We start from the raw sequence: 144179 nt of genomic DNA, 5'->3' as shown, positions 1-144179 counted from the left end.
CATCGATAAGTTTAGTAATTGTATCCAACCCCCCTTAAACTAATACTTTACTGGGCAACAGATAATGCAAATCAAACCCAATTCTCCTCCTCAACAGTTTTTTATAAAATATTTCATGTGGTATTATGGTAATAAAATGTTTAAATTTAATAGGAAAACCGAGCTCTCATTCAACTCACATATATCACAGATTATTAAGTGGTATGGTGGTAATATAATGCCCCAAATTAATTTTGAGATCCAAACTAATTCTCTCTATAGTAAATAAAACAAAATGTCTCACTAATTAAGTTAAATAAAATGTCTCACTAATTTAAAATTTAAGTTGACTTATTTTATACACACATATATATATTTATATATAATAGTCAATTAGCCCGCTAAATTTTGGAATCATAAAAAAATGTAATATCTAAATGTTAAATAAACATAAAAGTTAAATGAGTTAGGATGGTGGGGAGAATTGTACTACTTGAGTTGATTGAAATGTGTTTTTAAATTTTTATAACTTTTTGTTATAAAATCATTTTAATAATTATTTTCGTCAAAACTTCACCTATAATTATTTTCTAACTCATAAATATTTTTAGGCATAGTTATCATTGAGCTAAATACCTATTCAATTTTAATAGGGATGACAAATTAATCCGATTCGACGGATATCCGATCCGAAACCCGAAGTTTTGGATATATCGAACCTGAAGTTTTGGATTTGGATTTGGATTTCAACTATACTGAACCGATACCCCATCCGAAATCCAAAATCCAATCCAAACCCAATTTAAACCCGAAACCCCATTAAAACCCGACATATTTATTATAGATTACATGTAATTTTTAGATGTAATACATATAATTTATATATTTTTCTTGTATTATTTGAGTAATAGTAGATTATTATTAAGAATGTCAACACTTATTTAGTGAATTATAACTTTTTATTTCAAAATCAACTTTTATTATGTAAGATGTACTTTGTTTATATTTATAAAAAAAATAATTTGTGATGAAATACTAAATATTATGTTATCAACATATCTTAGATATTACTCACCATGTCAAACCGTGTAATATAATGTGTTTAACTATTTATTAGTTAATGTATTTTATTTTTAGATATCATATAAATGTGATTAATATTGTTTGTATGTATAAATAATATTAAATTTGACTACATTATTTATAAATTTGGATACCCGAAAAATACCCGATCCGAAACCCGACGGATTTGGATTTAGATAACCCGAAAATATTTGGATTTGGATTTTACAAAACCCGATCCGAACCCGACCCCTTGTCATCCTTAAATTTTAATGACCTTTTATACCAAAATAATTGTTATTTTCAACTCTTGAATTCTATTTCTAAATTATACACATGCTAGTGACAGATTCACGTACGAACATATAGGGGTTGAAAAAAGTTTTTTGAAACTAAATCAACATATACAAGCAAAACAACAAATAACAATATGTTAGAATAATGTAATATTTATAAGATCAGCAGCTTCTCTAAAAAGTTCGAGCTCAGCTTCGTTTGTTAAGAACTCTAATAAAAAATGTTAAGTATGGGCAATTTTTCTTAAGCAAAAACTAAATGGGTCAATTTTATTTTTGCAAATCTAAGCAGGGATATTTTTAATGTTTATAATATATATATATATATATATATATATATAGATAGATAGATAGATACACACACATAACTAAATTAAAAATTTAAGGGGGTCTCTTGCCCCTTGAAGGATCGGCCTCTGCTTATGCCCTTCGACAGTTTAATAAATATTCAAACTTAAATTTTAGTGGTAAAAAAAGTATTTTATTTTAATTATGTGTGTAAAAAGTTTAAGTTTTCATTGGTGTAATTCCTATTAAATTTTATAGTTATAAATTTAAAATATAACAAAGAGCCTTCTCGACCCCGTCTTCGACGGCGCTCTTGCTTCTTAAATAATATTTAAAAAGTTGAATATCGTTAACTTACTCATTTTTAAAAATATTCATAAAAATCTATTACTCGTTAGTTTATATTTTCAGTGGTAAAAAATATTTATTTTAATTCTTTGAGTAAAAGTTTAAGTAGTCGTTACTGTAAATTTTTTGAACTTTTACAGTTATAAATTTAAAATGTAGCAAAGAGTGTCATCGGACCCGTCTTCGATGGCGCCGTGATTCTTATATAATGTTTAAAAAGTTGAATATAGTAACTTGTTTTAAAAAAATCAAAAAAAAAGTTACTCGTGAGTTTAGACCTTTACTAGTAAAAAACTTTATTTATTTTAATTTTTTGAGTAAAAATTTTAAGTTGTCGCTGGTGAAAATTTTATGAACTTTATAGTCTAAAATTTAAAATATAACAAATAGGCTACTCGGCCCATATTCGACGGTGCATCAATTCTTATATAGTAATTAAAAAACTGAATATAGTAAACTTGTTTTACAAAAATATTAAAACAAATAATTATCTATTCATATAATTTTTTATTCACAAATATTTTACCCCACAACGCTTGGACTTTACATTTTATGACATCATAATTATTATTTTGTCTTTTAATTATTAGTTTGAGCTTGGAGTTTTTAAATGTCATAATAGAAAATTTTCTAATTATTCATTTTAAGAAATTTGTCAAAAAAATGGAGAAATTAAGGACAATATTTCATATGTATTTGCATAATAAGTCAAAAGGAGTTACATATCACTTGCGAAGTTGCTCCATAATCTTTGCAAAAAATCATCATAACGATTAATAGAGGAGAATTGAAACCCAGGTGGGAAGAAACATCCATCTTACGCTGCTGATCATCTCTATCTTTGAGATGAAAAGGAAACCTGATTTTAGTTATTCCGCAAATTATAACATTACAATTATCATTTATCATTTTGTACAGCTGCACCCCACATGACCATACTGCTACAAACATTATGTACAGTGATAATACAACATCACCCATCTTTGCAAACATAATAGATTGATTAGTTTTCTTCACAGTACAATTCTTTATTTTACTTTTTTTATTTGCCTAAAAATCTCTGTATGAAACTTTCCTCTAGCAGTCCATGCAACTTCTTTTCAAAGCCACGGGTAACTAACCAACAGTCTTCCAAAATCTTTGTCTTATAGAACCCACAAATCTTATGGCATCCTGAAAATTTTTGTGCATGATATATGGTTTTAACAAATCTACCTAAATCATTACCAAAATCCTTTAATAAGATATCGTCTTTAAGATATGGGTGTTATATCTTACATTCAGAATAGATGACCTACATTATTTTATTACTGAAATGCACGATTATCAAGGGTTCCCGATTCTACAAAATAAGAATATTAATCCTGTCACTATCCTTATAGGCTACATTTTGGTCCGCAAAATTCAATCAGGAGGCCTGATTTTTATTTTACCATCAATCATGTTCTCATGCTCCTACATTCGTCAAATCAAATATACTACATACCATGTATCATAAAGGACATGTATTAGATTACCAAAAAAATGATTTTAAGAATGCTAAAATGAAACACCAATTTTGAAAATAGAGTGCAAATCAAATTTTCTAGAATAAGTTTACTCAAACAGTGACTTAAGCAACTAAGATTAAGTCAAAGGATACAGATGGGATCTTTCACCTTGAATCTTTATCTGTTGGGTGTAACCATACTCCATAGACGATGACAAGTCAAAGGCTATGGTGTCAATCTATGGCTTTATAACGTTAATGGTCATGTCTCGATCCTGTTCGTCGAATGTTTCGAGGAATAACCCTTTCCTCTAATTGCGACCACAGAATTACATTCTCTTAGCTGGGCATCTCCAGAGATGTACTACTATCATCTCGTCAAATGACTTGACCCCATTCAGAGTTTAAATAACTCTTGCTAGACTTGCAGCAACAGTACCTTTTAGGTTTACAAGGAATAGAATCAAATACATAAGTATCTTACTTTAGAGTAAGGTACAACCGATTCACCCTCACAACTTGTTATTACCACATTGAATACACTTTCAAGGGATCTCCTCTCAGGTGTATTAGGTTCCCACTGTTGATGAATCATGATGGGCCATTCCCAACCTAAACTTAATGACAACAACATGCTCAAGTCCCTTAGTCAAAGGATCATCTATATTATCTCGAGTTCCTATGAACTCTATAGCAATAATCCTATCAGACACAAGACCCCTTATAGACTTAAGTCTAACTTGGATGTGTCTCTTTGCCTTAGCATTATACTTCACACTTCTGATCTTATCAATAGTTGTACGACTATTACAATGAACAAAAATGGCAGGAAGTGGCTTGCTTACTACAGGTAACATTGACATGAGTCCATGTAACCATTCAGCCTCCGACCCTGTGGCATCAAGTGAACACAACTCAGCCTCAAAAGTATTGTTGTGCATATGTTGTGTACTTGATGATTACATAAACAAAACATCTAAGTAGATTTTACTTAGTGAAATTATGTAGCACTCGACGGATAAGAATTCAGTCCCGACGGATAACTCATTATAGTCCCGACGGATGATTAACTTATTATCCATCGAGTGAGTAGCTTATGTAATAATAAGTCTGTAGCACAGTTATGTATGCACCTTTGTATAGAATCTGTAGTAGCATATAAGTCATGTTGACTTTAACTAGATATGCAGAATAGGTTGATTAATTGTACATAAATGATGTCTTGTAATTCTGCATAAGTGAAATAGAGTCAAGTGCCAAAATAGCTACCGACGGATGATTAACAAAGCCATCGACGGATGATCAAATGACTATCAACGGATGTTTAATATAGCAGTCAACGGATGATCAATTAAACCATCAACGGATGTTCTGAAAGTCGACGGATGATCATATGAAGAATTCAAACAGCAGTTGAACAGTGAAAGCTGACACACAACCGTCGAAATGTGTACAAACACACTGTGGAAGCCCATTAACTGGGTAATAGAGGACGAAAAGCAGCAAAGCTTAAGACTGATAGTTTTTATATTTGTTCAGTCTTTTTGACTTTGTAATCTTGGTGTTATATAAACCAAGAGTGTAGCAAATAGAAAAATAACTGAGATAGCTGAGAAACATAAAAACAGAGAAATCTTTGTAAGCAGAATTATTAGCATTTTCTGTATTCTCAGCAGTTCTATTTGTAAGCAGCTGTGAGCATTCCTGCATACAGAGTCCTCTCGATATATTATATATATCTCTGGTGGAATTGTTTAAATCCACCAGAAAGTTTTTAAAGACTCTTGTTTTTAATTACTTATGTTTTGATTCAATTAAGTTTCTATTCCGCATTGTGCTAATCAAAACATTATATCTATATTCGAGTTGAACATTTTTATTTCGAGAAAAAGGTTCAAGAATTCCATTCAACCCCCCGTCTGTAATTCTTGCTATATTGTTAAGGGACTAACAATTGGTATCAGAGCAAGCCCTTAATCTACAAAGAGTTTAAAGATCAAAACAATTCAGCAAGATGAACAAGAAAGATGTTGGAGTCAAGATTCTTTTTCTTGATAAAGATAATTACCATCATTGGAAGATAAAGATGCATCTTCATATGCTTTCTCAAGATGAGGCCTATGTGGACTGCATAGAAAGAGGCCCTCATGTTCCAATGAGAGCTGCAACAGGAAACGAGCCATCTATTCCAAAGCCAAGGCATGAATGGACTGATCCTGACATTGAACAAGTCCGGAAAGATAAAAAGGCCATGAACATTCTGTTCAATGGAGTTGATGTAGACATGTTTGATAACATTATCAACTGTAAAACTGCCAAGGAAGTTTGGGATACAATACAAATAATGTGTGATGGCACTGAGCAAGTTAGAGAAATTAAAATGCAGCTCCTGATTCAGCAATATGAGCATTTTCATAATGAAGAAAGTGAGTCACTCACTGTCATTTTTAATAGATTCCAAAAACTACTAAATGCTCTTAAGTTGCATGGAAGAGTCTATCAGACTAAAGACTCCAATCTGGAATTTCTCAGATCTCTTCCAAAGGAATGGAAACCAATGACAGTCTCATTGAGAAACTCACAAGATTATAAGGAGTTTACTTTGGAGAGACTGTATGGCATTCGGAAGACCTATGAGCTTGAGATAGAGCAGGATGAAAGAATGGAGAGAGGAAAGAAGAAAGGAGGATCCATTGCACTAGTTGCTGATCTGGAAAAGGAGAAGGAAGTGAAGATTGAAGCTGTAGAATCAACTTCAAAGGTCTATGAGAATAAGGGTAAGGGGCTAGCTGCAGAAAGTGAAGAATCATTGAGCCAAGATGACATGGAGGACATTGATGAGCACCTAGCATCTCTTTCAAGGAGATTTTCCAAGCTCAAGTTCAAGAAGAACTTTGGAGCAGCCAAGCCAAATAGAAACATGGTGGATAAGTCAAAATTCAAATGTTTTAAATGTGGCTTGGCAGGGCATTTTGCAAATGAGTGTAGAAAGTCAGATTCCAGTAAGAAAATGTTTGAGTCTGTGGATTATAAGCAAAAATACTTTGATCTACTCAAACAAAAGAAAAGGGCTTTTATTACACAAGAGAATGACTGGGCAGTAGATGGTTTGGATGAAGATGAAGATGTCAGCTATGTCAATCTAGCCCTAATGGCCAAGCCTGATGAAACAGAGACAAGTTCCTCAAGCAATCAGGTAATCACTACAAACCTTGCACATTTATCTTAAGCTGAGTGTAATGATGCCATAAATGACATGTCTACAGAATTGTATCATTTGCGTGTTACACTTAAGTCTCTCACTAAAGAAAATGCTAAAATAAAAAAAACAACTTGTTTTTAAGTGAGAGGAATAATGTGCTTGAGTCTCAGTTTGTTGAGTTTGAAAAATTAAAAATTGAGTGTAAGATTGCCAAGGAGGAATTAATTGAGTCCTTGAAAAAGGAAGAAATTTTGAAGAAGCAGCTCGAGCGTGAACAAGAGGTGATTAAAGCATGGAAAACATCCAGGGATGTTCATGCTCAAATCACCAAAGTTCAAAGAATTGAGTCTTTTTGCGATGAAGCCTGGAAAAAGAATAAAGAGAAACTAGAACCTATTTTGGTAGATGGGTTGTTGACAGATGTAGACTCAACGGATGATGAGGACTATCCGTCAGATAACAAAAAGTGTTATCCGTCGAATGATGAAAATCCTCATCCATCGGCTGTGAGCAAACCCATTAGCAAAACCAAATTAATCAAGCTAAATGAGAAGTATGGGTCTGTTTCCAAGTATTTTGTTTCAGGAGAGTCAAGTCAAGCTAAGAAAGGGAAAAAGGCTAATGTTGGTCACATGACTGTCAAACAGTTAAGTGACAGACTTGAGAAAATTGAGGTAAAAATAGAGACTAAAAAGAAAAACAATAGGAATGGTAAAGTAGGGATTAACAAACACAATAACTACACACCTGATAAATATGCTCCTAGAAAAATCTGTGTCAAGTGTGGTAGTGTCAATCATTTGTCTGTTAATTGCAAATCTGCCATGCCTACTCCCATGTCTGTTCAATCTCAATTTCCAAACATAAATGCCATGCCTCCCATGCCTGTTAATGCTATGCCTACACAGAATATGAATGCACAGTTTGCTAATATGCTATTTGCACCTAATCCATATTATGATGCATACAATATGCCTCAAATGCCATTCAACATGCCTTACTGGAATAACATGTTTGCACCAAACATGTCATTTCCCGTTAGCCATAATATGCATGATAATTCTGTTGCATTAAATGGTTTCAAAGGCCCAACCCAACTAAGGAAGAATCTGAAATTCCTAAGTCAAATGAGTTAAGACCTAAGAAACAGAAGAAGAAAGCTAACAAGGCAGGACCCAAGGAAACTTGGGTACCAAAATCAACTTGATTTGATTTTGATGTGTGCAGGGAAACAGAAAGAATCTTTGGTACTTGGATAGTGGCTGTTCAAGACACATGACTGGTGATTCTACCCTGCTCACAGAGTTAAAGGAGAGAGCTGGCCCAAGTATTACTTTTGGAGATGACAACAAAGGTTATACTGTGGGATATGGCTTGATTTCAAAGGACAATGTCATCATTGAAGAAGTTGCCTTAGTGGATGGTCTCAAACACAATCTGTTGAGTATCAGCCAGCTTTGTAACAAAGGCAACTCAGTAACCTTCAACAAAGAAGCCTGTGTTGTGACTAATAATCAAAGCAACAAAGTGGTTCTCACTGGTGTGAGAAGAGGAAATGTGTACCTAGCTGACTTCAACTCAACTAAAGCAGAATCTGTAACTTGTCTTCTCAGTAAAGCAAGTCAAGATGAAAGTTGGCTATGGCACAAGAAGCTATCCCATTTAAACTTCAAAACCATGAATGAGCTGGTAAAGAAAGAACTAGTAAGAGGCATTCCTCTAGTGGAGTTTACAAAGGATGGACTGTGTGATACCTGCCAAAAAGGGAAGCAGATCAAAGCATCATTCAGGAAGAAACTTGATTCAGTAATTGAAGAGCCTCTGTAATTGCTTCACATGGATCTGTTTGGACCAGTCAATGTATTGTCAATTTCAAAGAAAAGATTTTGCCTAGTAATTGTAGATGATTTTTCAAAGTTCTCTTGGACATATTTCCTAAAGTCTAAAGATGAGGCTAGTGAAATCATCATCAATCACATAAGGTAAGTTAATAATCATCCTGATTTCAAAGTTAGAAGAATCAGGAGTGACAATGGAACTGAGTTCAAGAACTATGTCATGAGAGCATTTTGTGAGGAAAATGGAATCTTACATGAGTTCTCAGCAGCAAGGACTCCACAACAGAATGAAGTAGTGGAAAGAAAGAACAGATCACTTATTAAAGCTGCAAGGACAATGCTTGAAGAATCAAAATTACCAATATATTTCTGGGCTGAAGCTGTAAACACTGCATGCTACACTCAGAACATCTCTCTGATTAATCAAGCAAGATGCATGACTCCTTATCAATTGTTCAAGAACAAGAAGCCAACTCTAAACTTTCTTCATGTCTTTGACTGTAAATGCTATATTCTGAGAAATCAAACTGATCAAAATGGGAAGTTTGATGCTAAAGCAGATGAAGGAATTTTTGTTGGATATGCTGTTGGTAAAGTATATAGAGTCTACAATTTAAGAACCAACAATGTTGTGGAATCTATACATGTTGTGTTTGATGATAAAAAGATTGAAGGACTGAAAGATGGAGATTACCATGAGAGCCTCAAATTCGACAATGTTGAGATGGTCAGTGATGATGAGAGTGATAAAGAAGCAGTTTCTAAGGATAATGTAGATAAATCTACCACCAATGAAGCACAAAACTCAACATTCATCGAGTTGCATAATGCTTCATCCATCGGAAGGCAATCTGTATTATCCGTCGGAAGACAACCTACCTCATCCGTCGATACTCAAAATTCACCATCCGTCGGGTTATCAAAATGAGCAGGAAGTCAAGGTAGATCTCCCATAGAAAGTACCCCTTTCTCAAATCAAAGATCCACAAACTCAGGGGGAGTTTCTAGCAATCAAAACTCAATCACACATCAAGACAACATTGAGGTCTCTTCATCTAGAGCTAACTACCTCAACCAAGGAAATGGACAAAAGATCACCCCTTTGAACTGATTATTGGTGATGTTTCTTCTAGAGTTCAAACAAGGAGAGCAACTCAGGAAGAATGTCTATACATCAGCTTTCTGTCAAAGGAAGAACCAAAGAAGGTAGAAGAAGCCTTGTTAGATCCTGATTGGATTTTAGCTATGCAGGAGGAGCTAAACTAATTTGAAAGGAATAAAGTATGGAAGCTGGTACCCAAGCCTAAAGGAAAGAATCCAATAGACACCAAATGGGTATTCAGAAAAAAGATGGATGAAAATGGTATAGTAGTAAGGAACAAAGCCAGATTGGTTGCTAAAGGCTATTGCCAGCAAGAAGGAATAGATTTTGATGAAACATTTGCTCCTGTTGCAAGACTTGAAGCCATCATAATCTTCTTAGCCTATGCAGCCCATGCCAATTTCAAGGTCTATCAAATGGATGTCAAAAGTGCCTTTCTGAATGGAGATTTGGAGGAAGAAGTGTATGTTAGTCAACCTCCTAGCTTTGAAGATCCAAATTTTCCAGAGTATGTCTATTATCTACTAAAAGCACTTTATGGACTGAAGCAAGCACCTAGAGCCTGGTATGACACTTTATCAAAGTTCCTTTTGGAAAATCACTTCACAAGAGGTACTGTAGATAAAACTTTATTTTTCAGAAATGTTAATGGCTCTAGCATATGTCCAAATTTATGTAGATGATATTATTTTTGGCTCTACAGATGAGAAACTTTGTAAAAAGTTTGCCAAACTGATACAAAGTAAATATGAAATGAGTATGATGGGAGAACTAACTTACTTTCTTGGTTTACAAGTTAAACAAGTTAGTGATGGAATATTCATTAGTCAAACTAAATATATTTTTGATCTTTTAAAGAAGTTTGATCTAATGGATTGCACATCTGCAAAAACTCCCATGACCACTGCAACTAAGCTTGAATTAAACACTACTGAAAATTCTGTGAATATTTCAAGCTATAGAGGCATGGTTGGCTCACTTCTGTACTTAACAGCTAGTAGGCCAGGTATAATATTTGCTACATGTTTATGTGCTAGATTTCAGGCTGATCCTAGAGAATCTCACTTGATAGCTATTAAGAGAATTTTCAGATATCTCAAGGGGACACCAAAACTTGGCATTTGGTATCCTAGAGATTCTGGTTTTGATCTAACTGGTTATTCAGATGCAGATTATGCAGGTTGCAGAATTGACAGAAAGAGCACAACATGAACTTGTCAATTTCTAGGAAACAAGCTTGTGTCCTGGTTCAGTAAAAAACAAAATTCAGTTTCTACTTCTACAGCTGAAGCTGAATATATTGCTGCTGGCAGTTGCTGTGCATATATTTTATGGATAAAAAATCAATTGCTAGACTATGGTTTGCAAATTGAGAGGATTCCTATTTTCTGTGATAACACAAGTGCAATTGCCATCACTGAAAATCCAGTGCAACATTCAAGGACAAAGCACATAGACATCAAGTACCATTTCATAAGGGAACATGTAATGAATGGTACTGTAGAGTTACATTTTGTTCCAAGTAAAAAGCAACTTGTAGATATCTTTACCAAGCCACTGGATGAATCCACCTTTTCAAGGTTGGTAAGTGAGTTAGGTATGCATAATTACTCTTGAATTTATCTGAGTTATTTTGCAAGTTGAAATGTAGCCAGAAATTTAGCTGATTTTTAGTCATGGATGAAATTTTGGCTAAGTCAAAATTTGCATCTCGACGGATGACCATTATCCATCGAGTTGAGTCATCCGTCGATATACTATCTGCAAATAAAAATCAATTACTTTTCTGGAATCTTTTAAAACTCGATGGATAACAGCTTATCCTCATCCGTCGAATTGTCTAAATCTTAACCGTTAATTCCCTGAACATTATCCATCGAGTATACTTACAGTTTGTAAGCATTACACGACGGATAATGGGTGGAATTTTTACAGTTGATTTTTAAACGGCTATTTTAGGCAATTTCTATTGGGTAATTTACTTTTCTTTATTATTTTCATCCGTTGTTTTTGAGATAGTATAAAAGCTTATTTCATTCCAATTATTTTCTTTTATCATTCTCAAATTCAACTGCTTTTATTTCATTCTCTCTCAAGCAAATATCCTCCTTCTCTTCAAGCTTTCATTTTCTAACAATGACACCTGTAGTAAAGATTATGTCTCAAACTGGGTTCATTTATGAGAAGAACAACTTCACTGCTTTGGTCAATAAGGGTATTCAGCAATCAGAAGACTATCACAAGATGATGGACTTTGTGAAGAACTGCAAGTTAAGTTATGCCATGCTTGAATCACCCACAATTTTCTGTGAAGTTGTTGAAGAGATGTGGACCACTGCAATTTACAACTCTACTGACAAAACCATCACTCTAACTATCAAAGGTAATGAGTTATGTATCAATAGTGATGTGATAAAAGCATGTTTCAAAATTCCTGATGATAATGTAACTTCACCACACAATGACACTGATATTATCAATTTGCTTAATTCCATGCATTATGCACTTCCTACTACTAAGCTAAGTGATATTAGAAGATTAGGTCTTAGGAAGGAATGGAGTTTCATGTGTGATGTTGTGACTAAAGTTTTCTCTGGAAAAATCAGTAATTTTGATTCTGTGAATATTTCCATGCTTAACATGCTATACATGCTAGTTACGGATAAATTTTACAGTTTTAGTGACCTTGTCTTGTATGAGTTAGGTTTTAAACTAGGTGAGTTAGCCAAAAGGGGAAAGAATATATATCATGCTAGATTTTTCATGCTATCGGCTAACCATCTTTGTCAAGAGATTGTACTTGAGAACCCAAATAATAAATTGGCTTGTTGGGTTCAAGAGAGAAGAATTATTGCAGATTTGAACAGAGCCAACCATCATAGGGATGTGCCAATGTTCTACTTCCCTGTAATGCAGACACCTCAGGTAAGTGAGGTAAGTTCATCCATACCCTCAACTATTCCAATCTCCTCAATTTCTTTGAGTTCAGGAGTAGCTATGACAACTGTGACAATGACCAAAAAGTTGCCTACCAAAGCTGCCAAAACAACTGTAATTTCTAAATCCAAGTCAAAAAAAACCCCCTCTGGTATCTCTCAAAAGGTACCAGTTGAAAAATTCACCAAAGCCAAAGAGGGGAGTGTGAAGGAGGGTCAGTTAGGTGAGGGAAGGGGTGAACATCAAAGAAACCCCAAGGATAAGATTGGAGAGTTGAGTGAATCCCAGCCTAACCACACTACAGTTTCCCAAAAAACTGCAGTGCTTAAAAAGGACAAAAGCTCACTTCTAGCTACATCCTCCCAAAAGGATGTGGCTATTGAACAAAGCTCTCAGCCAAGAGCACAGGCCAAAAGGGTTAGGGACACAAGCTCAACCCAAACTTACACAAGAAAGAAGAAATCCAAAACCACTGGGGATGCATAGGGCACACTAAAGACACAGTCCCTGCACTTTCTCAAATTCAGTTTGATGTGGCTCCAATAAATGTGGAGTCACAGCCAAAATCTCTTATAATAGAAGCCTCTGAAACACCATACTCACCAACAAACTCTCTGGAAGTGGATATGATAAACACTTCAATTCCTGATTCCCCTTCTTTAACTCTGTTGGGGAAGCCAAAATCTAGTGCAAGTGAGCATCATCTTTTAGATGATTTGTTGGCTCACTTGCCAATTCTTTAAGATACTATTATGACATCTGTGCCTCAAATAACTTCAATCAACACAGAGTCAACAATAGTTTCTCTTCCCACCTCATTCATTCCTACTCTCTCGATGGATATTGCTTATCCGTCGAGTAGTGATTGTATCCCGACGGATAAGCTTAACAACAATTATCCGTCGAATACCACTCACCCGATGGATATCACTTATCCGTCGAGTGTCTCTGCACAACTTCAAACATCAATTATTTCTAGTGCGGAAGATTTAGTGGTAATACAGTCACTCTTAAGACTGAGAGAGGAGAGTGCATTGAGTGAGAGGCTGGGTTGCTCCCAGGAAAAAGGAGAGGAAAAGAGTGAATCTCAGCAATCCATTTATTCAGGATTGGCAAAAGTGAGTGAGAGGAGTCCCACCTTAGTAGGTGAAGGTGAGGGTGTGAGGGTGGGGAGCTAGGGTGAGACCCTGATGCAACAAAAGAGAGATTATGAGAGAAAGGCAGGTACAGGAGAAATAAGGATGGATCCAGCCATTGCTAGTGAGTCAATGATTGTGGGTGATGCTGAAAAGGAAAGATAATTTCAGCAACATTACAAAGCTGAAATTGATAACATTTCCTTGGATGCTGACACTTTTACTCATCATGTGTCAGCCTATCAATTGTTGGCTGCTCAGGGCAATGTGGAGGCAGAACAGACTTTGAATTTAGTACACACCTCAAAATCTCTTCAAAGAGATAAAGCTGTTGTCAATAGGATGCCTTCTCAAGCTGGTGAGCCATCTGAAAAATTTGGAGTAAATTCTAATGATGATGACTCTGTTTCTTTGGATGGAAGCATGAACTTAGGGGGAGATGAAGGCCCAAGTTATGTTTCAAATTTACCTGGATGGGCATGGACAAAGGAATCTACACCAGGACAATTTGGTGTATCTTTGGTCAAGCAAGTGATGGATATTCAAAAGGCCCTTCAGGAAATTTCAGATGCTGGTACCAAGGCTATTCTTCAAGCTCACCTAGACTCTCTACATCTCATGAAGATCCAACAATTAAGACAGAATCTGAGTGTGGATGAACTAAAAAGAGATATAGCTGACTTGAAGACCTACAATTCTGAGAAGCTGGATTCAGTAATGCCGTATGGTACCGTGCAAGATCTATTACTAAGATTGAGGATAAAATCAGATTCTGAAAAGAAGCTGGCCAAGCTTGAAGACAGAGTTCAAGTTATTGAGAATTCAGTGACTATCCTTTTTCAAAATCAACAGACTCAGACAAATCTTCTCATGCAACTGGCTAAAGCATAATGCCTAACTCCTCAACTTGATGATAACAAAAAGGGGGAGAGAGAATCAAGTAAGGGGGAGAAAGGACCAACTGAGGGGGAGAAACTTCAAGTACAAATCAGCAAAGTAATTGTACCTTCAATTACTGTCTCCAAGCCAATAGTTGCAGATGGTATAGATCTAATTAAAGCAGCAACAACAGAGTTGAAAGTTGCGGAAAAAGGAAAGTTGAGTTTGATCAACTGGGATAAGATTGATGAGGAGATACAGAAAAAGTTTGAACTAGTCAAGGAGCCAGTTAAGTCAGCCATCCATCACTCTCATGTCAAGCCAATCAGTGTGAATGAGATGAACATGAACTATCTGGAAAAAGGATAATCTTCCAGCATCAAGTCTCCAAAGGCTGAAACAATTCTTAAACCAAGGGAAAATTATCCAAAATCATCTTGGAAGAACCCTATGGACACTGTGTATGAGACACCCAAGCCTGATGAAAAGAAGCTTCTGTCAAGATCTATTGTCTTCTATAAAGATCCAGCTGATTCAGCTTCAAAAAAGAGAATTGTTAAGATATTCAGAAATGGAAAGGAAATTTGTGTGGTAGCTGGACATCCACAATTTGCTCAAGCAAAGAAAGAAGAAAAAGCCAAATTAAAGCAGGAAAAGAGGCAAGCTGCTCTAGATGCAAAGAAGTCTAAACAAAAGAAAGAACAGATTGCTATCTTGGCCAAGCTACAAGCTGTAAACTCTTCTCAACAAATTTTCTCTCAACCATCTGAAGCTGCTGAATCAAAGAAGAAAATTGAAGAACAGAAGAAATCCCCAAGGAAGAAAGAATTGGCTAGAAGAACAAAAAGGAAACTGGATGTTGTTGACAAGTAATTGGAAGATCAATTTCCTAAGGAATCCACACCAGCTACAACTCAAGCATCAAAGCCCTCTGTGGTATTTGAAGACATAAGGGTGGTGGATCCCTACAGGAACATACATGGTGAACCTATTGTGCCAAAGGATGAGCCAATAGAGTGGGATAACATACCAATTCCTGACTTCAGCTTACCAATCCTTAGCAAGCCAAAAAGGACAAAGTCAAGGGCAGTCAAGAAAGTGAAGCTGTCACCTCTCAAATCCAAGTCAATGTTTAAAGCTCAACCCAAGGTCAACAGGGGAGACTACTTGTACTTGAGTGACATCAAAGAATTTTCAGATCTAAATCTTTATCTGGATGAACTGGATGAAGTAAGGGCAATTGATGCATACAGAAACCTACCTGAAAGGTTGGTGTTCAAGTACAAAGGAGGAAGGGAGATTCAGTGGCCACTTCACAGGATTCTTCAAGAGAGCCAAGCTGTGCTGATAAAAGTTTATTCATCCTTCAAGAAAAACTTTGGATTCAATGTAACTGCAAGAAGACTAGTATTGAAGAAGATTGAAGAACTAAGGAGTGTTAGAGCTAAAGATGCACTCCCAAAGGCTCTAATCATCCCATACACAGGGAGAAGAGTGCATCTAAGGCCCTGCTGGCTGATGGAATTCATGGATGACAAGGGTGTGAGAAGATTCTTCAGATTAGAAGACCAACTGAGTATCTCTAGCAATGAGACTCTCTTGGAAATGCAAGAAAAGCTAGATCTCTCAGAATCTGATGAACTGAAATTCCACAGGCAGCTCCAGAATCAAATTGAGGAAAATAACAGAAAGCTTGGAAGAAGATCCAGACCTTCAAGGAACTAGAAAAATCTGCTCAGACTAGAGGAGCATCTTGAATTGACTGTGAGCCAAACCTTGTACATTTTGTTTAATTGAAGCACTTTCAGTTTATCTACTTATCTTTAAAGATGTATGTTCAGGATGTTTTATTATCATCAAGTATCTCTTAATTTATGGCTACAATTCAAGTAGACATAAATTAGGGGAGATTATTGTGCATATGTTGTGTACTTGATGATTACATAAACAAAACATCTAAGTAGATTTTACTTAGTGAAATTATGTAGCACTCGACGGATAAGAATTCAGTCCCGACGGATAACTCATTATAGTCCCGACGGATGATTAACTTATTATCCATCGAGTGAGTAGCTTATGTAATAATAAGTGTGTAGCACAGTTATGTATGCACCTTTGTATAGAATCTGTAGTAGCATATAAGTCATGTTGACTTTAACTAGATATGCAGAATAGGTTGATTAATTATACATAAATGATGTCTTGTAATTCTGCATAAGTGAAATAGAGTCAAGTGCCAAAATAGCTACCGACGGATGATTAACAAAGCCATCGACGGATGATCAAATGACTATCAACGGATGTTTAATATAGCAGTCGACGGATGATCAATTAAACCATCAACGGATGCTCTGAAAGTCGACGGATGATCATATGAAGAATTCAAACAGCAGTTGAACAGTGAAAGCTGACACACAGCCGTCGAAATGTATACAAACACACTGTGGAAGCCCATTAACTGGGTAATAGAGGACGAAAAGCAGCAAAGCTTAAGACTGATAGTTTTTATATTTTTTCAGTCTTTTTGACTTTGTAATCTTGGTGTTATATAAACCAAGAGTGTAGCAAATAGAAAAATAACTGAGATAGCTGAGAAACACAAAAACAGAGAAATCTTTGTAAGCAGAATTATTAGCATTTCATGTATTCTGAGCAGTTCTATTTGTAAGAAGCTGTGAGCATTCCTTCACACAAAGTCCTCTCGATATATAATATATATCTCTGGTGGAATTGTTTAAATCCACCAGAAAGTTTTTAAAGACTCTTGTTTTTAATTACTTATGTTTTGATTCAATTAAGTTTCTATTCCGCATTGTGCTAATCAAAACATTATATCTATATTCGAGTTGAACATTTTTATTTCGAGAAAAAGGTTCAAAAATTTCATTCAACCCCCTTCTGTAATTCTTGTTATATTGTTAAGGGACTAACAAGTATACCGAGTAATCAAAGTATTTCTAGAAGACGTCCAGGACACTGCTCCACCCACAAGGGTAAACACATATCCAGTCACTCCATTGGAACCAGATTTTTTAGCTATCCAACTTGTATCACTGTACCCCTCGAGTACCCCCAGAAATCTCCGGTAATGCAAGCCAAGGGAAATAATTCCCTTGAAGTATCTAAGAACTCTATCCAGTGCCTCCTAATGAGTCTTGTTTGGACAGCTTGTATATGCTAACTTAGACACAGAATAAGAAATATATGGTCTAGTCATATTAGCAAGATATTGTAAACTCCCAATAAACTGAGAATACCTTAACTGAGACATAGGAACTCCTGAACTATTCTTGCCTATGGAAACTTTTGAATCATACGATGTACTAGCATTCTAAAATTTAAATAACCGTACTTTTCAAGTATAGATTTCTCCATATAATGATAATGTGACAATGTTATTACATCAGTTGACTGAGTCAACTTGATCCCAAGAATCACACTAGGCTCACCCATATTCTTCATTTCAAAGTGCCTCTGCAAAAAACTCTTTATCTCGTTAATAATCTCAATATTGGTTCCAAATAACAGAATATCATCTACATACAAGCACACAAGCACACAATCATTACCTTTAACCTTATAGTAGACACACTTGTCACTTTCATTAATTAAAAACTCAAAGTCTAAAATAGTTTCATCAAACTTTTTATGCCAGTCTATAAGTGCTTGTTTAAGGCCATATATGGACTTGACTAGTCTACATACTTTCCTTTAATTACCAGAAGCAACAAATCCCTCAGTCTGGTCCATATTAATCTCTTCTTCAAGGTCACCATGAAGAAAAGCTGTCTTTACATCCCTTTGATGGATGATAAGACCATGTACGGAAGCCAATGCAATAAGCATTCTGATTGTTGTCATTCGGACAACAGGAGAGTATGTATCAAAATATTCAATGCCTTCCCTTTTCCAAAAGCCCTTAGCAAATAGCCTAGCCTTGTACTTATCTATTGAGCCATCAGGGTTTAGCTTCCTCTTGAAGATCCATTTACATCCAATAGTAGAACACCCGGGAGGGAGATCAAATAACTCCCATGTTCCGTCAAAAACAAGTGAGTCAATTTCACTCTTTACGATACCTTTCCAATGCCTTGACTCCGAAAAATCCATGGCCTAACGGAAAGTTTAAGGCTCATCCTCGACATTGTAAGTGATAAAATCACTTCCAAATTCCCTGACTATCTTTGCACGCTTACTTCTTCTAGGTTCCTCTACTTCATTAGGAGTAGAGCTACTACCTGGATCCGCCCCATATTTGTCATCTTATCCACATGATTAGGAATAGAACTTGATGTGTGAGTGGGATCATCCTCAGAATTACCCAAAGGTATACCAGTCTTCATATGGAATACTTCCTCAAAGAAAGTTGCATCACGAAACTTAACTATCGTATTCACCACAATACCATCTATGTCAGATTTTAATACTAAAAATCTCATAGCAGTAGTGGTTTTAAGATAGCCCGGAAAGATAAAATCAACAGTTCTCGAACCTAGTTTCTTTTTCTTGTGTTCAGGGACATGCATCTTAGCAAGGTACCCCCACACATGAAGATAACTCAAACTTATCTTACGCTTTCTCCATAATTCATAAGGTATCTTGTCCATATGTTTTAGAGGGACTCTATTCAGAATATGTAATTCTGTATTCAGAGTCTCTCCCCACATGTACTTAGGCAACCCAGAATTAATCAGCATACCTTTAATCATGTCTTTAAAAGTTCCGTTCTTTCGCTCTGCCACCTGAGTCTAAAACAAGGTACTCGTATACTCACCCCCTCTATCAGACCTCAAACGTTTAAGTACTTTGCCAGTATGTGTTTCAGCATCATTTTTATACATAATGATATTTTTAGTGCTTCATCCTTATGTTTAAACAAATAAATATAACAATATATACTACGATCATCTATAAAAGTAATGAAATATCTACAGTGATCCTTAAGAAACACACCACCAAATTGACATATGTCCGAGTGAACTAAATCTAACAAGTCTGAATCCCTAAAAAAATTATGAAAAGGTTTCCTTGTTTGTTCAGCAGTTACACACACTTGACACTTAGATTTCTTATCAATGGCATAATTTAAAATTAACTCTAAATTTATCATATCCTTTAAAGCACCAAAATTTAAATGACCAAGTTGTAAGTGCCTCAAATCAGATGATTCAACACAATTAACAGAAGGTTCAACACTATCATTAATAAAATTACCAAAACGGGTTCAACATTTATTAAAAATAAAACATCAGACAGTAACCCTTGCCAAAAAATGTACCAGTATTAGTAATAACTACTTTACTACACTTCAAAGAAAGTTCAAAGCTGTTTTTAAATAAACAACTTCCACTTATTATATTTATACGAATGGAAGGAACATGATGCACTCTAGTGAGAGATAGAATCCACCCAAAAGCAAACTTCAGGTCCACGTTTCCTTTTCCAAGCACTTGTGCAGCACTAGCATTCCCCATTGTCACTGTCACTCCATGAATCTGTTGATAAGATACAAACAAACTAATATCAGCACAAAGGTGCACATTAGCTCCAGTATCAATCAACCACATATGTGACATATAAGTGAAAAGTAGTACAGGGTTGTAAGTAACATACCCGTCATCGGTTCTAGAGGCAACAACCTCACCAACGACCATGTTAGCTACAGGCCCACTCGTGGTTCCAAGTCCAAGCACAGTATTTTCTTAAGCTACCACTCCAGCTTTCTTAGCTTTCTTACTAGGACAGTCCTTGCTCCAATGACCAACCGGTCCACAAGACCAAAATGGTTTGTTTGCCTTTCGATTCTTAGCCTTTTTCTTGTCAGGTTTTATCCCACAGTCACTACATTCACCTTCGAGCTCCCATGTCCAGCAGGCATCACATGTCCTTGTTTGGACTTGTGTTGCTCCTGGACAGAGATGTCGAACATCAAGTTAGTCCAAATGATCTCTCCTTTCTGTCTTTTCAGGAAGAGAGCAAACACTTCCCAAGACTTAGGGAGCTTTTCAATTACAGACATGACTCAAAACTTCTCAGGAAAGACCATACTAGAATCACCCAGAGCATGTACCAACATCTCAAACTCATGAACCTGTTCAGTCATGGATTTTCCATCGACCATCTTGAAATCAAGAAATCTAGCCACGGAATACTTCGCAAGTCCTTGAGAATCAGTATTATGGGTTTGGTCCAACTATTCCCATAAGACCTTAGCAGTATAGGCATCTGATTAATAAACATCGAACAAGGTATTCACCAAGGCTGCCAAAATGGCTGCCCTAGCCACCCCATCCTTCTCAGCCCATAAAGCATAAGCCTTAACAGATTCAACCTTCTCTTGATCCAACACATGATGATCATACTGTACCACTGACCATAGATCCTTAACCGTTAACCAGAGCTTCATTCATTTCTGCCAACGAGAAAAAGAAGCTCCACCACTGAATTTATCAGGCATACCCGATAAATCAATTGGCTGGGAAAAATGATATGTGGTCCAATCAATGGATGCGTACCACCAGAACCAGAACCAGTCTCAACAGTTTTAGGAACATCACCAGTTTCGTTAACCATCCTGCTAATTAACTATATACAACTATAATCTCTTCAAGATTGTTGGGTAAAATTCTAACTACACAGCAACAATAGGCAGTTATATATATATATATATGTATGTATATATATATATATAATAATAAGAACAAGGCAAATAACTAAATGAAGAAACAAAACATGAAGGCTAACAAACTATAATCAGAGATTGTAATTGACAAAGAAAATAAAGAAAACTTATCTTTTCTCGCTTTCCAAATTCTGATAAGAAGAAGAACACAACAACTGAGTTGCCAAACCCTTCAAGAGGACTTGACTGTTCTTGAAGAGATTATTTCCCCCCACTTACTCTGTTATGGGATACAGAAATATCGCTTCCAGGATAAAACATCAACAGATCAATCTGGCGACATAACCAGCAGCGATCAACGGCGACTCGCACCTCAGTTTGCCCATAAAAAATCTATACAACTCATATATATTTGCGAGGTAGGCACTGAGACTTTTTTATCTCAAGTATACCTCTCAATATATAGGCATCTCAAGTTGCTCTTCTTCTATTTTACTCGATGTGGTATCTCAAGTAACAAAACAGAAAAAGGTAAACAAAATGGGTTTTCTTTATTATTTGTATTATATTCTGATTAATTAATATTAATATTACAAAATATATTCAGAGTATGATTAAAATAATCCTTACTCATTATATTTAATATTAATAAATAAATAATCAATATAAATAATTAAACTTGTAATAGAAAAGAAAAATATAAGAGTTCCCACTAGCATTAGGCCACAAAAGCATTTCACTTATGCTAGTAGTTGTAAATAACACTAACACAAGATGCTATATAAACTCAATATCTTTCTTTTAAAATATCAAACCCATTTCAAACAAGCAACTTTGTCTCAATATATTCATGAATTCCACTAAGAAAATATCTTAGATCCAAACATGAAAGTTTAAGTCCCCATGCCAAGGAACAACCTCCAAGTGTTAGCTTCCGGAAATTATATCAAGAACATATATAAAATATGCCTCAAGCTTTCCATTTTCTAACATGATCAACTGCGTAATAAGAACATAGATCTTTGATAATGCAAATGGATTTGAATGAATTATTTCAATGATGTGCATCATGCGTCCTTTATCAAAATTTTACATATCAATTAGCACAAACTAAATTTATTGGAAAATTTATGGTAAATGATAGATATGAACCTATACATGAAAAAATAAAGGAAGCTAAATAGAGTACCCGACACTGATGTATAAACAACTGATACATGAAACTGCATAAGACATTATATAGAACTCGTTGTTAACTTATAAATTTACAATTCAACAAGGCTTCATAAGAAATATTCATATACAACTACCAGGCTTGAGAATGTGTACCTTCAAGTATAGAGAACTTCCTCCCAAAACTAAAAGTACTCTTGTTCATAGGGAACTACTATATCATATTATCGACAACACGAATAGTTAGAATGCAGAGCTATAGCTCTAGCAATCGAAAATTGTATTTGATCTTTAGTCAAATAGTTAGAGTGCAGAAATTTGAAATACTAAATTATATAAAATATCAAAGAAGAACTTACACATTCTACTAAGTAGATTTACCAATGAAGAACAAATCACCGAAATAAAAATACCCATTTTTTATCTACCTGGAACACCTAAAATAAATAGATCGATCAAATGAATATTGATACAAATTAGAAAGAACATACTAATTAACTACAAAGATCTATCTAACAAAAAACACATGATATCCATACAATCATTCATTATAAAATTTAAAAATCTTTGATAATTAAATGCAGACATAATGAGATGAAGAGTAAAATGCAATGAACTGAGAGAAAGAGAGATCAGTATTTTAAAGCTCACATTCAAATTTTATAATATTTCTTTGAAAAGGTATGAGTTGAGGAAGGCTAAGATGGAGTTATACAACAGCACAACAATAGTACAATATTCACGTGAACATCATACAACCGATTTCAAAATTCAAATCTATGCGACGTGTGTTTGAAATTTGAATAATGCCAGTATCTTTTTCTCAATTGAAAGTGACATAAAGGAAACATGAGTGCATATGGGTTCTGTTTTTTTGAAAAGTTAGCAGAAGTATTGTTGTTAACTTTTTTCGATGGCATTATATGTAATTAAGTATGAAGTCTTAGGGTATGAGGTGTAAAAAGCCAACAATTTTTTGGATTCAGTATTTATTATATATAGATAAAAAACAGATAGATAGATAAATAGATAGATAGATGTCATAAAAAAACATCCTGTGGAATTCATGACATATTTAATTATAGTTTATTTAAGAATTCTTAAATTTTAAAAAAAAATACAAAATAGAAAGATCCCTAAGTCGAAATAACATATAAACCTTTACCCTAATTTTTAGACATGAAGATATTCGTTTGGTTCGTAGGGTTGAGGTATGATTCTTGATATTATATGTTTGATTGAAGTGTTGAAATGTCTATGATTAATTTAAATATATTTAAATCATTAATTCAAATAATTAAATATTAATATAATTAAATATGTTGTGGATATGTTGTGAACTTGTTGATTTCATTAACAAAACACCTTAGTAGATTTTACTTAGTGAAAAATGTAGCACTCGACGGATAAGGAATATAGTCCCGGCGGATGACTCAATATAGTCCCGACGGATGATGATTTATTATCCATCGAGTGAGTAGCTTGTGTAATAATGAGTCTGTAGCATATTTCTGGATACACCTTGTTTAGATTCTGTAGTAGCACTCAAGTCATGTTGACTTTAATTAGATATGCAGATGAGGTTGATTAACTGTACATAGATGATGTCTTGTAATTCTGCATAAATGAAATAAAGTCAAGTGCCAGATAGCTACCCGACGGATAAACAACAATGCCACTCGACAGATGATCATGTACCCGACGGATAATCAATTCAAACATCTGTTCACAGTGACAGCACAGTCACATGCGTCGAGTGTATGCAAAAGGAATGTGGAAGCCTATTCAACTGGGTTTTAGAGAACAAAGAAGTATTCCCATTTCCATGCTATTATGAAGATATTCAAAGATGCTGGAATAGAGTAATGAAGCAGCATAGTATTAGACTTGATAGGTTTTGTTTTATTATCTTGTCTTATTACTTTATAATCTTGGTGATATATAAACCAAGAAGTAGAAAATAGAACAACAAGAACCAGACTAAGAACATTATCTCAGAGAAACAATCGTAAGCTGCATCCTTAGCATTTCTTTGTAAACTTAGTTGTTCATATTTGTAAGCAGCTGTGAGCTAATCTTGCTACACAGAGTTCTCTTGATATAATATATATCTCTGGTGGATACATTTAAATCCACCGGATAGTTTTTAAAGACTTGTATTTTTAATTACTTGTATTTTGATTTTACTAACTTCTTATTCTGCACTTTGCGAATCAAACACTTATATATTATTAAGATAGAACATTTTATATTTTTTTTTGAAAAAGGTTCAAGAATTCCATTCAACCCCCCTTCTGTAATTCTTGTTGCATTGTTAGGGACTAACAATTGGTATCAGAGCAAGCTCTTGAAGAACAAAGAGTTTAAAGATGACAACAAATAGCAAGATGAACAAGAAGGATGTAGGAGTCAAGATTCCTTTTCTGGACAAAGATAATTACCATCACTGGAAGGTAAAAATGCATCTTCACTTACTTTCTCAAGATGAGTCTTATGTAGATTGCATAGAGAGAGACCCTCATGTACCAATGAGAGCTGCAACTGGAAATGAGCCATCAGTTCCCAAGCCAAGGCATGAATGGTCAGATCCTGATATTGAACAAGTCAGGAAGGATAAGAAAGGCCATGAATATTCTGTTCAATGGAGTTGATGGTGACATGTTTGACAACATTATCAATTGCAAAATTGCCAAGGAAGTTTGGGATACAATACAGATTATCTGTGATGGCACTGAACAAGTTAGGGAAAATAAGATGCAACTGCTAATTCAGTAATATGAGCACTTTCATAGTGAAGATAGTGAGTCTCTCACTGACATTTTTAGTAGATTTCAAAAACTACTAAATGCTCTGAAGTTGCATGGAAGGGTCTATCAGACAAAAGACTCCAATCTTAAGTTCCTTAGATCTCTTCCAAAGGAATGAAAACCTATGAAAGTCTCATTGAGAAACTCTCAAGATTATAAGGAGTTTACTTTGGAGAGACTGTATGGCATCCTGAAAACTTATGAGCTTGAAATAGAACAAGATGAGAGGATGGAGAGAGGAAAGAAGAAAGGAGGATCCATTGCACTAGTTGCTGAGTTAGAGAAAGAGAAGGAGATGAATATGGAAGCTGTTGAATCAACTTCAAAGGTCTGTGAAAACAAGGGCAAGGGGCTGGTAGCAGAAAATGAAGATTCTTTGAGCCAAGATAATATGGAGGATATTGATGAACATCTTGCATTTTTTTCCAGAAGATTTTCCAAGCTCAAGTTCAAGAAGAACTTTGGAGCAGCTAAGCCAAATAGAAACATGGTGGATAAATCAAAATTTAAATGTTTCAAATATGGCTTAGCAGGGCACTTTGCCAGTGAGTGTAGAAAGTCAGATTCCAGCAAAAAGAAGTTTGAGCCTGTGGATTATAAACAGAAATACTTTGAGTTGCTCAAACAAAAGGAAAGGGCTTTCATTATACAAGAAAATGACGGGGCATCAGATGGTCTGGATGAGGATGAGGATATCAGCTATGTCAATCTAGCCCTAATGGCCAAGTCTGATGAAACAGAGACAAGTTCTTCAAGTAATCAGGTAATCACCACTAACCTTGCATATTTATCTAAAGCTGAGTGTAATGATGCAATAAATGATATGTCTACATAATTATATCATTTGCGTGTTACACTTAAGTCTCTTACTAAAGAAAATGCTAAAATCAAAGAAAATAATTTGTTTTTAAGTGAGAGGAATAATGTGCTAGAGTCTCAGTTCATTGAATTTGAAAATTTGAGAATTAAGTGTAAAATTTCTAGGGATGAATTAACTGAGTCCTTGAAGAAAGAAGAGATCTTGAAGAAGCAGCTTGAACGAGAACAGGAGGTGATTAAGGCATGGAAAACATCTAGAGATGTTCATGCTCAAATCACCAAAGTTCAAGGTATTGAGGGGTCGTTTGGTTCGGCTAATTCTGGTATCAGGTATGGGTTTCGTTCATTCCAAACCTATACCTGGTGTTTGGTTGACTGTTTTTAAAATCTCATACCCATTCCTGATACCCATCTGGAATCAAATTTGATACCCTAGAGGGGAGGTGGGTTTGAGAGAGGGGTATGAGATATCAAAATAAATTTCACTATTTCATTACTTATAAAGTTAAATACAATCTTAAAAAGATATATCTTAATTATCATGTTTAATTTTAGGTAAGTTGTGCTTATTTTTAATTAATACAAAATAGTAATATTTTATTTTATTTATTTTTAAAAATTATAAATTTACATTAATATTAAAAATTTTAAATTTTTAATCACTTATATTTAGTTTTTTGTTTTTAAGTTGTATAACAACTTAAATTTGACATATATAATATATAAAAGTTTGATTCAATCAATGAATCAAAAGTACTTAAATTAAACAAATTTCATTCCAGCACTGAACCAAATACATTATATCAGGAATGATTCCTCAACCCCAAACCAGCCTAAACCGATTCCTTATTCCAAACTCATACCGTCTTCTGAACCAAACCCCTGAGTCCTTTTGTGATGCAGCCTGGAAGAATAATAAGGTGAAGCTGGAATCCAATTTGGTTGAAGGATTGCTAACAGATGTAGACTTGACGGATGATGAGGGTCATCCGTCGGATAACAAAAAGGGTTATCCGTCGAGTGATATAAATCCTTATCCGTCGATTGTGAGCAAACCTATGAGTAAATCCAAACTTGCCAAGTTAAATGAGAAATATGGATCAGTTTCCAAGAATTTTATTCCAGGAGAATCCAGTCAAGTGAAGAAGGAGAAAAAGGCTAATGTTGGTCATATGACTGTCAAGCAATTAAGTGATAGACTGGAAAAGATTGAGGTTAAAAAGAAAAATAATAGATATGGTAAAGTAGGAATTAACAAGCATAACAACTACACACCTGATAAATATGCTCCTACAAAAATCTGTGTCAAGTGTGGTAGTGTAAATCATTTGTCTGTTAATTGCAAAACTGCCATGCCTACTTCCATATCTGTGCCATCTCATTTTACCAACATAAATGCCATGCCTTCTATGCCTATGAATGCTATGTCTGCACAGAATATGAATGCACAGTTTGCTAATATGCTATTTGCACCTAATCCTTATTATGCTGCATTTAGTATGCCACAAATGTCATTTAGCATGCCTTACTGGAATAACATGTTTACTAGTAGCATGCCATTTCCTGTTAATCAAAATATGCATGATAATTCTGCTGCAATGAATGGTTTCAAAGGTCCAACTCAAATGACTAAGGATGAATTTGATATCCCCAAGTCAAATGAGATCAAACCTAAGAAACAAAAAAAGAAAGCTAACAAGGCAGGACCCAAGGAAACTTGGGTACCAAAATCAACTTGATTTGATTTTGATGTGTGCAGGGATACAGAAAGAATCTATGGTACTTGGATAGTGGCTGTTCAAGACACATGACTGGTGATTCTACCCTGCTCACAGAGTTCAAGGAAAGAGCTGTCCCAAGTATTACTTTTTGAGATGATAGAAAGGGTTATACTGTGGGATATGGCTTGATTTCAAAAGACAATATCATCATTGAGGAGGTTGCCTTAGTGGATGGTCTCAAGCACAATTTGTTGATTATCAGCCATCTATGTGATAAAGGCAATTTAGTAACTTCAACTCTGAAGCCTGTGCTGTGACAAACAAAAGGAGCAATAAAGTGGTTCTCACTAGAGTGAGAAAAGGAAATGTGTACCCTAGCTGACTCAAACTCATCAAATGCAGAATCTGTTACTTGTCTTCTCAGCAAAGCAAGTCAGGATGAAAGTTGGTTATGGTACAAGAAGCTATCCCATTTAAACTTCAAGACCATGAATGAACTTGTAAAGAAAGAACTGGTTAGAGGTATTCCTCAAGTGGAGTTTTCAAAGGATGGATTGTATGATGCCTGCCAAAAAGGAAAGCTGATCAAATCATCATTCAGAAAGAAGCTTGATTCCACAATTGAAGAACCTTTGCAACTGCTACACATGGATTTGTTTGGACCAGTCAATGTGTTGTCCATCTCAAGGAAATGATTTTGCCTAATAATTGTAGATGATTTCTCAAAGTTCTCTTGAACATATTTCCTAAAGTCTAAAGATGAGGCTAATGAAATCATCATCAATCACATAAGGCAAGTCAATAATCATCCTGATTTCAAAGTTAGAAGAATCAGGAGTGACAATGGAACTGAGTTCAAGAATTCTGTCATGAGAGTATTTTGTGAAGAAAATGGGATTTTGCATGAGTTTTCAACAACAAGAACTCCACAACAAAATGGAGTAGTAGAAAGGAAGAACAGATCACTTATTGAAGCTGTAAGGACAATGCTTGAAGAGCATGCTACACTCAGAATATTTCTCTGGTTAATCAAGCAAAATGCATGACTCCCTATCAATTGTTCAAGAACAAGAAGCCAACTCTAAATTTTCTTCATGTCTTTGGCTGCAAATGTTATATTTTTGAGAAATCAAACTGATAAGAATGGGAAGTTTGATGCTAAAGCAGATGGAGGAATTTTTGTTGGATATGCTGTTGGTAAAGCATATAGAGTCTAAAATCTAAGAACCAACATTGTTGTGGAATCAATACATGTTGTGTTTGATGATAAAAAGATTAAAGGACTGCAATATGGAGATTACCATGAGAGCCTCAAATTTGACAATGTGGAGATGGTTAGTGATGACAGTGACGATGAAAGTGATCAAGAAACACTATCAAAGGATAATGCAGAAAAATCCACTACCAATGAAGCACAAAATTCAACATCTGTCGAGTTACATAATGCTTCATCCGTCGGGAGACAATCGGATTTATCCGTCGGGAGATAACCAGCTTCATCCGTCGGTACTCAAAATTCACCATCCGTCGGGTCATCAAAAGAAGCTGGAGGTCAGAATAGATCACTTACAGAAAGTTCCCCTTTCTCAAATCAAAGATCCATTAACTCAAGGGGAGTTTCTAATAATCTAAACTCAATCACACATCAAGACAACTATGAGGCCTCTTCATCTAGAGCTAATCTACCTCAACAAAGGAAATGGACAAAGGATCATGCCTTTGAGCTCATCATTGGTGATGTATCTTCTAGAGTTCAAACAAGGAGAGCAACTCAAGTAGAATGTCTATACAACAGCTTTCTTTCTAAGGAAGAACCAAAGAAGGTAGAAGAAGCTTTATTGAATCCTGATTGGATTTTAGCTATGCAGGAGGAGCTAAACCAATTTGAGAGGAATAGGGTATGGAAGCTGGTGCCCAAGCCTAAAGGAAAGAATCCAATAGACACCAAATGGGTATTCAGAAATAAGATGGATGAAAATGGCATAGTAGTCAGGAATAAAGCTAGATTGGTTGCTAAGGGCTATTGTCAACAAGAAGGAATAGATTTTGATAAAATATTTGCTCTTGTTGCAAGACTTGAAGCCATCATAATCTTCTTAGCCTATGCAGCCCATGCCAATTTCAAAGTCTATCAAATGGATGTCAAAAGTGCCTTTCTGAATGGAGATTTGGAGGAGGAAGTCTATGTCAGTCAACCTCCTGGTTTTGAAGATCCAAACTTTCCAGAATATGTTTACTATCTTTTGAAAGCACTTTATGGATTGAAGCAAGCACCTAGAGCCTGGTATGACACTTTATCAAAGTTTCTTTTAGAGAATCACTTCACTAGAGGTACTGTAGACAAAACTCTTTTCTTTAGAAATGTTAATGGCTCTAGTATACTTGTTCAAATTTATGTAGATCACATTATTTTTGGCTCTACAGATGAAAAACTTTGCAAAAAGTTTGCCAAATTGATGCAAAGTAAGTATGAAATGAGTATGATGGGAGAACTAACTTACTTTCTTGGTTTGCAAGTTAAGTAAGTTAGTGATGGAATATTCATTAGTCAAACTAAATACATTTATGATCTTTTAAAGAAGTTTCATCTAATGGATTGCACATCTGCAAAAACTCCCATGGCCACTGCAACTAAGCTTGAATTAAACAATACTGAAAAGTCTATGGATATTTCAAGTTATAGGGGCATGGTTGGCTCGCTTCCGTACTTAACAGCTAGTAGGCCAAATATAATATTTACTACATGTTTGTGTGCTAGATTTCAGGATGATCCTAGAGAATCTCACTTAGTTGCTAATAAGAGAATTTTCAGATATATCAAGGGAACACCAAAACTTGACATTTGGTACCCTAGAGATTCTGGTTTTGATCTAACTGGTTATTCAGATGTAGATTATGCAGGTTGTAGAATTGATAGAAAAAGTACAACAGGAACTGTCAATTTCTAGGAAACAAGCTTGTGTCCTGGTTCAGTAAAAAGCAAAATTCAGTTTCTACTTTTACAGCTGAAGCTGAATATATTGCTGCTGGCAGTTGCTGTGCACAGATTTTGTGGATGAAAAACCAATTGCTAGACTATGGTTTGCAAGTTGAAAGGATTCCCATTTTCTATGATAACACAAGTGCAATTGCCATCACTGAAAATCCAGTACAACATTCAAGGATAAAGCACATAGACATCAAGTACCACTTCATAAGGGAACATTTAATGAATGGTACTGTGGAACTACATTTTGTTCCAAGTGAAAAGCAGCTTGCAGATATATTTGCCAAGCCACTGGATGAATCCACCTTTTCAAGGTTTGTAAGTGAGTTAGGTATGCTAAATTACTCTTGAATCTTTATAGATTGTTTGCAAGTTGTAATGCAGCCAAAAATTTAATTGATTTTTCAGTCATGGATGAAATTTTGGCTAAGTCAAAATTTACATCTTGACGGATGATCACTATCCATCGAGTTTGATCTTCCGTCGGTATACTATTTGTTAATAAAATCAATTACTTTTCTGGAATATTTTATGACTCGACGGATAACTGATTTATCCTCATCCGTCAAATTGTCTTATTCTTAGCCGTTGATTCTCTGAACATTATCCATCGAGTATACTTACAGTTTGTAAGCATAACACGATAAATAATTGATGGAATTTTTACAGTCTTTTTTAAACGGCTACTTTGGGCAATTCTTATTGGTTACTTTATTTTACTTTATTATTTTTGATAGTTATTTTTGAGATAGTATAAAAGCTTAATTCATTTTCATTACTTTTCTTTTATCATTCTCAAATCATCTACTCTAATTTCTTTCTTTCTCAAAAGCACTTACTCTCTCTCCCTGCAAGTTTTTACTCTCTAACAATGGCACCTGTCGTCAAGATAATGTCTCAAACTAGATTTATTTATGAGAATAACAACTTCACTGCTCTTGTGAACAAGGGGATTCAACAGTCTGATGACTACCACAAGATGATGGATTTTGTGAAGAACTGCAAACTTAACTATGCCATGCTGGAATCACCCACCATCTACTTTGAGGTTGTTGAAGAGATGTGGACAACTGCTACATACAACTCAGCTGATAAGACTATCACTTTCACTATTAAAGGTAAGGAATTCTGTGTTAATAGTGACATTGTTAAAGCATGTTTCAAGATTCCTGATAATACTGTAACTTCACCACACATAGACACTGACATTATTAACATGCTTAACTCCATGAACTATGCACTATCTACTTCTAAATTAAGTGAAATTAGGAGGTTGGGTCTTAGAAAGGAATGGAGTTATCCGTGTGATGTAGTTACCAAGGTCTTTTCTGGTAAAATCGGTAATTTTGATTCTGTCAATATCTCTATACTTAACATGCTTTACATGCTTGTTACTGATAATTTTTTCAACTTTAGTGATCTTATCATAATTGAGTTGGGGTTTAAGTTAGAGGAGTTAAATAAGAGGGGTAAAAATGTTTATTATGTTAGATTTTTAATGATGATTGCTAACCACCTCTCTGAGGATATTGTGCTTGAGAACCCAACCAACAAATTAGATTGTTGGGTTCAAGAGAGAAGGATTATTACAGATTTGAACAGGGCAAACCATCACAAACAGATGCCACTCTTCTATGTTCCTGTTATGGAGGCATCTCAAGTAAGTGAGGTAAGTTCAGTTGTCCCTATTCTTCCAGCCTCACAAATTTCTTTGCCATATAGTGCAGCTCTGGCAACTGTGTCAATGACCCAACAGTTGCCTACCCAAGCTACCAAACCATCAAAAATTTCTAATCCAAGTCAAAGAAAGCCCCCTCTAGCATCTCTCAAAAGATGCCAGTTGCAAAATCCACCAAACCAAAAGAGGGGAGTGTGAAAGTGGGTAAGAAAGGTGAGGGACAGGGTGAACATCAAAGAAATCCTAAGGATAAGGTTGGAGAGGTGAGTATTTCCCAGCCTAGCCACACTGCAGTTTCCCAACAAACTGTAGTGCTTAATAAGGACATAAGCTCATTGCTAGTTGCATCCTCCCAAAAGGATGTGACTATTGAACAAAGCTCTCAGCCAAGAGCACATGCCAAAAGAGTAAGGGACACAAGCTCACCCCAAACCTATACTAGAAAGAAGAAACCAAAAACCCTTGGGGATGCACAGGGTTCACACGCTGTGCAAACTGGTGCTGAAGACACAGTCACTGCACCTTTTCAAAGTCAGTTTGATGTGGCTCCAATAAATGTGGAGTCACAATTAAAATCTTTAGTTATAGAAGCACCTCAAACACCAAATTCTCCCACAAACTCTCTAGATGTGGATATGATCAACACATTAATTCCTGATTCCCCTTCTTTAACATTGTTGGGGAAGCCAAAATCTAGTGCAAGTGAGCATCATTTTTTGGATGATTTGCTGGCTCACTTGCCAATTCTTTCAGGAACTGTTGAGACATTTGTGCCAAAATTCCCATCAATCTGTACAGAGTCCACAATAATTTCTGCTCCAAACACATTCATTTCTACTCACTCGATGGATACTGCTCATCCGTCGAGTTGTGATTGTATCCCGATGGATAAGCTTAATAGCAGTTATCCATCGGATAGTCAAACTGCTAACCCGATGAATATCCCTTATCTGTCAGGTATCTCTGCATAGCTTCAAATTTCATCAATTATCTTAAGTGCAGAAGACTTAGTGGTAGTACAATCACTCCTAGGATTGAGGGAAGGGAGTGAACTGAGTGAGAGTCTGGGTTGCTCCCAGGAAAAAGGAGAGGAAAAGAGTGAAAATATGCAATCCAGTTCTTCAGGATTGGCAAAAGGGAGTGTGAGGAGTCTCACCTTAGATGGTGAAGGTGAGGGTGTGAGGGTGGTGAGCCAAGGTGAGACCTTGATGCAAGAAAAGAGAGAAAATGAGAGAAAAGCAGGTACTGAAGATATAAGGGTGGATGTTATTGTAAGTGAGTTAATGAATGTCCAGGATGCAGACATGGAGGGACTATCTCAGCAAACTCAAGCTGTTATAGATTCCACCTCCTTAGATGCGGAGACATTTACTCACCCTGTTCCAGCCTACCAACTTCTAGTTGGACAGGGCAATGACAATGCAGAAAGGATGCTAAACTTGGTGCACACCACACAGTCCATGCAAAGAGCTAAGGATGCCATCACAGCTTTGCCTTCTACAACTGGTGATGTTGATTATGAGACTGGTGGTTCAGAAGAATTCTTTGGAGGTGAAGGTGGAGATAGTGAAGAAGAGCCATTGGACATATGGGGAGAAGTAGGCTCTAGTTCAAGATCAGGCATGCCATCTTGGGCATTTTCAATGCAATGTGATGAACACTACTTCAAGAAAACCTTGATTCAACTCATAAATCAGACAAATTCAGCTCTTCAAACCACCATAAATGCCATCACCAAAAAGCTCCTTCAAGCACATCTTGCTCCTCTGCAACTACAACAAATCCAAGGTTTTCAACATGCTCAAGATGTCAACACTATCAAAGGTGATATTGATGAGATAAAAAAGGCCATTTCTGACAAGATGGACTCTAAACTTCCAGAAGTTACAATGCTTGACATTAAGAGACAACTCAGGAAAGATTCTGATCTTGCCACAAAGATAGATGCCTTGCATACAAGAATGACAGCAATGGAAGCATCTCTTACAGAAATTCATCTACACCAAGCTCAACAAACAGACTTGCTTCAGAAACTGGTGGCTGCATAAACCACCTCCTCTACTCAGCTTGATGATAACAAAAAGGGGAAGAAAGAGAGTTCTAGGAGTGAGGGGGAGCGAAAAGTGCTTAACATTCAAGTTAGCAAATTAATTGTGCCTATAATTACTATCTCAAAGCCACCAGCTAAGGACAGTATTGATCTGATAAAGGAAGCAGCAGCTACTATGAAAGCAGCTGAAAAGGAGCAGTTGAATTCAATCAACTGGGAGAAAATTGATGAGGATATTCAAAAGAAGTTTGGGCTAGCAAAGAATCCATAAAAGTCAGTCATTCATCACTCTCAAGTCAGGAAAATATCTGTGAATGAAATGAGCATGAACTATCTGGAAAGAGGACAACCATCCTGCATCAAATCTCCAAAGGCTGAAGTACTTTTGAAGCCAAGGGTGAACTATCCAAAATCATCACTAAAGAACCCTTTGGATACAGTGTATGAGACACCAAATCCTGATAAGAAGAAACTGTTGTCAAGATCCATTGCCTTCTACAAGGATCCAGCTGATTCAGCTTTGAAAAGGAGAATTGCTAAAGTTTTTAGGAATGGTAAAGAAATTTGTATAGTGGCTGGACATCCTCAATTTGCTGAAGCAAAGAGAGAAGAAAAGGCAAGATTAAAGCAAGAAAAGAAGCAAGCTGCTCTAGATGCTAAAAAGGTTAAACAAAAGAAGAGTAAGCTGCTATCTTGGCCAAGCTACAAGCTGTGAAACCAACACAACAAATTCCTGCTCAGCCATCTGAAATTACTGAATCTCAAGATCCAAAGAAGCAAGTTGAACCACAACAGAAGAAATCTCACAGATACAAGGAATTGGCCAAAAGAACCAAAAGGAAATTGAACTTTGTTGGTAAGGAATTGGAGGATCAGTTTCCCAGGGAATCCATTCCAACTACAACTCAAGCATCAAAACTCTCAGTGGTATTGAAGACATTAAGGTGGTGGATCCTTATAGGAACATTCATGGTGAACCTATTGTGCCTAAGGATGAACCAATAGACTGGGAAAGTCTACCAATTCCTAATTTCAATTTGCCAATCCTTAACAAGCCAAAGAGAACAAAGTCAAGAGTAGTCAAGAAAGTGAAGTTGTCACCTCTCAAATCCAAATCTCTAACAAAATCTCAATCCAAAGTCAACAAGGGAGATTACATGTACTTATGTGACATCAAGGAATTCTATGATCTAAACCTCTATCTAGATGAACTGGAAGAAGTTAGAGGGATTGATGCCTACAGGAATCTACCTGAAAGGTTAGTTTTCAATTACAAGGGAGGAAAGAAGATTCAATGGCCACTTCACAGGATCCTTCAAGAAAGCCAATCTGTGCTAATAAAGGTTTATTCATCATTCAAGAAGAACTTTGGATTCAATATAACTACAAAAAGACTTGTTCTAAAGAAGATTGAAGAACTGAGGAGTATTGGAGCTAAATATGCACTCCCAAATACTCTAACTATTCCTTACACAGGGAGTAGAGTGCATCTAAGGCCTTACTGGCTGATGGAGTTCATGGATGACAAAGGAGTTAAAAGATTTTTCAGATTAGAAGACCAATAGAGCATCTCTAGCAATGAGACTCCTTTGGAAATGCAAGAAAAGCTGAATCTCTCAGAATCTGATGAACTGGAATTCCACAGACAGCTCCAAAATCAGATAGAAGAAAACAACAGAAAGCTTGGAAAGAGATCCAGATCTTCAAGGAATTAGATTAATCTGCTCAGGCTAGAGAAGCACCTTGAAATTGACTGTGAGCTGATCTTTGTGCATTTTGTTATTTGAAGCACTTTACAGTTTTATTTACTTACTTTTAAAGTTGTATTTTTAGGGTGTTTTGTTATCATCAAGGTTCTCTTAATTTATGGCTACAATTCCAGTAGACATAAATTGGGGGAGATTGTTATGGATATGTTATGAACTTGATGATTTCATTAACAAAATACCTTAGTAGATTTTACTTACTGAAAAATGTAGCACTCGACGGATAAGGAATATAGTCCCGACGGATGACTCAATATAGTCCCGACGGATGATGATTTATTATCCATCGAGTGAGTAGCTTGTGTAATAATGAGTCTGTAGCACATTTCTGCATACACCTTGTTTAGATTCTGTAGTAGCACTCAAGTCATGTTGAATTTATTAGATATGCAGAATAGGTTGATTAATTGTACATAGATGATGTCTTGTAATTCTGCATAAAGGAAATGAAGTCAAGTGCCAGATAGCTACCCGACGGATAAACAACAATGCCACTCGATGGATGATCAACAAGGCAACCCAACAGATGATCATGTACCTGACGGATAATCAATTCAAACATCTGTTGAAAGTGACAACACAATCACATGCGTCGAGTGTATGCAAAAGGAATGTGGAAACCTATTCAACTGGGTTTTAGAGAATAAAGAAGCATTGCCATTTCTATGCTATTATGAAGATATTCAAAGATGTTGGAATAGAGTAATGAAGCAGCGTAGTATTAGACTTGATAGGTTTTGTTTTATTATCTTGTCTTATTACTTTGTAATCTTGGTGATATATAAACCAAGAAGTGGCAAATAGAACAACAAGAACTAGACTAAGAACATTATCTCAGAGAAACAATTGTAAGCTGCATCCTTCGCATTTCTCTGTAAACTTAGTTGTTCATATTTGTAAGCAGCTGTGAGCTAATCTTGCTACACAGAGTTCTCTTGATATAATATATATCTCTGGTGGATACATTCAAATCCACCAGAAAGTTTTTAAAGACTTGTGTTTTTAATTACTTGTGTTTTAATTTTACTAACTTCTTATTCCGCACTTTGCGAATCAAACACTTATATATTATTAAGATAGAACATTTTATATTTTTTTTTGAAAAAGGTTCAAAAATTCCATTCAACCCCCCTTCTATAATTCTTGTTGCATTGTTAGGGACTAACAAAATATTTTCTATTTTTTTGAGTTATTAATTTAATTTTCATTAAACATTTTTATGAAATTGCATAAAAAATAAAAAATTTATTTGATTCCTCGTACTTATGTTTCATATCAACTTCTATCCTTGGTGGGCTGTAAATGAGCCGAACTCTTAAGTGTTCGTGTTTCAGCTCATAGAAAAATTTATCGCCCGAACTCGAGCTCGAACTCGAACTTTTATTGAGTCAAAATTTTTGTTCGTGTATCGACTCATTAATATAAAAGTTATTCACGACCTAGTTCACAAACATCTCATTAACTAACTTAATATACAACTTATAAATATTGTTCACGAAATTTTGATAAAAAAGCAACTCAGGTTTCGAACTCGTTCTCACAGTTCTCGAATTTTTGTATTAGTTTCACTGATTTCATTTTTTTTAAAAAAATATTAAATAAAAAATTAAAACTTTACAAACCAAACAAATAAATTTGAGTATTTAGCATACTTATTTTAATTAAATCACAATATTTTTATAAAAAATAGTGATATATATACTAATTGAATACATGAACAATGGTTAAATAAAATAGTTATATATTTACCATGTAGCATGTAATATAATTTAAATCTTATAAACATAAAAATTATTAATTTAATAAAAAATATTAATTAAATTAAAAAAATTGATAAATTTATTTTTAAATAAACATATACACAATTATTCAGCAAATATTGTGGTATAAAAATATGTGTCATACCTATTTACGAGCATATATAAATAAATAATTCATATATTAAATTAATCTAGCATATATATTGTAATTATATTTGTTCATGTATTCATATATACCCCACATAAATATATGAACAAATATTAAATTAATCAAGCATATATATTGTAATTAAAATCCTATAATTATAAAAAAATATATTTTTTATAAAAAAATAAATTAATTAGGAGCACATATAATTGGTATTTTAATTGAGAAATATATTTGCCATCTGACATATTTTTTTAGATAAATATTTACACAATAATTCACTAAATTAGGTGTTATAAGCGTGTGTTTATAACATGTTTACGAGCATATATAACTACTTGATATACTTAATCACAAGCTATATTACGGGGAACATACATTACTCACGAACCAGTTCACGAACTATATTAACAAACTTGTTCGTGAACTTTCGAGCCGAGCTATATCGTGGTCGTCAAGTTCAACTTATTTACAAACTAAACCTTAAAATATGTTCATGTTCGACTCGTTTATAAATTGAAAAAATGGACTCGAGCAGAAATTTTTACGAACCCAACATAGAACTATTCGTGAGCGTTTTGACGTATTTACAACCCTAGTCTTTGGCTATTAGAAACCCATATATGGGAATGAAAATTTTCAACCAAACATAATATATGAGTTTGAAATGGAAAAAACTCAAATTTGATGTCTGAACCAAACGACCTCTTGAAGAGATGTCTCTACTTTTGTAATATTAACTTATCTTATGATTCAAGATTCTAACAAATTATATGCTATATATAGATTCTTTGTTCGAAACAACAAAAATTGTAATAATTCAATATATTAGTATATTATTTCAAATAGACACAAATCATTATGAAATGCGAACATGTCGACACAAAGCATTAGTTTCTCAAATTATTTTTTAATAATTTTTTTAAAAAGTTATATTTTAAGTTAATTAAGATTTTAACGTCAGAGTGAAGATTACAATATAACCAGTTGTTATTAAAATTTCTCATTCCTTTATTTAACCCCCCCCCCCCGAGTGTAGTTGATAATGAATTAACTCATTAATTAAAATCCATAAGACACGTACATTAATAATCAAAATTTGAACATATATGTATCAAGATAAATTAAATAAAAGTCTTTTTGTCAAAACTATGATCGTTGATAAGATCTTTTACTATGGTACATCCATCACCCGCATCGCTGAAATATACAACCTTTTTAGAGATATTATCTACCAATATGCTGTATCTGTGAGAAATTGAAAATCTGCTTGTCAAAATACATTCGAACAACTGATGATAACTATGGACCAATATGAACCATATCAATGAACCATTATACTCAAATGAAGAAACTATAAAAAAGTAAATAAAAACTATAAAAAAATGAAATGGGGCTTTTATTATTAACCAAATGGCTGATGATAATATTGAAATAAAAAAATAAGGGTTAGGATTTTCAGAGAGAGGAATGAAGAGCACCTCTAGAGTCTAGAACAAGATATATTGTAGTTTTTCTGACTCAAAAAGTTAAGTGTGAGAACAACTAGACTTCCAATTTGAAGCGGATAAGAAAAGTATCTGCTAATTTAAAGTAGACAAGAAAAATATATATTTGATTAAAATTTTGGATTCCAATACATATATGTCTTAGTTGAATTATTTAACAAAATTTATAATTGATGTTCTATATCGTTGTTAAATTTTATGATGTGATTAAGATATTCATGCAGTAAAGTTTGAGATGGGTACCATTACATACTTAGATTATCTTAACAGTGTAAAGTAAATATATTTCTGGGTCCGATAGAGTTTATTATCTTAACAGTTATATATATAAGTAAAGTTCTTTGGAGTTCATCTTTTTATTGGAGTCCTCAAAGTCCATTTATGTTTTGTAAATAAAATATCTTAAAAAATATTTTATCTTGCAAAACATGTTTCACAAAAATCATTACTTCAATAAAATCATGCAAATCTCATACATTTACAAGTACAATATATATGTTCTGCAACTAAACATGTATGTTTTGCAACATGAATATTTATGTTCTGTAAACTAAACATGTTTTGTAGAATAATATATTTTACAATGTTCTACTTGTAAAATATATGCAATCTGTAAGATTTTTAATAAAATAGTGATGTTTGTAGAATATCATTCAAAAAAAATATTTTTTGCAATATTTTATGCTATATTTTACTTGCAGAACATATTTGGACTCCAAGAACTCCAGTAAAATAGTGGACTCCATAGAACTTATATATATATATATATATATATATATATATATAGAGAGAGAGAGAGAGAGAGAGAGAGAATATTATATGAGATTAGCCTTATTTGTTATATGAGGTTAAACGATAACCCGCCCCACATTTCATTCAATATATACCTCATCTATAAACCTAAAAATCTATGATATTTAAAAAATGGGTCATGGTATATAACTATATACTTTAAAAACACACATATATCTTCTTATCGCTCGTCTTCATCTCATGTATATGTTATCTCGTGTATCCTCACAAAGTTATGTACATCAATAAATTCAAGAAAGTTTGGTGAGCAACCTGATTTATTTTTGAATTTTTATTTAAAATAAATTATTTTACGATTGATTGTTCATAGGTTAGTTGATCTTTGAATAAATGATATGATGTTACGGGGAAATGGATTAATTATACTTACTTTTGTTTCCTCTTTAACACAGATTGTTAATGAATGGCCCGTATATGTTTAATATAATGTTTTTTATAACCAATTTATCTATTATAAGTGGCGACCTTAAATTATTAAAATATGTATTCTTGAAGGTGAAGCATTTTAACTTGCATTTGTATTAAACTTGTTAACACATATTAGCTTGGTATATAAATTTTAACCAACACTGCAACACCTTTATTTTGTAATATATACATTTCCACAAGATCACAATACCATACTATAATTAAGACTTGCAGTCCTTTACAGGTTCAGACTTGATAGTAAATAACTATTATTTTGTTACAATTGCATATGATTATCTTAAACATTGTAAAATTAAATGGTAATTCAAGGGTCATTCGTGGGTAGGAAAATGACATATATTTTGTTATGTCTAAGTACTTGGGGGGAAAGCAGCAAGTGGTACTTAGAAAATAATAATTTTGTGTCTATCGGTATTCTATTTTTATTTTCATTTTTAAGTTATCAAGTTATCATGTTATTTCTAACTATCCTAATAATTCTTCACACACGCGCTGTACAAAATAGACATTGAAGACAAAAGCCCTAGATCCTGAGAGAAGGTCATGACGGAATGCAAACTCCCTGCAAACTAGTTTGTAGGAATATATTTTGTATAAAAATTGTAGATTAGCGCCTTGGAGGTGTAGCTTATACAACAAGAGCAATTTAGTTATATTATTGAGAAGGACAATGAAAGCTTGGGGTGTCAGAAACGAGCTCGTGTGTAGTCTCACAAACTAGTTTTTTAGTTATTTGTATGGTTTGAAGATATTTGTATTATGTAAAGTTTTATTTTGTGATTTTATAGAATCAATGATACAATATTATTTAAATCCTCCAACTTGCTCTTTATTTACAAATTAATTGTTTAAATCCTCCGGCTTGCTCTTTATTTACAATAGAATCAATTTACAATGAATTAGTTTAAAATTGGTCAATGTGGCCTAGAATTAAATTTATTAGAGTGAATAAATGTAGAGCTCCCACTAAAAGAATTAAGACTATTCAATAACATCTTTAACAAATACTGAAAAATAGCTTTCTATGTACAACATAACTAAGAAAAACATGGAAATATATTAACAGAAGAACATCATTCCAAGGACACAAGATCATTATTCGGTTGAATAATCAATACTAGCATTTGTTTATAGAATTACTGAGTATTACTTTTACACGTACTTTCATAGTGCCCTTTTTTACCGCACAAACTGCATGTTCTTTGTTTTTCATCTTGAGCTTGCGCTAGTCCAGTTGAAATTCGTGACGCATTACGTGGCCTGACTTTAGTCTTGCATTTTGTGGAATCACGAACAGTAAAATTTAACATATGTGCTTGAGAGCTCTCACCGGCCATATTTGTTTCACTGAACTAGAAAACATTTTTAGGAAAAAATGATGGCGATGTTGCATTTTCATTTTTATCTATTCGTTTCCACCATTTCTTTATTTCATTCCCAGTAGCTTCATAAAAGTCTCTCTGACTAATTACTTTTTCATAAAGCCTGTTAAGATCGCCTCTCAGTATTCAAGCTTCAAGCGGTGTTACATCTTCATTGCAAGCTTCATTTGATCTATCCACAATATCTTTATCACTGAAAACACTAGAAGTAGTTGTATACCTTACTGTTAATGTCCATCTTTTTAATACATATTCATCAGGTATTGTTTTCAACTTCAACTCCTGCTTCATGATATACAATACATGCTTGCAAAGACTACCCCACGTCTCAAATTTGGCACACGAACACTTAAAGAAATTTGTGGAACTATTCACCTTAACCATATGAGATTTACCCTGCTCCTTGAAATCCTCTGCATATGTTGCTTCCTCGCTGATAAGTGAATTTTATATCCACTTGAAACGCTTCATTACAAGCTTAAATTGGTATTTTGGACTCAAGTTATTGGTATTTTGATGTATTTTTTATTATTGCATTTCAGATATCAGTTAAATGAAGAAAGGAGTTTTAAAGGAAATATGATAAAAAGTGATCAGAATTGGAAGCCTAGGCTATTGTCAAGTTGTATAAAATCTCGTTAGCTTTACGTGGACAGTTGAATCTTCTAATTCTGATGAGTAGAACTCAAGTTATGGGCAAAATAAGATTCATCAGAATTTTTCCAGAAAGGCTGCAGGCGCCCGCTTGCTGATGCGCGGCTGATTTCGCTAATTTCGCTGAAAAAGCCTTTTTTGAGTGGAATTTGACGATTTTAAGGGTCCGGATCCAATATGGGCTTATATATACTTAAAAAAAGGGTTTTCATCATCTGGGAAGATTAGGATACCAAGAAGAAGACCTAGAAGCACAAAACAACTCTGAAAAAGAAGATATTGTTTTCAACTTGTGATTCTTTGAATTAGTTGTAACTTTGGATGCTCGTTTTCGTTCTCGTTGAACCTAGATCTCATTTATTCATACTTTAATTATTATTCAGTTATTAAGACCTTGTTTTATACCATGCTTTCATTGGAATCCATGGTGACGATGAGTTCGATTATGAACTAATCGTTGTTATGGGATTCTAGCGGATTTACTTATAGATTTCAATAGTTAATTGTTTTGATATCTTGGTGTGTGATGATTGTATGATATCCTAGTATTGGTTGTGCTTATTCGTCTTATGTGCATAGCTAACATATAAGATAGCGTGTTAATCTCTATTGAAGCGATAGTGAATATAGAGGTTTAGAACTTGTCATGCTAGCATAGGTTCATGTATTTGTTATGCATGATTCGTAGGTAATTTTAACCATCTTACTTGCCCTATGTAATCAATATAGATAACTTGTGCTTAAACCGTTATGTTATCAAATTCTATAGACATATAGGGTCTCAATATAATTGGTGCCTATTCAGCTTCTATCTCTTTTGTGGATGTCTGGTAGAATGGTACTCGTGCAACGAAAGTTGGCGTTTACTAGTTTCGTGTTATTTGATTAGTGTCATCACCATTACATGCTAAGGTTAAGAATAATAAGGCTATTGAATGAAGTATTTAATGAAGTTAAAATTCCATGTTTGTCATATATAGTAATTCAACATCAATTCTCTTAGTTAATGTTATATAGTATAATCTCTTAGTTTAATAAAAACCCAATTTGTTATTTGTCTTAGCATTGAGCGATAACCATACATTGTTGCATAGGTGCATAAATTAAACTTAACCTAAACCAGTCTCTATGGGAACGAATCTGATTTATATCTTATACTACTTGCGAACGCGTATACTTGCGTGAATATTAGCGCGTGTTTTCGCCCTAACAAGTTTTTGGCGTCACTGCCGGGGACTCGATGTTAATTTTTAGTTTATGTGCTTGTCATCAGTGGTCATTAAAGTTCACTGACTCGGACTCTTTTACTCTAACGGTTTATTTGTTTGTGTTTCAGGTACTCATTAAAATGGGAGATCCAGCAACACGAACGAAAGCCTTGATGGATTTTTCTCAACCCAAGATCAATGACATTCATTCTAGCATTGTCAGGCCAGCTATCACAGCTAATACCTTTGCGATCAAGCTTGGCATAATTCAATGGGTGCAGAATTCAATCCAGTTTGGGGGTTCTTTAACGGAAGATCCCAATATGCACATTAGGGATTTCATTGAGATCCGCGGCACCTTCAAGTTCAACGGTGTTTCTGAAGATGCTGTGAAGCTGATACTATTTCCATTCTCTCTGAGGGACAAGGCTAAGAGCTGGTTACACTCTCGACCAGCTGGTTCAATTACTACTTGGGAGGATCTTGCTCATAAATTTCTTACTAAATTCTTTCCTATGGCAAAGACAACTGCAATGAGGAATGCTCTTACTCAATTTGCGCAGCAAACGGGAGAATCTTTGTGTGAAGCTTGGGAGCGCTACAAGGAGATGCTTAGGAAGTGTCCTTATCATGGAATGCCTGATTGAATGATCATCGATTGCTTCTATAACGGTTTGGGAGCACAGACCAGACCCATGCTCAATGCAACATCAGGAGGAGCATTATGGGCAAAGAGCTATGAGGAAGCTTATGATCTAATTGAATTGATGGCTGCTAATGGATATCAGTATCCAGCCCAGATATTGCCACATAGCAAGGTAGCAAGAGTTCCTGAGGTGGATACAGCTATTGCTATCACTGCTCAACTAAAGGAGTTGTCTATGAAGATCGATTCTCTGGCTAACTTGGGTGTTAATCAGATAACCAGTGTTTGTGAGCTATGTGCAGGTTCACATGCGACGGAGCAATGCGCTATATCTAGTGAATCAGCTCAGTTTGTGAGCAACTTTCAGAGATCGCAGCAACCAGTTCCAGACACTTATCATCCTGACAACTGGAATCATCCTAACTTCAGCTGGAGCAACAATCAAAATGTGATACAACAGCCGTTCCAGCAGTTTGGAAATAAGCTATTCAACCCTCCTGGTTTTCAGCAACAAATTACACCAAAACAACGAACTCTTGATGCATGTCTATCTTTGAATGAAAAATCTAAATTGGAGGAGTTGCGGCTTATGTGCAAAAACTAGGCTCTTATATGCCAAAGCCAGGCTGTTTCCATCCAGAATCTGGAGAACCAAATAGGGCAAATTGCTAACGCCTTATTGAATCGACCACCAGGAACGCTTCCTAGTTCTACAGAAGCCAATCCAGGAAAGAGGGAAGTTGAAGAACAGGTGAACGCCATCACCTTGAGGTTTGGAAAGGGCGCAAGCCCCCAAATTCAGCAAGACGAAGAGCCTGAAAAATCTCAAGTTTTGGAAAATGCAGTTGTGGCTGAAGAAGAAGTGCAGAAGGAAGCAGAGGTGGAACCAAGGAAGACTACTGTGGAACACACTCCTCTTGAGGGTAATACAGGGGACAAACAGATCTATCCTCCACCTCATTTTCCTAAGAGGCTGAAGAAGAAAAAGTTGGATAAGCAGTTTGAGAAGTTTTTGGAGGGGTTCAAGAAACTTCATATCAACATACCTTTCGCTGAAGCTCTTGAACAGATGCCTAGCTATGCGAGGTTTGTGAAAGGTATTCTTTCTCGGAAAGTGAAGCTCGATGACTTAGAGACCATTGCTCTAACGGAGGAATGCAGTGCTGTGCTGCAACAAAAGTTGTCTCCGAAGCTTAAAGATCCTGGAAGCTTCACTATTCCTTGCACCATCGGAAATTTGTCATTCGACAAATGTTTATGTGATTTAGGAGCTAACATCAATCTGATGCCCTTATCTATCTTCAAGAAGCTTGGTCTGCCTGATCCGAAACTAACATATATGGCATTGTAACTAGCTGACCGTTCCATCGCTTATCCATGAGGTATAGTGGAGGATGTCTTGGTCAAGGTGGATAAACTCTTCTTCCATGCTGACTTTGTAATTCTTGATTTTGAGGAAGATAAGAAGATTCCTATCATCTTGGGGAGACCATTCTTGGCTACTAGACGAACTATGATCAATGTGCAAAGAGGAGAGCTTTTGATGAAGGTTCACGATCAAAAGGTCACTTTTAATGTGTTCAAGGAAATAAAGTTACCCAAAGCTAAAGAGGAGTGCTTTAAAGTAGAGCAATTACAGGTTTTGAATGCACCTCCGTGGATGAGGAAGTTGGATTTTCCATTCGATTCTCTTGGGTTAGCAGAGCTGAAAATTTCTCAGGAGCGTTTTGAACCATTTATTCAAAAAGCTCCCATTCTTGAGCTCAACCGAATACCAAATCACTTGAATTATTCATTCTTAGGTGCACCCCATGATAAGGGGTTTGGATATATTTTTGATGATGAAGAGAGTGGTTGGACGGATATTCCCGTGCCTATATAGGGTTCTGCTCATGTGCAACAGGTAGTTGATAGGACTGGTGTTGGTGATGCCCAATATAGAAGATTGACTAGGCGTATGGAGGCCATGCATGTCATCCACCAATATTTTGCTGAAGATTTGACACACGCTTTCGGTACTGTTGTTCGAGACACTAGTGTTATGGATTAAAACTACTATATATAATTGCTGTATTTAATACTAAGGAACGTGAGCTTCGAGGCTCGGTTTGACTGCTCTTGTGTTTCGTGACTCAATCTGCCTTAACAAGATGCCTACGTACCTTGCTGATTACCAAGGATCAAGTCAAAAAACGTAGTTCTGATTGGTGGGGGTGAGACCCCTTATATAGATGTGGGAGTCCTTGAATTGGACTTGGTATAGGAGGCTTGGTGGATAAGCCTCTGAATTAGGATAGATTTAGGAGTCCTAGGAAGTAGGAAGCTGATTCCTTATCCTTTCAGGTCCCCTTGAGGCTAATCTCTAAGGATTTATATCCTTATCGGGACTCTTTTCAACATCTGATTTCTCCCTTATTAATTAATTACGAAATTAATTAATGATCAGGGCTTTTTGGGCCTTTTTTATTCCACCAGGCCTAATCTGGTCCGTCAGACTTAACCTTTCTGGTCTGAATATTATACATCTTATTATTATTGGGCCTAGCAGCCCATTAATTATAAAATCAGGACTTATTTATCCCTATCATTTGCCCCCCAACTTTTGGGAAACATTGATTAGGTTTCGCAGAAGTTAAATCTATTCGTTCCCTTACAGGGTTTCGTTTTTGCGTAAAGTGTGGAGCGACCTACACATTTACAACGAATCTTCCTTTTATTCAGAAATTATCTTAATTTCCAGGAATTTTTCCCTAATTTTCTGGAATTTTCCCTAATTTTCTGGGATTTTTCCTAATTTTTCTGGATTTTTCCCTTAATTTCTGGGATTTATCCTAATTTTCTGGATTTATTCCTTATTTCTGAAAATATTAATATTTTTCAGAAATTATTTAAGGAATTTCCTTATTTTTTCTGGATTTTCCCTTAATTTCTGGGATTTATCCTAATTTTCTGGATTTATTCCTTATTTCTGAAAATATTAATATTTTTCAGAAATTATTTAAGGAATTTTTCCCTATTTTTTCTGGATTTTCCCTTAATTTCTGGGATTTATCCTAATTTTCTGGATTTATTCCTTATTTCTGAAAATATTAATATTTTTCAGAAATTATTTAAGGAATTTTTCTTATTTTTTCTGGATTTTCCCTTAATTTCTGGGATTTATCCTAATTTTTCTGGATTTATTCCTTATTTCTGAAAATATTAATATTTTTCAGAAATTATTTAAGGAATTTTTCTTATTTTTTCTGGATTTTCCCTTAATTTCTGGGATTTATCCTAATTTTTCTGGATTTATTCCTTATTTCTGAAAATATTAATATTTTTCAGAAATTATTTAAGGAATTTTCCTTATTATATTTTTTTTTTTTTTTAATATAGTTTTCGACCAGGAATCCATTCGACCAGGATCCTGGTCGAATTAACCCCCATATTGCCCTGGTCGACAGCTTTTCGGGCAGGATGCTTTCGATCAGGAATCCTGGTCGAATTTCGGCCAGGATTTTTCTCTTAACCTTTTTTTTTTTTTTTTTTTTTTTTAAATTTTCGACCAGAAAATTTTCGACCAGAAATTTTGTTCCTTTCGGTCAGGAGTCCTGTTTTTTGACCGAATTAACCTTCATTTGTTGCCCAGGTCGATGCAAATTCGGGCAGGGCTCATTCGATCAGGAATCCTGGTCGAATTTCGGCCAGGATTTTCACCCCTTCCTCTTTTTTTTTTTTTTTTTTTTTTTTTTTTTTTTTTTACAATTTTCGACCAGAAAATTTTCGACCAGAAATTTTTCGACCAGAAATTTTGTTCCTTTGGTTTCTAGTCGACAAGGTTTCAGGCATGGCTTTCTCGATCAGAATCCTGACCCTTTCGGTCAGGAAATAATATTTTGACCGAATTAATCTTTCTCTCAGCCCTGGTCGATGCCCTTTCGACCATAACTCATTCAAGGAAAAATACAGTTTGTGCCTTGATCGAATTGGGTCAAGAACATGTTAATGTATATATTTTCTTAGGGTCATACGTCTGGGCTGGACTCTATTGGGCCCTTGATTTGGGCCTGGATTTTATGGGGCTATCCTTTGGGCCCATTGTTTTTTAACAGGGCTTTTAGCTCACGGGCTTATTTCTTAAATCTGGGCCTTATTTGTCAACTAATCGGGCCCTCTTTCTGGGCTTTCTTGGACTGGGCCTCTATCATGCTTTAATTCCAAAGCCCGTTCAAACTTGGGTTGGGCTTGAACTCTTAAGCCTGTCTTCCAGAATATTCTGGAATCTTCCATATTATTCCAGATTTTTCCATACTTTTCTAAGACTTTCTAAAATATTCTGGAACATTCCAGATCCTTCCATTTTTGGGCCCATATGGGCTTTTTTGAGGCCCAAATCCCCTTCTTCTTGGCTATAAAGAGGTGGGATGAGAGTGTGATTCCTCACACCTCTCATTTCATTTCTTCAATCTTCCAACAAATTTCTTCTCATCCTTCCTCCAACTTTCTAGCCTTTCCTCTCTCAAATCCCTCCTTTAGTTTTCCAACCTCTCCTTCAGGCTTTTTCTAGCTTTCTAATGGCTGACAAGAATTCCGAGAGGGCGGCAAAGATAGCCTCGGCTTCAAAACGAGGTAAGGATATCGATATTCGTTCTTCGTATATGTCTTTGATCGATATGATTAACACTAGGGGGGATGAATATCCTTCCACTGCACACCTCGACTCCTTTAATCACTGTAATACTTGGCATAACATAGATTTCAATAAACTAAATGCTCGTTATAACGTCCCTCCTCCCTTTAGACTAGTTCCAGTCTCTGGTGGTGACCGTACTTGCCACTGGAGGCCTGATACTCTCTTCATCTACACCGACGCCCTTAATGCTGGGCTTAGGTTCCCTTTCCATCCTTTTATCCCTCATCTTTTGGCTGACTTACAAATTAACCCGTGTCAGCTTCCTCCAAACGCCTGGAGGAATATTCTATGTTTTATGGTTTGTTGTCTTAGGGAGGGCTTTCCTCTTTCTGTAGCCGTTTTTAGGAAAGTCTTTCAATGTTACAATAGTTCTTCCAATATTTGTGGCTGGGTTTATGTCAAACAAAGGCCCAAAAGCAAACATATCTTTAACAGCGCCTCTATTCCGGATAATAATCCAAATTGGAGGAATAGTTTCGTCGGGTTACGTTGGGAGAATGGCGATTGGGGCACGCTCTTTCGATCTTCCTTCGGGAAGGTCAGTGATGGTAGCCTCAAATCCATTCACTTAACTCCTGAAGAAACTATCATTTATAATGGGCTCACTCAGGATGATGGCACCACCACCAGCTGGACTCTTTTAGAAGAGTTTTCCCTGATTCATGTGGGACTATCCTCTGTTTCTCAACAGGGTATTTCTCTTCCCTTCTCAATTTTTCTTTCTTTCACGCATTATTAACATCACTTATTTTGTCTTTTGCTTTGTTTCAGCTGCTAAGGAGATTAACGAGGACAATGTCCCCTTGGTCGAGGAAACAGCTAGGATGAAGAAAGCTCGGTTAGCAGGCCTAGACACCCGAGGAAAGGCGACAGAGCCTATCTTCTTGAGAAAGCACAAGGAGCCTATGGGGGAGGCCTCAACTGAAGGAGCCGAGGGCCATAATGCTCCTATCACTGCTGCTGCCCCTGCTGCTGCTGCTACAGGCGCCTTTCAGCCTCTCTGGGGATTCCGCCGAGGGGATACCGTGGTTGGTTCCACGAAGCATGCTTGGGATTGGTCCTACCATAGCGTGACTCCAAAGGACTTTACTGATGTAGTGGCCACTCCTGACCTTGAGAGGATTAAGCTCATGGGAGCCCAATCTCTGGCTTCGGTATGCCTTCTCTTTTTTTAAACTTATTTCTCGTTCTTGTAGCACTTTCTTGCCTTACACTTAGTTAATTGTTTTGTTTCAGTCTAACGCCTACTTTCAAGGCGCTGTGAGGCAAGCCGAATCATGGAAGCGGGCTTCTGATAAGGCCGATAACGCCCTCAGGAGGCAGCAGAAGAAGTATGCTACCCTGGAGAAGAAGCTCAAGCGCAAGGAGGAAGAACTCGGAGAGTCTAACGCCGAGCTGGTGGTACTTCGGGCGGAGAAGGATAAAGCTATAGACAATTATCTGGACTCGGAGGAGTTTGCCCAATCCATGAGGATTAGGGATGATTCAGTCTTTCCCGAGTTTTTTAGGACTGGTTGGGACACGGCCCTTGGGACCGTGAACGAGGCTTGTCCTGATATTAACCCGGCGGACTACATCTGTCCTGACGATGAGGCTTTGCTACAGAGGTTTCGTACCCGAGTAGTCGTCTCGGATCATGTTCCTCAGGATCCACTTCTTCCTCCTCCCGAGTCCTCTTCCAGACCCGCTGAGGATGACAGCTCTTCCTCCTCCGAAACGACGGAGACATCTAGCGAGAGCGGAGAAGACGATGATATGGACGCCGAGGGCACCTCAGCTCCTTAGAGCTTTTTCAGCCCTGCGTGGCTTTTTTTATTTTCGAGACTTTATTTATCAAACTTTTGTAACATCTATCAGATCTATCTCATTTATCACCTTTTATGCTTTGCATCCATGCATTTGATTTTTATTTGTTAGGCCACAAACATACTTTGAAGAACTTATGAATTTCATAAAATTGTCTGGGATTCGTCCCTTACACAAGTCTTAATAAATTTCGTAATAAAACTAAAACATATAAATCCTAAGCAAGCAAAGCTTCAAGGTGCTTTTTAACCTACTCGCCATCCTGACGAGTGAGAATCGTGCTTCGACCATCTTACACGTAGTAAACCTTCAGGTTTTGTGCGTGCCAGGTTCTCGGGACTTCAAAACCATCCATAGTCTCCAGCTTGTAGGTTCCTCTACCCTGAACGCTCTTGACTCTATACGGCCCTTCCCAGTTTGGGGCAAGCTTTCCTTTCTGTCCGACACCAGAAGCCTCTATTTTTCTCAAGACTAGGTCACCTTGTTTGAAAAACCTCTCTTTAACCCTTAGGTTGTAGTAGAACGAAGCCTTTTTCTGATATTCTACTATCTTTGCGTGTGCTTTATCTCGTACTTCATCGATTAAATCCAGGGCTAACTTCTGCCCTTCCTCATTTTCTTTTTCATCAAAAGCCTGAATCCTTGGAGAAGAATGTGATATCTCCACGGGAACTACTGCTTCCGCCCCATATGCCAACATGAAAGGAGTTGCATCTGTCGTGACTCTACAGGTAGTCCTATAAGCCCATAATATGGGAAGTATCTCATCTACCCAATTATTTCTCGACTTTTCGATCCTCTTCTTTAGTCCATCCAGGATTATCCGATTTGCTACTTCTGCTTGCCCATTGGCTTGCGGGTGAGCCACAGAGGTGAATCGTAACTCAATTTCATTTTCTTCACAATACTTCTTGAATTCCTCATTGTTGAATTGCGTTCCATTGTCAGTGACGAGGATACGGGGAATTCCATATCGGCACATAATGTTTTCCCACAGGAATTGTGCAACCTGCTTAGTTGTGATTTTGGCCAAAGGTTTGGCTTCGATCCACTTGGTGAAATAATCAATGGCTACAATCAGAAACTTCCTTTGTGCTGTGGCCATAGGAAAAGGCCCTAGAATATCCATCCCCCACATAGCAAAGGGAATAGGTGAGTTGATGGAGGTCAGCATCTCGGGGGGTTGTCTGGCGACTGGTGCATGCTTCTGACAACGATCACACTTCTTTACATATTCTTTGGCATCAGCCATCATTTCTGGCCAATAGAAGCCTAAACGAGTTATCTTATGAGCCAAGGCCCTGCCCCCCAAGTGTTGACCACAAATGCCTTCATGCACTTCCTCAAGAGCCAAGCGTGCCTCATCGGGCCTGAGACACCTCAAGTAAGGAACCACGAAAGATCTTTTATATAGAATCCCATCTATCAAAGAGTACCTTAGTGCTCGAACAGTTAACTTCCGTGCCTCAATTGTATCGCTTGGCAACCAACCGGTCTGAATGTGAGCCTTGATGGGATCAATCCATGACGTCCCCAAGCCTACGGGAGCCACAAGCTTAACATCTATGCTTCGTGTCTTCAAAACACGGAAGTACACACTTCCTGAACTTTCTTCAATCTCAGATGAAGCAAACTTTGATAGCGCATCTGCTTTAGCATTTTCTTCCCTTGGAATGTGTTCAACATGGCATTCATTAAATTGGGTCATCACAGCCCTTACTAGGCGAACATACTTTGCCATCGTATCATCCCTTGCTTCAAATTCTCCCTTTACCTGGGATATGATCAACTTCGAGTCTCCACGGACCTTTAAGTTTTTGACTCTAAGTGTCCCAGCTAGACCAAGGCCAGCAATCAGGGCTTCATACTCTGCCTCATTGTTTGTGGTTGGGAAGTCTAGCTTCATGGCATACTCAATTAAGAATCCATCAGGGCTTTGCAAAACCAACCCTGCTCCACTGGAATTTGTTTTTGATGCTCCATCAAAATAGAGAACCCAATATTCTTTCTCCTTGTCCCCATTGTCGACTCCCTTGTCTTGAGGTGTGGTATCTTCCTGCCCCCCGACTTCTTGGTTGGGTATGGTACATTCCACCACGAAGTCAGCTAGTGCCTGGGCTTTTATGGCCATACGTGGCTTATACTTGAGATCGAACTCTCCCAACTCTATTGCCCACTTAATTAGTCTCCCACTTGTCTTGGGACTGTGAATGATATTTCTCAGTGGCTGATTTGTTAGCACTTCAATTTGGTGAGCTTGAAAATAAGGACGTAGCTTTCTTGAAGCCATCACTAAGGCTAAAGCGAATTTCTCAATGGCTGAATAATTCAACTCAGCACCATGCAAAATTTTGCTGACATAGTATACGGGTTTCTGGACTTTCAGTTCCTCCTTAACCAACACCGCGCTCAAGGCGCTTTCTGAAACAGCCAAGTACAAGAATAAAACTTCACCCAGAACTGGCTTGGCCAACAACGGGGCCTGGCCCATATACTTCTTTAACTCTTCAAATGCCTTCTGATTTTCCTCACTCCATACAAAGTCTTTAATGTTCTTTAATGACTTGAAGAATGACAAGCACTTGTCTCCTGACTTGGAGATGAATCGTCCTAGCGCAGCAACCCTTCCTGTGAGTTTCTGAACATCCTTGACAGTTTTTGGGGGTTCCATGTCCAGGATTGCCTTTATTTTATCGAGGTTAGCCTCAATTCCCCTCTTTGAGACCATCAACCCCAAGAATTTTCCAGATCCTACTCCGAAAGCACACTTCGTGGGATTCAACATCATCTTGTGGTACCTCAGGACCTCAAAAGCTTCCCTCAAATGGGTTATATGATCAGTCTTTACTAGACTCTTGACTAGCATGTCATCAACATAGACTTCCATAGTCTTCCCAATAAGATCCTTAAAGATTTTATTCACCAACCTTTGATAGGTGGCTCCTGCATTCTTGAGACCAAACGCCATAACAAGATAATAATAAACACCAAAGTCAGTGATAAATGATACCTTTGGAATGTCATCCTTATGCATTTTGATCTGGTTGTATCCGCTAAACCCATCCATGAAACTCAGCATCTCATGTCCAGCGGTGGCATCAATCAAAGTATCAATTCTAGGCAGCGGAAAACAGTCTTTGGGGCATGCATCATTCAGATCGGTGAAGTCTATACACATCCTCCACTTTCCATTAGCCTTCTTCACCATTACAGGGTTTGCTAACCACTCCGGAAATTGAATTTCCTCAACGAAACCAGCCTCTAAGAGCTTTTCCACTTCCTGCTTTATAGCCTCTTGTCTTTCCGGGGCAAAATTTCTTTTCTTTTGTTTCACTGTCTTCCGGCTTGGATCCACGTTTAACTTGTGGGTAATTAACCCCGGGTCTATGCCTGGCATATCAGCTGCTGACCATGCAAACACATCACTATTTTCTTGCAAAAATTTCACTAACTTCCCTCTAAGGGGCTCCTCTAATGTAGCTCCAATGAAAGTCATCCTCTCAGGATTCTTGGGATCTAAAGGAACCGAAACCAATTCTTCTGCTGGCCTTCCTCTATTTTCATCATTTTCTCGAACATCCATATCTTCAATAGGAAGAACCTGCCCCCCGACTCCATCTGCCCTCAAAGAGGCCACATAACAGCTTCTAGCCATCTTTTGATCTCCCCTCTCTTCTCCAATCCCGTTTCGGGTGGGGAACTTCATGACTGAATGGTAGGAGGAGGGGACTGCCTTGAAGGCATGTATCCCTGTTCTCCCCATGATAGCATTATAAGTTGAACTAGCCTTTACCACCACAAAATCCAGCATCTGCGTTGCTTGCCTAGGCTCCGTACCTATGGTGGTTGGTAATTTAATTATCCCTTCCACAGGACATTCTACTCCAGCAAATCCGTATATCGGCATGTCGGTTGGTGTCAACTGGGAGTCGTTATACCCCATCCTTAGAAAGGTGTCGTGGAGCAAGATATCCACAGAAGCACCATTATCCACAAGGACCCTCTTAACCGGGCTATTTCCTATTATCGGCGTTATGACCAGCGGGTCGTCATGGGGAAACTTCACACCCTCTAGGTCGGAATCATCAAAAGCCAATGTTACTTCTGTCCTGGCCCTCTTCGGGGCTTCTCCAACAATATGCATAACCTCTCTAGTATATGCCTTTCTGGAATTTTTGGACAATCCAGCAGCAGTTGGACCTCCAAAGATCGTGTTTATCACAGGCCCTCGAGGTCTCGGCCCTCCATAAATGGTGTTTATAACTGGTCCTCTAGGTTGGGGATTCCGCCCCTGATCATCTTGGTCCCTCCTACGATCTTCAAAGTTCTTCCTTCCATTATTGTTTCTGTCTCCTCCATCTCCAGTATACTTGTTCAGCCTTCCTTTTCGAATCAAAAACTCAATTTCATCTTTCAACTGCCTACACTCATCGGTGTCATGGCCAACATCTTTGTGAAACCTGCAATACTTGCCCTTATCTAGCTTGGCGGGATCAGCCTTCAAGGGCTTAGGCCAGCGAATATCTCTGTCTTTCTCAATCTCCATCAAAATCTGACTTCTGGGGGCATTCAGCTTAGCGTATTCAGTGAACTTTTGCCCAGGTCCTCCCTTCTTGGGGGTTGAATCAGGGTTTTGTTCAGTTCTAGGATACTTATCCTTAGCGATATACTCCAAATCAGTTTTTCGTTTCTTGCCTCCAGTGGGCTCATTACTTACTACGGTCTTCCTCATACTCTCTTCAACCTTGATATACTTCCCTGCCCTCTCTTGGAGCTGCAACATGCTCTCAGGGGGTCGTTTGGCCAAAGACATCTTGAAAAACTCATCCCTAGTTCCTTGTTGCAGTGCTATCATGGCTACCTTATCATCAAGGTCTGGGACTTTTAAAGCCTCCTTTGTAAAACGATTTAGGTAATCTCTTAAGGATTCTTTAGCTCCCTGCACAAGACTCATAAGAGATGCTGAACTTTTCTCATGGACTCTTCCACTGATGAATTGCTTAATAAAAGCCTGACTTAATTCTCTGAATGATCCAATAGAATTTGGGGGTAGGCGACTGTACCATCTTTGAGCCATACCCGACAGGGTTTGAGGGAAGGCCCGACATTTTATAGCATCATTCACGGGTTACAGCAGCAGTGCATTAGAGAATGTCCTAACATGATTAGCGGGGTCTCCCGTGCCATCATAGGCTTTGATAGTGGGCATCTTAAATTTTCTTGAGATATGGGCATTCATTATCTCTTCTGTGAAGGGTGGAGTTGGATCATCAGGATCTCCAAGGGGAAGGAGATTGCTTGGATCAGTTCTTGGGACAGCAGCCCTTCTTCTTACCGGACCATCCAGGTCTATGATAGGAGGAGGATTTCTCCCCCTAGGAGGTATGTGGGGTCTGGTGGCTTGGTGAGCCTCCAAATCACGCCTCAGCCTTTGGATTTCAGCCTCATGAGCCCTGATCTTTTCCTGCACTTCTTGGGGATTCGCCCCTGGGGTGCTTTGGGGGCGTTGCCTTCCATCGGCCATTGGCTCTTTCCCAGGACGCCTCCTTCTCGGGGCCACTTCATCATCCGAAGATTCGGAGTCTCTCTCAGTGTATGGACCAGAAAATTCCCGATCCTCAGGGATAGGATCCAAACCTCGTATATAGGGGGGCGACCGCCCTCGTGCTTCGCTTCGCCCAGCATATCCACTTCCTCCAACCTCAGGGTGAAGGGGCATCCCATAAGGGGGGTTAGTAGTAACAATAGTTGAGTATTCATACCCGACGGGTCGAGAATTCACAGGTATATGTATTTGTTGAACTTGAGGATTCGTACCTTGAACAGTCGGGGGAGTTGTCCCTTGTGGCTGAGGATGAGTTGCCCCTGTCTGGGCTTCCCCCTGAGTAGATGCATAAGTTGAATGGGGAGGAACCTCCACGGTTGATGAAATCGCCTGGTTTGTCCCTGATGGTGTTCCCTCCTCCAGAGTGCTGGTTGTTCTCCGTGTTCTCGCCATGGTTGTTGTTGCGTAGTTCCCACAGACGGCGCCAAATGTTATGGATTAAAACTACTATATATAATTGCTGTATTTAATACTAAGGAACGTGAGCTTCGAGGCTCGGTTTGACTGCTCTTGTGTTTCGTGACTCAATCTGCCTTAACAAGATGCCTACGTACCTTGCTGATTACCAAGGATCAAGTCAAAAAACGTAGTTCTGATTGGTGGGGGTGAGACCCCTTATATAGATGTGGGAGTCCTTGAATTGGACTTGGTATAGGAGGCTTGGTGGATAAACCTCTGAATTAGGATAGATTTAGGAGTCCTAGGAAGTAGGAAGCTGATTCCTTATCCTTTCAGGTCCCCTTGAGGCTAATCTCTAAGGATTTATATCCTTATCGGGACTCTTTTCAACATCTGATTTCTCCCTTATTAATTAATTACGAAATTAATTAATGATCAGGGCTTTTTGGGCCTTTTTTATTCCACCAGGCCTAATCTGGTCCGTCAGACTTAACCTTTCTGGTCTGAATATTATACATCTTATTATTATTGGGCCTAGCAGCCCATTAATTATAAAATCAGGACTTATTTATCCCTATCAACTAGTGGCGAGGTTGATTGGCCACCTGATCCTCCACCCGATGAGGGTGACTCTCCCGCTATTTAGGTATGCCTGAAATCCTTATTATTACCTTCAATGAGGACATTGAAAATTTTAAGTTTGGGGGTGATGATGTAAGGATTAGTAGTGTGTGTGTCCATATATATTCATATAAATTCATATTACATGTTTAGTTGTAGTTCATTCATATTTTTGCATGATTGTTCATTTAGGACATATTTGTTTGTTTTTATGTGATTTCATATAGTTGTATTTGCATGCATATTTAGCATTATCCCTTAAGATGAACTATGATATTTGATAAGTTGATGTTGATTTGAGTGTGGTGATGACGAATAGAGGGATGTTTAAGTCCTAATGAATTGATTTGCATGCCAGAAACAAATATTTTCACAAAGTCTTATAGGGTTGCTTTTGATCTAGATCATGATCATACTTGTTTGTTGTTGAGATTTAATCACTTGGTTATATTTAGAATTTATGATATTCTCGTAATGACGTAAAAATACTGATTTTTTTTATTTGGAGAAAAACTTGGATTTCATTGCTAGTTTTTGTAAGGGTAGGCGTCAAATGTCTAGTAGCCGGCTCATATTTTTATGAATAATCTAGGGTTGAATGAGATGGGGCGAAACACACTCATTTAGAAATTAAAGAAAAAAAAGAAAAAAAGAAAAAAAAAGGAAAAAAAGTATGTGTTTATGCATAATTGATCAAGAGTGAGCTCTTTAATATTCGAGTTATTAAGTTCTAGGGGACTTTGTGCCTAGTAACCTAAGGCTTTTATAGTCTGGGATCCGCTAACCTAACGCTCGCTACATGGGTATTATTGTATAAGTCTTTTGGGACCTCATTCATTGCACGGTCAAATAAGCATCTTTGTTATGTGTTCAATAATAGCATGAATCCTTGTATAACTTTAGTAGGAAGGAGGTGTTATGAGTCATTATGTGTTTAACGTCTATTTTTTTTATAAACTTGTGATTGTTTTCATGATAGATAAGTTATGATTATTGATCTAGTATCGAGAGATATCTGTTAAGCATTCCACACATGCACGTTTCTGGTTTGTGAGTTGGTTTGTGGGATTTATTCAAACTCTGTTTTAAGTCATTGCATTCTTAGAGGCATTGGCTTATTCATTTGGTTATGGTTATTCTGAGGGGATCAATTACATTATCATTTAGTTGCATTCACGTAGTTGCATTCATGCATTAGGTTTGTTTTGTAGTTTTGAGTCTATTTATACTTGAGGACAAGCATCGATTCAAGTTTTGGGGTGTGATAAGTGAATTTTATATCCACTTGGAACGCTTCATTACAAGCTTAAATGTAATAACCCCAATTTTTGGGAAATTTTGAAACCCTTATGAATAGTGTTTTTGCTGAATGAGAAAACTTTTCATGCCACACTAGGTAGGGGTTCTGATATGGATATTCTGAGATTTTATTAGTACTTTATATGGGATATAAGTGTATGTAAAGATCGTCAGAATCCAAATCCGAACACCTTGATTTTTTTCCGGAAATCCAATAGATACGGAAAGGATTGAGTATAAGGTAACAGGATAAAAGGATTTAAATTAAAGGATTATAATAGAGGATCATAAAAAAGAATATAATGTATTGAGAAAGGTTAAGGGAACCTAAGTAATAAGATCCCGGGTATGATCCCTCAAACGATAAACGAAAACGAAAGTTAAGCGAACCGTATAACAGATCAGCGGTCATTAGGCAAACAATTAGGAAGTTAATCAAAGGGATTAGAGAGGATGATGTCACCCAACCAATGAGAAGAGGACAAGGAGGGGAGGATGACATCATGAGGATGACACAAGCATGACATGGGAAGGAAGGAGATGTGGTGACTTTTTAACCACACAAAATCAAGGGCAACTAGGTAATTTACTAAAACAAACAACAAAAATCAACCCACCAAAATCAAAACAAGGAAAAACACAAAAATCTCTCTTCTTCTTCTTCATGCTCTCGGCTTCTTTTCTTAGAAATTGAAGATCCAAGCTCCACCACTTACTATTTAGCAAGGTAATTATCTAAGCTTCCCCATGGATAGTTACATACTTCCTATAAGTTTAAGCTTCTAATTCCAAGCCAATATTTTTCTATAAATCATGGAAGAAGATGGTGAATAGTGTTTTTCAAGAAATAAAATTTGTGTTCTTGAAGTTTTGTTTAGATTAAGCTTGGATAAGGACTTTAAGGGTGATTCCAAGCCATTCTCTTGATTCTCCACTCTTCAAGGAAGGTATATCATCTCCAAACCCTAGATTCCTATGTATTATAAGATGATTTTGATTAGTAGGGTGATATTGTAGCTTGATGTTTGTGAGTTAGAGTATGGGATTGAAATGGTATTGAATCGGATTGGTAAATCTTGTTATTTTGGTTAAAAGAATGTAGTATAGTTAAATTCAAGCTTAGGCATAAGTGTGAATGTTAAAATTGAATTGGTTGGGGTTGTTATGATGTGATAAGGATGGATGTTGGTTGTATGTTGGATTTGAGGTTGAATTGGGTTGGTTTTGAATGGTTTAAAATTGGGAAATCGCGTAAACATAGCCGTCGTAATGTCCGATTTTCTTTATACTGTTTTTGTGCATAACATTAGGACCCGAGAACCCCCTGCTAGATTATGACCATTGCCATGTTTAGATAGCTCATGTTACGAGCTTCATTTTGATATGTAGTTCGTTCGATTCCGATGCACGGTTTAGGAGAAACGACCGTTTCAAGTAACGGCATTTCGCGAACGAAACTTTTCCCCTCGCCTTAATTTGAAACCTTGGTTAAGGACCTTAAATGACTAATTGGGGTAAGAAACATTTATGGTAAGTGTGTTAGGCAGTTGGTAAGACACTCGCGAAGGAATCGCCTTAAAACTCGTAATGGTTAATTTATTAAAAATGGTGGAGCTGAGGGTACTCGAGTGACTTAAGAAAATCAGTAAGCGCAAAACAAGCGTTAGAGACTAAGTTAGTTAAAGTATAGATTTACAAGTGACTTTGGTTTAATTCCAACTTACTTGTTGTTTATAGGTTACCAGACTCGTCCCGAGCCATTCGTAACCCCCAGTCGCTCAGGCAAGTTTTCTACCAGTTATAACTGTTGTTGTGATGTATATATGTATTTACATTATCTTGCGATAGATGCATGTTGGTTAATTAGCAAATGTTGCAATATATTGAAGCATGCTGCTATGGTATATATATATGCATGCCTATTTCGTATTCTTTCCATATATATCTATTGATTCAGTTGATAATACCTATGCTAGAGAATAGCGGTAATTTGCGTATACCCTTAGTATAGGGGATAAAAGGTGAATATATTTCTAAACCGGGAGTCGATGTTCCCGAGTATATTATATATATATATATTTATATATATATATGGATATAGTTTTAAAACTATTGATCGAATAAGGTTTATTCGATACCTTTATTTTACTTAATTGAATATTTATTCGAATATTCATTCGAGGGCTTATGACTTCTTTATTTTATTAAATGAATATTATTATGAATATTCATTCGAGGGCTTATGACTTCTTTATTTTATTTATTGAATATTATTTGAATATTCATTCGAGGGCTTATGACTCTTTATATTATTATTGAATATTATTTCGAATATTATTCGAGGGCTTATGACTCAGTTCATATTATTATTGAATATTACTTGGATATTCATTTGAGGATGTATGACTCCTTTATTTTATGAATATTATTTATAGTATTCATTCGAGGTATTATGACTCTGCTTATTACTTAATAATATTCTTTATTGTAATAAAGAATAAGGTGTCGATAATCAAACTTATTTTTTATTATTCAAATAAAGATATTACTTTCGTATAAGTATATCTTTGATTATTTGCTATTCATTCGAGTATAAGTTTTCCAACTTCTACCTCAATTATTCTTAATGTGAATATTATTTAAATAATAATATTCAGATATTTCTTTCATATTGGGACTGATTTATTTTATAAATCAGCATTACTCCAAACATTCTTAAAAATGTTTTCGAGTCTTCAAAATGATTTTTAAAAGTTAGAGCGGATCCCAAAACTCATTTTTTTATATTTAAGATCTTCCTTTTTAAGGGGATTTAAATACTCGCTCAAAACCTGAGGGATCCGGCTCTGTGGTGTATTTTATATTTGCAACAAGGTTGCAGTTTTGGTAAATGAATTGATTACTTACCCAACGTTCGGGAAGTAAGTCCATCTATTGAGTCGGCATAAGCAACATGGGCTCAGTGGGCGTCCATGATAGTGTAAGTGGCTCAGTGGGAGTCCATCAAATGCATAAGTGGCTGAGTGGCAGTCCAGCATAAGGTCCTATTACGACCAGGGTGATGACCAGTGGGGAATTCGTCCATCTACTAGTAAAAAGGTTACTTATGGGTATCTTTGCCTGATCAGCAAGATATCTGGTTTATGCCAAAATTCTTTTCCTTTCCCAAAATTTATTGGATGTTTCAAACTTTGTTCATACTTTACATGACAGAGGTTTTCAGGAAATGTATAAAGGAAGATGTATATGTGGATATATATATATATATATCAGAACTTAATGAAGTATGTCATAACTTCATTTCCTTTAATAATATTTTAAAGGTTGAATCTATTCAAATCTTGTCTTATAGTCTCATCTATGTGATGAACTTTTGAAACTGATTATAACTTGAACGGTGGTAGTTCAAGTAGTATTTGGGAATGATATAAGTGTAGTGAAGTATTTGGTAACTTCATCTTTTAAACTTATATCTAATTAATAATTGTCTTATGAATGACAAAGATTTTCAGAAAAACGTTGAGACAAGGTTAGATATATGAGATCACCTTGCAACGATATTTTTTTATACAGTTATACACTGGGACTTTGTGTATATTATGCATGGAAGAGGACTTCCAATATTTTGAAAAGTATATATGTATATATACTGAATATTTTGCGACTTCATCGCATTAAGATATCAAACTTGATTCATTTCTTTTGACCAAGACTTTCATGAGTATTATGAGTAGGCTCATATATTGTTAATCATTATACATATTATTTTGGTGGGCTTGCTGCTCACCCTTGCTTTCTTCTTTCATCACACAACATCAGATAGATAAGATGAACAGGACCAAGCTCCCAATTCGCAAGCGGATAGGAAACGTTCCGCAGCTTTCTGGAAGCGTTGAGGCCGCTGTAGCTGAGGTAGAAATTACCAATAGGCTAAGTTTTCAACTAATAATATACCAGACTTATGTATATTATGAATTGTAATAATGGCAAAGAAATGTAAATTATCCAGAAAACCTTTTAAGGTGTATTGACATATAATTGTGGAATAAAATGACTTGTGATTATTTTTGGATGTTCATCTCTGAGACTATAACGTGTGGTGTGTGTGTTTATTGTGGGGTCACAGTACAGAGTAGTTGATTAATTATTAAGGTTGGGTGTTACTAAGGGAAATGGAACTCGTGACAACCCGGATCCCCGACCCCGGATTTGGGGGTGTTACAGAAATGGTATAAGAGCTAAGCGTTATAAACCTCAGAGATGAAGTGACGTTAAGATAATAAGTTCACTAAGATAAATAAGAACTCTTGCCAAGTTCATAGTCGGACTACCTAATGTAGTACTGACAGTTAAAACCCTTATGGGAACCCTTATAAATGTAGCGATAGAAGCGTAGTTCGTTATCGTATACAGTAGCGGGACTCCGAACCCTGAGGTTGAGGAGCAACAACACGATGATGTTTTATTACTCATTGGAGATCAGATTATGGATCCGATAGAGCGTCCTAACGCAGGAGCGGATGATGTTGATATTGAGGATGTAGCGGTTGAGGAGGTTGTCCTAGAAGGGATAGTTGTTGAGGAGGATCCCAAGGAAGATCCTGACAAGAATGAATAAAGGACCACTCAGGAATTGATGACCATGGTTAGGGAAACTACCAGAGGTAGGATTCGTTGGTCACTACCGGAGGTTCGTTCAAGTTTGTAAAGATAGTAGCCCCCTTTAACACGGCTTACTCGTAAGACTGAGAAGTTCGAATGGACAGAGAAATGCGAGAACAACTTTTAAGAACCGAAGCAAAGGTTGGTGACGTTCCCTATGTTGGCGTTGCCGGATGGAAAATGAGATTTTGTGAAATGTAGTGACGCTTCGCATAAGGAATTAGGTTGCTTCATATACAGCACAGCAAGGTAATCGCGTACGCGTCAAGACAATTAAGGGAATATAAAATTCGATGTCCCAATCCATGAGCTTAGGCTCGTGGCAATAGTTTTGCCCTAAAGATTGGAGGCACTATGTAATAACCCCAATTTTTGGGAAATTTTTGAAACCCTTATGAATAGTGTTTTTGCTGAATGAGAAAACTTTTCATGCCACACTATGTAGGGGTTCTGATATGGATATTCTGAGATTTTATTAGTACTTTATATGGGATATAAGTGTATGTAAAGATCGTCAGAATCCAAATCCGAACACTTTGATTTTTCCCGGAAATACACTAGATACGGAAAGATTTGAGAAAAAGGTAACAGGATAAAAAGGATTTAAATTAAAGGATTATAGGAGAGGATCATAAAAGGAATATAATATATTGAGAAAGGTTAAGGGAACCTAAGTAATAAGATCCCGGGTATGATCCCTCAAACGATAAACGAAAACGAAAGTTAAGCGAACCGTATAACAGATCAGCGGTCATTAGGCAAACGATTAGGAAGTTAATCAAGGGGATTAGTGGGGATGATGTCATCCAACCAATAGAAAGAGGACAAGGAGGGGAGGATGACATCATGAGGATGACACAAGCATGACATGGGAAGGAAGGAGATGTGGTGGCTTTTTAACCACACAAAATCAAGGGCAACTAGGTAATTTACTAAAACAAACATAAAAATCAAACCAACCAAGCCAAGCAAATCATTTTTCATCAAAATCAAAAAGAAACCAAGGCATTGTTCTTCATGCTCTCGGCCAAAACAGAACCAGAACACTAAAACTGTTGTATCTCCTTCATTTCTCACTCAAATATTGTGTTCTATAGCTCATTGGAAAGGTATTGAGATGGCCTACAACTCTTGTTCACAAGTCTCGTCCAAATAATCATGGTAAGACCCTCATTTTTACAGTTCTTTAAATCGGACTTTTAGAAACTTCAAAGCCTAACTTTGTGTTCTTGATTTCTTTGGAAAGATCAAGCTTGTAGGAGGCTCCCTAAGGCTTCCTAGCAACTTAACACCTCCCAAGGAAGGTATAAACTTCAAACCCTAGCCTTTACTTTATTTGTTAGTAAGTTTAATGGTTGGTGTTGTGAAATGAGAAGCATGGATTGTGATTATTAGTAGTTTGGTTTGATTTGGAAGTGTTTTTGGTAATTGAAGCTTGATTATAGTTCATAGGTCTTGATTGTGGTTGTTTGAGTTGAAAACCTTGGAGATTATGGACTGATGTGGTATGATTTAGGTGAATTTTTGTTGTATTGATGGTTATGAGTTGGTTGGTGGTTAATTGGAGTAGTTTAAACATTGGTAATCGCGTAAACATAGCCGTCGTAACGTCCGATTTTCTTTGGACTGTTTTTGTGCATAACATTAGGACCCGAGAACCCCCTGCTAGATTATGACCACTGCCATGTTTAGATAGCTCATGTTACGAGCTTCGTTTTGATATGTAGTTCGTTCGATTCCGATGCACGGTTTAGGAGAAACGACCGTTTCAAGTAACGGCGTTTCGCGAACAAAACTTTTCCCCTCGCCTTACTTTGAAACATAGGTTAAAGACCAAAAAGGGTTAATTAATGCATGAAACATTTATGGTAAGTGTGTTAGGCAGTTGGTAAGACACTCGCGAAGGAATCGCCTTAAAACTCGTAAAGGTTAAATTATTAAAAATGGTGGAGCCGAGGGTACCCGAGTGACTTAAGCGAATCAGTGAGCGCAAAACGAGCGTCAGAGTCTGAGTTGGTTAGGGTATAGATTTACAAGTGACTTTGGTTTAATTCCAACTTACTTGTTGCTTATAGGTTACCAGACTCGTCCCGAGCCATTCGTAACCCCCAGTCGCTCAGGCAAGTTTTCTACCCGTTATACTGTTGCTGTGATGTAAATATATGTATATGCATTATCTTGTGATATTGCATGATTGTTATTAGCAAATTTTGCGATATATTGGAGCATGCTAATATGGTATATATGCATGTCTGTTTCGTAATCTGGTTATCTATCTGTTGATTTCAATGCTTATAGTTGCATAATACCTATGCTAGAAATAAGCAAGTAGTTGCGTATACCCTTAGTATAGGGGATAAAAGGTGAACATATTTCTAAACCGGGAGTCGATGTTCCCGAGTATAATATATATATTTTTATATATATATGGTTATAGTTTTCAAAACTATTAATCGAATAAGGTTTATTCGATAACTTTAACTTTATTTTATAATTGAATATTATTTCGAATATTCATCTGAGGACTTATGACTCCTTTATTTTATTATTGAATATTATTTCGAATATTCATTCGAGGACTTATGACTCCTTTTATTTTATTATTTGAATAATATTTGAATATTCATTCGAGGGCTTATGACTCGGTTTATATTATTTAATGAATATTTTTGAATATTCATTTGAGGATCTATGACTCCGATTATTTGCTGAGATTTGTTCTTTATTTTATTAAAGAATAAGGTGTAAATAATCAAACTTATTTTCGATTATTCAAATAAAGATAGTACTTTCATATAAGTATATCTTTGGTTATTTAATACTCGTTTCAAGTATAAGTTTTAATACTTCTACTTCAATTATTTTTATAAAGATTATTCTTTATGGGAATATTATTTAAATAATAATATTCAGATATTTTCTAATATATGGGGACTGATTTACTTCATTAAATCAGCTTTACTCCAAACACTCTTTAAAGTGTTTTCGAGTCTTCAAAATGATTTTTAAAAGTTAGAGCGGATCCCAAAACTCATTTTTATATTTAAGATCTTCCTTTTTAAGGGGATTTAAATACTCGCTCAAAACCTGGGGAATCCGGCTCTGTGATGTGTTTTATATTCGCAACGAGGTTGCAGTTTTGGTAAATGAATTGATTACTTGCCCAATGTTCGGGAAGTAAGCCCATCTAATTGAGTCGGCATAAGCGACAGGCCGGGGTACGGTCTATGAAAGTGTAAGTGGCTGGGTGGCAGTCCATCAACGCGTGAGGGGCCGGGTAACGGTCTAGCGCGAGGTCCTAATGCGGCCAGGGTGATGACCGGTGAGGAATTCATCCATCTACAGTAGAAAAGGTTACTTATTGGTATCTTTGCCTGATCAGCAAGATATCTGGTTTATGCCAAAATTCTTTTCCTTTCCAAAATTCATTGGATGTTTCAAACTCTGTTCATACTTTACATAACAGAGGTTCCAGGAAATGTTTAAGAGATATATATATATGTGGATATATATATCGGGACTAAATAAAGTATCTCGTAACTTTATTTCATTCAATAATATTTCAAAGATTGAATCTATTCAAATCTTGTCTTGTAGTCTCATCTATGTGATGAACTTTTGAAACTGATTGTAACTTGAACGGTGGTAGTTCAAGTGGTATTGGGAAAGATATAAGTATATTGGGGTATTTGGTAACCTCATCTTTTAAACTTATATCTAATTAATAATTGTCTTATGAATGACAAAGATTTTCAGAAAAACGTTGAGACAAGGTTAGATATATGAGATCACCTTGCAACGATATTTTTTTATACAGTTATACACTGGGACTTTGTGTATATTATGCATGGAAGAGGACTTCTAATATTTTGAAAAGTATATATATATATATATACTGAATATTTTGCGACTTCATCGCATTAAGATATCAAACTTGGTTCATTTCTTTTGACCAAGACTTTCATGAGTACTATGAGAAGGCTCATATACTATTAATCATTATACATATTATTTTGGTGGGCTTGCTGCTCACCCTTGCTTTCTTCTTTCATCACACAACAACAGATAGAAAAGATGAACAGAACCAAGCTCCCGATTCGCAAGCGATTAGGAGACATTCCGCAGTTTTCTAGAAGCATTGATGCCGCCGTAGCTGAGGTAGGAACTACCAATAGGCTAGGCTTTCAACTTTTGATGTACCAGATTTATTTATATTTATGAATTGTAATAATGGCAAAGAAATGTAAATTTATTCAGAAAACCTTTTAAGGTGTATTGGCAGATAATTGTGGAATAAAATGACTTGTGGTTATTTTTGGATGTTCATCTCTGAGACTATAACGTGTGGTGTGTGTGTTTATTGTGGGGTCACAGTACAGAGTAGTTGAGTAATTATTAAGATTGGGTATTATTAAGGGAAATGGAACTCGTAACGACCCGGATCCCCGACCCCGGATCTGGGGGTGTTACAGAAATGGTATCAGAGCTAAGCGTTATAAACCTCAGAGATGATGGGACGTTAAGATAATAAGTTCACTAAGATAATAAGAACTCTTGCCAAGTTCATAGTCGGGCTACCTAACGTAGTACTGACAGTTAAAACCCTTATGGGAACCCTTATAAATATCGTGATAGGAGCGTAGTTCGTTATCGTATATGGTAGCGGGACTTCAAACCCTGAGGTTGAGGAGCAACATCGCGATGATATTTTATTACTAATTGGAGATCGGATTGTGGATCTGATAGAGTGTCCTAATGCAGGACCGGATGATGTTGATATTGAGGATTTAGCGGTTGAGGATGTTGTCCTAGAAGGGATAGTTGTTGAGGAGGATCCCATGCAGGATCCTGACAGGATTGGATAAAGGACCACTGATGAATTGATGACCATGGTTTGGTCGACTACCAGAGGTAGGATTGGCCGGTCACTACCGGAGGTTCGTTCAAGCTGTAAAGATAGTAGCCCCTTTAACGTGGCTTACTCGTAAGACTGAGAAGTTCGAATGGACAGAGAAATGCGAGAACAGCTTTCAAAAACTGAAGCAGAGGTTGGTGATGGCCCTTATGCTGGCGTTGCCGGATGGAAAAAGAGATTTTGTGAAGTATAGTGACGCTTCGCACAAGGGCTTAGGGTGCGTGCTTATGCAGCACGGTAAGGTAATCGCGTACATGTCAAGACAATTAAGGTAATATGAAATTCGATATCCCCGCTCATGAGCTTAGGCTCGTGGCAATAGTTTTACCCTAAGGATTGGAGGCACTACTTGTATGGGGAGAAGTGCAAGAATTACCTAAGCCATAAGTGCTCTAGTACATTTTCACGTAGAAAGAGCTCAACATATGCCAGAGGAGGCAGTTAGAGCTAATCAAGAATAATGATTGGGAGATTCTTTATCATTCGGGGAAAGCCAATATGGTGGCTGATGCCCTTAGTAAAAAGGAGAGACTCAAGATGATAATGTCTTTTGGAGAGTTTATAAGAGATTTTGAGAAAATGGAAATAGAAGTGAAGGTAACCGGAGCCGGTACCGAAAAGCTGTTTGAGATTGCAATACAGCCCGAATTATTGGAAAAGATCATATTGTGCCAGAAAAAGTTATGAATAAAGGCAGGGAGCCAACAATTAGATAAAAGATTAATATCGAGAAAGATGATAAGGGAATAATGAGGTATTCCTATAGAATTTGGGTTCCAAAAGTTCAAGAGCGTAAGGATGAGAACTTAGATGAGAGCCATAGTTTGAGGAATAAGATTTAGAGCAAACCCTGAACGGGATAGTCAGGGAGGTCGCCATCAAGATAGAAGGAACCCATGACATAATGGAGTGGAAAATGAGGATTTTAAATTAAAAGATGACCCCAATTATGGGGAGTAGGATGAAACATTTCATACTAAGGAAACAGAAAGTCGAGTAAGGAAAGGAGACCCGAGACGGTACTCCTATACGGTAATTCATGGACCTGTCTAAAAAGAACTTAGACTATTATCCCCAACCACCACCCTGAGGAGACAGTGCGGTAAGAAATTCTTTCAGGACCTTTAAATCGCTAAGCTCTCAGAGTTCCAAGGAACAAGCTGACCCGGTCGAGGCAAGAGCCTGGCTAAAGGAAATATAGGAATCATTTGAGATTCTAAATGATTGACGAATCACAAAAGACTGTTTTTATCACTTACCCTCCTAAGAGAGAGACCACCCGCCGGTAAAAGGCCAAGGAAGGCACGGAGCAAGAGATTATAATAAACTGATTTAAGTTCAGTCAATTGTTTTCGGGAAAGTAATTCCCAAAGATAAGGAGATAGTGTAAAAGCTTTAGAGCCAGAACAAAGGCAGACGAGTATGATAAATTATGAATCTAAGTTGTAAAAGTTATCAAGATTCGTTCTGAGGACACGAATCCAGAATGACGGGATGTTTGAAATCAATGCTTATGTTGTGTTGGTTCATGAAATAATGATAAGAGAAAGGAAAATAAAAAGAAATTGAAGTGGAAAGGAATATAACGGCAATAGAGTTTGAGGTATGATAAGGGAGTTGGGTATGAGGAAACCCTAACGACTCGTAGCAATAGAAATAGAAAAGTATGCATTCGTCAGGATGAGGGTGATTCACCATAAGTTAAAATTGATGGTTGAGGGTATAAGAGATACATATATTTTATCCCCTGTAAGTTGGGAAGATTCGAGGAAACCTTGAGATAATTCGAAGGATAAATAATGAGACGCGGATAGACTGAGGAGACAAGAAAGTAAGAAATTAAGAAAATTGGGTGAAGGAAGTGACCTTCAAGAAGGTAAAGTGTAAGACCGGTGGCATGATACCCAGAAAGGGAGACGCCAGATATGAAAGATATCCCAACATTGAGATGACTGTTGAGATAAACAACAAAAGTAAATAAGGAATTATTAAGAAGAAGTTCACGTTGAACATGACCAATATCTTCCAGAACATCCATGTTATCATTACCAAATCAAGAAAGAAAAGTGGATGACCATTGTTATCTTTTGGAGGCCATATGGATTGACCTCAATTTGAATAAGGATGCTATTATGAAGTTAGGTATAGACTATCGAGGTGGGAATGATGAATATGATAATCTATCAAGGAAGTATGACTTGATTTATTCGTGGAAGGATGCAGGTACCTTTTAAAGGTGGAATTAAGGATAGAACATTGGTAACTTAAAATGAATCCTAGGGGACTGCATAAAGGTTGGCATGTCACCCTTAATAGGGACAGTATGAGTTTTGACAGTATGATTGGGAAAGGGTTAAGGTAACAACAACCTTTAAGAATCAGTGGAGAAATTTTGCAGAAGTATATAGACAATGGTTCTACTATTAGTAAATGGTATTGTGATATGCCCTGTATCTAGGGAATACAGGAGGAACGATTGAAGGATAACCTTAGAGGTTTTATAAGGAAAAAGGTAATATTCAAAATTCTCAAGAATAGAAATGTGGATAAAGGAAATATGACGTAATTATAATGATGCCAAGTGGGGCACGTGTTAAACCACGAGAAAGTATGGATCGAACCAGTAATGGTCGAAATTGTTCAGGGCAATTAGGACTTAAGATAAAAAAAATGTTCTAAGTATGATTGAGAGTCAGTCTTGATAGTGATTAGCCTCTAAAGACTGAGGCAATAACTTATGGAAAAATGGTGATATTTTTTTTTTCTTTTTCCCATCTAATTTTAAGGAAAACATCTTCACTCAAGCAGTGATCGAAAATAAGGTAGAAAATTTATTTGGAGGTGGTTAAAATGACATTGACTGTAAGGAAATTTTACTATCAGGAAAGGCCAAAGAGGTGGCCGACACTTTAAAGGTAAGAGGATAATTATAGGCGCGTGTGCCAAAAGAATACAGTGATGATGATTAAAAATGTGAAGGTTGAATTATGGTTTGGAAGATTGACATTCCTTCTGATGACTGTGCAATACCCAACCGTAATAGTAGTTGGTAAAGGTTTAATTCGTGTAATCGCCATGAACGGGCTATCTATCTTAGAAGGTCCTATCTTGAGATAAGCCAGGACCATGTTTCAAAAAGGACTAGACGAACCTTTGAGTTAAGTCTTCTATTTAAGGCATATGATTAAGAATGGTATTAACCTGCTATCGTTGCTTTGATTGAAACTCTTCTGCACTTTTATCTGCTTCATGTCATGTATGTATGTCAGGATCAGGAGTGTTCTTCATGAATCAGAAATGGTGATTATGTTACCTCCTTAGAAGGATTTGATACGACATGTATGGACTCCATATGGTTAGCTATTAAGATTTCATGGAAAGTGAATGATGACAGTGGGTCAGTGGTGGACCATAGTAAGGCAGCAATGATTCTGCGAGTAGTGAGCTGATTACAACCGTGAGAGTTGTATTGGAATGGGTGTTGAGATTGAGTACCACTAATCGGGTCGTGGTAGTGGATAAGTTATCATTGATAGACTAATTAAGTAGAGTATCTACCTGGTGAATAATTATTCTTTCTTATCAATAGAGAGTCGTATTACTATACGAGGAAGGTTGCAGTGCAAGCATTGAATCCGAGTAACGGTGATATATAGAAGGAGGTCCCAGATTCGATTTTCGATGTCGAAGGAGTTTCAAAGGTGATTATGTATAAGCTCGAGGAAGAGCATGGGTCCATAGAATGATGGACGAAATGGCGAAAATATTTAGGCATGGGAAATACGATGCTATAATACTTGATGCTGATATAAATACGTTTATGTTTTGTTCTCCTATGACAAACCTCTATAGTTCAGAGGTAAGTTCCAAGCCAGATATTTTATGGCAGTATATATATTTTTTTTATATATACAATTCTCTTCAGTTCGTTCTTTTCTCTTCTTTTCATTTCATGTAATCTGAGAAGAACAACCCTTCCAGAAGGGGAGGTATTGCCGAATGACTATCTATCTGTGTGATAGAAGCCTAGTAGGATACCATCTATTGTTTAATTGCTTGTCAAGTACTAAAGGCTGGCCACCTTCTGTACTAACTATGCAATATAACAAGTGTTCATGATCATAGTGATCTCTCAACAAATTCCTTTACTTCTATATGATTGATCAAGCTTCCAAAGATAGAAGCAGCTGAAAAAGGAGTAATAAAGTGGTGGTAGTATGCGGAATGGGAACACATTCGTGATACTAAGGTTGACGTGATTATTAAAAGGTTATAGAACGCTAACGAGCAAAAGTATAACTAGTATAATATTAGGAACGGAAGGTTGTAGCGATTACGAACTAGAAAAGAATGGGTATTGAGAAGTAAAAGCTCTAATGCTAAACGCTATAATGAGAGTCTGTGCAATAGACTTGAAAGAATTTGGAATGATCACTTAACGCGGATTTAGTTATATCACGACAATAGATCATATGTCATTATCGAGGTGTCACCTTATGAGATCCTTGAGGGAAGATAATGTCGATCTCCCTTATGTTAGGATGAAGTTGTAGAGCGCAAGATGCTCGGACCCGCAGTAGTCCAAAGGACCAGGGATATAATAGATCTAATCAGAGGACGGCTGGTAGTAACCCAAGATGGACATAAGAGGTATGCTGATTTGACTCAAAAAAGGACAAAGAGTATGAAATAGGGGGCCTAGTAATGTTATAGGTATCCCCTTGGAAACCCTTGAAAAGGATTGATGAGGTTCGGAAAGAAAGGAAAGCTAAGTCTACAATTTGTTGGACCCTTGGATATATTAAGACGTTTGGGAAGTTAGCATATGAGCTAGCCCTACCCCCGAACCTGTAGCAAGTTCATAACGTGTTCCACGTATCAATGTTAAGGAAGTGTAATTCGGATGCCAGACAAATAGGGGCATATGAGCGCATAGACATGCAACCAGACGTAACCTATATGGAGCAACCAGGAAGGGTATAGAGTAAAAAGGAACGAGTGCTTAGGAGAAGGGTTATCAAACTAGTAAGAGTTTGATGGTAGAACCACAATATGGGAAAATTTACTCGGGAGTTAGAAAGTGCAATGCTAAGAGAGTATCCCTATTCACTTTCTATCTGATTCCGGGACGGAATCCTTTTAAGGAGGGGAGACTGTAATAACCCCAATTTTTGGGAAATTTTTGGGAACCCTTATGAATAGTGTTTTTGCTGAATGAGAAAACTTTTCATGCCACACTATGTAGGGGTTCTGATATGGATATTCTGAGATTTTATTAGTACTTTATATGGGATATAAGTGTATGTAAAGATCGTCAGAATCCAAATCCGAACACTTTGATTTTTCCCGGAAATACACTAGATACGGAAAGATTTGAGAAAAAGGTAACAGGATAAAAAGGATTTAAATTAAAGGATTATAGGAGAGGATCATAAAAGGAATATAATATATTGAGAAAGGTTAAGGGAACCTAAGTAATAAGATCCCGGGTATGATCCCTCAAACGATAAACGAAAACGAAAGTTAAGCGAACCGTATAACAGATCAGCGGTCATTAGGCAAACGATTAGGAAGTTAATCAAGGGGATTAGTGGGGATGATGTCATCCAACCAATAGAAAGAGGACAAGGAGGGGAGGATGACATCATGAGGATGACACAAGCATGACATGGGAAGGAAGGAGATGTGGTGGCTTTTTAACCACACAAAATCAAGGGCAACTAGGTAATTTACTAAAACAAACATAAAAATCAAACCAACCAAGCCAAGCAAATCATTTTTCATCAAAATCAAAAAGAAACCAAGGCATTGTTCTTCATGCTCTCGGCCAAAACAGAACCAGAACACTAAAACTGCTGTATCTCCTTCATTTCTCACTCAAATATTGTGTTCTATAGCTCATTGGAAAGGTATTGAGATGGCCTACAACTCTTGTTCACAAGTCTCGTCCAAATAATCATGGTAAGACCCTCATTTTTACAGTTCTTTAAATCGGACTTTTAGAAACTTCAAAGCCTAACTTTGTGTTCTTGATTTCTTTGGAAAGATCAAGCTTGTAGGAGGCTCCCTAAGGCTTCCTAGCAACTTAACACCTCCCAAGGAAGGTATAAACTTCAAACCCTAGCCTTTACTTTATTTGTTAGTAAGTTTAATGGTTGGTGTTGTGAAATGAGAAGCATGGATTGTGATTATTAGTAGTTTGGTTTGATTTGGAAGTGTTTTTGGTAATTGAAGCTTGATTATAGTTCATAGGTCTTGATTGTGGTTGTTTGAGTTGAAAACCTTGGAGATTATGGACTGATGTGGTATGATTTAGGTGAAGTTTTGTTGTATTGATGGTTATGAGTTGGTTGGTGGTTAATTGGAGTAGTTTAAACATTGGTAATCGCGTAAACATAGCCGTCGTAACGTCCGATTTTCTTTGGACTGTTTTTGTGCATAACATTAGGACCCGAGAACCCCCTGCTAGATTATGACCACTGCCGTGGTTAGATAGCTCATGTTACGAGCTTCGTTTTGATATGTAGTTCGTTCGATTCCGATGCACGGTTTAGGAGAAACGACCGTTTCAAGTAACGGCGTTTCGCGAACGAAACTTTTCCCCTCGCCTTACTTTGAAACATAGGTTAAAGACCAAAAAGGGTTAATTAATGCATGAAACATTTATGGTAAGTGTGTTAGGCAGTTGGTAAGACACTCGCGAAGGAATCGCCTTAAAACTCGTAAAGGTTAAATTATTAAAAATGGTGGAGCCGAGGGTACCCGAGTGACTTAAGCGAATCAGTGAGCGCAAAACGAGCGTCAGAGTCTGAGTTGGTTAGGGTATAGATTTACAAGTGACTTTGGTTTAATTCCAACTTACTTGTTGCTTATAGGTTACCAGACTCGTCCCGAGCCATTCGTAACCCCCAGTCGCTCAGGCAAGTTTTCTACCCGTTATACTGTTGCTGTGATGTAAATATATGTATATGCATTATCTTGTGATATTGCATGATTGTTATTAGCAAATTTTGCGATATATTGGAGCATGCTAATATGGTATATATGCATGTCTGTTTCGTAATCTGGTTATCTATCTGTTGATTTCAATGCTTATAGTTGCATAATACCTATGCTAGAAATAAGCAAGTAGTTGCGTATACCCTTAGTATAGGGGATAAAAGGTGAACATATTTCTAAACCGGGAGTCGATGTTCCCGAGTATAATATATATATTTTTATATATATATGGTTATAGTTTTCAAAACTATTAATCGAATAAGGTTTATTCGATAACTTTAACTTTATTTTATAATTGAATATTATTTCGAATATTCATCTGAGGACTTATGACTCCTTTATTTTATTATTGAATATTATTTCGAATATTCATTCGAGGACTTATGACTCCTTTTATTTTATTATTTGAATAATATTTGAATATTCATTCGAGGGCTTATGACTCGGTTTATATTATTTAATGAATATTTTTGAATATTCATTTGAGGATCTATGACTCCGATTATTTGCTGAGATTTGTTCTTTATTTTATTAAAGAATAAGGTGTAAATAATCAAACTTATTTTCGATTATTCAAATAAAGATAGTACTTTCATATAAGTATATCTTTGGTTATTTAATACTCGTTTCAAGTATAAGTTTTAATACTTCTACTTCAATTATTTTTATAAAGATTATTCTTTATGGGAATATTATTTAAGTAATAATATTCAGATATTTTCTAATATATGGGGACTGATTTACTTCATTAAATCAGCTTTACTCCAAACACTCTTTAAAGTGTTTTCGAGTCTTCAAAATGATTTTTAAAAGTTAGAGCGGATCCCAAAACTCATTTTTATATTTAAGATCTTCCTTTTTAAGGGGATTTAAATACTCGCTCAAAACCTGGGGAATCCGGCTCTGTGATGTGTTTTATATTCGCAACGAGGTTGCAGTTTTGGTAAATGAATTGATTACTTGCCCAATGTTCGGGAAGTAAGCCCATCTAATTGAGTCGGCATAAGCGACAGGCCGGGGTACGGTCTATGAAAGTGTAAGTGGCTGGGTGGCAGTCCATCAACGCGTGATGGGCCGGGTAACGGTCTAGCGCGAGGTCCTAATGCGGCCAGGGTGATGACTGGTGAGGAATTCATCCATCTACAGTAGAAAAGGTTACTTATTGGTATCTTTGCCTGATCAGCAAGATATCTGGTTTATGCCAAAATTCTTTTCCTTTCCAAAATTCATTGGATGTTTCAAACTCTGTTCATACTTTACATAACAGAGGTTCCAGCAAATGTTTAAGAGATATATATATGTGGATATATATATATCGGGACTAAATAAAGTATCTCGTAACTTTATTTCATTCAATAATATTTCAAAGATTGAATCTATTCAAATCTTGTCTTGTAGTCTCATCTATGTGATGAACTTTTGAAACTGATTGTAACTTGAACGGTGGTAGTTCAAGTGGTATTGGGAAAGATATAAGTATATTGGGGTATTTGGTAACCTCATCTTTTAAACTTATATCTAATTAATAATTGTCTTATGAATGACAAAGATTTTCAGAAAAACGTTGAGACAAGGTTAGATATATGAGATCACCTTGCAACGATATTTTTTTATACAGTTATACACTGGGACTTTGTGTATATTATGCATGGAAGAGGACTTCTAATATTTTGAAAAGTATATATATATATATACTGAATATTTTGCGACTTCATCGCATTAAGATATCAAACTTGGTTCATTTCTTTTGACCAAGACTTTCATGAGTACTATGAGAAGGCTCATATACTATTAATCATTATACATATTATTTTGGTGGGCTTGCTGCTCACCCTTGCTTTCTTCTTTCATCACACAACAACAGATGGAAAAGATGAACAGAACCAAGCTCCCGATTCGCAAGCGATTAGGAGACATTCCGCAGTTTTCTAGAAGCATTGATGCCGCCGTAGCTGATGTAGGAACTACCAATAGGCTAGGCTTTCAACTTTTGATGTACCAGATTTATTTATATTTATGAATTGTAATAATGGCAAAGAAATGTAAATTTATTCAGAAAACCTTTTAAGGTGTATTGGCAGATAATTGTGGAATAAAATGACTTGTGGTTATTTTTGGATGTTCATCTCTGAGACTATAACGTGTGGTGTGTGTGTTTATTGTGGGGTCACAGTACAGAGTAGTTGAGTAATTATTAAGATTGGGTATTATTAAGGGAAATGGAACTCGTAACGACCCGGATCCCCGACCCCGGATCTGGGGGTGTTACACACTACTTGTATTGAGAGAAGTGCGAGATTTACACAAGCCATAAGTGCTCTAGTGCATTTTAGCGTAGAAAGAGCTCAACATACGCCAGAGGAGGCGGTTAGAGCTAATCAAGAATTATGATTGGGAGATTCTTTATCATTTGGGGAAAGCCAATATGGTGGCTGATGCCCTTAGTAAAAAGGAGATACTCAAGATGATAATGTCTTTTGGAGAGTTTATAAGAGATTTTGAGAAAATGGAAATAGTAGTGAAGGTAACCGGAGCCGGTACCGAAAAGCTGTTTGAGATTGCAATACAGACCGAATTATCGGAAAAGAACATATTGTGCCAGAAAAAGTGATGAATGAAGGCAGAGCCAACAAATAGATATGAGATTAATACCGAGAAAGATGATAAGGGAATAATGAGGTATTCCTACAGAATTTGGGTTCCAAATGTTTAAGAGCTTAAAGATGAGATCTTAGATGAAAGCTAGTTTGAGGAATAAGAGTTAGAGCAAACCCTGAACGTGATAGTCAGGGAGGTCGCCATCAAGATAGAAGGAACCCATAAAATGATGAAGTGAAAATGAGGATTTAAATTATGTAAGATGACCCCAATTATGGGGAGTAGGAAGAAATATTTAGACTAAGAAAACAAAAGTCGAGCGAGATAAGGAGACCCGAAACGGTACTCTTATACGGAAATTCATGGACCTGTTTAAAAAAAAAAAAAAAAAACTTAGACTATTATCCCCAACCACCAACTTGAGGAAACAATGCGGTAGGAAATTCTTTCATGACCTTTAGGTCGCTAAGCTCTCAGAGTTCCAAGGAACAGGTTGACCCAGTCGAGGCAAGAGCCTGGCTAAAGGAAATATATGAATCATTGGAGATTCTAAATGATTGACGAATCACCAAAGACTGTTTTTGTCACTTACCCTCCTAAGAGAGAGACCACTCGCTGGTGAAGACCAAGAAAGGCACGGAGCCAGAGGTTATAATAAACTGATTTAAGTTCAGTCAATTGTTTTCGGGAAAGTAATTCCCAAAGATAAGGAGATAGTGTAAAAGCTTTGGAGCTAGAACAAAAGTGGATGAGTATGATGAATTATGAATCTAAGTTGTAAAAGTTATCAAGATTCGTTCTGAGGACACGAATCCAGAATGACGGGATGTTTGGAATCAATACTTATGTTGTGTTAGTTCATGAAATAATGATAAGAGAAAGGAAAATAAAAAGAAACTGAAGTGGAAAGGAATATAAAGGCAATAGAGTTTGAGGTATGATAAGTGTAATAACCCCAATTTTTGAGAAATTTTAAAACCCTTATGAATAGTGTTTTTGCTGAATGAGAAAACTTTTCATGCCACGCTATGTAGGGGTTCTGTTATGGATATTCTGGGATATTGTTAGTACTCTATGAAGTATATAAGTGTATGTAAAGATCGTCAGAATCCAATTCCGAACACTTTGGTTTTTCCCGGAAATCCACAAGATACGGAGAGAATTGAGTATAAGGTAACAGGATAAAAAGGATTTAAATTAAAGGATTATAATAGAGGATCATAAAAAAAGGAATATAATGTATTGAGAAAGGTTAAAGGAACCTAAGTAATGAGATCCCGGGTATGATCCTTCAAACGATAAACGAGAACGAAAGTTAAGCGAACCGTATAACAGATCAGCGGTCATTAGGCAAACGATTAGGAAGTTAATCAAAGGGATTAGTGGGAATGATGTCATCCAACCAATAGAAAGAGGACAAGGAAGGGAGGATGACATCATGAGGATGACATAAGCATGACATGGGAAGGAAGGAGGTGTGGTGGCTTTGTAACCACACAAATTCAAGGGCAAGAAGGTAATTGATTAAAGCAAGCACAAAAACCAAGCAACCAAGCCAAGCAAAAATCATTTTCATCAAAAATCAAAAAGCAACCAAGGCTTTGTTCTTAAAGCTCTCGGCTTTTTACTATTCATTAGGCAAGAATTTTCAAAAATTCAAGATCCAAGCTTCCTAAATTGGTGAGTAAATTCCCTAATCATCTTCATGCTTAGTTAGGGCTATACCATGAGTTTAAGCCATCAATTCCTTCTCAATCTTCTTCATTTAATCAAAGAAGAAGACTATGAATAGTGTTTTCAAGTTTTTTTAACTTGAAGTTTTCTTGTTTTTCTTGAAGATCCAAGCTTTCCTAAGACTTCTCAAAGCTTCTTAAGGCTTCCTAGCTCATCCCACCACTTCAAGGAAGGTATACCATCTCCAAACCCTAGATTCCTATATATTATAAGATGATTTTTATTAGTAGGATGATATTGTAGCTTGTTGTTGTGATTTAGAGTTTGGGATTTGGAATGGTAGTGAAATGGAATGGTAAATGTTGTGGTTTTGATTAAAAGAACTTAAGTATGATTAAAGTTAAGTTTAGGCATAATTATGATGATTAAATTGAATTGGTTGGGGTTGTTATGATGTGATGAGGATGGATGTTGGTTGTATGTTGGATTTGAGGTTGGTTTGTGGTTGGTTTTGAATGGTTAAAATTGGTAAATCGCGTAAACATAGCCGTCGTAACGTCCGATTTTCTTTGGACTGTTTTTGTGCATAGCATTAGGACCCGAGAACCCCCTGCTAGATTATGACCACTGCCATGTTTAGATAGCTCATGTTACGAGCTTCGTTTTGATATGTAGTTCGTTCGATTCCGATGCACGGTTTAGGAGAAACGACCGTTTCAAGTAACGGCGTTTCGCGAATGAAACTTTTTCCCTCGCCTTACTTTGAAACATAGGTTAAAGACCAAAAAGGGTTAATTAATGTATGAAACATTTATGGTAAGTGTGTTAGGCAGTTGGTAAGACACTCGCGAAGGAATCGCTTTAAAACTCGTAAAGGTTAAATTATTAAAAATGGTGGAGCCGAGGGTACTCGAGTGACTTAAAAGAATCAGTAAGCACAAAACGAGCGTTAGAGTCTGAGTTGGTTAGAGTATAGATGTACAAGTGACTTTGGTTTAATTCCAACTTACTTGTTGTTTATAGGTTACCAGACTCGTCCCGAGCCATTCGTAACCCCCAGTCGCTCAGGCAAGTATTCTATCCGTTATACTGTTGTTGTGATGAATATATGTATATGCATTATCTTGTGATAGATGCATGTTTATATTAGCAAATGTTGCGATATATTGAAGCATGCTGATATGGTATATATATGCATGCCTGTTTCGTATTCTTGCCATATATGTCTGTTGGTTCAGTTGTTAATACCTATGCTAGAGGATAGCGGTAACTTGCATATACCCTTAGTATAGGGACCCAAAGGTGAAAATATTTTCTAAAACCGGGAGTCGAGGATCCCGAGTAGATTTTGTATATATGGATATAGTTTTTAAAACTATGGATCGAATAAGGTTTATTCGATACCTTTATTTTACTTAATTGAATAATATTCGAATATTCATTCGAGGGCTTATGACTCCATTTATATTATTTATTGAATAATATTTGAATATTCATTCGAGGGCTTATGACTCAGTTTATATTATTTAATGAATATTATTTGAATATTCATTTGAGGATCTATGACTCCGATTATTTGCTGAGATATATTCTGTATTTTATTAAAGAATAATGTTTCGATAATCAAACTTATTTTCGATTATTCAAATGAAGATAATACTTTCATATAAGTATATCTTTGGTTATTTAATACTCGTTTCAAGTATAAATTTTAATACTTCTACTTCAATTATTTTTATAAAGATTATTCTTTATGGGAATATTATTTAAATAATAATATTCAGTCATTTTCTAAATATTCTGGGGACTGATTTACTTCATTAAATCAGCTTTACTTCAAACACTCTATAAAGTGTTTTCGAGTCTTCAAAATGATTTTTAAAAGTTAGAGCAGATCCCAAAACTCATTTTTATATTTAAGATCTTCCTTTTTAAGGGGATTTAAATACTCGCTTAAAACCTGAGGGATCCGGCTCTGTGGTGTATTTTATATTCGCAACAAGGTTGGAGTTTTGGTAAATGAATTGATTACTTACCCAACGTTCGGGAAGTAAGTCCATCTATTGAGTCGGCATAAGCAACATGGGCTCAGTGGGCGTCCATGATAGTGTAAGTGGCTCAGTGGGAGTCCATCAAATGCATAAGTGGCTGAGTGGCAGTCCAGCATAGGTCCTAATGCGGCCAGGGTGATGACCAGTGGGGAATTCGTCCATCTACTAGTAGAAAAGGTTACTAATGGGTATCTTTGCCTGATCAGCAAGATATCTGGTTTATGCCAAAATTCTTTTCCTTTCCAAAATTCATTGGATGTTTCAAACTCTGTTCATACTTTACATAACAGAGGTTCCAGCAAATGTTTAAGAGATATATATATGTGGATATATATATATTGGGACTAAATAAAGTATCTCGTAACTTTATTTCATTCAATAATATTTCAAAGATTGAATCTATTCAAATCTTGTCTTGTAGTCTCATCTATGTGATGAACTTTTGAAACTGACTATAACTTGAATGGTGGTAGTTCAAGTAGTATTGGGAAAGATATAAGTATATTGGGGTATTTGGTAACCTCATCTTTTAAACTTATATCTAATTAATAATTGTCTTATGAATGACAAAGATTTTCAGAAAAACGTTGAGACAAGGTTAGATATATGAGATCACCTTGCAACGATATTTTTTATACAGTTATACACTGGGACTTTGTGTATATTATGCATGGAAGAGGACTTCCAATATTTTGAAAAGTATATATGTATATATACTGAATATTTTGCGACTTCATCGCATTAAGATATCAAACTTGGTTCATTTCTTTTGACCAAGACTTTCATGAGTACTATGAGAAGGCTCGCATATTGTAAATCATTATACATATTATTTTGGTGGGCTTGCTGCTCACCCTTGCTTTCTTCTTTCATCAGACAACAACAGATAGAAAAGATGAACAGAACCAAACTCCCGATTCGCAAGCGATTAGGAGACGTTCCGCAGATTTCTAGAAGCATTGATGCCGCCGTAGCTGAGGTAGGAACTACCAATAGGCTAGGCTTTCAACTTTTGATGGACCAGATTTATTTATATTTATGAATCGTAATAATGGCAAAGAAATGTAAATTTATTCAGAAAAACCTTTTAAGGTGTATTGGCAGATAATTGTGGAATAAAATGACTTGTGGTTATTTTTGGATGTTTATCTCTGAGACTATAACGTGTGGTGTGTGTGTTTATAGTGGGGTCACAGTACAAAGTAGTTGAGTAATTATTAAGATTGGGTGTTATTAAGGGAAATGGAACTCGTGACGACCCGGATCCCCGACCCCGGATCTGGGGGTGTTACAGAAATGGTATCAGAGCTAAGCGTTATAAACCTCAGAGATGATGGGACGTTAAGATAATAAGTTCACTAAGATAATAAGGACTCTTGCCAAGTTCATAGTCGGGCTACCTAACATAGCACTGACAGATAAAACCCTTACGGGAACCCTTATAAGTATCGTGATAGTAACGTAGTTCGTTCTCGTATAGGGCAGCGGAGCACCGAACCTTGAGGTTCAGGAGCATCAACATGAGGATGTTTTATTACAAGTTGGAGATCAAATTGTGAATCCGATGGAGTACCCTAATGAGGGACCGGATGAGGTTCAGATAGAGAATGTTGCGGTTGAGGATGTTATTCCGGAAAGGATTGTGGCTGAGGAGGATCTCATGGAGGATCCTGATGAGAATGAAGAGAGGACCGCTAAGGAACTGATGACCGTAGTCAGGGCGACTACCAGAGCAAGAATGGCCGCGAGGGTGGCACTAGAGGATGAAGAGTTACCAAGGGCACAAAGGTTAATGAGGGCAGAAGGAGTGGGGCCTTCCACGACCCCAATTATACCAGTATCAGACCCTCTTCCAGAGGCTCCTGTAGACATCCATGAGGTTCCACCAATTCCTGTCCCATCCCCTGTACAGAGCCCAACACATACTGAGGAAATGCCACCTTTATCCCCTGAACCATTATCACCTGATATCGTGCTTGGTTATCCATTTGGATCTCCTGGGTCTGCACCACCTGCACCATATGGACTGCTAGATGCTACCACTCAGGCTTCTCTTATCACCAATTATTATATGACTTTGGGTGGCCTGTCTGAGGCCCGTAATGTTAGGAGTGATCTGTTGGATCGACTTACTGCACCAAGGATTGAGGGCGGGATACTTCCGGCAGGATTAGCGTATAGCATGGAAAGGATTGAGGCTACCACCCGTGTTACAGCTAGAGGCCATCTTGAGGGTCAGGTTGATCCGGCTCTACTTGCGACTATCTTAGACCTCATCACCTCTGTGATGGAGCAGGTTAGGGATGTCGTGCGTGCTCGCATCTCTTAATCCATGGTAGTGTGTAGAGCCAGAGCAATCAAATAAGGGTTTCATGTAGCACCGCTTTTGGAGGATTAGCCTAAGTTATGAATGATTAGTTTTAATGATGAGATGACTATCTACGGTAGTACTTTTGGGATAGGAGCGATAAGTTCAAATGATGTAACCCTCTGTAATATGTTCAGTTGTTGTACCCTCGAACAAATGGTTATGTATATATTCGTTAATTTCAGTTCAGGTCAGTTTGTTTGTGATAAATCACATTGTTAATTGCTCTATTAACACTTAAGAGAGTGTCATGAAGTTTATCGAACTTAAGAATTCATGATTTGCAATCGTGCAAGGACTAAACGAAGGGGAAGACTTAAGCAAAGTAAGTAAGACAAATATCCGGAGATTCTCAAAATTTTCCAAGTAATATGCCCCCACAAGGAAAAAGATTAAGGGCAAACCTGGAACGTGATAATCAGGGAGGTTGCAATTAAGATATAAAGAACCCGGAATATAATAAAGTGGAAAATGAAGATTTTAAATTAAAAGATGACTCCAATTATGGGGAGTAGGAAGAAATATTTAGACTAAGAAAGCAAAAGTCGAGCAAGATAAGGAGATAGTGTAAAAGCTTTAGAGCCAGAACAAAGGCAGACGAGTATGATGAATTATGAATCTAAGATGTAAAAGTTGTCAAGATTCGTTCTGAGGACACGAATCCAGAATGACGGGATGTTTGAAATCAATGCTTATGTTGGGTTAGTTCATGAAATAATGATAAGGAAGTTGGGTATGAGGAAACCCTAAAGACTCGTAGTAATAGAAATAGAAAAGTAAGTAATCGTCAGGATGAGGGTGATTCACCATGAGTTAAAATTGATGGTTGAGGGCATAAGAGATACATATATATTATCCCCTGTAAGTTGGGAGGATTCGAAGAAACCTTGAGATAGTTCGAAGGATAAATAATGAGACGCGGATAGACTGAGGAGACAAGAAAGTAAGAAATTAAGAAAATTGGATGAAGGAAGTGACCTTCAAGAATGTGAAGTGTAAGACCGGTGGCTTGATACCCAAGAAGGGGGACGCCAGGTATGAAAGATATCCCAACATTGAGATGACTGTTGAGATAAACAACAAAAGTAAATAAGGATTTATTAAGAAGAAGTTCACGTTGAACACGACCAATATCTTCCAGATCATCCATGTGATCATTACCAAATCAGGAAAGAAAAGCGGATAACCATTTTTATCTTTTGGAGGCCATGTGGATTGACCTTAACTTGAATAAGGATGCTATTGTGAAATTCGGTATAGACTATCGAGGTGGAAATGATTGAATAAGATACCCTTATCAGGGATATATGACTTTATTTATCCATGGAAGGATGCTTGTACCTTTTTAAAGGTGGAATTAAGGATAGAACATCGGTAACTTAAAACGAATCCTAGGGGACTGCATAAAGGTTGGCATGTCACCCTTAATAGGGACAGTATGAGGTTTGACAGTATGATTGGGAAAGGGTTAAGGTAACAACAACCTTTAAGAATCAGTGGAGAAATTTTTCAGAAGAATATAGACAATGGTTCTAGTATTAGTAAATGGTATTGTGATATGCCCTGTATCTAGGGAATACAGGAGGAATGATTGAAGGATAACCTTAGAGGTTTTACAAGGAAAAAGGTAATATTCAAAATTCTCAAGAATAGAAATGTTGATAAAGGAAATATGACGTAATTATAATGTTGCCAAGTGAGGCACGTGCTAAACCACGAGAAAGTATGGATCGAACCAGTAATGGTCGAAATTGTTCAGGGCAATTAGGACTTAAGATAAAAGATGTTCTAATTATGATTGAGCGCCAGTCATGACAGTGATTAACCTCTAAAGACTGAGGCAATAACTTATGGAAAAATGGTGATTTTTTTTTTACTCATCAGATTTTAAGGAAAACATCTTCACATAAGCTGTGATTGAAATAAGGTAGAAAATATATTTGGAGGTGGTTAAAATGACATTGATTGTAAGGAAATTTTACTATCAGGAAAGGCTAAAGAGGTGGCCGACACTTTAAAGGTAAGAGAATAATTATAGGCGCTTGTGCCAAAAGAATACAGTGATGATGGTTAAAACTGTGAAGGTTATATTATGGTTTGGAAGATTGACATTCCTCCTGATGACTGTGCAATACCCAACCGTAATAGTAGTTGGTAAAGGTTTAATTCGTGTAATCGCCATGAACGGGCTATCTATCTTATAAGGTCCTATCTTGAGATAAGCCAGAACCATGTTTCAAAAAGGACTAGATGAACCCTTGAGTTAATTCTTCTATTTAGGGCGTATGATTAAGAATGGTATTAACCTGCTATCGTTGCTTCGATTGAAACTCTTCTGCACTTTTATTTGCTTCATGTCATGTATGTATGTCAGGATCAGGAGTGTTCTTCATGAATCAGGAGTGGTGATTATGTTACCTCCTTAGAATGATTTGATACGACATGGATAGACTCCGTATGGTTAGCTATTAAGACTTCATGGAAAATGAATGACTACAGTAGGTCAGTGGTGGACCATAGTAAGGCAGCAATGATTCTGTGAGTAATGAGCTGATTACAACCGTGAGAGTTGTATTGGAATGGGTGTTGAGATTGAGTACCACTAATCGGGTCGTGGTAGTGTATAAGTTATCATTGATAGACTAATTAAGTAGAGTATCTACCTAGTGAATAATTATTCTTTCTTATCAATAGAGAGTCGTATTATTATACGAGGAAGGTTGCGGTGCAAGCATAGAATTCTAGTAACGATGATGTATAGAATGAGATCCCAGATTCGATTTTCGATGTCGAGGGAGTTTCAAAGGTGATTATGTATAAGCTCAAGGAAGAGTGTGGGTCCATAGAATGATGGACGGGATAGCGAAAATATTTAGGCACGTGAAATGCGATGCTATAATACTTGATGTTGATATAAATACATATATGTTTTGTTCTTCTATGACAAACCTCTATAGTTCAGAGGTAGATTCCAAGCCAGATATTTTATGGCAATAAAATTTTTTTATGAATATACAATTCTCTTCAATTCATTCTTTTCTCTTCTTTTCATTTCATGTAAGCTGAGAAGAACAACCCTTCCAGAAGGGGAGGTATTGCCGAATGACTATCTATCTGTGTGATAGAAGCCGAGTAGGATACCAGCTATTGTTTAATTGCTTGTCAAGTACTAAAGGCTGGCCACCTTCTGTACTAACTATGCGATATAACAAGTGTTCATGATCATAGTGATCTCTCAACAAATTCCTTTACTTCTATATGATTGATCAAATTTTGGAAAATAGAAACAACTGAAAAAGGAGTAATAAAGTGGTGGTAGTATGCGGAATGGGAACACATTCGTGATACTAAGGTTGACGTGGTTATTAAAAGGTTATAGAACGCTAACGAGCAAAAGTATAACTAGTATAATATTAGGAACGGAAGGTAGTAGCGATTACGAACTGGAAAAGAATGGGTATTGAGAAGCAGAAGCTCTAATGCTAAAAGCAATAACGAGAGTTTGTGCAATAGACTTGAAAAAATTTGGAATGATCACTTAATTCGGATTGAGTTATCTTACGACAATAGATCATATGTCATTATCGAGATGTCGCCTTATGAGATCCTTGAGGGAAGACAATGTCGATCTCCCTTATGTTAGGATGAAGTTGTAGAGCGCAAGATGCTCGGACCCGCAGTAGTCCAAAGGACCAAGGATATGATAGATCTAATCAGAGGACGGCTGGTAGTAGCCCAAGATGGACATGATAAGTATGTTGATTTGACACGAAAGGATAAAGAGTATGAAATAGGGGACCTAGTAATGTTATAGGTATCCCTTGGAAAGGATTGATGAGGTTCGGAAAGAAAGGAAAGCTAAGTCTACAATTTGTTGGACCCTTGGATATATTAAGACGTTTGGGAAGTTAGCTTATGAGCTAGCCCTAACCCCGAACATGTAGCAGGTCGTAACGTGTTTCACGTATCAATGTTAAGGGAGTGTAATTCAGATGCCAGATAAATTGAGGCATATGAGCGCATAGATATGCAACCCGACGTAACCTATATGGAGCAACCAGGAAGGGTTATAGAGTGAAAAGGAACAAGTGCTTAGGAGAAGGATTATCAAACTAGGCAGAGTTTGGTGGTAGAACCACAATGTGGGAAAATTGACTCGAGAGTTAGAAAGTGTAATGCTAAGAAAGTATCCCCATTTGTTTCTATCTGATTCCGGGACGGAATCCTTTTAAGGAGGGGAGACTGTAATAACCCCAATTTTTGAGAAATTTTGAAACCCTTATGAATAGTGTTTTTGCTGAACGAGAAAACTTTTCATGCCACGCTATGTAGGGGTTCTGTTATGGATATTCTGGGATATTATTAGTACTCTATGAAGTATATAAATGTATGTAAAGATCGTCAGAATCCAATTCCGAACACTTTGGTTTTTCCCGGAAATCCACAAGATACGGAGAGAATTGAGTATAAGGTAACAGGATAAAAAGGATTTAAATTAAAGGATTATAATAGAGGATCATAAAAAAAGGAATATAATGTATTGAGAAAGGTTAAAGGAACCTAAGTAATGAGATCCCGGGTATTATCCTTCAAACGATAAACGAGAACGAAAGTTAAGCGAACCGTATAACAGATCAGCAGTCATTAGGCAAACGATTAGGAAGTTAATCAAAGGGATTAGTGGGAATGATGTCATCTAACCAATAGAAAGAGGACAAGGAAGGGAGGATGACATCATGAGGATGACATAAGCATGACATGGGAAGGAAGGAGGTGTGGTGGTTTTATAACCACACAAATTCAAGGGCAAGAAGGTAATTGACTAAAGGAAGCACAAAAACCAAGCAACCAAGCCAAGCAAAAATCATTTTCATCAAAAATCAAAAAGCAACCAAGGCTTTATTCTTGAAGCTCTCGGCTTTTTACTATTCATTAGGCAAGAATTTTCAAAAATTCAAGATCCAAGCTTCCTAAATTGGTGAGTAAATTCCCTAATCATCTTCATGCTTAGTTAGGGCTATACCATGAGTTTAAGCCATCAATTCCTTCTCAATCTTCTTCATTTAATCAAAGAAGAAGACTATGAATAGTGTTTTCAAGTTTTTTTAACTTGAAGTTTTCTTGTTTTTCTTGAAGATCCAAGCTTTCCTAAGACTTCTCAAAGCTTCTTAAGGCTTCCTAGCTCATCCCACCACTTCAAGGAAGGTATACCATCTCCAAACCCTAGATTCCTATATATTATAAGATGATTTTTATTAGTAGGATGATATTGTAGCTTGTTGTTGTGATTTAGAGTTTGGGATTTGGAATGGTAGTGAAATGGAATGGTAAATGTTGTGGTTTTGATTAAAAGAACTTAAGTATGATTAAAGTTAAGTTTAGGCATAAGTATGATGATTAAATTGAATTGGTTGGGGTTGTTATGATGTGATGAGGATGGATGTTGGTTGTATGTTGGATTTGAGGTTGGTTTGTGGTTGGTTTTGAATGGTTAAAATTGGGAAATCGCGTAAACATAGCCGTCGTAACGTCCGATTTTCTTTGGACTGTTTTTGTGCATAGCATTAGGACCCGAGAACCCCCTGCTAGATTATGACCACTGCCATGTTTAGATAGCTCATGTTACGAGCTTCGTTTTGATATGTAGTTCGTTCGATTCCGATGCACGGTTTAGGAGAAACGACCGTTTCAAGTAACGGCATTTCGCGAACGAAACTTTTTCCCTCGCCTTACTTTGAAACATAGGTTAAAGACCAAAAAGGGTTAATTAATGTATGAAACATTTATGGTAAGTGTGTTAGGCAGTTGGTAAGACACTCGCGAAGGAATCGCTTTAAAACTCGTAAAGGTTAAATTATTAAAAATAGTGGAGCCGAGGGTACTCGAGTGACTTAAGAGAATCAGTAAGCACAAAACGAGCGTTAGAGTCTGAGTTGGTTAGAGTATAGATGTACAAGTGACTTTGGTTTAATTCCAACTTACTTGTTGTTTATAGGTTACCAGACTCGTCCCGAGCCATTCGTAACCCCCAGTCGCTCAGGCAAGTATTCTATCCGTTATACTGTTGTTGTGATGAATATATGTATATGCATTATCTTGTGATAGATGCATGTTTATATTAGCAAATGTTGCGATATATTGAAGCATGCTGATATGGTATATATATGCATGCCTGTTTCGTATTCTTGCCATATATGTCTGTTGGTTCAGTTGTTAATACCTATGCTAGAGGATAGCGGTAACTTGCATATACCCTTAGTATAGGGACCCAAAGGTGAAAATATTTTCTAAAACCGGGAGTCGAGGATCCCGAGTAGATTTTGTATATATGGATATAGTTTTTAAAACTATGGATCGAATAAGGTTTATTCGATACCTTTATTTTACTTAATTGAATAATATTCGAATATTCATTCGAGGGCTTATGACTCCATTTATATTATTTATTGAATAATATTTAAATATTCATTCGAGGGTTTATGACTCAGTTTATATTATTTAATGAATATTATTTGAATATTCATTTGAGTATCTATGACTCCGATTATTTGCTGAGATATATTCTGTATTTTATTAAAGAATAATGTTTCGATAATCAAACTTATTTTCGATTATTCAAATGAAGATAATACTTTCATATAAGTATATCTTTGGTTATTTAATACTCGTTTCAAGTATAAATTTTAATACTTCTACTTCAATTATTTTTATAAAGATTATTCTTTATGGGAATATTATTTAAATAATAATATTCAGTCATTTTCTAAATATTCTGGGGACTGATTTACTTCATTAAATCAGCTTTACTCCAAACACTCTATAAAGTGTTTTCGAGTCTTCAAAATGATTTTTAAAAGTTAGAGCGGATCCCAAAACTCATTTTTATATTTAAGATCTTCCTTTTTAAGGGGATTTAAATACTCGCTTAAAACCTGAGGGATCCGGCTCTGTGGTGTATTTTATATTCGCAACAAGGTTGCAGTTTTGGTAAATGAATTGATTACTTACCCAACGTTCGGGAAGTAAGTCCATCTATTGAGTCGGCATAAGCAACATGGGCTCAGTGGGCGTCCATGATAGTGTAAGTGGCTCAGTGGGAGTCCATCAAATGCATAAGTGGCTGAGTGGCAGTCCAGCATAGGTCCTAATGCGGCCAGGGTGATGACCAGTGGGGAATTCGTCCATCTACTAGTAGAAAAGGTTACTAATGGGTATCTTTGCCTGATCAGCAAGATATCTAGTTTATGCCAAAATTCTTTTCCTTTCCAAAATTCATTGGATGTTTCAAACTCTGTTCATACTTTACATAACAGAGGTTCCAGCAAATGTTTAAGAGATATATATATGTGGATATATATATATCGGGACTAAATAAAGTATCTCGTAACTTTATTTCATTCAATAATATTTCAAAGATTGAATCTATTCAAATCTTGTCTTGTAGTCTCATCTATGTGATGAACTTTTGAAACTGACTATAACTTGAACGGTGGTAGTTCAAGTAGTATTGAGAAAGATATAAGTATATTGGGGTATTTGGTAACCTCATCTTTTAAACTTATATCTAATTAATAATTATCTTATGAATGACAAAGATTTTCAGAAAAACGTTGAGACAAGGTTAGATATATGAGATCACCTTGCAACGATATTTTTTTATACAGTTATACACTGGGACTTTGTGTATATTATGCATGGAAGAGGACTTCCAATATTTTGAAAAGTATATATGTATATATACTAAATATTTTGCGACTTCATCGCATTAAGATATCAAACTTGGTTCATTTCTTTTGACCAAGACTTTCATGAGTACTATGAGAAGGCTCGCATATTGTAAATCATTATACATATTATTTTGGTGGGCTTGCTGCTCACCCTTGCTTTCTTCTTTCATCACACAACAACAGATAGAAAAGATGAACAGAACCAAACTCCCGATTCGCAAGCGATTAGGAGACGTTCCGCAGATTTCTAGAAGCATTGATGTCGCCGTAGCTGAGTTAGGAACTACCAATAGGCTAGGCTTTCAACTTTTGATGGACCAGATTTATTTATATTTATGAATTGTAATAATGGCAAAGAAATGTAAATTTATTCAGAAAAACCTTTTAAGGTGTATTGGCAGATAATTGTGGAATAAAATGACTTGTGGTTATTTTTGGATGTTTATCTCTGAGACTATAACGTGTGGTGTGTGTGTTTATAGTGGGGTCACAGTACAAAGTAGTTGAGTAATTATTAAGATTGGGTGTTATTAAGGGAAATGGAACTCGTGACGACCCGGATCCCCGACCCCGGATCTGGGGGTGTTACAATAAGGGAGTCGGGTATGAGGAAACCCTAAAGACTCGTAGCAATAGAAATAGGAAAGTATGTAATCATTGGTATGAGGGTGATTCACCATGAGTTAAAGTTGATGGTTGAAGGCATACGAGTTATGTACATTTTATCCCCTTTAAGTTGGGAGGATTCAAGGAAACCTTTAGATAGTTCGAAGGATAAACAATAAGACGCGGATAGACTAAAGAGACAAGAAAGTAAGAAAGTAGGAAAATTGGATGAAGGAAGTGACCTTCAATAATATGAAATGTAAGACCGGTGGCTCGATACTCAGAAAGGGAGACGCCAGGTATGAGAGATATCCCAACATTGAGGTGACTGTTGAGATAAACAACAAAAGTAAATAAGGAATTATTAAGAAGAAGTTCACACTGAACATGACCAATATCTTCCAGAACATCCATGTTATCATTACCAGATCAGGAAAGAAAAGCGGATGACCATTGTTATCTTTTGGAGGCCATATGGATTGACCTCAATTTGAATAAGGATGCTATTATGAAGTTAGGTATAGACTATCGAGGTGGGAATGATTGAATAAGACACCCTTATCAGGGATATATGACTTGATTTATCCATGGAAGAAGGCAGGTACCTTTTAAAGGTGGAATTAAGGATAGAACATTGGTAACTTTAAATGAATCCTAGGGGACTACATAAAGGTTGGCATGTCACCCTTAATAGGGACAGTATGAGTTTTGACAGTATGATTGGAAATGATTAAGGTAATAACAACCTTTAAGATTCAGTGGAGAAATTTTTCAGAAGTATATAGACAATGGTTCTAGTATTAGTAAATGGTATTGTGATATGCCCTGTATCTAGGGAATACAGGAGGAACGATTGAAGGATAACCTTAGAGGTTTTATAAGGAAAAAGGTAATATTCAAAATTCTCAAGAATAGAAATGTGGATAAAGGAAATATGACGTAATTATAATGATGCCAAGTGGGGCACGTGTTGAACCACGAGAAAGTATGAATCGAACCAGTAAAGGTCGAAATTATTCAGGGCAATTAGGGCCCAGGATAAAAGATGTTCTAAGTATGATTGAGAATCAGTCTTGATAGTGATTAGCCTCTAAAGACTGAGGCAATAACTTATGGAAAAATGGTAAAAAAAAAAAAATTTACTCATCTGATTTTAAGGAAAACATCTTCACTCGAGCAGTGATCGGAAATAGGGTAGAAAATTAGTGAAAGTGGTTAAAATGAAATTGACTGTAAGGAAATTTTACTATCAGGAAAGGCCAAAGAGGTGGCCGACGCTTTAAATGTAAGAGGATAATTATAGGCGTTCGTGCGAGAGGAATACAGTGATGATGGTTAAAGCTGTGAAGGTTGTATTATGGTTTGGAAGATTGACATTCCTTCTGATGATTGTGCAATACCCAACCGTAATAGTAGTTGGTAAAGGTTTAATTCGTGTAATCGCCATGAGCGGGCTATCTATCTCAGAAGATCCTATCTTGAGAATAATCCAGGACCATATTTCAAAAAGGACTAAACGAACCTTTGAGTTAAGTCTTCTATTGAAGGCATATGATTAAGAATGGTATTAACCTGCTATCGTTGCCTTGATTGAAACTCTTCTGCAATTTTATCTGCTTCATGTCATGTATGTATGTCAGGATCAGGAGTGTTCTTCATGAATCATGAATGGTGATTATGTTACCTCCTTAGAAGAATTAGATACGAGATGTATGGACTCCGTATGGTTAGCTATTAAGTCTTCATGGAAAATGAATGACTACAGTAGGTCAGTGATGGACCATAGTAATGCAGCAATGATTCTGCGAGTAATGAGCTGTTTACAACCGTGAGAGTTGTATTGGAATGGATGTTGAGATTGAGTACCACTAATCGGGTCATGGTAGTGTATAAGTTATTATTGATAGACTAAGTAAGTAGAGTATCTACCTATTGAATATTTACTCCTTCTTAGCAATAGAGAGTCGTATTACTATATGAGGAAGGTTGCGGTGCGAGCATAGAATCCTAGTAACGGTGATATATAGAATGAGATCCCAGATTCGATTTTCGATGTCGAGGGAGTTTCAAAGGTAATTGTGTATAAGCTCGAGGAAAAGCATGGGTCCATAGAATGATGGACGGAATAGCAAATATTTAGGCATGTGAAATACGATGCTATAATACTTGATGTTAATATAAATACGTATATGATTTGTTCTCCTATGACAAACCTCTATAGTTCAGAGGAAGGTTCCAAGCCAGATATTTTATGGCAGTATATTTTTTTCATATATACAATTCTCTTCAATTCGTTCTTTTCTCTTCTTTTCATTTCATGTAAGCTGAGAAGAACAACCCTTCCAGAAAGGGGAGGTATTGCCGAATGACTATCTATCTGTGTGATAGAAGCCTAGTAGGATACCATCTATTGTTTAATTGCTTGTCAAGTACTAAAGGCTGGCCACCTTCTGTACTAACTATGCGATATAACAAGTGTTCATGATCATAGTGATCTCTCAACAAATTCCTTTACTTCTATATGAAGGATTAAGCTTTCAAAAATAGAAACAGCTGAAAAAGGAGTAATAAAGTTTTGGTGGTATTCGGAATGGAAACACATTCGTGATACTAAGGTTGACGTGGTTATTAAAAGGTTATAGAACGCTAACGAGCAAAAGTATAACCAGTATAATATTAGGAACGGAAGGTGATAGCAATTACGAACTGGAAAAGAATGGGTATTGAGAAGCAAAAGCTATAATAATTAGAAGCTATGATGAGAGTCTGTGTAATAGACTTGAAAGAATTTGGAATGATCACTTAACGCGGATTAAGTTATCTTACGATAATAGATCATATGTCAGTATTGAGGTATCGCCTTATGAGATCCTTGAGGGAAGACAATGTCGATCTCCCTTATGTTAGAATGAAGTTGTAGAGCGCAAGATGCTTGGACCCGCAGTAGTCCAAAGGACCAAGGATATAATAGATCTAATCAGAGGACGGCATGTAGTAGCCCAAGATGGACATAAGAAGTATGTTGAATTGACACGAAAGGACAAAGAATAGGAAGTAGGGGACCTAGTGTTGTTATAGGTATTCCCTTGGAAAGGATTGATGAGGTTCGGAAAGAAAGGAAAGCTAAGTCTACAATTTGTTGGACCCTTGGATATATAAAGACGTTTGGGAAGTTAGCATATGAGCTAGCCCTACCCCCGAACCTGTAGCAAGTTCATAACGTGTTCCACGTACCAATGTTAAGGAAGTGTAATTCGGATGCCAGACAAATAGGGGCATATGAGCGCATAGACATACAACCAGACGTAACCTATATGGAGCAACCAGGAAGGGTGTAGATTAAGAAGGAACGAGTGCTTAGGAGAAGGGTTATCAAACTAGTAAGAGTTTGGTGGTAGGACCACAATGTGGGAAAATTTACTCGAGAGTTAGAAAGTGCAATGCTAAGAGAGTATCCCTATTTATTTTTAATTTGATTCCGGGACGGAATCCTTTTAAGGAGGGGAGACTGTAATAACCCCAATTTTTGGGAAATTTTGAAACCCTTATGAATAGTGTTTTTGCTGAATGAGAAAACTTTTCATGCCACACTAGGTAGGGGTTCTGATATGGATATTCTGAGATTTTATTAGTACTTTATATGGGATATAAGTGTATGTAAAGATCGTCAGAATCCAAATCTGAACACCTTGATTTTTTTCCGGAAATCCAATAGATACGGAAAGGATTGAGTATAAGGTAACAGGATAAAAGGATTTAAATTAAAGGATTATAATAGAGGATCATAAAAAGGAATATAATGTATTGAGAAAGGTTAAGGGAACCTAAGTAATAAGATCCCGGGTATGATCTCTCAAACGATAAACGAAAACGAAAGTTAAGCGAACCCTATAACAGATCAGCGGTCATTAGGCAAACAATTAGGAAGTTAATCAAAGGGATTAGAGAGGATGATGTCACCCAACCAATGAGAAGAGGACAAGGAGGGGAGGATGACATCATGAGGATGACACAAGCATGACATGGGAAGGAATGAGATGTGGTGACTTTTTAACCACACAAAATCAAGGGCAACTAGGTAATTTACTAAAGCAAACAACAAAAATCAACCCACCAAAAGCAAAACAAGGCAAAACACAAAAATCTCTCTTCTTCTTCATGCTCTCGGCTTCTTTTCTTAGAAATTGAAGATCCAAGCTCCACCACTTACTATTTAGCAAGGTAATTATCTAAGCTTCCCCATGGATAGTTACATACTTCCTATAAGTTTAAGCTTCTAATTCCAAGCCAATCTTTTTCTATAAATCATGGAAGAAGATGGTGAATAGTGTTTTTCAAGAAATAAAATTTGTGTTCTTGAAGTTTTGTTTAGATTAAGCTTAGATAAGGACTTTAAGGGTGATTCCAAGCCATTCTCTTGATTCTCCACTCTTCAAGGAAGGTATATCATCTCCAAACCCTAGATTCCTATGTATTATAAGATGATTTTGATTAGTAGGGTGATATTGTAGCTTGATGTTTGTGAGTTAGAATTTGGGATTGAAATGGTATTGAATCGGATTGGTAAATCTTGTTGTTTTGGTTAAAAGAATGTAGTATAGTTAAATTCAAGCTTAGGCATAAGTGTGAATGTTAAAATTGAATTGGTTGGGTTGTTATGATGTGATAAGGATGGATGTTGGTTGTATGTTGGATTTGAGGTTGAATTGGGTTGGTTTTGAATGGTTTAAAATTGGGAAATCGCGTAAACATAGTCGTCGTAATGTCCGATTTTCTTTAGACTGTTTTTGTGCATAACATTAGATAGCCCCTGCTAGATTATGACCATTGCCCTGTTTAGATAGCTCATGTTACGAGCTTCGTTTTGATATGTAGTTCGTTCGATTCCGATGCACGGTTTAGGAGAAACGACCGTTTCAAGTAACGGCGTTTCGCGAACGAAACTTTTCCCCTCGCCTTACTTTGAAACCTTGGTTAAGGATCTTAAATGACTAATTGGTGTAAGAAACATTTATGGTAAGTGTGTTAGGCAGTTGGTAAGACACTCGCGAAGGAATCGCCTTAAAACTCGTAATGGTTAATTTATTAAAAATGGTGGAGCCGAGGGTACTCGAGTGACTTAAGAAAATCAGTAAGCGCAAAACAAGCGTTAGAGTCTAAGTTAGTTAAAGTATAGATTTACAAGTGACTTTGGTTTAATTCCAACTTACTTGTTGTTTATAGGTTACCAGACTCGTCCCGAGCCATTCGTAACCCCCAGTCGCTCAGGCAAGTTTTCTACCAGTTATAACTGTTGTTGTGATGTATATATGTATTTGCATTATCTTACGATAGATGCATGTTGGTTAATTAGCAAATGTTGCAATATATTGAAGCATGCTGCTATGGTATATATATATGCATGCCTGTTTCGTATTCTTTCCATATATATCTGTTGATTCAGTTGATAATACCTATGCTAGAGAATAGCGGTAATTTGCGTATACCCTTAGTATAGGGGATAAAAGGTGAACATATTTCTAAACCGGGAGTCGATGTTCCCGAGTATATTATATATATATATATTTATATATATATATATATATGGATATTGTTTTAAAACTATTGATCGAATAAGGTTTATTCGATACCTTTATTTTACTTAATTGAATATTTATTCGAATATTCATTCGAGGGCTTATGACTTCTTTATTTTATTAAATGAATATTATTATGAATATTCATTCGAGGGCTTATGACTTCTTTATTTTATTTATTGAATATTATTTGAATATTAATTCGAGGACTTATGACTCTTTATATTATTATTGAATATTATTTCGAATATTATTCGAGGGCTTATGACTCAGTTCATATTATTATTGAATATTACTTGGATATTCATTTGAGGATGTATGACTCCTTTATTTTATGAATATTATTTATAGTATTCATTCGAGGTATTATGACTCCGCTTATTACTTAATAATATTCTTTATTGTAATAAAGAATAAGGTGTCGATAATCAAACTTATTTTTGATTATTCAAATAAAGATATTACTTTCGTATAAGTATATCTTTGATTATTTGCTATTCATTCGAGTATAAGTTTTCCAACTTCTACCTCAATTATTCTTCATGGGAATATTATTTAAATAATAATATTCAGATATTTCTTTCATATTGGGACTGATTTATTTTATAAATCAGCATTACTCCAAACATTCTTAAAAATGTTTTCGAGTCTTCAAAATGATTTTTAAAAGTTAGAGCGGATCCCAAAACTCATTTTTTTATATTTAAGATCTTCCTTTTTAAGGGGATTTAAATACTCGCTCAAAACCTGAGGGATCCGGCTCTGTGGTGTATTTTATATTCGCAACAAGGTTGTAGTTTTGGTAAATGAATTGATTACTTACCCAACGTTCGGGAAGTAAGTCCATCTATTGAGTCGGCATAAGCAACATGGGCTCAGTGGGCGTCCATGATAGTGTAAGTGGCTCAGTGGGAGTCCATCAAATGCATAAGTGGCTGAGTGGCAGTCCAGCATAAGGTCCTATTACGACCAGGGTGATGACCAGTGGGGAATTCGTCCATCTACTAGTAGAAAAGGTTACTTATGGGTATCTTTGCCTGATCAGCAAGATATCTGGTTTATGCCAAAATTCTTTTCATTTCCCAAAATTTATTGGATGTTTCAAACTCTGTTCATACTTTACATGACAGAGGTTTTCAGGAAATGTATAAAGGAAGATGTATATGTGGATATATATATATATATATATATATATCAGAACTTAATGAAGTATGTCATAACTTCATTTCCTTTAATAATATTTTAAAGGTTGAATTTATTCAAATCTTGTCTTATAGTCTCATCTATGTGATGAACTTTTGAAACTGATTATAACTTGAACGGTGGTAGTTCAAGTAGTATTTGGGAATGATATAAGTGTAGTGAAGTATTTGGTAACTTCATCTTTTAAACTTATATCTAATTAATAATTGTCTTATGAATGACAAAGATTTTCAGAAAAGCGTTGAGACAAGGTTAGATATATGAGATCACCTTGCAACGATATTTTTTTATACAGTTATACACTGGGACTTTGTGTATATTATGCATGGAAGAGGACTTCCAATATTTTGAAAAGTATATATGTATATATACTGAATATTTTGTGACTTCATCGCATTAAGATATCAAACTTGGTTCATTTCTTTTGACCAAGACTTTCATGAGTATTATGAGTAGGCTCATATATTGTTAATCATTATAAATATTATTTTGGTGGGCTTGCTGCTCACCCTTGCTTTCTTCTTTCATCACACAACATCGGATAGATAAGATGAACAGAACCAAGCTCCCAATTCGCAAGCGGATAGGAAACGTTCCGCAGCTTTCTGGAAGCGTTGAGGCCGCTGTAGCTGAGGTAGAAATTACCAATAGGCTAAGTTTTCAACTAATAATGTACCAGACCTATGTATATTATGAATTGTAATAATGGCAAAGAAATGTAAATTATCCAGAAAACCTTTTAAGGTGTATTTACATATAATTGTGGAATAAAATGACTTGTGATTATTTTTGGATGTTCATCTCTGAGACTATAACGTGTGGTGTGTGTGTTTATTGTGGGGTCACAGTACAGAGTAGTTGATTAATTATTAAGGTTGGGTGTTACTAAGGGAAATGGAACTCGTGACAACCCGGATCCCCGACCCCGGATTTGGGGGTGTTACATTAAATTGGTGTTTTGGACTAAAGTTGTTGGTATTTTGATGTGTTTTTGTGTTATTGCATTTTAGGTATCAGTTAAATGAAGAAATGAGCTTTTAAAGGAAATATGATAAAAAATGATCAGAATTGGAAGCCTAGGCCATTGTCAAGTTGTATAGAATCTCGTTAGCTTCGCGTGGACAGTTGAATCGCCTAATTCTGACGAATAGAACTCAAGTTATGGGCAAAATAATATTCATCATAATTTTTCCAGAAAGGCTGCAGGCGCCCGCCTGCTGGTGTGCGGCTGATTTCGCTGAAAAAACCTTTTTTGAGTGGAATTTGACGATTTTAAGGGCCCAGGTCCAATATGGGCTTATATATACTTAAAAAAGGGTTTTTATCATCAGGGAAGATTGGGATACCAAGGAGAAGACCTAGAAGCACAAAACAACTCCGAAAAAGAAGATCTTGTTTTCAACTTATGATTCTTTGCATTAGTTGTAACTTTTGATGCTCGTTTTCGTTCTTGTTGAACCTAGATCTCGTTTATTCATACATTAATTATTATTCAGTTTATTAAGACCTTGTTTTATACCATGCTTTCATTGGAACCCATGGTGACTATGAGTTCGATTATGAACTAATCGTTGTCATGGAATTCTAGCGGATTTACTTTTGGATTTCAATAGTTAATTGTTTTGATATCTTGGTGTGTGGTGATTGTATGATATCCTAGTATTGGTTGTGTTTATTCGTCTTATGTGTATAGCTAACATATAAGATAGCGTGTTAATCTCTATTGAAGCGACAGTGAATATAGAGGTTTAGAACTTGCCATGCTAGCATAGGTTCATGTATCTGTTATGCATGATTCGTAGGTAATTTTAACCATCTTACTTGCCCTATGTAATCAAGATAGATAACTTGTGCTTAAACCGTTATGTTGTCAAATTCTATAGACATATAGAGTCTCAATATAATTGGTGTCTATTCAGCTTCTATCTCTTTTGTGGATGTCTGGTAGAATGGTTCTCGTGCAACGAAAGTTGGCGTTTACTAGTTTCGTGTTATCTGATTAGTGTCATCACCATTACATGTTAAGGTTAAGAACAATAAGGCTATTGAATGAAGTATTTAATGAAGTTAGAATCCCATATTTGTCGTATATAGTAATTCAACCTCAATTCTCTTAGTTAATGTTATATAGTATAATCTCTTAGTTTAATAAAAACCCAATTTGTTAGTTGTCTTAGCATTGAGCGATAACCATACATTGTTGCATAGGTGCATAAATTAAACTTAACCTAAACCAGTCTCTATGGGAATGAATCTGATTTATATCTTATACTACTTGCGAACACGTATACTTGCGTGAATACTGGTGCGTGTTTTCGCCCTAACACTCACCTCCTTTGGTCACATTCTTACTATGATGGAAGTGGATAATTTGCTTAAACTTATCTTGGAATATTTTAAATATGTTTCTACAATAGACACGTCCTGCGTCAGCCTTTAAACTGTGCATATTTGTGAAGTTCGATGTTGTCTTTGTTGATATACCAAATCCTCTTTCTCTTCAGTGCCAGGACGACTTGTATTTTCTTTCTCATATTGTTTAATAAATTCAGACGAAGTAGTTTTTTTATTGATATACCCATCAAAAAATGAGTTAATATTTTTACTTCTTTGAGAAGACTTCATGCCTACAATGGAGGATCACATATTTTACTAAAACAAACATATAGAACAGTACAAAAGAAACTTAAACTATACTTGTAACTGAAGGACAATGGTGTAATCACTATTTTATTATCAACTACAAAAACTATATCCTTTGGATATGCTTTTACCCAATAAGGTCTTTCTTCATACATCTTCTCAATCCATTTTCAAGATTTCACCATATTCATATGAGACTCATCCAAAGGCTCTTCGTAATTCGGCTTATATTTATCATGTAATATGATCCAAATTTTATCGAATTCTATAATAGTTCTAGATTTCTTAGCCCATTTATTATAATCTTTGATAAATGTCGGGTGTGCGCATTACAGTGAACAGAAGTGTTCCCATTCATGAAGGCCAAGATGCCACTTATAGTATCGATGATGTGCATGTGAAAAAATAATAGAAATAGCATTATAAATTGCAGGATCTTGGGAAATATTAATTGCATTTGGAGAAATATTCCACATACATTTTTGCCATTATTCGAATAACCAAAAACTGTTTCATCATCTTCATCTAAAAGTAGTGCACAGCCAAACAAAATGGACTTTTGGTGGTGATTGATACCTGTAAAAGGTGCAAAAGGCATTGAAAAATTATTTATTTTATAGGTGAGATCAAACACTATCACATCTAGAAAATATCATATAAGCTTTTCTTGCTCTAGCATCACACCAGAACATGCTCCTACAACTTCCTGTATCATCAAGTTGTATGGCATAGTAAAATATGAATCTCTTGCTTTTCTTTCCAAATTTTTTTGAATTACAATCATACACTCTTTACCAATGTTGTTCCGTCCTTGAATTCTCAAATAGTTTGAACATTGTTGAGGTGTTACCAGATTCGTAGCACTACCACTTGCACTATTGATAATTCATGATATCTTAGTTGGTCCAACACCACAACCACGAAATGTGTCAATCAATTTCATACAACTCGCTTCTTTATGAGACTTATTATGCGAACATAATTTTTGTTTCTTGCTCAGACTTTTGATTAGATCGTGAGAATGGCTGTTATTAAATTTCTTGATTTCCCATAACCCACATTTACTTAACACAATTTTCATGGAAGCTTTGCAACCACGTCTACTTTCTCGACGTAGTTTTACATATTTCTCATTGCCATTATCTGATTTTTGCTTGAAACCCTCTCTGTTATATACAAATATTCTCCTAAAAATGACATTACTTTTTCGAGACTTGTATGTTGAACATCGGCAAATTCCAAATCCTTGCGCTAAAGAAAAATTATTGTAACAGTTTTATGCCTCCTCGTGAGTTTGAAATTGCATACCTTCTACAGGGATACATAATATTCTTGTTGTATCAAATTTGTCATTAAAATAATCACTACAAAGATCTTTTTGTTAGTGTGTACGCCCTAGAGACAACACTATTATGTTTATGTTATGAGACATTTGGATTATTAATTATGATTTTATGGATTATTCTTTAGTAATTTATGATATCTTTATTTTCTGCGATAAAATATTAGATTAATAAATGTCCTTGGAATATGTTATGTAAATATATATCTCAAAGTACGTGACTTAGAAATGAGATTATGAGAATAGTATTGATATTCCTAAAGGTCCCTAGTCAAGTATTATTGTTAAGGGACGATAATAACTACATTGAGACTAGTATATTTGTTGACTGATGATCACATCTCATTGATCATAGGTATGGTGATACTAAAGTCAAAACAGAGGCACATGTATTAGATACATGGTGCCGGATTGACCCGTTGTGAGATACTACATGTTTAAAGTGTCATAAGTTAATCTCACAGTGATAATGATGTATTGGTCCTTAGACCTGAAATCGTTATATTTCTATACGAGAATTAATATGCTTGGATACTATTGAAATTTATCCTTGACCGAGTAATAGTAAAAGTAGACATTAGGTATATTATTGAGAAATATGAATGATTTAGATGGAATTTAGCCCTCCTATATTAAAGGAGTGATAATATTGGCCTCTTGATTGAGTAAGATTATAAAATGCATGGCCGTGCTCAAATACTGATTTATTTAATATCAAGAAAAGAAGGATTAAACGTTAACAGAGGATGACACAATGCATGCCTCGAGTTTGATCTATAATATAAGGTTAAAGGGATTATATTATATTATACATTATTCACAAAAAGTTTAATTGAATCACCAATTATTATTATTACTTGGGGAGCAATGATATATTACTAGATGCCACTCATTATTTATAATTTTATTATTAGAAAATAAAATTATTGCCAACATAATAATAACCTAAAGGGTCATACATAAAGAATGTTTAAAACATAGTGTTATTTAAATTATGAATTTAAATATTTTATTTTTATTAATTCGAATTGAATTATTAAATTCATTAAGTGAGACTTGATTAATTGAATATATAGAATTCGAATTTAATAATAATATAAACCCAAAATTAGAATGGGTCATTTTTAGAAGTCCATTAGGTTTAGGGTTAGGCCTTTATCCTCTCTCCCCTATATATACATTAAGATGTATATTTTTAGGATTACTTGTCACATTACATTTTTGAGAAAAACCCTAGAAGCTCTACATCTTAGAGAGGCTAGAGAGAAAGAGAGAGAGGAAGAGACAACCAATCGGCTAGTGCCAGCTCCGGTGATCGTTGGTTGATCGGACGTTCGTGTGGATATCTTGGAAAGCAGATCTTTTAGAGGAGGACTGCTGTGGTTCATCAAGATCAGAACTTCCATTATAATCAGAAGGAAAGATTTATTAAGGTAAACATCTATTCTCCATAATTATCCAGTCATTATACATAGATCCTGCGGCAGGGATTAATTTTTTTTTTTTGTTTTTCGTTGCGTTTTATTGCTTGAATCCCTAACACTTCTTCACCAGCACTGTCGTTTAGTCTCTAAAATAATTAAGTTTACAATGGATTAGAGAGCAATCATTGATATAAAAATGATCTCATGAGTCAGTGAACAATCATAGATATGTGTTTTACATACCCACTAACGTAATTACATATAAAAACTAACTTTCATCAAATAATATGTATGCATCTATAAATAACTATATACACTAGTGTTACAAGTTAGGCACACATGAGTGTATCCAAGTTGTGGAATTAATCGTTTTGGGTTACATACCTGCATGCCACTAGTTTCCATATGTACATATAACAACCACAGATGAAGGAGAACGAGAAGTAGATTTATCTCTTTAATGAGTATGAATCAATGACGATGATTATATTGTAACCTTAAGATTAAGATTATAATCAAAACTTTTAGAATTTTGATGGCAGGTTTTTCGGTGCAAGTTACGTATGTTATTTTAGGTTACTTTTAAAACATGATACGTTATCGTTTAACCTCATATAATAAATGAAGTTAATCTTATATACAATTTTCTATATATATATATATATATATATATATATGTATGTATATGGATATATATTGTTATAATTGGATTTTTGCGATTGTATATATCAAATTCACAGCCAATCCATGAATATGTGATTCATGTAAATACAATTTGTGATCAATCCATATTTTACGATTATCCGTGAAAAACTATTTTAATTTCGAGAGGTTTCTTATATTTTTTTATAAAAGAAAATAAACATCAAAAAAAAATATTCATTATAAAGAGGTAGACCAATATAATTCTAACGCATGACTGGCAACCAAGGGAGGAACCCCACCTTATAAAGCACTTACTTTGGCTTGGAAAACACAATTGGATAAACTATGTGCAACACCATTAGTATTTCTAGGCTTAAATATAAATCCCTCAAAACCAACACTAGGAAGAAGGTTAGTAATGTTTGACAGAAGTGGGTCTAAGTCACTACAAAATTTCGGAAAGTTGTATAAAGCATCTATTGCATTTTTGCTATCTAACAATGTAGAAGACTTGTTCCAGCATTTAGAAATAGTCAAAATAACCTCTTCCTTAATTGCATTGAGTTCAACCAATAAAATACTGGGCATAAATGACATAAACTCAGTAGATGCTTCGAGAACCTTTCCACCATAATCATGAGCCACCACACTAATTTCACCCAAATTATTATAATTCAAAAAGCTAGCATCAACATCTACCATAACATTGCCATTATTTGACGAAGACCATCGTTCTTCATCCTTTGTTGTTCGACTATTTTGAGAATAACAGGATTTTTTGAATTCCTTAAGAAATGAACAACACCATTCAGTCAATGATGACCCCATAGGTAATACCTTTCCATGAACCCAATTGTTTCTAACATTCCAAATCTGCCATAAAATGGTAATAAACAATTCAAACTCATTTATAGATAATATATCAGCAAACTTGACTAAAAAATCTTTAATGTTCAGAGTTAAATAAATTTAATATTGTGACAAAAGCTACATAATTTTCATGTGGACGTTACTTATGGACAACCCCACAGGAAATGAACAATATCTTCTTTTACATTATTAGAACACATTCTGTAATTTCGGTCAATATAAACCCTTATCGGATAGTATGATATTAGTCGGAAGCCAATAGTTGGCAAGTTTGAATAAAAAGAATTTTATTTTATGAAGAATCTTTAATTTCCATATAAACTTCCAACAATTTTCATATTTTTTCATATCGGAAGCCTCATCGTTGTTACTAATATAAAAAATAACCTTGTATTCACTTTTAACATTCTACTCGCCATTTTTTTGGAAAAATGCTACATGATTTTATTTTCCAAATCTGTATCACTACTTAGGAGACTTAAAATTAAATTGACACCATCCTTTGTAAAATTGTATTTTATAGTATCTCAACTTCCATCACCCAACTTCAGGTCAATAACATACAAGTCTGCAGAAATTTCAGGCTTTTCAAAAATTTTAAAAGTAAGAGGCCTGGGAACTCATGGATTTGAAAGAATTTTCATAGAATTTCCATTACCAATTCTACACCGTATCCCTCTTATAATAATTTCTCTACCCCAGAGAAGGCTTCTCCATATAAACGAAGTATTGGAATATTAGCCTCTAGTATATTGCCTCTCGGATAATATCTTTCTTTTAAAACCTTCGCACAAAGTAAATGCGGATTCCTCATAAGTCTCCAAACTTGGTTAGCTAATAGTGTTTGATTAAATCTAAATTTCTAAAATCCAAACCCCTTCTCTTTAGGCTTGTAGAGAGTTTCACACTTGCCTCTTTTATTTCTTTCAGACGAATCCCACCAAAATTTATCTGTCGAACGGAAGTAGCTCATTGAGTAAGTAAGCATAGCTTGAAGATGAAAAAATAGATGTTTTCCATCTCTTAAGTTTGTTCCAAACCCTCACTCCTACCAGTAAGAGCAAGTCCAATAGGCTCTTTATTTGAGCTTTTAACTCAAATTATAAACATTATTGTTGAAATTTCAGCTCCAACGGACTCTTAGTGGCTCCTCAAACCACTAAGAGTCTCTCTTTTTTCCTTATTCGTAAGAGCCATAATACACTCTTAAGTTATTTTTTATAATATACTAAGAGCATCTCCAACAGACTCTTAGCTCACTTTTTATAAATAATATTAATTATTGGCTCTTGGTGATTTAATTTGTACTCGTCCCAGCAATGGTCTTTAAATTTACTCATTAATCTATTTTCTATTATTAAAAATATTTTGGATTCACAAAAGAACAAAAGTAAATGATGAGAGAAAGATAGTGGTGTTAAGAATATATAATATTATAATATTTAAGAGTTGAACTATGCTCTTAAATTTGAGGAGAGGGAAGAGGCTCTTACTGATATAAAGAGCCACTAAGAGTATCTTGGAGTAACAATTTTGTTCTCCCTCCTCTAATATATAGTTAAGAGTTAGAATAGAGAGTCTATTGGAGATACTCTAATTCATCCCCCCCTCTCTCTCACCTCTCTCTCTCTCTCTCTCTCTCTCTCTCTCTCTCTCTCTTCTTTTTGTCAATCTCTTTCTAAATTTATTATTATTATTATTATGATAAGGAGTAGGTATAGGGATTATTGTAAAACCCCGATATTTTGACATCGGTAAAAGACCTTCGTGAATAGTAGTCTTATAGTTTACAAAAACTTTTGTGACCACACTATATACGAGTATTTAATTTAAGTTTTCGAATTGATTTTATGACTATACGTATGAGTGTATGTAAAAGTTGTTAGTTCTCGAAGAAAACCAATATTTCAAATAACTTTATTTACTAGCTATCAAGGGATACGAGAATTACACCACAACCAAGAATTTAAAATCTTACGAATAAAATCGAAGTTCAAGAACCAAAGATAAAGATTTGCAATAAAGGATTACACCACGAACCACTTACGAGGATTGATCAAGAATAGGAGAAAATGTTTAAGTATTTATGTAAGTAAATGAATAAACGAACCAAGGTCATGCAACTCCCATGCAAAAGAATGCAAACCAAACAAGTACAAGCAAACCAAATTGGATGATCAAAATTAGAACCTTGTTAGGAACGTGGTTCCTTAAAACAAGGATTCTTGTTTTAATCATAATAAAGCTTGGCCAAAGATGGTATGCAAGCCTGGAATAGCCTTAAATAATTGGATGCCTCTTAAATTATACAATATACATACATCAATACATATCCAAGTGTATCCAACAAGCCAAGGAACAAGCCAATAAGCTCTCTCCCCCTCCTTGAATATTCCATTCGACAAACACAAGAAAAATGAAGAAATAGAAATCAAAATCTCAAGCCATGGAGAAATTCCCAAATTTATTCCTAAGATTCTCTACTACTAAACTAAGGTAAATTAATTCTTTAATCTAATTCTTTCAAGTTCTTGATATGTAAAGAAATTATTGAAGATGATGATGAATAGTAAATGAATAGTAATTCCTAGTTTATTTTGTTGTTTTCTTGATAATTCAAAGGTCTTTAAGCATAAATAAGGTTACTAAAAGGCCTCATCCTTCAAAAAGAGCTTTACAAGGACTCGATAAAGGTAAAAAGTTTCTCCACCATTTATTTAAGTTAGAATTTTTCAAGAAAACTATGGATCTATGGTGTAAGTTGTGATTTAGTGGCTAAATGTTAATTTAAGAGTTTTTGATGAGTAAATAATGATTAGTTGATTATATGAATCAGTTCAATGGTTCTTGAGTTATTAATAATGATCAATTTTGGATGTTTTTGTTATGGGTAATTGAGAATGATATAGTGTAAGCGAATGTATAGATCATAATCGTTACGTCGTTATACCGATTGATTTGAAATATCATAGATTTTTGAAGAGATACCGAATTGTTAAACTGTAATGTTGGGAATGTATAGGATGTAAGTTCTAGAGTTTTTCATGAGGATCGTTTAGGCGCTTGATTCGCTAGATTCCGACATACGGTTTGAAAGTTAGGTCTGTTTTAGTATACACGACTTATACGATAAAAACTAGTACGGATTATCAACTTTGAGAATAGAAATGGACCACTTAAGGACACTCAACAATTATGAAATTTTGATAGTAATTGAGCTATACAATGAGGAAACCTCTGTAAATTATTTAGCTAAGGGTATTGATTTTTTAATTTTATAAAAATGTCGGAGTCGAGGTCACGTGGAGTGAAAATACCAAATGCAACCTACTGCTAAAACCCGGTGCTTCGGGAAACTTACCCTTCTGCCCAGAAAACCAATTTTGATTCATTTGTTCTAAATGTTTTCTAGATCGTTCACGCGAAAACGATGTGTCGATTGAGTTAATGATTTTAAAAAAAAATTAACGTTTTAGTGAAAGCGATGCAAATAGTAAATTTCCGTAGTTGACCGAACTTTTAAAATATTTTTCACCTATCTAAATTCATGATTTGAAACTAAAACTTTTATGATAAATATTAAGAATACTCAAAAATCTCCTTGAGGTGGTTTTATATTTAAATATTAAATTTTTGATTTATTAAAAATGTTAGAGTGCGAGTCGCGTAAGAGTAACTTTCGGGAAAGTCAACTTTAGGACAACACTTTGACCATCCATTACGACCAAGGGTTGATAGTTATTTTGAGTCGGACGAATAACGAAAAATTGTAAAGTCTTATAAATAATAAGAAAATAAGTCGTTGATGGGATTAGGAATACTGATTAAGTATATGATACTTGTTGATTAGAAAACCTGAAATGAGTAGAAGTCGGAGAATGTATCTTAGACTCTAGGCAAGGTTCCGAACCCTACCTTTGAATACTGTTGTGTTGTGAAGAATATAACTTTTTTATATATGCATGATGCCATAGTGCGATAATTTATGAGTTGCAAAATATTATGATTTGAGATTGATGGTTGATTGCGATATAGTAAAGTAATGATTTTATATTTGTTAACGCTAGTGAGTAGCTTGGTATACTATATATTAGGCCGATAGCAGGTCGGTATAATTACTAAAAACCTGGAATTATTGTGAAGATGTTTGAAATATATATTTATCTATTTTAATATTAAAGCAACTATTCCAAAGGACTTGATGTTCCTTGTGATTTATTAAATACCTCAAAATTTTTATCAAACTATTTCAAAAAATGTTATTCACTTAAAGATTATTTAGTCAATAAATATTCTTTCAATTATTCATTCAAAAAATGTTACTTAATAATTATTAGTAATTATTAAATATTTAATAAGGATTTTATTGATTTAATTTAAATATAAATCAATTAATGAATATTATTTCAAATATTCGTTTAGAAAAGAATTATTCAAGGTTTAATTAATAAATAATCTCTAAAGGTTTTATATGATTTAAAAATCATAAATCATATTTTAAAAGCATTTATGACTTTCAGAAAATTACCCGGGTACTTTCAAATATTCTGAAAGTATTATTTCAACTTATTTTGAATAATTTGACGATGATGTCAACTCATCTGTTGACAACAGTCAACTCACATTTATTGTAGTACTTGCCCAAAAATTTCCAAAAGTACATATATAAGATGAGTTGTGCCTATCAATAAGAAAAACACTTAGGGAACTTCGATGAGGTTTGAGTTCCAAGTAAATGATAAGATTCTTTAAAAAGGACTAGGAGGGGTAGACTCTAGTTCTATGGTAGCTAGGGAGACTACCAAAGGTATCACAGGCGATGGTACTATGTGCTGTTTGGGAGATCTTAAAATAAGTAACTTATGACTTAGGCCCCATTTGTTTACCCATGAACTCTTCTGAATGCCCTTTCACCTGACCGAATCTTATATTAAGTTTATTTGTTTGAAAGTTTTTTACCTATGAATGATTCATATTTTACCTAACCATTCATGTAAAAATCTGTGGCGGAATGGTTTATGTGTTAGCAACCTAGCCTGCTACCTTCCATTTTACCCTTATTTCAACTTTTCTACTTTATTATATTATTATTTTGACATTCATGTAACATAGTGCACTAAAATTAAATAAATATTATGATAATAATTTTGATGAATAAATAATTCTTTTTGATTTCAAAATAATATATTAAAAAATTGTGATTTTAAGAGTCATCATTTATCAAAATTTAATGTATCATCTAACATCTTGATATATATTATTTGTATTGATAATACATATTTTCTCTACATCCAACATTCAATAATATCAATATTCTTAAATTTTTTATTTTTTTAAACTTGTTGTTTAGAAAATTTATTTGCAAAATTTTCATTCAAAAATTATTAAAATATTATATACCAAACAATCTTATTCGTTCAGCATTCAGAATTTTGATTCGTTCAAATCATTCAGAAATAGTAATAATTTGGATTTAATCATTCCGATTTTCCATATGGCCATTTAAACTGAATAAGTGACTTATAAGTGATAAGTTGATGAATGCTTATGTTATATAAGTATTTGGATAATTTTACTTATAATTCAGAATTCTTTTTACTTAAATGGACTAAAATAAAATAATTTTTACATATAATTATCTTAATTCTTATATTTTAAGTTAAATTAACATTTATAATATATTTTTTAAAACTAAATATTAAAATGAAAAATAAAAAATAAGTTGACAAAAAGTACGTCGTTACTAACATTCAACTTATTAGCTTATAAATTGTAAATTCAACTTATAAGTTGGGTCGACAAACTCTCGTCGATAAACTGTTGCGGGCTTATATGTCATTAAGCTAACTTATCAGATTTGCCCAACATGCCCTATGTGTACTCGGGAACATGTGAAGTGTGTGCATACCCAAAACAGGATGCGTCAAGGGTGATAACCGGGATAGAGGTCGTCCTTCTACTAGTAGAAAAGGTTACACATTTTTTTGATATACGATTGATCATCGTATAGCGTGTTAGATATATTTGATAATGTCATGACTAATATGATTTGTGTTTAGTTTTCAAATCTTACTTAACAGGACAAATCAGTACTTAACTGGAAATCAGTACTTATACTGAAGTCAGAACTTAAGATATCAGAACTTAAGTTGTCAGAACTTAAGTTATCAAGAGATATTTATCAGGAGATAATATCAGGACTTAAGGAGACTTTCAGATAAGGAAAGCGGCTGATTGAAAGGAAAGAAGATCAAGACAAACGCAAGAAGAGATATGCATGAAGAAGGAATTCTATGAAGAATAGAATACTTGGAAGAAAAGATAACTAGTTGGTATATTTTAGGAAGCAGAATTATATTCCATATCAATTAGAATTTATCTTGTAACTGTGTAGTATATAAACACGGATATAGGGTTTACGCTATATGTGTTATCATAATCGAATTTATTATTTATTGTAACCCTAGCAGCTCTCGTGATAAGTTCATCACTGAGAGATGACAGTTCCATATTGTAACAGAGTTTATTGTTTTAAATAAAATCTGTTTTCTGTGTTCTTATATTCGATTTGATTGTGATAAACACTGTATTCAACCCCCTTCAACAGTGTGTATGAGACCTAACAAGTGATGTCAGAGCAGATCTGTTAACACACAAACAGTTTAAGATCCAAAAACAATCATGTCTGAAGAAGAACAAACTCCAACCAAGCCCACCAAAACTGAAGAACCTCCAAAGACTCAAATCCATAGTCGATATGAGACTATTAGAGTTCCCATACTGAAACCATCTGAATATCCCATATGGAAGGTGAGGATGTCTATGTTTCTGGAAGCTACAGATCCAGAATATCTTGACAGAATCAATGAAGGACCACATAAGCCAACCAAACTCTCTGTTCTAGTTGCAGGTGAACCAACAAAGTCTGTACCAAAGGAGAAGAGTGATTACACTGCTGAAGATATCTCATCGATTGTTAAGGATGCTAAGGTACAACACTTGCTACATAGTGCCATTAATAATGTCATGTCAAACAGGGTGTTAGATATATTTGATAATGTCATGGCTAATATGTTTTATGTTTAGCTTTCAGATCTTACGTGAACAGGATAAATCAGTACTTAACTGTTGATCAGTACTTATACTGGAAGTCAGGACTTAAGGATATCAGTACTTATATTATCAGGAGATAATCATCAGAAGATAGATATCAGAACTTAAGTGCTGAAGGACAATCAGATAAGGACAGTAGCTGATTAAAGGAAAGAAGATCGAGATAAACATAAGAAGAGATATGCATGAAGAAGGAATTCCGTGAAGAATGGAATACTTGGAAGAAAAGATATCTGATTGATATATTTTAGGAAGCAGAATTATATTCCATATCAATTAGCGATTATCTTGTAACTGTGTAGTATATAAACACAGGCATAGGGTTTACACTATAAGTGTTATCATTATCGAAGTTATTATTCTATATAACCCTAGCAGCTCTCGTGATATTTGTTCATCACTGAGAGGTAACAGTTCCATACTGTAACAGAGTTTATTGTTTCAATAAAGTTTGTTTTCTGTTACTTAAGATCTTAAAGTTCGATTTGAGTGTACTATACACTGTATTCACCCCCTCTACAGTGTGTGTGTGACCTAACAATTGGTATCAGAGCCTATCTGTTAACTTACATACAGTTAAAGATCCAAACACAATCATGTCGGACACAGAAACTCCAACTAAGCCTACCACAACTGAGGAACCACCAAAGACACTAATTCAGAGTCGGTATGAGACCATCAGAGTCCCCATATTGAGACCATCTGAATATCCCATATGGAAGGTAAGGATGACCATGTTCCTGGAAGCAACAGATCCAGAATACCTGGATAGAATCAAGGAAGGTCCTCACAAACCAACCAAACTCACTGTTGCAGTTGCAGGTAAAGCAGCAATGACCGTACCAAAGGAGAAGAGTAATTATACTGCTGAAGACATAGCATCAATTGCTAAGGATGCTAAGGTACGACACTTACTGCATAGTGCCATTGATAATGTAATGTCAAACAGGGTAATCAACTGCAAGATTGCTAAGGAGATATGGGATGCTCTGGAAACAAGGTGTCAGGGAACTGACACAATTAAGAAGAACAGGAAGACAATACTCACTCAAGAGTATGAACACTTTGACTCAAAGACTAATGAGTCATTGAATGATTTATATGATAGATTTGTCAAACTTTTGAATGATTTGTCATTGGTTGATAAAGAGTATGATCTTGAAGATTCAAACCTTAAGTTCCTGTTAGCTCTTCCTGAATGCTGGGATTTGAAGGCAACGACAATAAGAGACAACTACAATCTTGATGAAACAACTCTTGACGAAATCTATGGAATGCTCAAGACTCATGAGCTGGAGATGGAACAAAGAAGCAAGAGGAAAGGAGGAAATTCAAGGACAGTCGCTCTTAAGGCTGAAGAAGAATTCCCCAAGGCAGCTTCCTCAAAGAAAGACAAGGGTAAAGCTCTTTTCATAAAGTCTGATACTGAGTCATCAAGTTCTGAGAGTGATGATGACTCAGATTCTGAAAGCTTGCCTGAGACCGATGCTGATGAGGAGATGATGAAGCTATGTGCTCTTATGGTGAAAGGAATCACCAAGATTGCATACAGGAAGTTCAGGAAGGGAAAGAAGTTTTTGAGAAAAAGCATAATTCTGATAAGAAGAATTTCAGAAGATCTGAAGGCAGAGGAGGAAAGTCTGAAAGAGGAGATTACACCAATGTTAAATGCTATAACTGTGGTGAGAAAGGCCACATATCTCCTGACTGCAAGAAGGTAAAGGGTGACAGAGGCAAGGCTCTTGTCACAAAGCAGAAAAGTTGGACAGACACTTCAGACTCTGAAAGTGAGGAGAACTATGCATTGATGGCAAATGCTGATAAAGAAAGTGCTGAGAGCAGTTCTGAAGCTGCTGAAACAAAGGTACCTCAGACTACTTATGCTTTTCATACTGATGATATTAATGAGTTGAGAAGATATCTTAAAACCATGTTTGTTAGTTATAGAGATCAAACCTTAACATGTGAAAGATTAACTTCTGAAAATCTTGCTTTTAAGAAAAGAAATGATTTCTTAGAAAAAGAGTTAGTTATATTCCATCAAACTCAGAAGGATAGAGATGATGCTTTTTATGTTAGGGATGAAGTGCTAAAAATGAATGAATCTCTAAAAACTGAGTTAGAAAAGGAAAGAGAGATAATCAGGATTTGGACTAACTCTGGCAGAACAACTCAAAATTTGCTAAGTAGTGAAAATTGGAAAGATGGCTTAGGTTATGGAGAGAATAAGAATGACAAAGGAACTGAAGAAATTAAGCCTGTTGTTAAGCAAAAGCCAAAGTTAAAACCTGTTAAGTTTGTAACTGTAAAGTCTGATAATGAGAAATCAGAAGTTAAAGAGGAATTAACTTCTGACAAACTAAAACAGGAAAAGACAGCTGAAGTAAACATAGGCTTAATGACAAAGAAGCAGCTTAAGCATAAGCTGAAAGATGTCAAAAATGCAAACAAGGTAAAATCACCTAGGAAAAATAGGAATGGAAAGGAAGGTGTGAATAAAAGCAATGATTATAAACCTGTTCCTGATGCTCCTAGGAAAACATGTCATAACTATGGAAGTTCTAATCATCTGGCTTCTTTTTGCAGGAAAAATAAGAATATTAACTCCTTACCTTCAAAATCAGGAGTTAAGAGTCAGTCAGTTAGATACAAACCACAAAATCCTTGTTTTCATTGTGGTAGTTTATGGCATTCCATTTATACTTGTAAGGAATATCATAGTTTGTACTATGATTATTATCAAATAAAACCTTCTTTGAAGAAAGTTTCCATTGTTCCTTCTAGTGTAAATTCTGATTCAAAGTCTGATAATGTAAATTCTTATAATAAAAATGTTAACATAAACTCTGATGCTAAATCCGCTGCAAATGTTAACAAACTTAATAAGGCCAAAGGATCCAAGCAAGTCTGGGTCCTTAAAACTAATAATTAGTGGTCTTTGTGATTGCAGGGCAACAGGAAAAATATTCTAGTTCTGGACAGTGGATGTTCAGGACATATGACTGGAAATAAGGCCCTGCAATCAGACTTTGTGGAGAAAGCTGGCCCAAGTATTTCTTATGGAGATGGCAACATTGGAAAAACATTGGGATATGGCAATATCAATCTTGGGAATGTCATCATTAATGGAGTAGCTCTGATCTCAGGACTTAAACACAACCTACTGAGTATAAGTCAAATCTGTGACAGAGGTTATCATGTTGATTTCTTTGAAGAACACTGTGAAGTTGTGAGTAAATCTAAAGGCAAAGTTGTTCTGAAAGGATACAGACGTGGTAACATTTATGAAGCTAAGCTTTCAACAAGTACTGATGGCTCTGCAATCTGTCTGTTAAGTAGAGCATCAATTGAAGAAAGCTGGAATTGGCATAAGAAACTCTCTCATTTAAATTTCAACAATATAAATGAACTTGTCAAGAAAGATCTTGTGAGAGGATTGCCAAACACAGTATTTGCTCCTGATGGTCTTTGTGATTCATGTCAGAAAGCCAAACAAAGAAAATCTTCATTCAAGAGCAAGACTGAATCATCAATTCTTGAGCCTTATCATCTTATACATGTTGATCTATTTGGTCCAGTAAATGTCATGTCTATTGCAAAGAAGAAGTATGCGTTGGTCATAGTGGATGAGTTCACCAGATACACATGGGTGTATTTCTTGCACACAAAAAGTGAAACTACATCTATCTTGATTGATCATGTCAAACAGCTGGATAAAATGGTCAAAGATTCTGTGAAAATTTTAAGGAGTGATAATGGCACTGAGTTCAAGAATTTGATAATGGAAGAGTTCTACAAAAGCCATGGAATAAAGCAGGAATTTTCTGCTCCTGGAACTCCACAGCAAAATGGAGTTGTTGAAAGGAAGAATAGAACTCTCGTTGAAGCTGCACGTACAATGCTTGAAGAAGCAAAGCTTCCAACCTATTTCTGGGCTGAAGTTGTGCAGACTGCTTGTTTTACTCAAAATGCAACACTTATTAACAAGCATGGAAAAACACCATATGAGATGGTGAAGAAAAAGAAGCCAAATCTGAAATATTTTCATGTATTTGAATGCAAGTGTTTTGTTCTCAAGACTCATCCTGAACAGCTATCAAAGTTTGATCTAAAAGCTGATGAAGGAATCTTTGTTGGATATCCACTTTCCACAAAAGCCTTCAGAGTCTATAATTTGAGAACAAAAGTGGTCATGGAATCTATCAATGTCTCTTTTGATGACAAGAAGATCACTGGTCTTAAAGATTTCGTTGACCATGATCAGCTGAGATTTGAAAATGAAGACTCATATTCTGATACTGAAAATCCTGACAGTCTAAGTCCTGATACTGTAAACTCTGATGGATTAAACTCTGATGTTATTGAAACTGTGGTGACTACGTTAAATGAAGATGCTCCTATGCAGGGGAAGCATACTCAAAATCCTACCACATCTCAAGAAACATTCGAACATGCATCTGGCTCTTCAAGTTCTGATTCGTCAAGTTCTGATAAGCCAAGTTCTGATAGTACTGAAAATCTAAATACTGAAGAATCTAACTCTGAAAGCATAGTTTCAGGGGGAGCATCAGAAAATGAAAATGAAGATAGCATGGATCATGGGGGAGCATCCAGTTCTAGAGAAAACCTTCCATCTGCAAGGAAGTGGACAAAATCACATACACCTGATTTGATAATTGGAAATCCTGATGCAGGTGTCAGAACTAGAACAGGTACTTCAAATGAGTGTCTTTACAATTCTTTTCTCTCTCATACTGAGCCAAAGAAAGTGGAAGAAGCTCTTCAAGATGCTGATTGGGTGCAAGCAATGCAGGAAGAGTTGAAATTTGAAAGAAACAAAGTCTGGACCCTAGTACCAAGACCAAAGAATAGATCTGTTGTTGGTACAAAGTGGGTATTCAGAAACAAAACTGACATTGATGGCATAATTACAAGGAATAAGGCAAGGCTGGTTGCAAAAGGATATTCTCAACAGGAGGGAATTGATTATGATGAAACATTTGCACCAGTTGCTAGGTTAGAAGCCATAAGGATATTTTTGGCTTATGCTGCTCACAAAAAGTTTACTGTCTTTCAAATGGATGTGAAAAGTGCTTTTCTCAATGAAGAATTGGAGGAAGAGGTATATGTTGAACAACCTCCAGGGTTTGTAGATACCAAACATCCAGATTATGTCTACAGACTTGACAAAGCACTTTATGGACTTAAGCAAGCTCCTAGAGCATGGTATGAGACTTTAGCTCAGTTTCTTCTGGAAAGTGGATTCAACAGAGGGACAATAGACAAAATACTGTTCTACCTCAACCATGGAAAGGACTTACTTCTGGTCCAGATTTATGTTGATGATATCATTTTTGGATCTACAAATGACAAACTTTGCAAGAAGTTTGCCAAACTTATGCAGTCAAGATATCAGATGAGTATGATGGGGGAACTTAGCTATTTTCTGGGCCTTCAAGTCACGCAGAATGAGGAAGGCACTTTTATTTGTCAAACCAAGTACACCAGAAACTTGCTAAAGAAATTTGGAATGCAAGATTTTTCAAGTGCATCCACTCCAATGGCCACTGCAACAAAACTGGATAAGGATACCGGTAAATTAGTAGATATTACTGACTACAGAGGTTGCAAAATTGACAGGAAAAGCACAAGTGGAAGCTGCCAATTTCTTAGAGGCAGATTGGTTTCTTGGTACAGCAAGAAACAAAAGTCAATTTCCACATCAACTGCAGAAGCAGAGTATATTGCTGCAGGAAGCTGTTGTGCACAGATTCTTTGGATGAAGAATCAGTTACTGGATTATGGGTTAACATATTTCAAAATCCCTATTTACTGTGATAATCAAAGTGCTATTGCTATGACAGGTAATCCAGTTCAACACTCAATGACAAAGCACATCAGCATCAGGTATCACTTCATCAGGGAACATGTGGATGAAGGTACAGTGGAATTGCATTTTGTTCCCACAGATCAACAGTTGGCAGATATCTTCACAAAACCATTATGTGAAGCTACTTTTATAAGATTGGTAAATGAACTTGGAATGGTTTCAGGTTCCTTCTCTAAATCTGCTTAGACTTGTTCTGTGTTATCAGACTTTATGCTCAGTATTTACAGAATTCATCTCATTGTGTATTCTGTGCTTAATTGATAAATGTCTTTAAGTACTGACTGTTGTCTGATATATGTTTCTAAACTCTGATAAGTGATATGTCTGTTCTAGTACCTATTCAATCCTATGAGGATAACTGTGCTAGATACTGACCTAGTAGTCTTCAATAAACAAATGATTCCATGGAAGAAGTAATTATTTCAGTGGAAAACTTATGACACTAGCAAATTCTGATAACTGAGCTTAGTTAAGTTCACTTTGTATATCTTATTACTAAGTCACAAATTAGAATAATGCTACTCATCTGTTAAGTTCTGATACTAGTAAAACTGCTGAATGTACTAAGTGCTGATAGACCTCTCTTATCAAAAGCAAAAGCAAAAAGATCAAAGATTAAAATCAGGTACTCTTTTGAGATCTAGAGTAAAAATGTGGAAGGGACGACCCAAGTGCATTGCTGGTATTAAGTAAATATGCATCAGAAAAGAAAAATATTTTCTTGGTGACTTTTCACACTCTATGATTACTGGAGAAATACTCTGAAAATAGCATAAATTCTGATAAACAGTCGTGACTCACTTACACTGAGAAGCCACTGTAAAATAGAATTTTAAAAGATGCATAAAATTAGCATAAAATAGTTGAGGTGGACTCAAGCATAAACTCATTCTTCAGTCGGTTTCAGGACAATGACAGATCTTTAGCAAAATTTTAGTTATGCCTTATTTCTAAGATGTACTGCAGTGAACCAGACTTTACTCTTTGTCTGTTTTTAGCTTAATGCACACACTAATCACTCCATCTGAATGATGAAAATTTCTGTGGTGGTCTATGTTATTTTAGATAAAACAGTCAATGTGTCATTATTGCACAAATTCTGAGGACAAGTTCTAAGTTACACGTTCTGATGATTAAGTACTGACGTCCATAACTCAGAACTTGTATGAGTATTTACTAAGATAGGCATTCCTTTTTCGAGTTAAGAAATTATGTTCTGATGACTGTTAAGTTCTGGTATAGGTCTAAGTTCTGATTTCTCAGTCTAATCCTTTACTTGGCTTATCTTTGAATAAAATTTGATAACAGTCTCAGTTTGTACTCGAATATGTTGAAGTGGAAGATTAATAGTCACTGTGATTAGGATTAATGGTATTTGTACTTGAACAGACCATTGTTTCTTGTGTTTTGTGCGGTCTAGACCATGCTTCCTCTTTCCAATGACTGTTATTCTTTTTCAAAGTCTAGGGAGACGAGGTAGAATTAATTCTACCTGTTAGCATTAAATATCTTTGCGTCTCTTGGCATTCTCTTGCCTATATAAGCAACCACTTCACATCAGTCTTTCCATCACATTCTTCTCACACACTTATCCTCCTTCTTCTATCATAAACACAATGGTTCGATACAACATGTTTTTGAACAACCAAACCTTCACAATGGAGCTAAGTTGTGCCGATTGGCAGCAGGAGTGGCATGTAAAAGCCATTCCTGAGGAGATCTGGGATTTTGTCCCACAGGAGGTGCTGACTCACCTTCTATTCTTCTATATGGATTACCATCGCCATCTGGAGCGATTGGAGGAGGAAAGGCGGGAAGCTATCCGTTAGCAAGAGCGAATCATACGACTCGCCATCTTGTTCGTCGAAGATAGGAAGAGGAAGATGACTTAATCTCGTCTTCTTCCTGTTCTTCTTCATCATCAGCTTTGTCAGGCTTCTTAGCTAGGACTAAAGCTATTGATGTTAGGATTAGAAGCTTAGGGAAAATCTTGTATAAGTACTGATGTCATTTCCATTTCATAAATGTATTGACTTGATATATTAATGAAAATTGTTTTTACTTCAAGATTTTGTCTCTGAGTTATTTTATCTTGTGTTGATAAATCCTGATTGATATTCTGATGACCATTTAAATTGTGCTTTTATTTAAGTTCTGATTCTCTGTCAGCACTTATTCATCGAAATTATCTCGGTCATTTTTAACATGATTTATTTTCAGAATATTAATGTTGCAGTGAAAAATAATTCAATCAGTGCTAACGGTTTAAATTTTGAATTAAAACTGTTTCTCTTGATTAAAGGAACGGTTTTTCCATGAAACAAGGCAACTGGGTAAGTAATCATTCCTGTTTTCTCGAGCCCAGTAACTATCCGTTATTACTGCATGTCTGACAGGTGTCCAACGGTAATATTTTTTTGTATAAGTACAGCAGAGAGAAGATTTCTGTAATCTTTTTAATTTCTTCATCTTTTATCTCTCTTTTTACTTTTACTCTCCTTCACTTTACTTTTTCCGTTGTTTTCCTACAGACATTATATCAAACAACTATCAGGCATTCTTAATTCTCAATTTTTTCATGGCACCAAAGGATTTAATCATTGATGGAGCAAAGTTTGTTCCAAACAACTATGCTGCAATTCTTGATCATGCTGAAGCTCCATCTGAATTGCACTTTGTGCAAGATCTTCTTGCACATAGTGAGGTTGGGTACGCCTTAACTCAGCCTGAATTATTTTCAAGTCAACAAGTTCTGAGGTTCTGGAGGACTGGCGTTTTTGATGATGGTGGTAACCGTGGAACTCCCAGTATTATCTTCCAAGTGGGTGATTCATCTTTTGTAGTCACTCCTGGTACAGTACGCAGGGCTTTACATCTTCCCGAGGATTATACTTTCTCAGTTCCAGAGGACTTAGCCCTTCGGAAGTTAATGGCTGAATTGGGATATGAAAAGAGTCTGACGAAACTTGGACAGTTGAAACGGGCTAATATCAGAAGAGAATGGAGTTTCTTCTTTGATTGCATCACCAAAGCTTTTGGGAACAAATGTTCAAATTTTGATGCTATCCCAATTCTGAGTCAGCACATAGGGTATGCTATTATCCATCAAACTCATTTTGACTTTGCAACTGGAATAATTACTTTTATTGGGGACAGGATGACAGAGGATCGAGATGTTGTTTATTTTGCTAGATTCTGTCAACTTATTTATACGTATTGTACTGCTGAACCCCAGTTAGTCAGCACTCAAACCCCACCTTTTAAGGTTGCAAAAAGGTACTTTAACGACCTGATAAATGCTGACACAAAGAAATCAATGGTGAGACAATTACAGATTCCTCAGTCTATGAAACAGATTCTGGTAAATGCTGATCCTAATACTTACAAATCTGTTTACTCAAATGTTCAACCAACTCACCATAACCAAAATCCATCAACCTCAGTACCTATCTCTCATTCTACTCAACCTACCCTCAGAACTTATCTCAAATCCTATCTCTCCACTTCACCGACTGCTCAACCTTCTTCTTCAGCACCTACTGTGAAGCCTACATCCTCTAAGCCAAAGAGAACAAAGACTGTTCCTCAAACACCTCAAAAGAGGAGGAGATTTACTTTGAGAGATGAATCAGATTCTGAGGAACAGATTTCTTCTTTAGAACCTGTTGTGGTTGAAGCTGAGAACGCAACTTCTCAGAAGGATTCTGCAATTGGGGGTTCTAGGCTTCTCAAGAGGCTTAGACGCATGATAGTTCCTGAAACTCCCAAGGAATCCAAATCAACAAGGAAGTACAAGAAACAGAGGGCACAAAGGCCAGTTTCAGATGATGAGGAGGAGGAAGCAGCTAAGGAAGGGGATCAGGAATCTCTGTTCTCACAAGACAAGGAATTTGCTCCAGTCACTTCTTCTCCATCAACTCCATCTCAGGAAGCTGTATCTGACAAGGCTAACTCACCATCTGTGTCTCTTGTTGATCCAGGCACAAGTGCTGAAATTGATATTCAGAACCTGGTTGTGCCTGAAATACTTTTCTTAGAAGCTCCAACAGCAAATAATACTTCTACAACACCTGTTATTGATGCTGTTCAAACTCCAGAGTTATCAACAACACCTTCTCTGCATCAAGATGCTGATGATCAGATTTTAGGTGAGCATCAGGATATGGCTGTTGATCAGAACTTAGTATCAGATTAGCAATTAGAGGATGCTGAAGCCTCCATTGCTACTCACACTATTGTCTTATCAGAAGATACTGATTCTTTAAGTTCTGATGCTGCAAATGTTGGAGATACTGGTGAAGCTGCTACAACTGTAGATGCTGATGAAGCAGGTCCTTCAGGACATACTCCTCCACCGACTCTTCCTAAGTCTGAACTGGTAAAGGAGTTTGTTATCAGGGATGCACCAGTACCTTGGAGTGAAACTCCTGCAGGTCAGGAGTGGACTAAGGAATGGAACTCAGTTACATGTGTTCCAAATGCTTTACATCTTGCTGAGCACTTGACTAAAGCTAATGAAATGTTAAATTCTGATGATTTTAAAACCCAGCTTAGAGTCACTGCATTGAGTACTAAACATCTACAAGGTCTTCATTCCAATACTCATGCAGAGCTACACAAGATTCAGGAGAACTTTATCAAACAGGAACAAGTTTGGAAAATTGATAAGAAAAAGTTCTTCCAACCTACCATTGACAGGGTTGCTTATATTGAGAAAACTCAAGAGAAGCAACAAGCTCAGATTGATCAAATTCTGACAAATCAAGCTTCTCAGCAATCGCAACTTACTGAAATCCAGACCTCAGTGGAACTACTTATCTCTCTTTTATTACCTGTTGATGCCAAAAAGGGGGAGAAGGTAATTAAGTCCAAATGCAAAACCAACAAGACACTGCAAGGAAAGGATGATGGAAAAGGTGACCAAGGAACCTCTGGAATGGGTAGTGGTCATAGTCAAGGTAGAAGGTTTACATCAAGACAAGCTAGTCACAGAACAAGTTCTGATACTGGGAAAAGAATAAGTTCTGCTGCTGGTAAAAGGATAAGTTCTGATGAACTTCTAGATCTTGATGAGGAAATGTCAAGACAATTATTTCTTCAAGAAAATCCAGGGATGGACTTGGAAAGTTTAAAGGAAGAAGAAGCCAGACTTAAATCAGAGAAAGTCACATCTAAATCTGAAGCTTCTGGTAAAAAGTTACTTCCAAAACCTAAAGGCATTGTGATCAAAGAAAGGATACATACTGAAGCAACTTTGGCTAGATCACAACCACAGATAGATCCAAGATCCAAGGGTAAAGAAAAGGTTGGTGAACCTATCAAGCCTTATGTACCTCCTGAGGAAAAAGAAATTACTGATGGAAAAGATGATCTTGCTCTGACTACAAGAAAAGTTCTTAAAACAACCTCTGACATGGCTCAAGTTGTTCAGAGTCAAGATATTGTAAGTTCTGATATTCAGAAGAAGCAAGTAACCTTTGACAGTGCTCAAGTTAACTTAATATCAGAAAATAGAACTAAAACACTCCTACCAGGATTCACTAAAGCAAAACAGACTCAATCTTTGAAGACTACTGCAAGTGGTTTTGAAGCAAGAGTAGTTACTGGAAAGGAAGCTAGAGATAAAACTGGATTGGGAAGTGCTGATGAAAGAAGAGTACACAACACTACCAATGATCCAACTTCCTTGAGTGAACCAGGTATTGGAGCAACTCCTGAGAGATTGAATCAACTGGAATCTGTACAGATGGTTTACCATACCTACTTGAAAGAATACATCATGTTGTATTTCATGACAGATGGTAGGGTTTATCATATAAGACAAAATGCCATTCCTTTGAAGTATTTTGAAGAATTGGAGCATGTACTTTTCTTACTTCAAGTGGATGACAGAATAACAGAGACTGCTGCAAACTACTTAAAAGAACAGATTCAGGGACAGAAAAGGCTTTATTCTGTTAAGTCTGACATCATATATGTTCCAAAGTACAGAGATCACAATGGTGATATTGTTGATATGAAGCCTAATACTGCACAGATCAGAACGTATCTTGGTATTAAGGGACTTGAATTCAATTTTGAATCTGACAAAGCTTATGTCATAAGACTAGATCAGGAGTTAAGAAAAGCAAAGATTAATGATCTCAGAGCTGTAATCTTTCAAACTGGTGAAGATACTGCAAAGTTTAAAGGTGTTAAAAGGAGAATGATTGATGAACTAAGATATGCTGAGAAATGTTTGTTGAAGAACTATCTCAGAACAACTCCTGACATCAGAGAGATCAGAAAATGAAGAAGCCAAGTCGAAGATCTACAACTGCTTAAATTATGATATTTATACAGATTGAAGTTGTTATCAGAAGTTGAAGTTGGTAAAAACTTTAAGGACTATAAGTTGTAGTTATCTAGTCTATTTCTCATGCATTTGTACTTAATGTTTTTGACATCATCAAATATCTGTTAAACTTGTATATTTTGTTAATTTACAAGTTGGGGGAGATTGTTAGATATATTTGATAATGTCATGGCTAATATGTTTTATGTTTAGCTTTCAGATCTTACGTGAACAGGATAAATCAGTACTTAACTGTTGATCAGTACTTATAATGGAAGTCAGGACTTAAGGATATCAGTACTTATATTATCAGGAGATAATCATCAGAAGATAGATATCAGAACTTAAGTGCTGAAGGACAATCAGATAAGGACAGTAGCTGATTAAAGGAAAGAAGATCGAGATAAACATAAGAAGAGATATGCATGAAGAATGAATTCCGTGAAGAATGGAATACTTGGAAGAAAAGATATCTGATTGATATATTTTAGAAAGCAGAATTATATTCCATATCAATTAGCGATTATCTTGTAACTGTGTAGTATATAAACACAGGCATAGGGTTTACACTATAAGTGTTATCATTATCGAAGTTATTATTCTATATAACCCTAGCAGCTCTCGTGATATTTGTTCATCACTGAGAGGTAACAGTTCCATATTGTAACAGAGTTTATTGTTTCAATAAAGTTTGTTATCTGTTACTTAAGATCTTAAAGTTCGATTTGAGTGTACTATATACTGTATCCACCCCCTCTACAGTGTGTGTGTGACCTAACACAGGGTAATTAACTGCAAGACTGCAAAGGAGATATGGGATGCCTTGGAGACAAGATGCCGGGGAACTGATTCAATTAAGAAGAACATGAAGACTATACTCACTCAAGAGTATGAGCACTTTGACTCAAAACCTGATGAGTCATTGACTGGTTTATATGACAGATTTGTCAAACTCTTGAATGATTTGTCACTAGTTGACAAGGAATATGATCTTGAAGATTCAAACCTTAAATTCCTGTTAGCTCTTTCTGAAAGTTGGGATTTGAAGGCCACCACTATAAGAGACAACTATAATCTTGAAAAAACAACTCGTGATGAAATTTAAGGGATGCTCAAGACTCATGAACTTGAGATGGAACAAAGAAGGAAGAGGAATGGAAGAAAGTCAAGGACAGTTGCTCTAAAGGCTGAGGAGGAATCCCCCAAAGCAGCTGCCTCAAGAAAAGGCAAAGGAAAAGCTCTCATCACAAAGTCTGATACCGAGTCATCAAGTTCTGATAGTGATGATGACTCAGAAACTGAAAGCTTACCTGAGATAGATGCTGATGAAGAGATGATGAAGCTGTGTGCTCTTATGGTGAAAAGAATCACAAGGATTGCATACAGGAAATTCAGAAAGGGAAAGAAATTTTCCAGGAAAGGTGCAAGTTCTGATAAGAAGGGTTTCAGAAAATCTGAAGGCAAAGGAGGAAAGTCTGACAGAGGAGATCACTCAAATGTCAAGTGCTACAACTGTGGTGAGAAAGGCCACATATCTCCTGATTGCAAGACAGTGAAGAGTGACAAAGGCAAGGCTCTTATCACAAAGAAGAAAAGCTGGACAGACACTTCAGATTCTGAAAGTGAGGTGAACTATGCCTTGATGGCAAATGCTGACAACAGTTCTGATAATGATGAGTTAAAGGTACCTCAAACTACTTATGTCTTTCATACTGATGATATTTCTGAGTTGAGAAGATATCTTAAAACCATGTTCATTAGTTATAGAGATCAAACTTTAACATGTGAAAGATTAACTTCTGAAAATCTTTCTTATAAAAAGAGGAATGATTATTTAAAAAAAGAGTTAGTCATGTTCCATCAAACTCAGAAAGATAGAGATAATGCCTTTTATGTTAAGGATGAAGTACTTAAAATAAATGAATCTCTAAAAACTGAGTTAGAAAAGGAAAGAGAGATTATCAGGACTTGGACTAACTCTGGCAGAACAACTCAGAATTTGTTAAGTAGTGGAAACTGGAAAGAAGGCTTAGGTTATTGAGATGATAAGAATGATAAGTAGTGAGCCTATAGTTGTTAAACAAAAGCCAAAGGTAAATCATGTTAAGTTTGTAGCTGTAAAGTCTGATATTGATAAATCAGAAGTTAAAGGGAAATTAACTTCTGACAAACCAAAATAGGATAAGCCAACTGAAGTTAACATAGGCTTAATGACAAAGAAGCAGCTTAAGCATAAGCTGAAAGATGTTAAGAATGTAAACAAGGTAAAGCTCCCTAGGAAAAATAGGAATGGAAAGGAAGGTGTGAATAAAAGTAATGATTATAAGCCTGTTCCTAATGCTCCTAGAAAGAAATGTTATAACTGTGGAAATTCTAACCATCTGGCTTCTTTTTGCAGGAAAAATAAGAACATAAACTCCTTACCTTCAAAGTCAGGAGTTAAGAGTCAGTCTGTTAGATATAGGCCACAAAATCCTTGTTTTCATTGTGGTAGTTTATGGCATTCCATTTATACTTGTAAGGAATATCATAGTTTGTACTATGATTATTATCAAATAAAAACTTCTTTAAAGAAAGTTAGCATTATTCCTTCTAGTGTAAGTTCTGATGCAAAGTCTGATAGTGTAAATGCTGATAAGAAAAATGTTAACATAAACTCTGATGCTAAATCCACTGCAAATGTTAACAAACTTAATAAGGCCAAAGGATTCAAGCATGTATGGGTCCTTAAAACTAATCATTAGTGGTCTTTGTGATTGCAGGGCAACAGGAAAAACATCCTAGTTCTGAACAGTGGATGTTCAGGACTTATGACTGGAAATAAAGCCATGCTATCAGACTTTGTGGAGAAAGCTGGCCCAAGTGTTTCTTATGGAGATGGCAATATGGGAAAAACTTTGGGATATGGCAATATCAATCTGGGGAATGTCATCATTGAAAAAGTAGCTCTAGTCTCAGGACTTAAACACAATTTGCTGAGTGTTAGTCAAATCTGTGACAGAGGTTATCATGTGGATTTCTTTGAAGAACACTGTGAACTTGTAAGCAAATCTACAGGCAAAGCTGTTATGAAAGGATACAGGCATGGTAACATTTATGAAGCCAAGCTTTCAAAAAGTACTGATGGTTCTGTAATCTGTCTGTTAAGTAGAGCATCAATTGAAGAAAGCTGGAATTGGCACAAGAAACTCTCTCATTTAAATTTCAATAATATAAATGAACTAGTCAAGAAAGATCTTGTGAGAGGTTCGCCAAAATCAGTATTTGCTCCTGATGGCCTTTGTGAATCCTGTCAAAACGCAAAACAAAGAAAATCTTCATTCAAGAGCAAGACTGAATCTTCAATTCTTGAGCCTTATCACCTACTACATGTTGATCTATTTAGTCCAGTGAATGTCATGTCTATTGAAAAGAAGAAATATGATATGGTCATAGTGGATGAGTTCACCAGATACACATGGGTGTATTTCTTGCACACAAAAAGTGAAATTGCATCTATCTTGATTGATCATGTCAAACAACTGGATAAAGTGGTTAAAGACTCTGTGAAAATCATAAGAAGTAATAATGGCACTGAGTTCAAGAATTTGATTATGGAAGAGTTCTGCAAAGACCAAGGAATCAAGCAGGAATTCTCTGCTCCTGGAACTCCACAGCAAAATGGAGTTGTTGAAAGAAAGAATAGAACTCTCATTGAAACTGCACGAACTATGCTTGATGAGGCAAAGTTACGAACCTATATTTGGGCTGAAGCTGTGCAGACTGCTTGTTTTACTCAAAATGCAACACTCATTAACAAGCATGGAAAGACACCATATGAGATGGTGAAGAAAAAGAAGCCAAATCTGAAGTATTTTCATGTATTTGGATGCAAGTGTTTTGTTCTTAAGACTCATCCTGAACAGCTATCCAAATTTGATCTAAAAGCTGATGAAGGAATTTTTGTTGGATATCCACTTTCCACAAAAGCCTTCAGAGTCTAAAATTTAAGAACAAGGGTTGTCATGGAATCTATTAATGTCTCTTTTGATGATAAGAAAATTACAGGACTTGAAAATTTCAATGATCATGATCAGCTGAGATTTGAGAATGAAGTTTAAAATCATGACAGTCTAAATCTTGACAGTCTAAATCCTGATAGTCTAAATCCTGATACTGCAAACTCTGATGGATTAAACTCTGATGTTATTGGAACTGTGGTGACTACTCCAAAGGAAGATGCACATGTGCAGGGGGAGCATACTGAAGATACAACCACATCTCAAGAAGCATCATAACCTACAACTGGCTCTTCAAGTTCTGATTCATCAAGTTCTGATGGGCCAAGTTCCGATAATTCTGGGAACTCCAATTTTGAAGGATCCAACTCAGAGAGCATAATTTCAGGGGGAGCATCAGAAAAGGTTGATCAAGACAGCATGGATCATGGGGGAGCATCCAGTTCTAGAGAAAACCTTCCATCTGCAAGGAAGTGGACTAAAGCACATACACCTGACTTAATTATTGGAAATCCTGATGCATGTGTCAGAACTAGAACAGCTACATCAAATGAATGTCTCTATCATTCTTTTTTTTCTCAGACTGAACCAAATAAAGTGGAAGAAGCTCTTCAAGATGCTGATTGGGTGCAAGCAATGCAGGAAGAGTTAAATGAATTTGAAAGAAATAAAGTCTTGACCCTAGTGCCAAGACCAAATAACAGATCTGTAGTTGGTACAAAGTGGGTGTTCAGAAAAAAACTGATAGTGATGGCATAATTATAAGGAATAAAGTAAGGCTGGTTGCAAAAAGATATTCTCAACAGGAGGGAATTGATTATGATGAAACATTTGCACCAGTTGCTAGATTGGAAGCCATAAGGATATGTTTGGCTTATGCTGCTCACAAAAAGTTTACAGTCTTTCAAATGGATGTAAAAAGTGTTTTTCTTAATGGAGAATTGGAAGAAAAAGTATATGTTGAACAACCTCTAGGTTTTGTAGATTCAAAATTTCCTAATCATGTCTACAGACTTGACAAAGCACTTTATGGCCTTAAGCAAGCTCCAAGAGCATGGTATGAGACATTAGCTCAGTTTCTTCTGAAAACTGGATTTAACAGAGGGACTATTGACAAAACACTGTTTTATCTCAACCATGGAAAGGACTTACTTTTGGTGCAGATATATGTTGATGATATCATTTTTGGTTCTACAAATGACAGACTTTGTAAAAGGTTTGCCAAGCTAATGCAGTAAGATATCAAATGAATATGATGGGAGAACTTAGCTATTTTCTGGGCCTTCAAGTCAAGCATAATGAAGAAGGAACTTTTATTTGTCAATCTAAGTACACCAGAAATTTGTTGACTAATTTGGAATGCAAGATTGTTCAAGTGCATCCACTCCTATGGCCACTGCAACAAAATTGGATAAGGATAGTGGTACATCAGTAGATATTACTGATTACAGAGGTATGATTGGCTCACTACTCTATTTAACTGTAGGTAGACCTGATATCATGTATGCTACCTGTCTTTGTGCAAGATTTTAAGCAGATCCAAGAGAACCTCACTTAACAGCTGTGAAAAGAATTTTCAAGTACCTTAAGGGTACAGCTGATCTGGGATTGTGGTATCCTAGAGAATCAGACTTTAAGCTAATAGGTTACTCAGATGCAGATTTTGCAGGATGCAAAATTGACAGAAAAAGCACAAGTGGAAGGTGCCAATTTCTTGGAGGCAGATTAGTTTCTTGGTTTAGCAAGAAACAGATGTCAATCTCCACATCAACTGCAGAAGCAGAGTACATTGCTGCAGGAAGCTGTTGTGCACAGATTCTTTGGATGAAGAATCAGTTACTGGATTATGGGTTAACATATTCTAAAATCCCTATTTACTGTGATAATCAAAGTGCAATTTCTATGACAGGTAATCCAGTTCAACACTCAATGATAAAGCACATCAGCATTAGGTACCACTTCATAAGGGAACATGTGGATAAAGGTACAGTGGAATTGCATTTTGTTCCCACAGATCAACAACTAGCGGATATCTTCACAAAACCACTATGTGAAGCTACTTTTACAAGATTGGTAAATGAACTTGGAATGGTTTCAGGTTCTTTTTCTAAATCTGTTTAGTTTATGTTTTGATACATCAGACTTTATGATCAGTATTTACAGATATTACTCTATGTATGAATTCTGTGCCTAAATTGAAAATTTGCTTAAATGCTGATTGTTATCTGATGTGAATTTCTAAACTCTGATAGTGATATGAATGTTTCTGTGACTATTCAATCCAATGAGGATAACTGTGCTAGATGTTGACCTAGTAGTCTTTAATATACTAAGGATTCCATGTTTGAAGTAATTGTTTACGTTGAAATCTTTTAACACAAGCAAATTCTGATATTGAGCTTAGTTGAAGTTTACTTTGTGTATCTTATTACTAAGTCAAAAACTAGAATAGTGCTTCTTATCCGTTAAGTTCTGATGTTAGTAAATCTGGTAAATGTACTAAGTGCTGATAAGCCTCACTTATCAAAAGAAAAAGAAAAAAAAGTAATAAAAATCAGGTACTCCTTTGAGATCTAGAGTAAAAAAATGTGGAAGGGAAGACCCAAGTGCATTAATGGTATCAAGTAATATGCATTAGAAAAGCAAAATAAATTTTTCTTGGTGACTTTTCACACTTTCTGATTATTGGAGAAATACTCTGATAATAGCATAAATTCTGATAAGCAGTTGTGAGTCACTTACACTGAGAAGCCACTGTAAAAAGGAATTTCAAAATATGTATAAAATGAGCACAAAACAGTTGAGGTGGACTAATGCATGAACTCATTCTATAGTAGACTTCAGAATAATGACAGATTTTAAGCAAAGTTCTTAGTTATGCCTTATTTCTAAGATGTATTGAAGTGAATCAGACTTTACTCTTTGTCTGATATTTAGCTTAATGCACACACATACACTCCATATGAATGATAAAAATTACCGTGGTGATAAATGTTATTTTGGATGAACAGTTTAAGTGTTAGTTGTATAAATTCTGAGGACAAGTTCTGATGGAAGTTCTGATGATTAAGTTCTGATGTACCCATATCAGTATTTGTGTGAAGAATTACAGGAATAAACATTCACTTTTCGAGTTAAGAAGCCATATTCTGATGACTTTTAAATTATGATAATAATCAAGTTCTGATGCTGACGTGGCAGTATTTATTTACTTGGTTTATTTTTGGTCATTACCTCAACGGTTACATTTTTTTCAGAATATTAGTTTATGTGAGATAAAGCAGTAATAATCATTTGTTTAGTGGGAACAGTTTTTTAAAAAAAAAAACTGAACGTGCAAAGTCATAATTGCTTATTTACCGTGCCCATTAACTTTTGCCTTAACTGCTGCATGTTTGACAGGTGTAAAGGTCTGTTCCACTCCTCATTAACTGCTGTAACGTGGGTTATCTAAGTAAAAGAGATAAAAGATTTTCAAATCTTTTATTCATATTTTTATTCTATTTCACTCTCTCTTTTCTTATTCTCTCACATTTTCTGACGGTTCACTATACAGACATTTCAACACCTTTCAGGCAAACAAGTTTCTCACTTATTTCTGATGGCGCCCAAGGATTTAATTGTTGATGGAGCCAAGTTTGTATCAAATAACTATGCTGCAATCTTGAACAAAGCTGAAGCTCCATCAGATTTGCACTTTGTGCAAGATTTCTTAGCAAATAGTGAGATTGGGTATTCTTTGACCCAACCTCAAACCATTTCAAGCCAATAAGTACTGACGTTTTGGCGGACTGGGATTTTTGATGATGGTGGTGCTACTGGTACTCCAAGCATCGTATTTAAAGTAAATGATATTGAACATGTAGTTACTCCTGGAGCAGTTTGCAAAGCTCTCCACTTACCAGAAGGATGTACATTCTCAACAGTGGAGGACCCTGTTCTACAGCAACTTATGGCCGGTTTGGGCTATGAGAAAAGTTTGGGAAAGCTTGGACAACTGAAAAGAGCAAATATCAGGAAAGAATGGAACTTTTTCTTTGATTGCATCACTAAGGCATTCGCCAATAAATGCTCCAACTTTGATACTATTCCAATCATGAGTCAGCAAATCGGGTATGCCCTTATTCATCAAACTCACTTTGATTTTGCAAGTGTTGTGCTAGGTTTCATAGGGGATAGGATGACAGAGGATAGGAATGTAGTATACTTTTCTAGATTCTGTCAGCTTAGATATACTTTTTATTGTGCTGATGAACCCCAACCTACCACTGATTTAATTCCACCTTTTAAGCTTGCAAAAAGGGCTTTTAATGATTTGTTAAATACTGACATTAATAAATAAGTGATTAGACCCTTACAAATACCTCAGTTAGTGAAACAGATACTGGTAAATGCTGATCCTCAAACCTACACATTTGTTTACCCTGATGTTCAACCCACATCCCAGCCACCACAACAACCATCAGAACATACCATATATACATAAACACCTCAAACTTCTCAACCTCAACCTACTCAACCCTCAATCAGGACATATTTCAATCCATCACAGTCATCTCAATCTCAACCTTCAGCACATCCTGTGAAGCCTTCATCTTCCAAACCCAAGAGGACTAAGATAATACCTCAGACTCAACAGAAGAGAAGGAAACTTGTTCTGAGAGATGAGTCAGACAATAAGGAACATGTTGCCATGTCTGACCATGTTGTAGTAGAAGCTGAGAAGATCTCTTCTCAGAAAGACACTGTAACTGGGAGTTCTAGGCCTCTCAAAAGGCTTAGAAAGCTAAATCTTGATGATAAAGCTCCTACAGTGTCTCCACCCTTGAAGAAAATGAAAAAGCAAAGAGCTCACAGGGACACCGTTGAGTCAGAATCAAAAGATGAGGAAGCAGCTAAGGAAGGGGGTCAGGAATCTCTGATCCCAACAGAACCAGTTGTTATTGAATTACTTCCTTCAGTACAATCAGAAACTGCTCAAGACAGAGTGCCTACTCCTCCTGTGTCACCTATAATTGAACAAGTACATACTGATGACCCAGGTACAAGTGCTGAGATTGATATTCATAACTTGATTGTGCCTGAGGTCTTGTACATATAAGCTCCACCAACTCAAATCACTCCACCAACAACACCAATTCTGGATGCTGATTTTAATGAAGATATTTCTACTACACCAATTCTGAATCTAGATGATGAAAATCAGATTTTAGGTGGGCATCAAGGTTTGGATGTTGATCAGAACTTAGTTGGAGATCAGCACTTAGAGGATGATGTTGAAGCCTCAATAGCCTCTCACACTATTCTTTTATCAGAGGATGCTGATGATGCTGATTCTATAAGTTCTGATGCTGCTAATGCTGAACTTACTGGTGAAGCTGCTGACAATATAGATGCTGATGCAGCTGGTCCATCAGGACATGCACCTCAACAAGCTCCAAACAAAGCTGAATTAATCAAGAAGTTCATTAGAGAAGATGCACCAGTACCTTGGAGTGAAACTCTTGGAGGAAGAGAGTGGACTAAGGAATGGAACAAAGTTGATTTTGTTCCTTCTTCAACCATACTTGCTGAGCACTTGACCAAAGCTGATGAGATGCTAGTCAATGATGATTTCAAGACACAGCTCAAAGTTACTGCATTAAGTACAAGGCACCTTCAAGGTCAACAATCTGTAACTCAGGCCAAGGTAGACAAGATTCGAGAGTCCATAAATCAGCAAGATATGCTTGTCAAGCTGGACAAGAAAAGGTTTTTCAAACCTACCTTTGACAGAATTGAGTACATTGAGAAAACTCAGGAGAAGCAACAGGCTCAGATTGATGAAATTTTGAAGAATCAAGCTTCTCATCAAAATCAACTCAATGAGATCTCCAATCCTCAATGGAATTGCTTGTCTCTCTTCTTTTACCTGCTGATGCCAAAAAGGGGGAGAAAGTAATTAAGTCCAAAAGCAAAACTGTTAAGACACTGAAGGGAAAGGATGATGAAAAAGATGACCAGGGAAACTCTGGAATGGGTGGAGGTCATGGTCAAGGTAAAGGTTTTTCATCAAGCAAAGCTGGAACTACAAGTCAAAGAACAAGTTCTGTTACTGGGAGAAGAATAAGTTCTGATACTGATAAAAGGATAAGTTCTGATGAACATCTGGAACTTGATGAGGAAATTTCAAGATAGTTATTTCTGAAAGAAAATCCAGTATTGGACTTTGAGAGTCTAAAGGAAGAAGAAGCTAGACTTAAGTTAGAAAAAGTCAACTCCAAATCTAAAGCTTCTGTTGTTGAAAAGAAACTTCCTAAGGCTAAAGGCATTGTGATAAAAGAAAGGACAAATCCTGAGGCAACTAAAGCCAAATCACAAGTGGAGATAGATCCAAGGTCCAAGGGCAAAGAAAAAGTTGATGAACCTGTAAAGGTTTATGTGCCATTCATGGAAGAAGAAATATCTGATGAAGATGTTAGTCTTACTCTGATAACAAGGAAGATTTTCCAAACAACCTCTGACATGGCTCATGTTGTTCAGAGTCAAGATATAGTAAGTTCTGATATGACAGTGAAGCAAGCAACCTCTGACATAGCTCAAGTTGGCTTGATATCAGAAGATAAGGAAAAGGTAACCTCTGACATTGTTCATGTTAAACCTTCAAATTTACTCCTACCAGGATTCACCAAAGCTAAACAGACTCAATCTTTGAAGACTGCAACAAGTGGTTTTGAAGCAAGAGTTGTTACAGGAAAAGAAGCAAGAGATAAATCTGGATTGGGTAGTGCTGATGAGAGAAGAATACATAATACAACCAATGATCCAACTTCTTTAAGTGAACCAGGTGTTGGAGCAACTCCTGAAAGATTGAATCAGCTTGAATCTGTACAGATGGTTTACCATACATTTTTGAAAGAACACATCTTGTTATATTTTATGACAGATGGAAGGGTATACCATATTAGGCAGAATGCTATACCACTGAAGTATTTTGAGGAACTGGAACATGTTCTATTCTTACTTCAAGTGAAGAACAGATTAACAGATAGTGCTGCAAATTATTTGAAGACTCAAATTCAAAGACAGAAGAAGCTTTACTCTGTAAAGTCTGACAGCACATACTGTCCCAAGTACAGAGATCACAAAGGTGATATTGTCGAGATGAAGCCTAACTCTGCTAAGATTATAACTACTTTTCTGGGTTATAAGGTTGTGGAATTTAATCTTGAGTCTGACAAGGCATATTTAATCAGACTAGATCAGGATATAAGGAAAGCTAGAATAAATGATCTCAGGGCTGCTATCTTTCAAATTGGTGAAGATACAGTTGAATTGAAGAATGCTAAAAGGAGGATGGTTAATGAACTTGAATATGCTGAGAGATGTTTGTTAAAGAACTATCTCAGAACAACTCCTGATATCAAAGAGATCAGTAATTGAAGCAATGTCAAAGATCTACAACTGCTTAAATTTTGATGTGTATACAGACTGAAGTTGTTATCAGACCTTGAGGATGGTAAAGCTACAAGGACTGTAAGTTGTAGTTATCTAGTCAAACTTTCATGCATTTGTACTTAATGTTTTTGACCTCATCAAATATCTGTTAAACTTGTATATTATACTAATTTACAAGTTGGGGGAGATTGTTAGATATATTTGATAATGTCATGACTAATATGATTTGTGTTTAGTTTTCAGATCTTACTTAACAGGACAAATTAGTACTTAACTGGAAATCAGTACTTATACAGAAGTCAGAACTTAAGATATCAGAACTTATGTTATCAGAACTTAAGTTATCAGGAGATATTTATCAGGAGATAATATCAAGACTTAAGGAGACTTTCAGATAAGGAAGACGGCTGATTGAAAGGAAAGAAGATCAAGACAAACGCAAGAAGAGATATGCATGAAGAAGGAATTCTATGAAGAATAGAATACTTGGAAGAAAAGATAACTAGTTGGTATATTTTAGGAAGCATAATTATATTCCATATCAATTAGAATTTATCTTGAAACTGTGTAGTATATAAACACAGATATAGGGTTTACGCTATATGTGTTATCATAATCGAATTTATTATTTATTGTAACCCTAGCAGCTCTCGTGATAAGTTGTTTATCACTGAGAGATGACAGTTCCATATTGTAACAGAGTTTATTGTGTTAAATAAAATTTGTTTTCTGTGTTCTTACATTCGATTTGATTGTGATAAACACTTTATTCAACCCCCTTCTACAGTGTGTGTGAGACCTAACATAGTGGTGGCTCCAGTGGATATCCTAATCCTCCAATTGAAATTGTTATGCAATAGTGTAACTAAAGCCAATGTTCTTAGTTACCGAGGGTATTATCAATATATTTTGATGTATATAAATTCCAATGTGAATTAAAATGAGAAGGTGTATATCACCAAGAAAGCTATTCTCTTGAGTATATAATACTATCGAGAGTTTTGACAAGATATTTTGATATACATAAATATCTGAATTGATTTAAAGAGAAAAAGGTGTATACCACCGAGATTTCAACCTATATGATAAAGTATGAAAGTATTATTCTTATTTTAATGACCACTTTTAACTATTTTATATTATTGCTGAACGTTATTTCTCACTCTTGCTCTTTCTTAAATGTCACAACACAATAGATGACCAGTATGCCTGTGAGGAAGTTCACAGACTACAACGCATAAAAAACACATAGGCTTTTTGTAAACTTCTTGCAGCTTTGTCTCAGGTGGACCAGAGCATTTAGATAGGTTCCGGTTATTATTAGAATTTTCTACAACTTCATGTAGAGGTTGTGAGTAGTTGTATAAGGTCCTGAAATGTACATTTGGTTTGTAATAATAGATGTTACATATTGTATATCGTTTCTAAGGTTATAACTTGTGTGTGTGAGAGTTAGTGTCTAGTATGTGAATTATTGGATTATCGAGTTTATACAAGTTTTAGATGATTGGATGATTGCGTGATAACCCAGATTCCTGACCCCCAGATTTGGGGGAGCTGCCATTATTGTTGGAGTTGAAGTACAAAATGATGTCTTAAATCACTAATATTCATTATTTATAACATTTATAAAGAACCAACTAAGATACTGTTGGAATTGCTCTAAAAGCATGGAGTCTTAAATAATTAGCATAATTATCAACCACCCTCACTCCCAGACAACCTACCAAATTCGCTTGATTATTTCTGTTGATTTTTCTACCAAAATATATTTCAGACTTATCGAAATTAATTAGCTGCCTAGAAATCTTACTATTATAGAACTTCCATATAGCAATACTTCGTATTGTAATAAAAAATTACAGTCCCCACTTGGACCAATTATAATTAAAAATAAACTCTACATTGTAATATTCTATACTATTTTAAAATCCATCATTTATTAATTTTCCTTTATACAAGAATAAAACTACTTAAAATTTATTAAATTTATTCATATATATCCAATAAATATAATCTTGTTATATAAACATTGGAATTTTCAAACAACTCAAAATATTCTTCTAAAGTTATTTGTGACAATCGCTTGGTCGTTCAGGTCAACATTCATCTTTTAGCTTGTGTATCCATAATAATTGATCACCACAATCTCCATATGGTTGTATTCAAAATAATCCCAATTTCTCGAGCATCTTTGAAATTTCTTGACCTGAAATCTTTTCGATTTATACAATATCATTCTCTGGGTTATCATCTTGCCTCAGGGCAATAATTTCTTCTTCAATTGAGGCGTAAACCGCTTGGTGGAATGTTCAAGAAACTTATTCATATTCTTCTAGTTAAGTTAATAAAATTTTATAATAAAATATTTTTAATTAATTTTTAAATTAAAAATTATATATTAACCTCTACTTAAGAATAACCTCTTTGTAATAGTATTTTTTCTCGTTTTCGAGGATATTAGCGTCAGAGGTTTTATTGTATCCCCATGAATGATATTTTAAGGTTGCTCTGATTAAGGGCGCACAGATGCAATAAATCAATATCTTCAAATAAAATCAACAATTATCATAATTATGACCACTAATAATCATAAGCATGACATCAACAAAATCAAGAAAAATGTAATTACAAAAACTGACTAATGTGATGGTGACGTTCAACTTGTAACTTTTGATAGCATCTTATTTATGGTAAATATAATCTTTTTAATATCAATATATGCGTGTAGAATGCGAAAAGACATGGAAGTTTAAGAATCTGGTCAACTCTCACAACTATATAAACTCTGTCCTTCCCCATCTTCTTCATCATCTTATCATTTGAGTCTTCAGTTTAAGCAGCTTGTGTTTTATCAAACAGCAATGGCAACTAAAGTCTATATTGTGTATGCTTTTCTTGAACTTTTCTTATTGTCTGATTCTCTTAAGATGGCTTATGTGTTGTTTTCTTGATTTATTCTTGATTATAGTAAATTAAAGTTTTCTTGATAGATTTACTCTTAATGTGAATAATAATTAAAAGGATTCATTGTTTGTTATTTGTAACTCAATGCCATGTTTTTTAATGTGTTTAATAACTAGTTACATCTCATGTCAAGATCTTTATATGATCTATGCTATAGACATTGGTAGATTAGTAAATTAGAAGCAGAGTTTATGCAACATATATGTTGGTGAATGACATTGATTCGGATTATTTGCATGACTAGAAATAATGAAAAGCTTTGATATTGGTACAGGTACTACTCTATGTATGGGCATGTTGCAAAGCTTGCAGAAGAGATTCTTAAGGGAGCTTCTTCCGTTGAAGGAGTTGAGGCTAAGCTGTGGCAGGTATGCAACCATTGTAATTTACTCTGTGGTCTAACATTTGGTATAGTCCTACTTCAAAGTTTTCGGAATATGATATTGAATGTGATTGTGTGATTTTATTATGGGCAAGAGTTTAAATCCAATTTAAATTTAAAGATCTCAGAGATAGCCTAGTAGCAGAAGCTAGTCTTACCCTGTCCCCCTCGACAAGTCAATGATGTGATATCTCACTTTAGTTCTTGCAAGTAAATCTAAAATTATGAAATATTCTTATGTGCCTAAGATTTGACATATTTGATGTCTAACCGTATGTTTGCTTTTAGGTGCCAGAAACACTATCAGGGGAAGTGCTTGGAAAGTTGAGTGCTGCACCGAGGAGTGATGTTCCAGTCATTACTCCAGATGAACTTACTGAGGCAGATGGTTTGATCTTTGGTTTTCCAACTAGATTCGGAATGATGGCTGCACAATTCAAGGCATTTCTAGACTCAACTGGTGGCTTGTGGGGAACTCAGAAACTAGCAGGCAAACCTGCAGGCCTCTTTTACAGCACTGGATCTCAAGGCGGTGGTCAAGAAACAACTGCGTAAGCTATTATTTTAATTATGTCTGACCTTTACTAAATAAATGATATTTATTAGCATATTGCTGTCTTCATCATTATTTATAGAATACAAACATGAAAGGCACACATGACGACATGAAATCATGTCTAAGATCAGATATAGATCTTAGACATTACTTATAAACTATTACTATATTCTTAAAGAATACTAGTAATAGTTTATGCAGTTTGACAGCCATTACTTCTTCAATTATGTAGTAGTGCCTTTATTTCAGGATATAGATCTTTGTATATGTGACAGATTTTAAGGGAAATGTGAAAAACATTATTTACAATGTCAACTAAAATGAAAACTATCTGATTGATGCAGGCTGACCGCCATTACTCAGCTTGTTCACCATGGCATGATTTTTGTACCAATTGGCTATACATTTGGATCTGGTATGTTTGAGATGGAGAGTGTCAAAGGTGGAAGTCCATATGGTGCTGGTACTTATGCTGGAGATGGTTCGCGACAGCCTTCTGATCTGGAGCTTGAACAGGCTTTTCATCAGGGGAAGTACATTGCTGGCATTACTAAGAAGCTCAAGGGAACTGCTTGATTCAAATTATATCTGAATTACTATCATTGCGAAATACATTTACTGGAAAGATTTTATTGGAAAGATTTTATTGATACTCCGCAGAATTATCAGTTAAAGCTTAATACATTACGCTGATGGTCTAAATTATTTCCTATTTACTTAAATATTGTTATGCTCATTCAAATATTATACATCTTATCAGTCATTGTTCTGAAGCAGTGTAACTAATACACTTAATTGAGTTCTTGTTTATATATAAACAGTACTAATTCTAGAAAAACAACTCTAGTGTATTTAGTTGCATTAACTTTGAAATATGCAGACTTGTTCAACCTACGAACAGAGAAAATGGTATAATCAAATGGAAATGATTGTGAAGTTTTTGATTTACTACAGGATCTGCAGTCTAATTTACAGAGTTCTTTAGTATTAATTCTTTGCGGATTTAGTTAATACACAGCTCACTTTTATAGTTTATGGTAAATGTAAGACATACTTCCTATAGTTCTTGCTTCATAGAGTGTTGTAATGACTAATGAAAATCAAATTTCCTGAGATTACACATTACCTATGATTCTGTTTTTAGTCCGTTCTTATCAGTTCCATTTGATTCCCGGGCAATCCGGAAAAAAATATGCTGATATTAATAGAGCAGCTAGTTAAATGTTCTGTACAGATTGAGGAATAATGTTTACCACTTCTTGAATCTTGAAGTGGAGGTCACAAGCTTGTAAAATTATATTCTATGATTTATAAGTCCCTTTAAAAGCATCTGGAAATAATTTTGAGATTCGTCGAAGCTAGGGCTGTTAAACTGTAAATCCGGACCGGACCACGGCAATCCGAACTAAGTTCTATTTCGTTCTTCATAAACCACTTTAAACAATCAACTCTAGATCACTGGATTGAAATCATGACACCGGAATTGCCATAGGCTGATGCATATATTATACATTGACAGTTGACACGTACTTTGATTTTCTAATAAGAGCTATTTATGGACATGGAAAGACTAGATAATCAAATTCTAGAGCCCGGAGTTCAGATATTGAACATGATCTAGTTGACAACAGTAGAGTGTACAAGCCACTATTTAGATTAGAGATATTTAGACAATTTCAATATCTGTACTGCCACATCAATAAAGCTTTAAAGATGATCAAATTTAAAGGTGAATACAATAAAGAAAAAGAGCAGTGCTAGGTATTTGAAAACGGTTTTAAAAAATATTTCAAAATGACAAATGACATGATATTATTGGTAAAACTTATATATATGTACATGATGTTCATATCATTAATGAAATAATAAATAATAATATGTTGCCAATTAAAAAATTTAAAACCATTTTTGAAACTGTTTTTGAGAATATAGCATTTCTCAAAAAAAAAATGCCCTTTTAATCTTAAAATCAAGGACAGATATAGAGGTTTTCCATGTTTTGCAAATAAAGGAAATAATATAACAAGTAAACAAAGGTGTTGTTAAAAGTATGATTGTAACTGCTTAAAGCCAGCCAGTCATATTAATGATTTTTTGTGCTTTTCCTTTACAGCATTTCTTTACATACACAAAGCTTCATCATTGGCTTTATTTAAATCATACGAGTAGCATAAAAAATGGAGTACTTTGTGCCCGTTTGAGAAATCTTAAAATAAGTAACTTATAACTTAAAATGAATAGGGGACTTATAAGTGATAAGTAGATGGATACTTATAAGTTAAATAAGTGTTTGATTAAATGTCAGAATTTTTTTTACTTAACTGAGCTAAAATAAATAAATTTTAAATATAATTATCTTAATTTGTAAATTTTAAATTAGAAAGAGATGTAAAAGCATAAATTTTAAAATAAAAGTTAATAAAAAGTGAAAAATTAAAATAAGTTGAGAAAAAGTACGTCGTTGCTAACATTCAACTTATCAGCTTATAAGTTGTAAATTCGACTTAGAAGCTGGGTCGACAAACACTCGTCAATAAGTACTTACGGGATTATAAGCGAATAAGTTACTTATTATGTGAAGCGAAACAGGCCCTTTATATTTCAAGTTTTATTACTTTTCAAGAAATGAGAGTGAATTTTAATAAAGAATAAACCAGGAACAAGAGGAACATAATAAAATACCCCATTTGGTATATATATATATATATATATATATATATATATATCCTATACAGTCAATCATTTCAGAGGTCATCTAAAGATTATAAAGAGCTTGGGTACAGCTTGGGTAGGGATTGATACCAAACAAGAAAAATCCAAACAATGTTAAAGTACCTTTTTTAGTTATTCTTGTTCTCTTCCTTCTCTCTCTGCTTTTCTTACTTCTTCTTATGTGTTCTTATATTATATCCATTTTATTTATTGTTATGAATAAAAAAATGTAAATTTATTTATCACGTTACATCAGAGTTTGATGAGTTTCGAACTTAAAGGTTGCACTTGTATTTCATGACTTAATTCTACCTTCACAAAATGCGTACGTATCTTGATGTATATCAGTGATCAAA

The 144179-nt window shown here is 35.7% G+C and overlaps 2 protein-coding genes, 1 long non-coding RNA gene and 1 other non-coding gene across 4 annotated transcripts; 3 read left to right on the top strand and 1 right to left on the bottom strand.

Annotated features, from left to right (window-relative positions):
• Positions 1-44610: 44610 nt before the first annotated feature.
• Positions 44611-44717, bottom strand: LOC141676180 (small nucleolar RNA R71). The gene has a single exon (XR_012556784.1). It is a non-coding gene; the product is annotated as a small nucleolar RNA R71 (small nucleolar RNA).
• A 5222-nt stretch (positions 44718-49939) lies between these two features.
• Positions 49940-105494, top strand: LOC141673515 (uncharacterized). The gene is made up of 3 exons (XM_074480264.1): positions 49940-50555; positions 50638-50937; positions 105462-105494. Exons 1-3 carry the CDS (start codon positions 50064-50066, stop codon positions 105492-105494), a joined length of 825 nt encoding a protein of 274 aa, XP_074336365.1. The 5' UTR covers positions 49940-50063.
• Positions 105495-108787: 3293 nt separating this feature from the next.
• On the top strand, positions 108788-112940 carry LOC141670752 (uncharacterized). Its single transcript, XR_012554716.1, has 3 exons — positions 108788-108930; positions 109057-109127; positions 112494-112940. It is a non-coding gene; the product is annotated as an uncharacterized LOC141670752 (long non-coding RNA).
• Positions 112941-139936: 26996 nt separating this feature from the next.
• Positions 139937-141833, top strand: LOC141675219 (putative NAD(P)H dehydrogenase (quinone) FQR1-like 1). Its single transcript, XM_074481929.1, has 4 exons — positions 139937-140093; positions 140448-140541; positions 140844-141106; positions 141456-141833. Exons 1-4 carry the CDS (start codon positions 140071-140073, stop codon positions 141685-141687), a joined length of 612 nt encoding a protein of 203 aa, XP_074338030.1. The 5' UTR covers positions 139937-140070; the 3' UTR covers positions 141688-141833.
• Positions 141834-144179: the final 2346 nt, after the last annotated feature.

This window comes from Apium graveolens, chromosome 7 (assembly GCF_009905375.1).
Source record: "Apium graveolens cultivar Ventura chromosome 7, ASM990537v1, whole genome shotgun sequence".
Taxonomy (NCBI): domain Eukaryota; kingdom Viridiplantae; phylum Streptophyta; class Magnoliopsida; order Apiales; family Apiaceae; genus Apium; species Apium graveolens.
This window is presented reverse-complemented; position numbering and strand designations above follow the sequence as displayed.

What these genes read in the sequence shown, in the direction of transcription:
- LOC141673515 (XM_074480264.1), top strand. Translation starts at nt 50,064, where the DNA reads ATGTGGGACTATCCTCTGTTTCTCAACAGGGTATTTCTCTTCCCTTCT. An exon ending in GAGCCCAATCTCTGGCTTCG is followed by an intron (nt 50,556 to 50,637) that starts GTATGCCTTCTC and finishes GTTTTGTTTCAG; the next exon opens with TCTAACGCCTACTTTCAAGG. An exon ending in GGGACACGGCCCTTGGGACC is followed by an intron (nt 50,938 to 105,461) that starts GTGAACGAGGCT and finishes TTTTGATGGCAG; the next exon opens with GTTTTTCGGTGCAAGTTACG.
- LOC141675219 (XM_074481929.1), top strand. Translation starts at nt 140,071, where the DNA reads ATGGCAACTAAAGTCTATATTGT. An exon ending in GCAACTAAAGTCTATATTGT is followed by an intron (nt 140,094 to 140,447) that starts GTATGCTTTTCT and finishes ATATTGGTACAG; the next exon opens with GTACTACTCTATGTATGGGC. An exon ending in TTGAGGCTAAGCTGTGGCAG is followed by an intron (nt 140,542 to 140,843) that starts GTATGCAACCAT and finishes GTTTGCTTTTAG; the next exon opens with GTGCCAGAAACACTATCAGG.